The 144,179-nt window shown below is 40.4% G+C and overlaps 2 protein-coding genes and 2 long non-coding RNA genes across 18 annotated transcripts; 3 read left to right on the forward strand and 1 right to left on the reverse strand.

Annotated features, from left to right (window-relative positions):
- Positions 1 to 21,078: 21,078 nt before the first annotated feature.
- CREB1 (cAMP responsive element binding protein 1) lies at positions 21,079 to 82,198 on the forward strand. 8 transcript variants are annotated; one of them, XM_042949915.1, is made up of 10 exons: positions 21,079 to 21,317; positions 36,742 to 36,961; positions 38,655 to 38,776; positions 44,729 to 44,875; positions 45,660 to 45,701; positions 51,706 to 51,806; positions 55,674 to 55,816; positions 60,232 to 60,414; positions 62,408 to 62,558; positions 75,921 to 82,198. In XM_042949915.1, exons 3-10 carry the CDS (start codon positions 38,663 to 38,665, stop codon positions 76,063 to 76,065), a joined length of 1,026 nt encoding a protein of 341 aa, XP_042805849.1. In that variant the 5' UTR covers positions 21,079 to 21,317; positions 36,742 to 36,961; positions 38,655 to 38,662; the 3' UTR covers positions 76,066 to 82,198. The 8 variants fall into 8 exon arrangements, 7 of the variants coding, with proteins under 7 accessions (XP_042805849.1, XP_042805852.1, XP_042805848.1 ...); XM_042949914.1 differs by having other exon boundaries at positions 21,080 to 21,317; positions 36,742 to 36,966; XR_006205664.1 differs by lacking the exon at positions 36,742 to 36,961 and having other exon boundaries at positions 21,082 to 21,317; positions 75,921 to 76,488; positions 77,796 to 82,198.
- METTL21A (methyltransferase 21A, HSPA lysine) lies at positions 41,615 to 101,801 on the reverse strand. Of its 8 annotated transcripts, none has more exons than XM_042949928.1 (4): positions 100,441 to 100,588; positions 99,527 to 99,706; positions 97,746 to 97,857; positions 41,615 to 41,814 (listed from the first exon to the last, which is right to left on the reverse strand). In XM_042949928.1, exons 2-4 carry the CDS (start codon positions 99,671 to 99,673, stop codon positions 41,804 to 41,806), a joined length of 270 nt encoding a protein of 89 aa, XP_042805862.1. In that variant the 5' UTR covers positions 99,674 to 99,706; positions 100,441 to 100,588; the 3' UTR covers positions 41,615 to 41,803. The 8 variants fall into 8 exon arrangements, with proteins under 8 accessions (XP_042805862.1, XP_042805859.1, XP_042805857.1 ...); XM_042949925.1 differs by lacking the exon at positions 41,615 to 41,814 and adding an exon at positions 87,222 to 87,812; XM_042949923.1 differs by lacking the exons at positions 41,615 to 41,814; positions 100,441 to 100,588 and adding exons at positions 87,720 to 88,926; positions 101,023 to 101,801.
- On the forward strand, positions 100,790 to 112,448 carry LOC122226555. The gene is made up of 2 exons (XR_006205668.1): positions 100,790 to 100,963; positions 112,317 to 112,448. It is a non-coding gene; the product is annotated as an uncharacterized LOC122226555 (long non-coding RNA).
- A 12,535-nt stretch (positions 112,449 to 124,983) lies between these two features.
- LOC122226554 lies at positions 124,984 to 129,121 on the forward strand. Its single transcript, XR_006205667.1, has 2 exons — positions 124,984 to 128,268; positions 128,789 to 129,121. It is a non-coding gene; the product is annotated as an uncharacterized LOC122226554 (long non-coding RNA).
- The last annotated feature ends 15,058 nt before the right edge of the window (positions 129,122 to 144,179 follow it).

Consider the following 144,179-nt stretch of genomic DNA (forward strand, 5'->3'; position numbering starts at 1 on the left):
GGAGCTGCCACATTGGCTCTGGACCACCTCCCTGACCTCCTGAACAGGACCAAGAAATTCCCATTTTGCTTAAGCCTCCGTTTTTTGTTTTCTGTTCCTCCTAGTCAGCTCTGACTCTAACTAATACACCATCCTAATAAAGTAGCCTAATAAAGTCGTCCTCCTTCCTCTCCCCTACTGAGCTATTCTTTAATATACAAATGTCTTATTCTCCTTGCTTGTCACAGGCTATCTTTCAGATTATTCCTTTAGTTGCTTATTAACTATCTCCCTATTTAACCAGAAACTCCAGGAGGAGAGTTTTGTTTTCCTTGTCATCCAGTCCTCAACATCTAACACACGTCTACCCTTACAATAGACTTGGTGAATATTTACTGAATCGAATGGACAGATGGAAGGGTGGATGTAGGCAAACCAGATCTGTCCAGTTTAATAGCACTGATAAAATGACCAAGCCTCAAAATAAATCTTTCTTTTAAACACTGACCTTCCACCAAAACTACCTCCCCCTCAACATCCCACCTCTGCTCCACATTTTAATCTGAATATGAAGTAATAATACTAATAACCAACACTTTTTTAAGCCTTCAAAGGTGCCAAAGACAAATTTCACGAGAGGGGCGTTTTACAGTATACCTGACCGGTATCCCTCAAAACTGCCAAGGTCATCAAAAACATGAAAGTCAGAGAAATTGTCACAGCTAAAGGAACCTAAGGAGACACAACTACTGGGTGCAATAGAGTTTCCTGGCTGGGTCCTAACACCGAAAATGATATTACCTAAAAACTAAGGAAATCCAAATAAACTACAGACTTTGGTTAATAATAACGTATCAATATGGGTTCATTGATTGTTAACAAATATACCTACTACTGCAGAATGTTAATAAGGAGAAACTGAGCTTGAGGCAGGGTGAGGGGAGGATATATAGGTATATATATTCCATACTGTTTCCTTTTTTTGTGGATCTAAAACTGTTCTAAAAAATTAAATCTACTAATAAAAACAAAGACTTCCATATATTAACTCCTGTTAGGCATACTGATTCTCATAAAGGCTTAAATAGGTACTATGATGAGTCCTATCTTATAGACACAAGAGTGCACTAAGTTTAGGGGCACCTCGGTGGCTCAGTTGGTTGAGTGTCCAACTTCGGTTCAGGTCATGATCTCGCAGTTCATGAGTTCGAGCCCTGCAATGGGCTCGCTGCTGTTAGCGCAGAGCCCGCTTCTGATTCTCCGTTCCCTCCCTCTCTCTCTGCCCCCCCCCCAATAAAACTTAAAAAAAAAAAAAGTACACTAAGTTCGGTTTCCCGGGCACCTTGAGGCTTAAGCCATATGTTTCTTCTGGATCAAAATTTATTTGATGTAGTCATTTAAATAATGCACATTGATTAATGTATGTCATCCAGGGACCGAGCTTAGGTAATTCTATGAAAAGAGTCAAAACTGGGAAGGCAGAAAGGGCTTTGGATCTGCCTACTGAAATTCCAAGGGCACAGCTAAGCATTGTAAAGAATGTACAGGGGCACCTGGGTGGCTCAGTCGGTTAAGCGTCTGACTTTGGCTCAGGTCATGATCTCACGGTCCATGAGTTCAAGCCCCGCGTAGGGCTCTGTGCTGACAGCTCAGAGCCTGGAGCCTGCTTCCGATTCTGTGTCTCCATCTCTCTCTGACCCTCCCCCATTCATGCTCTGTCTCTCTCTGTCTCAAAAGTAAATAAACGTTAAAAAAAAAATTAAAAAAAAAAAAAAAAAGAATGTACAATTCTAAAATGTGTTATATTTACATGCTGACAGCACATACACTCCTCCAACAGCTAGAAACAACTGAGCTTGATGTCTAATTATCAAGAATATTATTTAATATGAAGCCACCAGATGGCACAGATTGTCAAGAACACATAAATCATACACTGTAAGTTACAAAGCTGATTTGAGAGTGGATTTGTGTCCCAAGTACTGAATAGCTAGGACTCTATCTCTGAGGCAACCCTGGTGTGCACAGAAAGAACACCTCAAATGAGAAAAAGCTCTGTGCCATTGCATTTCTTTCTAAAGATATTCATTATAAACTTCCTTAACTGCTACTTTGGCTAGCAGAACCTTATCATTTCATTACCGGCCACTCTACTGACCAAAACGAAGATTGGGGCTAGTCAGATTGAAATTCCTGGCCAATGCAGTTTGACCATGAAATGTTACCAGTGCTGACTGTGATAATGAGGTACAGCCAGACAGACCTAAGCTTTATTGACACATTTGTTTACAAAGGGTTTTCCCAATGGAGCTTGACTTCCTTACTCAGAACGGTAATATAAGTTGAGTCCGATCTAAATTTCCACCTGAAACAACACCCAAGGGACTACTTTGCATCTGTGATCTCATTGCTTCCCATGGTTCCTTGGGTCTCCTCACTCTGTTTATCCAGAAACAAGTCCAGCTGAGACATTAGCTCCTTCACAAAGTCTTTCTTAACCTGCTCAGTGCAGGCCATTTTCCATATATTTCCACTGCACCTTGTGGTGGTCTCAGTCAGCAGATTTATCAGAGTTCAGTACAATTCAACAAGTATTCAATGGATGCCTCTGAGGCGCCGTTCTGGGCACTTGGGAACCATAGTGAACAAATCAAAGATGCCTGCCCTTGTGAGAAATCTAGCAAGCAACCAACCATAATCAATGAGTCCATTTTATAGCATGTTACACTGCCAAGTGCTGTGGAAAAAGAAAATGTGGAGTGTGTTAAAGAGGGTGGGGTGGCCCGGACTGCAGTATTAATTCACGTGGTCAAGGGAGGCTTGCTTCAGTGAGCACACGAGCAAAGACCCTAAGGAGGTGAGGGAGTTAAGTCTGCAGATCCTGGAGGCGGTTTTCTGGAAGAGGGAAGAGATAGGGCAAAGACGCTTAGGCAGGAGCATGTCTGGTGAGATTAAGAAACAGCCAGGAGGCTAGTGAGTCTGGAGGAAGTGCCCAGAAGGGAGTAGGAGGGGAAGAGAAGGGTGAAGTGGTGAGCATCCATTGTGCAGGGCCAGGGGAGGAGGGGAACACTGCAAAGACTTCGGCTTTCACTCTGAGTGAGAGCCGCAGCTACTGCTGGGTTTCAGGTAGAGGAGGGACGGAGAGCTGCCTTAGCCTTGCAAGATTTGTTCAGGCCACTGCGCGCTGAGCTGACGACAGAGCTGTAGTAGGGCCAAGACAAAAGCAGAAAAACCTGTTGGGGGTGATTATAGGTGAAAGACGATGATGCCTTAGGCTAGAGAAGCAGCAGTGGAGGAAGACAGATGGGAGCCAGGTTCTGGATTTAGAGTCTTGGTGGGGCTGGAGGGGTGTAACAAACAGAGGAGAGCCAAAAGTGACTCCAGGGATTGTGTTCTGAGCGACTCTTACAATGGGGAAGACCATGGAAGCAGCAGGTTAGGATGTGACATGCAGCAATTCAGGAAAGAATGTGAATTTGGTTGTCGCCTGAGAATGCCCTCTGGACTTTCTGGGAAGACAAAACAAGTGCAAGGAGGGTCCGTGCCAGTGGTTGGTGAGAAAATCTGGGATTCGGCAGATGAGACGTTTTAGGAATGCTGCATTTCTCATTTCCAACACTTGCTATCACAGAAAACATTGCAAGAAAAAAAACACGGAAATCAACGTCTCTGAGTCAAAAAGTGATTTCAACGAACTAGACTCTGAACATGCGAGAGAGTTCCTCTTTATATGTGGCCTGAGAATGGAACATGGTTTTTAAAATCTGTCTATATAAGTCTAAAATCTTTCGACATGTAGAAAATAATTTTGACGGTAAGAAATTATCATGTAACAGTTTAATTGGCAGTTTTTTAATTCGAGACACAAAACTACCCTTTAACTGCATGCAATGAATATGGTGGTAAGAATATCTAACACTAATCACTCCCAATGGGTCAGGGACCCAGCGCTAAGGGAGATCCATGGATCTTCTCGTTCTTCCTCATAACAACCCAGGGATGTAGTTACCATCCTCAACCCCGCCCTTTGTAGAGAAAGCTCGAAATCGTGAAGAAACTACCATGTTTCCTGTATGCCCCAAACAGTCTTTGTACTTTGCCATTTTTTTCTTGGAAAAAATCCTCAGCCTCTTATTTAATAAATCCTCACCTTTAAGAATTTTAAGAACACAATCTTTAGCACAAATCTTCCATGCCTCCCTCTCTATTCCACTCAGCTCTCTGATTCTAGTCTCTTGTGTTCTGTGTTTCGGGTGTTGAGTTTGGTTCACTCTGCTCAGGTCAATAACCAGGCACAGAAGGAGGTGCTGGACGAGAGCAATGAGTAAGACTCTGTCCCCAGCCTGGAGGCACTTAGAGTCTATCTGGTTGGGCAGATTACTGCCTGAATGGGTGATACACTTCCTACCACAAGAGAGGAGCTCTGCCTGTATGTGTGCAGCAAGCTCTGACAGTGAAGCCACAACTTAGGACAAGCCCTCATGGAAAGAAAGGGAGGGTGTTTTTTAAGCTCCTTTGGCTTCATGCTGCGCTATGGGTAATTCCAGTAAACATTCCTGGGCTGCAGCAAGCCGCTTAAGGAGTGTTTTGATCATAAGTCTTTTCACACTTTGCATCACGAAGGCCACAAGAGCAAACACTATCTGTCTAATCTTGGACTGACAATGACAGAGTAGGTCATATAAAAGTGAAACTAATAGTATGTCAACTATAGCTCAATTAAAAACAAAACAAAAAAAAGTCCTGAAAATGATTCAGTTCTGCCTTCCTGGAAGAAGTATGAGAAACTCTGACACACAAATAGAAAAGCATTCTACTGGTTCATCTCAAAACCACAGTTACAAAAACGATTTAGCAACTGTGCCATAGAATAGAAATGAGTAACATTTACAGGGTGTTAGAGAGTAACATATTAGATGATAACACCTGCAGATTCATTAGATGAAGCTACACAAGGTAATTGTACTGGGAGGCAGGGGGGTGTTGTCCATCCTGGAAGAAAATCAGTCTAGATAGGAAAACTCCATGAACCTAGAATGAGAAGCCATCCTGTCAAGAGCCAGGGCTGTGAGCATGCCAAATTCTAGCAAGTTCAATTCCATTTCACTTCTGTTTATAACCCTCATTTGTAGTTTGAGAATAGATTACTAAGGGACTTCTCATTTTATTATTATTTTTAAATTTATTTTTGAGAGAGAGAGCACGCGCAGGGGAGGAGCAGGGGGGGACGGAGGCTCCAAAGTAGGCTCACGTTGTCAGCACAGAGCCCGACTTGGGGCTCGAACCCATAAACTGTGAGATCATGGCCTGAGCAGAAATCAAATGCTTAACCAACTGAGTCACTCAGGCGCCCCTAAGGGACCTCCTAGTTTAAGAGGATCTCAGAACTGTGAAGATATTCATTCCAACCGACGGATTAGGATGAAACAAAGTTGTTTTTCTGATCTGCAAATGCACAACCCTAATGATATAAAATCCGCTTGTGCACGTGTGTCCTCCTCAAAGTTCTGTTGGCAAGAAGATATTTCCTGAAAGAAGCAACACTGTGGTTGATGCAGCGTGCAGAAACATACACTAAATCATCATTGACAAGTCCCTAAAAAAAAAAAAAAAAAAAAAAAAAAAGTATGTCAAATACTGAAATATAAGAATTTAGCTGACAAGACCAGATTCCTTGCTAAGTCTACACAGAGCAGGGACACTAGCAATCATGACACTGAAATTTTTAAGGGTTCTTATTCTCATTTGCTGCCTGGAGATGTGTATGGGTTAAAAGATTTATTCCCTCCTTCTCTAACATCCTTACACACTCAAATAAAAATACTCTTTAAATTCCTTGTAAAAGGGGGGAGGGTGGGGAGGGATTTCAAACGTGGGTGGGAGGAGCTTTTGAAAATGGACAGCACCCCTTCCCCCCGGTATCATCTTTGGATGTTATTGTTAGAAATGTGTTGTGTGAGACAAAGAAACTTGAGAGCCCCTCACTAAGTACCAGACCACAAAGGTCAAATACCTCGATATGGTTAGTTTTAGGAGACCCACTGACTCCTCTCTCAGAAGCTAACCAGGTTTTGACAGCCTTTCACTGTGCAGAGATGCGATGCCCCTCGGGGCATGGTTTAAACCTCTATATCCTCTACCTGAGTATAGGTAGTAACAATTCCTGTTTGGACATGAGTCGGCTGTGTTGTTTTCCAGTGTCACCAAGACAACATTCATGACTAACCCACAACTGACAGAGCCCAGAAGTGTTTTATCAAGACACATGTGAACTTCAGCGTTAAAATCGACAGAATTACTGACCACTTCATCATTTTCGCTCATATATTGAAGAGAAATGTCACTATTCTGGAGAAGAAATGTGCTCTGGTATTTCTGAGGTGCATCCTATGATAAATTGTAATTTTACTTAAGGGAAGCATCAAGTTTTTGAAGCCCCCAAAGACAGTTAGTATGGACGTCTTCTTTGTTTCCTGTGAATAGGCACCTGCAGCGTGAGCATAAAGCCCGAAGGAAAGAAGCAAGAACCTAACGAACTAGTTAAAAAGGCAAGAGAATCCCCATCTTTTTATATTATTATTGCTAATACCTAAGGTATTTGACTGTTAACATGAGAGCAGCGCAGACAAAAATGCAGAATTTGGATAGGACTGCATAAAGTAAGCTTGTTATCCTTAGAAAGTCAAATGTCTTCACCTCGGGCCTGCTAATGCTGTTTTCCCACGGTTTCTTGGAAAACACAACTGTTTTCTTTGGGTTCTTTCCAGGTGCTTTACTGAGGGGCCAAGATGGATGAGGAGGAGGTTGTCGCAAATAAGTTGTCACAGAAGAACAGGGAGAGCTGACCTCAATATGCTTCTGTTCTTTCTACATAAAGTTCTCTGAGTATAATGCGGAGGGGGCAGGACAGTCAGAAGTATAGCATGGTCATTTGCTGATTGTCCTAGGGCAGCATTTCTAAATATTTTCATCCTAGAGCTTTACTTTTATCCCCTCAATCAGTGTTTCTAACACTGTGGTGAAGGACCAAATTTTCTGATCCAGTCCAATGCAGGTGTTTGTAAAAGAGGGTAGAAATGATTTACTAGAAGAAATTTAAAAACTAAGAATATAAGACATAACCTCCACATTTTGCATTATTGATTTCAATAGACATACACTACTCTGTTGAGTTGCTGTTAAAGTATTTTTTTAAGTTTATTTATGTATTTGAGAGAGAGAAAGAGACGGAAAGTGGGAGGGGCAGGGAGAGAGGGAGGGAGAGAGAGAATCCCAACCAGGCTCCACACTGTCGGCACAGAGCCTGTCACAGGGCTCGATCCCACAAACCGTGAGATCACGACCTCAGCTGAAATCAAGAGTCAGTCACCCAAACTGACTGAGCCACCCAGGTGCCCTGCTATTAACGTTTATAATAGCTTACTCTTAATTTCTTTCCTGACCTTGTGGCAGACAGGTTAACAAAAATTCCCAACTACAGTTTGAGAGGAACCGCCCAATCCCACACAACACAAACACAGGATGCGTGCACATCAGAGGCACAAACACACAAGACACGGTTGAGGTAAACTATCCACTTAACAAGTAATTTAAATTTGTATTCGAAAAATTTCACACGAGAAACAGTTTTCGAAACATTACAATTTTTCGAAGAGACTGCTTACCTCGCCACTCTGTCTTCTCGTGCCCACCCAGAGAGGCCGGCATCTAGCTGTCAAACCTGTCACAAAGCTACCAGTGCCAGTTTCCAACCCCCCCTCCCCCAACCTGACCTTCTGCCTGAAGCTCTCTTCCTCCTTCTCACAGATGCTGTCCTGGTATTCCCTTTGCCTCTCTCCAATGCAGGGGTTTCCTTTCGGATATATTTTATTACCATTCAAAATATCTGCTAATCCTGCCCTGGGGTGAATTATACTTCCTTACCCCCTTGATGGCCTAGGCCATGACTTGTGACGTTCCTCTCTATGGAAGGACTGTACATCTCCGCCATGTTAAACTCAGAAGTGACCATGTGACTTACTTTGGCCAATGGCATGTGTCACTCCAAGGTGGAAGTGTAAGATCTACTACCTCTTTCTCTCTTTTCCGTCTGCCGCAAGACTAGCCATAATGTCCCAGATAGAGGACTCCATCAGCCTCCGCCCCACTAAGGTGACAACAGAACTACCTGATGAACACATTGGGTGAGTACAAGTTCAACTTTGTTGGAGACTTTTCCTGTTGGTTGTGACTGTCTCATAACCTAAGCTGACAGATACTCACTTGTTTCCCGGATCTTCTTTATTGGTTTACATTTGGATGATGCATATTTTCTAATAGTTTCCTAAGAAAGTGTGGAAACCTGACAAGTCTAAAAACAGAATACTGTATTTGAAATACTTTTCCCTCAAGATAAGGAAAGCATTGATACATTGTCTTCGAGCTTCCGATGATGCTGTTGAGAAGGCCGGTGCCATTCTCATTTCTAGTCCTCTGTAGGAATCTTCAGTCCCTCCCCGAGGCTTTTACTATCTCTTTTGTTTTTATAAACCGGCATTTTAAAATTGTATGGTTGCAGCGCCTGGGTGGCTCAGTCGGTTAAGCGTCCGACTTTGGCTCAGGTCATCATCTCACAGTTCGTGGGTTCATGCCCCACATCGGGCTCTGTGCTGACTGCTCGGAGCCTGGAGCCTGCTTCGGATTGTGTGTCTCCCTCTCTCTCTGCCCCTCCCCCACTCACACTCTGTCTCACTCTCTCAGAAATAAATAAAAAATGTTAAAACTTTTAAAAACTGTATGGTCATGTGCTCAGACATGACCTTTTTGCATCTCTTTCAATCTTCATGCTCATGTTTTTCAAATTCAGGAAAGCATCTTTGATAATTTTTCCCCTTAAGATCATCTTTTATTTCTCCCCACCCCCCCCCTTTTTTTTTTTTGAATCTAGTTTTATTGGGCGCCTGGATGGCTTAGTTGGTTAAGCATCCGACTCTTGATTTCGGCTCAGGTCATGATCTCACGGTTTGTGAGATTGAGCCCCACATCAGCTTGGGCTCGCACTGACACGCGGAGCCTACTTGGGATTTTCTTTCTCTCTGCCCCTCCCCTGCTAGCACTCTCTCTCTCTCTCAAAATAAATATACTTAAAAAAGAAAAAAAGAATCTAGCCTTATCAAAACTATACAGGTTCATAGTTTGAATAGTCCACAGCCTTTTCACTGAATATTTACCCTTCCCTAGAGATAGTCACTGTGAATTTTTTTAGCTAATTCTTTGAAATTGACCTCCATATCTCTACACACACACACACACACACACACACACACACACACACACACACACATTTAATTTTAGAGAGAGAGAGACAGAGTGCAAGCAGGGGAAAGGGGCAAAGGGAGAGAGAGAATCTTAAGCAGGTTCCACACTCAGCCTGGAGCCCAATGCAGGGCTCAAACACACAACCCTGGGATCATGACCTGAGTTGAAATCAGGAGTCAAGACACTCAACCAACTGACCCACCCCGGCGCCCCCTACACATATTTCAATTGTGGTAACTTGGTATTTCTGCTTTAGGCATTATTCACTTTGCATTATGGAAATGAGGGTTTATTTTTCTCCCTCTCTGCATGCCCACTACATACATGCTCTTTCATTATATATCATAACTTTAATTAGATTAATAATTAGTGGTTATATTTTTAGAGCCTTGTATTCCAGTTCTTTTTGAGCTGTATAATAGGCTATAATTAATTTTCCTCCTCTTCCCAACTTTTTGTCTTTCCTGGAGTTAATAATTGCATTGTTCTTGTCACTTAGTGGTTGTCTTAAGCACATATCACTCATTCAAAACTCTCCATCACTTTAACTCTCAGCTCAATATATCAGACGTAGCAGGTTTTCTGTTTGGTTGGTTAGTTGGTTGAGTAGTTTGTTGGTTCCTCTGTTTCATGCTGAACAATTTCTTTAAATTCACTGGTGTGCCCCCAAATGGAGGTCCCTTCTCTGCATTTCTCAAGATAGGACAGAATATACTTTAGATAGTGGTTTATTAGCTGGATTTATAACTTAAAATATTTAGCCAAATGTTCTGTAGGCCTTCCTTTGTACTCTTTTACTGGGCTCTGTAAATGGGATGTATTAGGTATGACCTCTAATCCCTGAGACCTTCTGGATTTCTATAGGACAAATTACTTCCTTCTTATTGATATCCCCCCTCCCCCCCACCCCCGCCACCGTGGACACTCAGATGTCAGCTTCATCCATCTTCCATCTGTTACTTTTCTTCCATCTATCCCATCTTCTAAACATGTGTGGATTCTCTCAACTCCTATGGTTTCCTTTCTTGTTCTTTTCTGTCCTTAGGGAGCGGAATTAATTTAGTATTGCCAATATAACAAATCACCGCAAACTTAAGGCTCAAAACACAACTGTATTATCTTACAGTTCTGAAGGTCTGAAGTCTAAAAGCAGTCTTAGTGGGCTAAAATCAAGGTGGTGGCAGGGCTCCGTTCCTTCTGAACACTATAGGGAAGGATCTGTTTCTTTGCCTTTTCTGTCTCCTAGAGGTTTCCGTATTCCTTGGCTTGTGACCTCACCATCTATCTTCAAAACAGAACCTCTTTAAATTTTTTTCTCTCTCTCTGACTCAAACTCTCCCGCCTTCCTTTTGCCCTTATAAGGATCTTTGTGATTACACCCATATAATCCAAACTAATCTTCCCCTTCTCAAAATCTTTTAACTTTATTACATCTGCAAAGTCTCTCTTGCCATGTAAGCTACTATATTCACAGGTTTCAGAAAGAAAGACATGAGTGTCTAGGGGTGGGGTGGCATTATTCTGTTTATACCACAAGGGTTCATACTTTTCTTATTCTGGTCCTGTGGAGTGTCAGGGAAGAACAGAGCACAAAGCGTGTGTTTAATCATCTTGTTTGATCAGGAGCCCAGATAGTATGTGTCCTGGTTCAAATCTCTCAAACTTCTCTCATATCTCTGAAATAGATATAAGTAATGAGAACATACAATAGAAATAACCAAATGTCACTAAAGCCGTCAACGCGTATGTAAGATTAGGATAGGCTTGACAATGTTTTCATAAACCCCGAGTGCTACTGTCTGGGAGAGAAGCTAGCAGAGTGGAAATGGAAAGGAAATGAATAAAATGTAAAAAACAGAACCAAGGGGAGGGGAGAAAAGGTTTGTGGAGGAGGTACGTATGATAAGATTATGGAATATGGCTGTCACTCAATAATGTGGGTGCTACCTAGGGCCTAGTAGACACAGACCAGAGATGGGACTAGGAAGACAACATTATATATGAAAAAAAGAAAGCAACAGTTATAATTGGAAGCCCTAGGGGCACCTGGGTGGCTCAGTGGTTGAGCATCCAACTTGGGCTCAGGCCCTGATCTCAGGGTTGGTGAGTTCAAGCCCTGCATCAGGTGCTGTGCTGACAGCTCAGAGCCTGGAGCCTGCTTTGGATTCTGTGTCTCCCTCTCTCTCTGCCCCTACCCTGCTAGCTCTCTCTCTTTCTCTCTCTCTCAAAAATAAACATTAAAAAAAATTAGAATTGGAAGCTCTAAATCTAAACTCCATCTTCAAATTTACAGTTTTATCTTGTTCAAGTAAACCAGGTATCTTGGATATATAGGTGAGGAAACTGAAACTCAGGGAAGTTATCTCAGCTTGAATTAGTACACCTATGTGAAAGACCCTAGTGAGACATCACATAGCAGTCGAATGATAGTTGAATCTGAGTCAGAAAGAAACACCAACTGGAAACTAGCATTATGGCATAGTCAAAGATAGCATGAAAACCCAAAAGCTAAAAGGCAGATGAAAAGAAAATTATCTTTGCCATCTCAGGCTAGATGAACTTGCTTCGCCATAAGAAAACTCACCTTGATGCATGGATATAGTATTCTATAGAAAAACCACTTTTATTCATTCAACACAATTTTACTGAACCCCTCCAATGTGAAAAACATCATGCCAGGCATATTGCAATGAATAAGGCAGATGTAATCTCTACCCTCATAGAGATTATAGTGCAGCAAGGAACTAGACAATTAAAATCATGACAAGTAAGTGTGATAGGCACTTTGATGGAAACAAAACCAGAGGCGCCTAAACCAGACCGGGGTGTTGGTATGGTGGGGAGAACGGTTAGGACGAACTCGGAGCTAATGATATACCCTTCCCAGCTCAGCTAAAGAGTAGGAGCCAGTGAAGCAAAGAGAGAAGGGAGTGGTTTGGCAGAGTGTTTCAGGGAGCTTACTCTTTGCCTAGGAAGCATGATATCTTAGAAGCTAGTTGGCCTGATTCTTGTGGCATGGATGAAAGTGGCAATAGGCTGATGTCGGCAGCGAGGGGGGGGCGGGGTGCGGGAAGTGTTTGGGTTACGATGGTACTTTCAGAATGGTAAAATTACAATGAAGAAACCATAATTACTTTGCATTCCTTCCAATGCAGAGTCTCTCCCCACTGTTCCCTCTACAACCAGGCAGTGGAGCACAGTGGTTAAGAGCAAAGCTCTAAAGCCAGACTGTCTGGGTTCACGTTCTGACCTTTCCACTGACTAGCTCTAAGACCTCAGAGACATTTCTTCACCCCTCTGTGCTTCAGCTCGCTCATCTATAAAATGTTCGTAATGCTAATATTCTCCTCATTGGGTTGTTGTGAGGATTAAATTAATTCATACAGCCAAAGTGTATAGAACAGCCCTTGGCACAAAGTAAGCACTCAATAAATCTTCACTTGTTACCACTACTGACCTCAAATGCCAACCACCGGCCCTCTGGCAATTTCTAGGAGGAGAAGAGGCCATTGACTTTGTTTACATGGTATTGCGTTCAGTCACAGGAAGCTGAGAATGCAGCAGTACTGGAAGCTTACCATTCAGTCCTCAAAATAGAAATTAAAAGTAACCAGAATCTTGCTGGCCAGATCCCCCGTTCTGACTCTGGGACATGAAAAATCAGAAAGCTTCAAAGAGGTCCTCATCTCTTTCAGGTTATATAGAACCAAGACAGAGATGGCAGAGAGGGTGGCCGTGCTGAAATCAAGCCCCACAAGAAGGCAGTACCTTGGGGGAACCATCATGATTCAGGCTGCAATACGGAAACTCATTTATCTTTAGACGCACCCAGAGGTGATCAGGCTGAAGGGGATCTGTTTTGCCAACCAACGCCAGGAGATTAATATTAGATCCTGAATTTCAACAGCACTCAAATATTTGAACACCAGCTGTATATAAGACACTGTTCTAGATGTTAAGGACACAGCAGTGAAAAAAGAGACAAAAGCCCCTGCCGCAGAGGGGTTAGATGGACAATAAACACAGTGAATTAAGTAGATAGCACACCAGAAAGTGGTAGGTGCCATGGAGAAAAATTAAGTGGCAAAGGGAGATAAGGACGGCAAAAGAAGAGAGGTGGGGTGTAGGGTAAACAATTTTTATCAGGGTTGTAAGGGAAGGTCTCACAGAAATGGGGACATGTGAGCAAAGATCTGAGGAGATAAGAAAGATGTGGAAATGTCTGGAAGGAGCATTCCAAGCAATTGCACAGTCCCTGAGGAGAGAGTGTATCCGAGATATTTGAGGAACGGCAAGGTGGCCAACATGACCAAACAGAAAAGTAAGGGGAAGAATATCAGAGAGCGAGGGCAGGGAGGTAATGGGGCTTGTAGGCTAATTGTAAGAATCATGGCTTCCACTCTGAGTGAGATACGGACCTGTGGGAGAATTTTGGACAGTGATGGCATGGTCTGCTTTACGTTTTAAAAGGATGGCTCTGGCTGCTATGTTGAGAATCGAATGAAATTAAGGGTGACTGATACAAAATCATAGTCAAAGCTGACAGTGGTGTCATCAAAGAAGATGGGAAGAGGGCCCATATATGTTGAAGAAAGGGTAACAGGATTTAATGACAGGATTTGGACACGGGGTGTAAAAGATGCTGAGTCAGCCTCTGCGATAGGAATGATGGTGTTGCCGTTAACTGAGATGGAGAAGGTTGTAGGGAGAGGTTTTTGAGGGGAGAGGAGATCTGGAGTTCAGTTTTGACATAACAGAATGGAGAGGTCCATAGAACATCCAAGTAGAGATGCTGAGGTACTTGGTTATACAAGTCTGGGTCTGAAACTAGGGAGTTGTGAACTTACTTGTATCTAATGCAGGAAGATTGAAGGAGGTCACCAAGGGAGAGAGTACAAGAACAAAAGAAGTTCAAGGACAGAGTCCTGAGGCATTCCAACACTAAGAGGTCAGTGAGCAAAGGAAACTGAGAACAGTGGCCAGTAGTGTAGGACAAAAACCAGAAGAACATAGTGTCCTGGAAGCCAAGTGAAGAAAGTGTTACAGGGAGTGGGGAGAGGGATCACCTGTGTTGAAGGCTGCTGACAGGTCAAGCGAGACCAAGACTTAAAAACAGGTCACTGGATTAAGTAACATGGAGAGCAGTCGGGTGGAATGCTGGGGGGGCAAGAGCTAGTTGGAGTGGATTTAACAGAAAATAAGAGAAAGGAAACTGGGACAGTGAACATAGAACCCTTTCAAGGGTATTTACGGTAGAGAGAGAGGAAAAAAAGAGAAAAGGAAAGAAAAAAGTGCAACAGTAGCTGGAGGAGGAAGTGAAGTTACGAGTTGTTTTGTTGTTGTTGTTGTTGTTGTTGTTCTTTAAGATTAATTATAGGGGCACCTCAGTCAGTTACATGTCCAACTTTGGCTCAGGTCATGATCTCACCACTCATGAGTGTGAACCCCGCGTCGGGCTTTGTGCTGACAGCTCAGAGCCTGGAGCCTGCTTCGGATTCTCTCTCTGCCCCTCCCCGCCCTCAAAAATATATAAACATTCAATTTTTTTTTTTTTAAAGATTAATTTTAAGAAGCAATGTATTAATTTACATGGAGAACTATAACTGGTAAACAGACCAGGAATAGTTGTAACAGTTCAGTACTTCCTCTTTTTTGTTGGAAAACTATCTGGAAAGTATGATGAAAATCACAAGATGACTTCGTGAGCATTAATAACTTGCACTGACTCTCCAACTATGAAGAGCCTCAAGCATCCCTCTACACTGCAGGGGAAGAACTCAGTAGATCATAAGCCTGCATTGACTGGGCAAGGAACCTCTCCCACTTCAAGTCCCACTTCAGGTGAACATGAACCCTGCTTTGTGTAAAACATGAGCCCACTTCGGGTGAGCCCCGCTTCTCTCTCTCTCTCTCTCTCTCCCTCCCTCCCTCCCCCTCCCTGTGCCTCTCCTCAGATGTCTCTCTCTCTCTCTCTCTCTTTCTGCCCCTTGCTCAGTTGCGCCCTCTCTCTCTCTAAAAAAAAAAAAAAAAGAAAGAAAGAAAGAAAGAAAGAAAAAAAAGAGGTACATATACATTTAAGGGACAAAAAAATGAATTAAATCATTAACTATTTGGTATTGGAGATATTTGGGCCATTCAATTTTTTTCTTTTTGCTGTTATAAAGAGGGATATTAATGATTCCAATTGCTTCTTGAACTAGAAATATTTGTTGATATCTATTACATTGAGATCATGAGAAAATTACCAAATAAGAAAACCTTTTATATACCTCCTCATTTAAGTGCAAAAGCAACCAAGAAAATAAATCTGAAGAGTATGAGCCATCTAATACCAACAACAGGCAAGTCGGAAATTCATTCAACAAATACATATTGAGCACCTAATTATATGTCAGGGCAGGGTTCCAGTATCTGAGATACATCAGCGAACAAAACAAAGATGCTGCTTCTGAAAACTTGTATTTTAGCAGGGGAGTCAGTCAACAATAAACATGAAAAGTAGTAAAATAGTGTACTTGAAGGCAATAAGTGCCACAGAAAAAAAGTATTAACAGGGCATGGGGATTCCAGAAAAGTGGGGTGGGAAAGGGAGTGGTTGGGGTGGGTGTCAATTTGCAATTTTAAACAGTATGGTCAAAAAAAAAAAACACCCCAAAATGAGGTACCCTCTTTCGCCCATAAATAAACAATTGGAGTAAAGGTGGACTGAGGTGGGACATACAAAGGAGTGTAAATTGCTTTCGCCCTTCTAAATAGCAACTTGACAGCCAAGGACTTGGGAATGCTTCATTATCTTTGCTCCAGTAATTTTCCATCCAGCATGAGGAAGTAACTCTATGTAAAACCTCATGAATAAAGGCAAAAAATAGATGATCGATCGATCGATCATGGCTTTAGTGAGAAAGTGACATGTCAGCAGACTTGAAGGAAGTGAGGGAGTGAGCTCTCTCCATATTTGGAAAAAGAACATTTTACGCACTGGAACAGCCCCAAGGCGCTAAGGCAGCAGTGTGGCTGGTGTATGGCAAGGTAAGAAGGGAACTTCTCTAGAAGCGATTGCAGTCATCCAGACAAGAGATGAGGCTCTTGTAGACTAGGCTCACTTGCAGAGGAGGTAATAAGCAGGCAGGTTTGGGATGCATTTTGAAGGGACAGACAATAAATTTTCCTGAAGGAATAGATGTGGGGTATGAGAGAAAGGAAAGCACTAAGAATCTTGCCAAGATTTTTAATCTTGGCTACAAGGATAGGAAAGGCTGTCAGATATAGATGTGAGGGGGAAAATCAGTTCAGATTTGGATACATTGAGTTTGAGGTGTCTGTTAGATGTCTATAGCATCTCAGATCCCTTTGGTCTCCTTGCCTGTGGAGCCTTTGGCCTTTTTCTGTCCCCATTGCCATGGCCAACACACTTCAGGCCGTAACCGCCTGACAGTGCTTTGTTTCACGTTCGGGCCCATACAAAATGGAAGTATCTGTGTTTTGGGGAGGACGGTAGCATTATCATTGCGTTGACAGAATCTTGACCAATTCCCCTGACACACTTTTTTTCCCTACTCTTTTCCCAGGAATTATATTCCCAAATAAAATAATAGCACAGAGCTTATGCCTCAGGTCTGCTTTCTGGGGGTACCCAGGCTAAGTCAACAACCAAGTGGAGGTGTGAGTAAGTACTTGTTTAGATGAGCCTGGAGTTTGGGGGAGTGATTTGGAGGGAAGGTATAATTTTGAAAGTTGTAACATAGACCTAGTATTTGCAACCATGAGACCGGCTGGGAGCACAAAGGAGTGGACAAAAAGAAATGTCCGAAAGACGAGAGGATGAAAATTTTAGTACCTTTGAGACAGAAGCAATGTTTTGTTCAGTACTATAGCCCCAGTTTCTAAACATGGCACAAAGCAGGTATTTAACAGATACTTTTAGAATAAATGCAATGGATCACCATGGCCTTGGAGTTATGTAGGAAAGCAAATTAAGTCATGAGAGGTGTTGAATTAGAATAGGCAGGGTTTGTTGAACTTGAGTTTGTAGTGAAAGTGAAAATTAGGTTCAACAGTATAAATAATAGAGAAAAATAACAGGAAAAGGAAGCCGTGGTTAGAGAAAAGCTCTCAGATATAACTTTCTCCTTGAAGACTTTTATAATCATCTCATGAGACCTTCCCCTTTTCTGGATCTCTATGAGGGCACTTCTATGTCTTATCTATATTACATTAAGTCAAGTTATATCTATGTGCTCTTCTCTACTTTCCCCAATATAGATACTTTCCAGGGGTACAACTGAGTCGAAAATAAGGGTAGCTTCTAAGTCCCAGAGACAGAAAATGGATGCTGAAAGTTTGACATTCCTAGTTCATTTTTTATGGTTCATGGAGATGGTAGGGAAGAACAGATTAAATTGCGAGACTCGATTTCAAATCTGGAGTGGATCCAGATTTAGTTTAGTAAATATAACTTGCACTTGGATGAATGGAGGACTGAATGTACAAAGTTAGGTGAGTACAGAGGCCAAGAGAGCAGAACTCAAGAATACACGGTTTGAGGCCTGTGGGTCTGAAGGCAGGGCACAGGCGAGGAAGGGAAGTGGGCCTTCAGTCAGAAGGCACCTACGAAGTTAGCAAAGTACGATATGAAGAGAGAGAGCCTACATGAAGGTCAGTGTGACCAGACAGGAAGAATATGCGGAAATTTCTACAAATTATAAAAAATGACCATTTTGCTGGGTGATAAAAATAGGCCATGAGGCAATAATTCCAAGAATTTGGCATTACGTACGGGGTAAGAAGAGCAAGAAGAGCTCAATTTTGAAAATGTATTTGACACAAGGCTGAGATCTGCAAGGAAAAGCTACTAATAGGCAACATTTTAATCAATGCTTGCTACCTGCCAAACATTGGTCCAAGCGCACATTCCCGGCAATGGTCTCATTTAATTACCATAACACTAGGATGTAGGTGTTATGATCGTCTTTATTTTACAGATGGGAAAACTGAGGCACAAGAATGAACAATTAATTGCCCAATGTCACATAGCTAGTAAGTGGCTGAGCAAGGATCTGAACACCAAAATATTAAAAAAAAAAACAACTTTGCCCAGGACCACCTATATTCACTATTTATTCAATAAGTATTTAACAAGCACCGCTACATTCTAGAAATGGCGCTGGTGCTAGGAGTGGGAAGGGAGGGAAAAAGCCGGTGGTAAACAAGACAGACATAATGCCTACCTTACAGGGACATTAAACAAATAAGTATGTATGGTGAGTCAGAAAAGAAAGTGAGAAGTTACCGTTTGGTAGGGGGAGTGGGTAGTAAAAAGAATTCCAGAGGGTAGGGAAAAACAACCGTATACCTTGAAATGAGAGCCTACAGTAGGGAAAAAAAAGAGAGAGAGAGAGAGAGAGAGAGAGGGAACAGCCTAGAAAAAAATGAAAAGAATAATATGGCTGGAGTGCTGAGAGCTAGGGAGACAGCTGGGGGAGCTGGGGAGAATGAGAAGCCCAGATGGTGGAGGGTCTGGTGTTCATGATAAGGAGCTTAGACTGTGTTCAGTAAGCAAAGGGAAACTATTAAAGGAATTCAAGCAGAGTAGTGACTAGATCAGATTTATATTTTTAAAAATATTACTATGGCTACGGTATGGCAAATGGATTGGAATACCCCAGAAACAGTTCTGTAGGACCTAGATGGTAGTTATTGCAGGAACTTCAAAGAATGAAGATTGTTTATACTAGAGAATGAAAAGTGGCTACAGGAAAGGAGAGAGGCCACAAATCCAATTTTCTAAGGCAGACAAGTTTAGGGGGTTCTGATGTGTGTCAGAAGTATCTTAAGTTTCTGTCTTGAACTGAGTAGATCCCTTTACTAATCCAAGGGCTTTGGGAAGAGGATTTTGGAGGGAATATGATATACAGGTTGAGTTTGACATGGCGCAGTCATCCAAACGGAAGTGTAGCAAGGTCAGTTAGGAATATGAATCCAGAGTCCAAGAGCAAGATCTAGGCTTGAGTTATGGGCTGGACAGTCTTTGGCAGAGGGTACCTGAAGCTACTGGATGCGGATGAGACCACCGACAAAGTACACATTAGGGCTCAGCTCAGCAGGATTCCAGTATCTGGATAACGGAGAAGCTGGTTGTCAAAGAACAATCAGAAAAATAAGAAGAAAACTTTGCTATAAGAGCAGAAGGAAGAGCATATTTAAATGAGGGGTGTGGTCAATAGTGTCAAAAACTAGAATGAGGTCTTGTAAGATGAGGGGACGGAAGCTTGCGTGTGACAATTCAGAGCTGCTTCAGGTGAGTGGTAGGAACAGAACCTAGACTGGAAAGGGCTGAGGAATGGAACACGTGAGAATGTCCCCTGGGGAAGAGACAGCTGCAGTCATGGCTGGAGAAAGATTGAAGGAGAGAAACATTTTAAATAAATGAGAGAGTTAAGCATGTTCAAGTGATAGACAGAAAAGCCAGCAGTGAAAGAAGGGTTGAAAATAACAGAAGGAAAGGGGACCCCTCTTCAGCCCAAAGTCCCCGAGAAAGCAGAAGGGGATCTAGAGTACTGGGAAGAGCAACTCTTTTTTGTAACAGGAAGCCAGTAAGGGGTGGGGCTCAGATTTGAACCCTCTCGTTCATTTTCCGAAAGATAGAGGACAGAAGGAGAATTATAATAGACATGAGCCCTAGGAGAGGACCGCAGAGTTCAGTAAAAAGAATAAAGAGTCAGAAGCGTGGCCTTGAGCGACCTCTGAGATAGCAGTTTCGGTAGTCGAGGGAACGTTAGTCACACTGTCGGGTTTAGAGTGGGAGTGGGGTGGTGAAGAAAAGGGCACAATGGGTGTAAACCACCGAGGTGGAAAACGGCTATGAAAAGACAGCGGCCAGGAAGGTGCCAAAAAAAAAAAAAAAAAAGCGGGCAGGTGGGGGGAGGGAGGTCATATTTCGGAGTGTCCAAGAGCAACCTCGGTCTGGACAGGTGATTGCTCGGAGGCCCCCGAGGACCGAACAGATCATTCCCGGGCCTGGCTGCCCGGTTGCACCCTGCGAGGTGCCACAAGTCCCTGGAGCTCCAGCTACAACCCCCTACCACCCCCCCACCCCCCGCCCCCGCTACCCCCCGGAGACCGAAGAGCAGGGCGGGCGGCCTCCAGGTTTCTCCGCTCACTCACGCAGAGGAGAGGCCGCCGGCCGGGCAAACCCCTCCCACCGGGCTACCACAACGCCGGGGCAGCGCAGCGACCCCGGGTCCCAGCACCCGGCCCCGCCGCCGGGCACCAGGCTTGGCGGCGTTTGCAGCGCCTCCCGGCTCGCCCTACTTCCTCCCGGCTCGCCCTACTCCGGCACCGAGCCGCGTTCCAGACCCCGCGGCGCGTCGGCCACGTCCCCGCAGCGTTCGGAAGTTCCCGGGGTCGACGGCGTTTAGGGACTAGGGGCTAGGGTCCAGGGCCCAGGGCCCAGGCCGGCCCGCCGCAGCCGCCTTAGAGCCCGCCGCTTACCGCCGCAGGGGCTGGCCCGCGCGGGGGTTTCCACCCAGCCGTCGACACCCCTAGGGAATTCCCCGCGGGGCCACATTCACACACACCTTCCTCCGGCAAATTTCCGCCGCCGGGTTTTTATCCGCCAAAACGGCGCGGCGGTACTCAGACCACTCCTCCCTCCGCCCGTCCCTTCCCACCTTCGCCGCCTCCTCCCCACTCCCCGCGGAACGCCTTCGCCTTGGCCGAAGGAGCCCGAAGGCCTTCGGCGAGTTCCGCCTCCAGCGCGGGGGGCGGGGCCGCTCGAGCTCCTCCGGGCCGAGCTCGGCTGTTTCCGTGCGCGGCCGCTGCGCACTCGGCACTGGGCGGCGCTGGCTGGCTCCCTGGCTGCGGCTCCTCAGTCGGCGGCGGCTGCTGCTGCCTGTGGCCCGGGCGGCTGGGAGAAGCGGAGTGTTGGTGAGTGACGCGGCGGAGGTGTAGTTTGACGCGGTGTGTTACGTGGGGGAGAGAATAAAACTCCAGCGAGATCCGGGCCGCGAACGAAAGCAGTGACGGAGGAGCTTGTACCACCGGTAAGAGGAGCAGGAGGAGGAGGCAGGAGCCGGAGAGAGCCGGGGGGACGGAGGGGGGACGGGGAGGCGCCGGACACCCGCGCTCGGGGCCTTCCCCTCGCAGGAGGGGCCGCGGTAAAGATGGAGCCTCCGCCCGAGCCCCACAACATCGCCGCCGCTCGCAGCGAACAAAGAATAATGGCGGCGGACTGGAGCCAGCGGCGGCCGGGGCGGCAGCGACTCTGCCTGCAGCCAGCGGCGGCGCTCATGGCGGGGGGCGGCGGGCGGCGGGCGGGGTGGGAGCCGGCGGCCGGGGGTGTGTGCGGGCGGCCGGCCGCGGCGAGCTGGCGCCCGCGTTCCCGCCGCCGCCGCCGGGCCGGGCCGGGCGCGGAGCCGGGAGCCGGGAGCCCGGAGCCGCCCCGGGGGAGGCCGCCCGCCGCCCGCCCGGCCCGGCCCGCCGCTGCCCCCCGCGCCGCCCGGCCGCTCGCCCGGCCCCCGCCGCCCGCCTCGCCCCCGGCCCGGCCCGATCTGGCCCGGCCGTCCGCCGGGGCAGCGCCGCCGGGGTGCCCGCGGGGGGTGGAGGAGGAAGAAGGCGACAGTTGAGGGCAGAGGAGGTGAAGGTGCCTGCCTTCCCGGTAGCCTCGGTGTCTGCCATGCCCGCTTCGCGAGGGGAAGCGCTGCAACGTCTGACCTACTCTTCTCTCCACTCTCTTTGTGCAATAAAGTTCGAAACCAAAGGTTTCCTCTCGTTCTGTATTTTATTCATGCCCTTTTCCCCCGCTCCCACCCCATTGGGGACATACTGTTTTCTGTTCTTTTCTGCTTAGTTGAGATGGTGAGAGCCGTGCTTTTTAATATAATTTTTGACTCTTTTCCCTCGCTCTTTTTTTTTTTTTTTTTTTTAAGGCAGTAGTCATGGAAATGCATTCTTTCGGGGAGGAAGGGGGGGGCTAAGAAAAACATATTTGTAAAACTTTTTAAAAAACTGTTGGGATCCTGTAAAAGGGAAGCTGCTGTTTGAAAACAGTTTCGGTTTTAACCCTTTTCAAAAAGGTAATAATCACTTGAGATCTATCATTCTGAAGCACTTCGTTGAAACGAATATTAGGCGATTCACTTTTGTTTTACATCAATTTTTTATATTTTGGGGGCCAACAATGCCAACCGAGTTTTGGTCCTCCGGATCTCCCACCCCCAACCAAGCTTCCCACATGTCTCTGTCTAAACTTAAGTAAGAGATTAATACTAAATCTAAAAATAAGCATTTAGAAGTGTCCAGTGTTTGCTTCCCATGCAGTAAGTAACCCTTGCAGGAGACGGACAATAGTTGAAGCCACAAGGCTTGTTTTTTCTTTGCCTGTTGGTAAAAAGAACCGCAGAAAAGTCGTTGACACGTTAAAGATTAAAAGACAGTTTTTAAGGGACCTGGAATATGACCTGTTTAAGTTTGTCATACCTTCCTAAGAAGTTGGAATTTCATCCTAGACTTCGTTTGCATCAGTTCTGCCTTTAAAGGTTTGGTTTAAAAGATAACTTCGGTTGCCAGCTCTTGAAATCTTTTTGCACTCACGGCTCATTTCCTGATTTAAAAGTAAAGCCAAAACGGTTATTTTAGGTGATACAAAAAATGAACACGTTATTTGTTTTGAAAATACTTACTGTCATAGTGTGATAGCATTGTGATGGATACTACAAGGTTTCTTGTTCAGAATAAATACTGATTGGTAATAGAAGCACTGTCTTTTGATTTTTTTCTGTATCCAAGTCACTTTTCCAAAACCTACTTTATCCTAGTGCAAGTCTTAAAAAAAAAAAAAAAAAAAACCTTAGAAATTTATCATTGCTGGGAAACTTCATTAAGATGCAGTAAAGAGTTTACATAAGGATTGGGAAGATGATCTTACTTCCAAACACTGAAGAAATTATAGTATTGATGATGCGATAGTTTGCTGTGTGTCCTGAAGATTTTCTGCAAGCCAGCATCAGTTGAGTAGACTATTTGTCCCTTACAGAGAATGTGTGACAATGACTCTTTGTGAATTAAAAAAAAAAAAAAAAAAAAGTGTCCTGATGGATTTTTTTTCCTCTCGTATCCAGAAGATCTTTTACGTTTTGTTTTATTTACAGATTGATAGTCTGCAATTCTTAGCAATTCCAAGTGGAACTTTTCAAACTTTTATATTCATTAATATTTGAATGTTCACTTGGAGCATGGCCATAAGTTATACTTATGTCACTTCCCAGGTCAGTAGAAATTACAGTTAAATATGCTTGCGCCTTTTTTTTTTATTGGACACATGTATTCAGAAAGCAAATGAATCTTTGACTGAGACAGACTGAAAAATGTTAAAAGGACACTTAAAACCGGTGTTACCCCTTTTTGAATGACTTTTTTTTTCTCACCTGAGAGCCTAAGGAAACTTAGAAACCCAATCCATAAAATGGTACCTTCCTTTTCCTGCTTTTTGACATTCATTTTCTTGATTGTATCTAATTAACAGCATTTTTCATTTTTGTAGAGAAGTAGCTTTACGTTAGCTCTCATCCTAAGACATTGGGTTTTGTTTTTTGGATATCATATGGTCATAGTAAAGCCAAGTATGTATTCCCTACTTCACCTCATTTAAAAAATCTTTTCCTGTTTTTCCACAGTACAGAAAATTGTATCTTAATGCTTACAATGTATCACTAAAATTTATAATTTCACTTACTCCATAAAGTAACTTGTAGAGACGGTTATAAAGACTTGTTTACAGCAGCCTGTGGCAGAGTCTTACGAACGTGTATTCCTGGATGTACAGTGTCACTTTCCTGATGGCTGCAGAGCTCAAATCTGAATTTAAGAACAGCAAATGGAAAAAAATGCAAGGATTTCTTTTTTCTTAGTCCTGTGTGAACTCATCTCTGCTACAGAATCACTTGAGGCAATAGTTCATGGTAATTCAAATATTTGGTTAGCATTTACTGTGACAATGTAGTTAGTGGAAAGAGCACGGGGTTTGGACTCACAGGCCTGGGTTTCATTCCTGCTGTTGCCACCGCTGTCATGTGCCCACCCTCAGGAAATTTTGTGACCTACGGAAGTGCCTTAATCTTTCTCAACCTTAGTTTCCTTACCTGTTAAATTAGAATACCGCCCAATTTATAGGGCTGTGAGATAATTATAAAGTACCTCCTTAGGGACTCAATTAATGATAGCTATTCATTTTTAAGCTTTATTTTAACTTCCTAGCTATGGGACCTTCAGATTTCTTCATTCCTCAGTTTCCTTCGTCATAAATCTACTCTATCTACCTCATAGAAATGGAGATATTATATAAGTTAATACATATTAAATATCAGGCACTTCACAAGTGCTCATCAAATATTGCCTAAAATATTAAAAATTATTCAGTAGTAGTAGTAGTAGTATGTTTAGTCCACTGGGCCGAAAGCTACAGAGACTCCAGAGATGGATTACACTGTTTTATCTCGATCCTCAGGAAACTTTGGGGGACATGACGACTAATAAGGCAGAATGTATGTATTTATATTTTCAATTTAATTTTTTTAGTAATTCATTCAGGTAGTCCATGATTCACCATAAAATGTAATACAGCAGGTGGTCATGTGATACACCCTCACTCTCATCCCCATTGCTCAAGTGTTACCAATTTGTCCTTGTAGCTAATTCTATCCATGTAAAGGCAAATATTGTATGTACTCCCCGCCCTGTGTTGCACATTGTTTTTCTTTTTACAAATGGTATTATATACTAAATACACTATCCTGTATCTTGCTGTCTTTCACCTAATACAGCTGAGTAATTGTTTTATTTCAGTATATTAAGGGCTTCATTTTTTTTTTTTTTTTTAATGAGACAGTTCATCGTATGGATGTGCCTGTGTTTATTAACTGGTTAGTGAGCTGGTTTTATTTTTGGGTCTTGTATGACCTTTTAAACTAAGGGAATCTGTCATTATGCCTTTATTTTTTTAAATGAAAGACATTTCTTTTGAATAAGAAATACCAGTTTCTGACAGGAAGTGGCTATTTGAACTGTCTTACTACCTTTTTAGCTCCAGTTTTTAAAAGTTTTAGTGAAGTGATCCAGATGTGCATGAAAAGGCAAGTAAGGTGGGTAAGAGTTAACTCACAAAATGAGTTTAGTCTGAATGTAACTCTTTTGTTGAGATTCTTACACCCTGAACAGACTACTACTATTATTGCACCAAAAAAGTGTCTATAGTTTTTTCTCTAAATGAGAGAGAACACCTCAAGTACTTTTTTTTTTCCCACTTAAGCAGACTGTTCTCATGCGATATTACTACCTCCTAATGCTGATTGGAGTACTAGCTTTGTCCCTGTGGCATTTTGTTTTCACATTAATTTTTTCTTTGATGATTTTCTAGTATTTCTTAGTGTAATTATCAGTGAGTTTTATATTTTATACCTAATTAAGTAGCAATAAATATAGCTAATATATAAATAGAAAGAATGCTTGTCTATATGCTTGTCTACTTAGACTTTACTGCTTACATGGTGTGTGTGTGTGTGTGTGTGTGTGTAAGTAAGTCCTTGGTCATCCAGTTGGACCAAGTAATACTCATTTCAGCTAGAACACAAAACAGGTTTCAGTACCTCTCTTTTTCTTTTTTTTGGCTCTTCTAGGTAGCATTTAACTATTTGGTACGTTTTACATGCTGTTAGTGTATTTATCTTTAAAATACACATGCTGTAAGTATTTTAAGTTGATTAAACTTAGAAAGAAAATGATAACTAATAATCCTGCAGCAGGGACACACTTAAGGCCCTTATCTTTCAAAAAACAAGTCATTAAATGAAGCTGTTGTGGTGTATCTCATTTTTTGTTTGCTCACATTGCCAGTTACTTGAGCTGAAGTTCTTAGTGTAAGAATATTGCCTTACTATTATTTTGAGGATTTACTAGTATTTCATGTTAAGTACTAATATTTTCTGTTTTTACCTGCTCAGTTAGTAAAAACACTAATCTTTACAGGTTTGGGGAGTTGGAGGTAGATTAGTGAAATCTGCAAAGGCAGAAAATTTTCCTTCTGGAACACATCTGTGGGCGACAGGGAATTAAATGATTTCTCACAGTATGCTGAAATCAGTAAATTGCCTTTTGTGGTAGAAGTAAAGATCATGAACTAAATGGACAAACTGATAATGTGAAATTGACTGTTTTCTGCTGCCAGTTTTACGTGTCATGGTTTAAGAGGTGAACCCTGGTCAACTTTCTGAATCCGTAAGAAGAAAAGATGGTTTCAGTCTTATTCTGTACCATAATATCTGTAAATGTAGGTTTTGAGACATGTTTGTAACTTGGATAAAGAGTAGCCATTGGATTTTCTTCACATTCAGAATGCTTCTCCCCCCTAACGTATACATACTCCTCTTTGTTTTGTTTTGCATTCTTAGCTCTGCCAGATGTGGCCTCATAAAGATAAGTTATGTTATATTTTACCTAGAGTTTTACTCACCTGTTTTCTAGTTTATCAGAAAGAAGAGGGGGAAAAAGGTTAGTCATTCATATTCTGGTATGTATTCCTATAGATAAGTAGAAGACAGTATTTTACATCTCCAGTGATGAAAAATTACCTTCAATATATATTTAATCAGTTCTTGGGGCTAGCTCATGAATTTCAATTTAAAAAAAGTAGTACTTCTTGATAAACTTTTAAATGTCTGAGTTGCTTTTTCTTATGCTGGGGTAAAAGTAAAAAAGGAGTTTACCACGAATGTGATGGGCTGTCTGAACAAAGATGAAAAGCATTTATCAGTTTTCTTTCTGTTGTTGGATTAATCTAGGATCTCTGAATAATCTAACAAAGAGCAAGATTGGGAGAGTAAAAGGTCTGAGGGATCATTGGTGAGTTTCTTGCCTCAAGGGGAGAAGTAAAGACTGACCTTTTGTTGTAGAAGAGAGAATCCAGTAGGAAGTTAAAATTGATAATGATGTTGGTGTAGGAGTAGAGGGTAGGTCTGAAAGTTGACTTACACCAATGGTAATAGGAAATTTCTTTCCGAAAGGTTAGTGAATCTTCTCTGAAACTGAGATTGCTTTCTTCAACTTTAAGAGTATATCTAATGAGCTGGTTATCTGTGTGAGTTTCTGGTTATGATTTTATGACCATATAAATGTAACTAAAAATGTTTGTAATTCAGCCAAAGCTGAGTAACCATTATTTCTGAGGGTCATTATCCCTATTTGTGTAGATGATTGGCAATAGGAGACTGAGAAATATCACTGAAGTGAAAATTATTGCTTGTTCCGAACTATTTGTATTCTTAAAGGGGTATCATTTCTTTAAAAGTTATCAGTAGCAGCTTTGTTTGCTGTGACGAATAATAATGATGCTTTGGTTTTACTTACTGTCGTTTATCAGCCTAGTCATTTATTCAGTGAACATTTATTGACCATTGACTTTAAAGTGAGTGAAATAATCATAGGAAGATTTATTCAGTTAAGTATTTTTGTAGATGTTAAATGAAGCGTCATGCTAGTTGCTGTAAACAGTAAAGCTGGAGAACCTTCAGGAACCTACAGTATAGTAGAAATGACAAAAATCATGTAAGAAAGAAGGATTTATACATGACAGAATATCAATTTTTCACTACTGTCTTGAAGGGCTATACAGTTTAGAAGAGAAAGAGTTTGGTGAGGAAAAGTTTTATGAGAAAGACAGAATTTAAACTGAATACTGAAGAACTTGGATAGGTAGCATTGAAAGGCAATGTGTTCTAGGCAGTGGTAAGGACAACCAAAATGAAGACATGGAAGTAGAATGAGGTATAAATCAAGAAATAACAACTTTGAATGAAACATTTTAATTTGAAGCACTATATTTGAGAATTATTTCTAATGAAGAATTTATTATGATGCTTGTATGAGTATAGTGTATTACTCATAATACTCTACCATATTGGGGGAATTCACGCTTAACAAACTTTTACCATTAAGGGAGGGAGTAACTCCTTCATTTTTTGCAGATGACTAAACTGAGCTCTGGAGAACTTAAATGATTTATTTGCTGGAAGAGCCTTTTCTCTGAGCAAGAAATAACAGTAAAGCATAGGCTTCATCACTTTTTTGTAGCATTGTCTTTTTGTGATGAAAGTTTTCACGTTTCTAGCTTTATTAATGATCTAGAATTTTTGTTTTTAAATGATAGTACTATATAGTAGTTGTATAAATAGGTATATAAAAGTTCACTTGGAGGAAATATTCTAGCCAAGGTATTAAAAAAATATACTGGTTTCATTATCTTACTAATTAGATCTACATCAGTAGAAAGACATGATTTGTTTTTTTCCATAATTTGTTGTATTTCTGTCATTTCAAACTGGAAGTTTATGGTTTTAAATCATTGTTATTAAATATTTTTTGGAGGGAATTTATAGGCAAACTGGTCATAACGATTAGTTTATAATTGCCAAGCCCTTTTGTATATAACACATATTTTATCTGTTATTAGCTTGTAAGCGCTTTGAGAGAAAGTTTCTTGTCTGTTTTAAACTGTAGTCCCCATAGTTTTTGGTGGAACACTTCTTATGTAATAGGCACAGAAAACGTATTTGTTTAATGAATGATTCCCTCTTGGGATGGTCACAGCTTTGAAAGGCAGGATTAAAAACAGTTCCTGTAGAGTTGCACAGATTAAAGGAAGCAGACATACATGCTTTAGATAATTAAAACTTACTGAAGTTAAAGATTTATTTTTTTAAAGCCAAGGAAATTATGCTCATTTTCCCATAGCTTAAAAAGTTTTTCCACTTTGAGTTTTCATTAACCTCTGATGCCTTACTAATACTTTTTGCCTCTGAGACTTGAGAAATGGCATAAGATTGTATAAATCAAAACGACCTTACCAGAAATCACTACCAGGTCAGTAAAAAATAAATAAGTAAAATAAAATAAGTAAGCTTTATAAAAAGGGGCTCCTGGGTGGCTCAGTCGGTTGAGCGTCTGACTCTTGGTTTTGGCTTAGGTCATGATCTTGCGGTTCATGAGTTCAAGCCCCTTGAGCCCTGCTTGGGATTCTCTCTCTCTCTCTCTCTCTCTCTCTCTCTCTCTCTCTCTCTCCTCCCTCCCTCCCTCCCTCCCTCCCTCCCTCCCTCTCCCTCTTTCTCCCTCTCTCCTGTTCCCTCACTCATGCTGTGTCTCTCTAAATAAATAAACTTAAAATAATACATCTACCTGAAAGATTGGACTTCATGTTGATTCTTTTAGGAGTAAAAATAAAGATACATAAAATTGAAGTGAATCTTTAAGTAAAACTTTGCTGTTGTCTGTTTGTAATTTATCAGCTTTGTAGCTTAACCATGGCTAATGTTTATTATTATTTTTTTAAGTTTTTGAGAGAGAGAGCATGAGCACGTGAGCCGGCAGGGGTGGACAGAGGATCCGAAGCAGGCTCTGTGCTGACAGCAGAGAGCCCAGTGTGGGGCTCGAAATCACAAAGCTGCAGTCGGCCACCCAAATGACTGAGCCACCCAGGCGCCCCAACCATGGCTAATTTTTCAGTGTAGTCCAGTATGTCCTTGGTCCCTTAGGTGCCAGGCTTTTTCTAGTGAGCAAAACATAATAAAAATGCTTAGCACGTGGCTTAATTGTTCATGCAGTTCCATTGCCAAATATACAAAGAATTCTTCACATTTTCTAATATTGGAGGCTGTGTGGTACAGCCCTGCACAGTCTTGCAGATTCCTTGCAAATCTCTCAACATGTCTAGTTCTCCATCTGTGAAGTCAGAACTAAAAGCAGGATTCCTGTCTTATGACTTCTCCTGTAACATGTGCCGTCTCACTTCAGGAAAAGTGAATTTTCACTCTTCCGTGTCTAATTTGTAAATAATTCACCAAGAATAGCATTTCAAAATTTAGTTCAAAACAGAGCTGTCAAAATAATAAATGTTTAACTTTATAAACACACTTGGATATTCATTTTCCATTTGAATGTAGTGATTTTCACATAGTCTCTCAGGTTTTATTGAGTAAATGAAGTAGTAGGCTTTAAATATTTAACTTCAGAGCATAACTTTTGTGGGTCCTTACAGTTTTAGCATTGAGCTAGTTTATGAATCAACTTAAAATTTTAAGAGTTTCACTCTTTAGTCAACACAGAAATTGCTTTTCTAAAAGTAACTGCATGTAGGTGGTGTGTAATCCTTTTATCCTTAAGTCCTTTAAAAAAAATTCAGCTCCAAAACATCCATTTAGTGGAACTTCATATGTAGAAGTTTATATAGGCTCACTTCTTTGAAATGCTTAGGTGTAAAAAGCTGTAAACAGTATTGCATGGGAAAGAAAGGAGAATGGGAAGTAATGGGATAAAATGTTATCTAAAATAATGCACAGTCATGGTTGCTTCCTTGCTAAGCAACACTGTTTGTCTCTTGGTGACCAGATACATGAAGGCTTGTTTGAGAGCCATAAGTAGTCTTACGTGAAGGCAAGCGAGGCAAATACATTTTGCCAATACTTAAAAAATAATGACTTTGGTTTGAGAAAACACTAAAGCTTTTCTGTTGAAAGGTACTATAGAATTAGTCCTAGGAAGGCTGTCATCGTGCAGTGCATTTCTATAAATCATGTAACATTTTTCTAATTCACCGTGGTAAGTACTTTGAGAACAGTGTCTTTCTTGTAGCACATGCTACACATTTAAAAATGACTTTAAAAATAGCATCCAAATACTGTGGTAATTATGAAACTGCAATAAATAATAAAATATAAATATTTAACTTTTTAAAGCAGTTTCTCTGAGTTGAGTCCAATAAATAAGTTAATTTTATTAAATAAAATTGAAAAGATTTCCCTTTCCTGTATGCTGCCTTCGTTTTTCGGTAGTGGTGGTTGGGTTATACTGATATTTACTACTGATAAAAAGAAATTATAAAAATATATAAGCAATCTTTAGGCTTTTATTTTTGTATTAAAAATGTTTAAAATTCATTGAGTTCAAATCACACAGAATTAACTTCATGTACAACTTCTTGCCTTCCTCTAATATCTGGACTAGAGGCAGATTTATTCTCCCAATTAAGGAAGAAAGACCTTGGTAGGAGCACAGAGTAAACTGTTTCTGAAAACTGTGTTAGAATTTACTTAACTTGATAAAGACACCAATTTATTTTAGTTTGTCACATTTCCCATTCATACTCTTTTTCAAAAAATGTATAATTTCATTTTGTTAGGGTGTGATTATTCTAATAAAATTTTACAGTTGAAGTTGGTACCTGTTGAGGGGGGGGTATGTGTGTAGGTACGTATATACCTATATAATACCTATAATGTGTATATATACGTATATACGCATTATGTATACACATACAGCATTTGAATATGCTGTTTTCCTCTCTGGTTTTAGTGAAGATATGCTATTTTTAATACCAAACGACCATTTACTACTAGCATCAGAAACCTGAAGCATTGCTAAATTTCCAGTATTGATTGCATACATCTCCATTCCACTAGATTGAGCATATTAAAGAGTGACATGACAAGTACTTCAAAGTTAACAATCCCCAAAAAATGTACGGGGAAAAAAAATAGAAAAAACGGCAGTACAGCATAGTTATTGACTGTTGGAAAGCCGAAGTCTTGTGTAGCACCTGAACATTTCATTACTTTCTTTAGTAAATTAATCATAACACTTTAGAGAATTAATCAAGACATGCTGGAGTTGTTAAGAATGTGTTAGAATGCTTTTTAAATAGTCATAATATCCTAAAAACGAAATAAGAGGTACAAAACATGTAGAGAGTATTCAGTATCGCCATAGATGTTTCTACTTACACTTCTGCAAAATATTTCTAGTAATATATTTGACTATGACAACAAAATAATCATATAGTTTTTTGGTTTTTTTTTTTTTTAACGTTCATTTATTATTGAGAGAGAGACAGAGAATGAGCTTGGGAGGGGCAGAGAGAGAAGGAGACACAGAATCTGAAGCGGGCTCCAGGCTCCAAGCTGTTAGCACAGAGCCCAAAGCGGGGCTGGAACTCACAAACCACAAGATCATGACCTGAGCTGAAGTGGGACGCTCAACCTACTGAACCACCCAGGCGCCCCAAAATAATCATATAGTTTTAAAATCATGTGCCCAAATGTACCTTTTACACATCAAGGAGGTTACCCTGGAGACTTTAGAGTTGTGCTTTCCTTAAATCCCTGGGCTTTGAGGTTAGGAGGCATCAGCCACTTGTTAGGGTAAGGGTGAGGTTTTTTTCTCATTTATAATTAAGGTCATTTGCATTTAAAAAAATCACAGCATGTAATCTTATGTTCCATTAGTTATGGCCGCGTTATTCATAAATCAAAATCCTGGATTAAATTGGTCATAGACTTAAGGAATTAAAAAGTAAACTAGATTGTGGAGGAGATGGGTTTATTTTTTATAAAGTTGAACCTGAATAGAATGTTTAGGATTGTAAGGACTGGGGCACTTCTTGAAGGTCAAAATATTTTGGGAAGCAGAACAAGCTAAAATCTGCAGCATTCATTCCTTTTGTAATGACTTTTCAGCAAAAGTGACAGTATGAACTTGCTTTCTTGTTTGCTGAGCTTTGCTTAAGTTGGCAGAGGCACATAGATATGAACATAGTGCTGCCAGAAATCTGTCCCTGATTCAGTATAGTTCTGTAGAGGTGCTAAGTACGTGAATTAATTAATTAATTTTCATTAAAACTCATTTATTACCAAATTTCAGTTTCAGGTAATTCCCATAATATTGATTCCTATGACAGTTATTTAGAAGGTAATTCCTGACAAGTTCAGACAATTTGATTTAAAAAATTACCACTAATGTATACATGATATACTGGGTCTAGCTAATCTGAGTGAATTAAATGCTGCTTTATTAATGACGTTTTCACTGGTCAGCTTTTAGAATCTTGGAAATCCCTGCAACTTCCTTCTCAGCTTTATTTTTTTTTTTTTAAATTTTTTTTTCAACGTTTTTTATTTATTTTTGGGACAGAGAGAGACAGAGCATGAACGGGGGAGGGTCAGAGAGAGAGGGAGACACAGAATCGGAAACAGGCTCCAGGCTCCGAGCCATCAGCCCAGAGCCTGACGCGGGGCTCGAACTCAAGGACCGCGAGATCATCGCGGGGCTCGAACTCACGGACCACGAGATCGTGACCTGGCTGAAGTCGGACGCTTAACCGACTGCGCCACCCAGGCGCCCCTCAGCTTTATTTTTTATACACTACCTCTCACCATCTGATTTATTATACATTTTACTTACCTTCTCTCCCTGCTCCCACACACTAGAATGTAAGTTCCACAAAAGGAAAGTGTTTTTAAAAATTTGTGTATTTCTTTTTCCCGAGTGATTTGACCGTGCCTGGCATGTAAGTGTTCAGGTCTGATACCCTAATAAAAGTATAACGTATATAATGTAAGTTGTGAAAATTGGAGATGTTGTTGGTTTTATTTAGTTACTTGTGGTGAATTCTCTCAGGATATATTGCTATATAGAGTAGAAGTGAAATTCATTGCAATATAGAAATTCTAAACCCAGTAACTTTAAAGAGACATCATTCTCAATTCTCATTTTGTCCTAGTAGGAGATTGCTGATAGCTTTAGAGTGACTATTCTGTTATCATTTGCCTTCTCTCCTTGCTTCTGTACAGAATCTGACCCCAGCCACTGATTCACTCATTTCTCTAAAAGCATACTATAATGTCAGCCTTGGCTCATACCATTTTTCTTACCAGAAAAGTTACCCTCCTTCCTCACATTTTTGAATTCTGTGTCCATCCTCAGTGCTGCTTTGGAGTTCCCCCACTCTCTTGACTATTGCAGAACATTTTCCTTTCCTTTAAATGTCATGGAAGCACTCATTTGACGCTTTACTGGGATGTTTTTCTAAACTACATTGTGAAGTTTTCAGTATCTACTGTCTTTACCATGTAAAGGGTACAAAGTGATACCATCTTAGATAAATTTCTTGAAGCTTTCTAAGATGGAAAGGAAAAACTTCTTTATCCTCTTTGAGAATTAAGAAAGGGGACTATAAAACTATTTAATAACTATTTAGTTGATAGCTAACAATAAATGTGACCAGAGCAATGTAATGATAAAAGAAACGCTGTCCAACATTGAAAGAGAATCTTTGTTGACTAGTAGTCTGGTCTCGTAGCATTTTTTTTTTTTTTTTTTTTTTTAAGTACTGCTAATTATCTCAAGTTGTATTGCATTCTCATGATTTTATAAATCAGTAAGTGGTAATAGCCCTGTACTAATCCAAGATCAAGAGGCAGGCTAGGTGACCTATTCCTAGTGAGCTGTCTTCTTTTACTGTGTAAATATTATTATATAGTAAAAGGAAATACTTCATTTATATTAAGTGGCCTGCATAATTACGTGTGTGTACATGTATCTTGTGTCATTTCTCAGGGTCAGAGCATTTAAAATTGAAAGAATTCTTTTTAATTCATCTTCCTTGTTTTCATAGATGAGGAAACTGAAAATCAAAAAGTTTAATTTTTCCAGTGACTGCTTGGTGACAGATCCAGCTTCCCACCAAGTGTTAGGTTCCCTCTCCCCACTACTCACAGCCGCATTGTTTATTTCTCTGAACATTGGGTGAATAATGCAAAGAATCACTTCACTTTATTTTTCATAATGAGAGGCAGAACTCTAGAAGACATTATAGCAAAATGGTATGTATCCTTGTGAATTGGCTTAAATATTTTTGATTCTTTTAGGCATGATACTGTTTTGAAATTTGTTATAAACTTAGGGTTTCCAAAGGATTATATTAATTTTTAGGGAAAAATCAGGAAAATCTCCAAATTTTAAATATCAGTAACCCAGAGTTTTATAATTGTGAGAGTATTGGAAGAAGAACCCCCAGACTGTCAAGCTGATACTACATTTTCAGTGATATCTGAGATCCATTCTGTTACTGATGTTCCAGGCCCAGTATTTATACAACATTCTCTCTGAGCTTATATGTACCTAATATTTTACTTATTTCATAGCAGTATTCAGTCGTTCTTAATTTTTGTATTCCTGAAAAGCATTCATTTGTGTAATGAATTAAGAATCTCCTTTCTTCAAACGACTTTGGACACCCACATATTGGCTGTAGTCATTGATCCTGTGTCTGCATACTGCACTTCTGGCTAGACTGCTCCTGGGATGTTAGCAAAATTGAAGATTGTACATATGATACTCTAACATCTCTTCTCTCTCCACCTGAAGATACAAACAAAAAAGAGCAAAAGTTTTCAGAGTCCAGAAAGAATGCACCAACTTTAAGTGTCAGTTTAGTCTAGTTGAGAGACTGCTATTTCAGTACCTTGATGGTAAAATAGTGTCTGATTCAGTTCAGTCAGTGAGTTTCTAATCCGAAACAAATTGTTATTACTTAAACAATTCTCACTTACACTTTGAGAAAAGCACATTGAGAATTTTCTGATGAAAGACAGTATTTGTGCTGTTGCTTGAGATGTTGATACCTCCTTAAGCTAAGAGTTATAAACATTAAGAAGGCTGTCCCCATATCTGAAAAAGATTGGTAGTCTTCCTGGATGAAAGAAATGAAAATAAAACAGTGGCAGTTTAGATGAGAGAATCCTACCTGTTGAAAATATTACACTTTTTGTTTTTGTTTTTTAAGAATATTACCTAGTTGGGAAGGGAAGAAGGATGAAAGTCCCATTCTTATTTTGAATGTGTCCTTGTAGCTATAATCATTGATGTTAACTAGTGGTTTTGTTTATTATAATATATTTTCTTTTCTGCAACAAAAAGTTATAAAGATGTTCTATACCTCAAATGTCAGAAAAAAATTAAGTAGTCCTGATGTTGTATAGTGGGGGGAAAAAAAAGATACATGATCCGTACCTTAGATTGCTTTTAATCAAATGGGGGATTGAAACTATATAGATGACAGCACAGGTTTAAAAAAAAAAATGTGGCCTGGAATAAAGTTTTTTAAAAATGGTTGGTGTATACTCTGTCTACAAAGGAGGTATGATGATAAAGTTATATTTATCTTTATTCGCATTAAAATGATGACATGGGGGAGAAGACGGAGAAAAATTTATGGATTTCTGCCCATACTTAGCTTGACTGAGTTCAATCTTGTCCTCAAATGGATTCACTTGCATGCTATTGCGATTAGGTGGTTTTCACATGCTATTTTCTTGCTGACCAAAAGTATGGACAACATTTAGGGTACAGAAACCATTTTGTTGTTGATGTTGCCTTGTTGTTAATGTCTTTCTTAATTTTTTTAGTTTAAAAGAGCACAGACTGTAAGTATATAACTCAGTTATCACAAGTGATCATAAAGTTACTTGATAATTTTTAAGAATAGTATTTCTGCTGTTTAGAAATATGGGGTAAGCAATTGAGGCAGGATTTAATAAAAATGGTAATTTCATATAAAAATATCTGAGATTAAAAATTTTTTTTCAACAGGTATCTCAAAATCATGATTGAAATACGGTTTTTTGGTTCATAGTTTTCAAAATGTTGTTCATGACTTCTGGAATTAAAATCTTTTAAATTGTACAAGTAATTCTGAAGTGATGCTGATGGGAAGAAAACAAAATGCTAAACTATGTAAAAAGTACAAGGTGAAAGTCGTCATCCTATCCAGTTCCACCACATCTTCCTCTGTCCAGAGCCACCGCTTACAGTTTAGTATGTAACTTCCCATACTTGTTTGATGCCTACATACAGCGTGTTTTACACAGTGTGACTTGTTTTTTTACATAAGTGGAATTCTCCTTTACGGTGTGTTCTGTGACTTGCGCTTCCACTCAGCCTTGGAAAGCTTTATCTGTCGTTATAGTACAGACTCCTTTTTCATTGTTGTAATTTCTTTAATGGTCCTTCTGATAATGGATACTTGTTTCCAGTTTTTCACTGTTACAAAAAATACTACAGTGAATATTCTCGAGCATGTATTTTTGTGAACTAGTCAATAAGGAAGGAGTTTCTTGTTGACTAGTAGTTTCTCTGTATTCTAGATGTTACTGTGTCAATTATATATGCAGATGTTTTCTCCCTACGCACTTGTCTTAGTGTCTTTTGTCATATGAATGTTGTAAATAACTATGCAGTTAAGTCTGTTGATCTTTTCATTTGTAATCTCCTTTGTGGATTCTATATTTCTATATTATTTATACTCATTTCCACAGAGATATTTTTACTTCCTTTTTTTTAACTGTCACTTGTAAAACTTTTTCTAGAACTCTGAATGATGGCAAAATGTATTCGTTTATTATACATTACGATGGCATGTAATAATCACATAAGAATCAGTCACAATTTTGATGATCTATCAATTTCAGAGTTATAAAATAAATATAATAAATTCTGGAAAAGCATTGGGGCTTTTGTGTTATTTATGGAATCATAGTAGGTAGTCATTATTTTTAGTAAATTCATTTTTGACAGGTAATATGCCAGGCACTAAATGATAACAGTGGTACACAAGTAAGAAGTAATCTCTTTGATTGTGAATCCTTTAGACACAATTATTACCAGAAATTTATTTCTGTTGTCAGAAATCTTTCCTCAGCATGTAGCTGCTGCTAGGGATTGTTCTCTGCTTACCTATGCTCCCAGTCAGTGCCAGATTACCCAGCAAATATACCAGCAAAGTAGGGTCCCAAAGTAAAAAAGAGCAGCCTTCATTAACTTACTCAGTTTTGTTTCCTGTATGTGTGCATGTGTAGTGTGGCACACTATACATAGGGTGAGGAGTCAGAACACTAATATTTGCAGTGTCTGCGGCCTCTAATTTGGCTCTGTGGATGTTTATCCCACCTTTCTATCTCGATACCCCACAACTTGGGCTGATTTTGTCCCAACATTTCCTGTGGAAGTAGCATATAATTTTCTGCTTCTTCCCTATAATAGGAGGGAATACCCTCATAGGAGGTACCGTGAAGCCGATACATCTCATAGACCCTGTCATCAGCTCACTTCTACTCTCTACCTTCTTTCCATACCTAATTAGTACAGTTTGAAAAAATTACAGTTTTACTGGTACACTCCTCCCCTTGTTCATAGAGGAGATTCATGGAAGGGAGGAATCCCTTCTTCTTTCTAGATGGAATACTGTCCCGTTAGGAAGAAGTGACAAGTGAAAAGACAGGTGGTTGTTTTTTTTCCTTTTTGAAGGAACTAGAACTTATACAGCTCAGCAGATTTGGATGAGTTTGACAGTATTTCAGCTAGGTTACTATTTTTTTTGAACTAGATTTGAGTGCATTTGCTAATGTAACCAGTACATATACCTATTCATAACCTGAAATTTGCCTTTAAAGTCACAAAAGCACAAAGCACTGTAGTGCTTGTAACACTCTTCCATGTTATTGTAGGTAACTAAATGACCATGGAATCTGGAGCAGAGAACCAGCAGAGTGGAGATGCGGCTGTAACAGAAGCTGAAAACCAACAAATGACAGTTCAAGCCCAGCCACAGATTGCCACATTAGCCCAGGTATATAAAATACATGGAGAAGATTCCAAGTTATGTCTCTTCTAAGAGGAGTATGTTTCAGACAGGAAGATTTAGTTCTTATTATAGAGATAAGCATAGAACGAGCGGAGACATTCTTAGGGTATCAAAATTCCTGTTTACTTAGTATTATTAGCCTAATTTTAGAAATGATACAATTAATTTAGTAACATAACAGAAAACCGTATTTTTAAACACTAGTTATCTATTTGTAGTGACCTGATTCAGAATAATGACATTTTAATAATGGGTAGATTGTCTCTCTTAAACCAAGGAAGAAAACCTGGTAATGTTAACTATTTGGGTTTTTTTTGTTTTTTTTTTTTTCATATCACACAGATTTATTCTGAGGCATGGGAATTTAGATAATCTGACAGGCTAAGTTTTCCATGTGCTTAAACTAAAAAATAGGATAAACAAACTGACACACAAGTAAATTTCAAGGATGATAATGGTGTTTGTTTCCTGTGTCCTTTAAATATAATTCACGATTCTTTAACTTTGTCTTTGTCTTAAACATTCTATCTCTAAAGTCATATTCTCTCATCCTTATTTTTTGTTCTGGTGTATTTTTCCTCAAATATTTTAAATAATACTAACCATTATTTGCATATAAGTGAGAAAGGTAGTTGATATAAGACATAAACCTGCTAGATAAAAGAGTGTGATACTGTCTCTTTCTGATAAAGGCTCCCAGAAGAATATAATCCTAGCAGAGGCTCTGGGATGTTGAACTTCAGCGTCCTGAAGAACTGAAAAGCCCTCCTAGGGGAGTCCCTGAGTTTGAATGGGTCTTGGAGAATAGGGGGCTAACCACAGACTAAGGGGGGGCTACTACACTAAGCCAAAGTGGGGGCCAAATACTGGAGCTCCAGCAGGAGAGAGTCACAAGGAGTGGGCTGCTGTCTGTTTTCTCCTGATTACTAGGGCCCACCTCCACCCCTCAGGAGTTAAGGCAAAGCAGAATATATCTGGGGGTGAAGTAAATACTTGGATGAGGCAGGTGCAGAAACATAGGGGGAAAATGCAGGGCTTCATCAAAACGTGGTCAAGGCAAACATGCAGAGGTGAGAGTCTGGGTTTATCCACTGGGTTCATCCAACCATTTGGCCTGGTAAAAAGAAGGTACAGTGCCAGCAGGGATCTTGGTGATGAAAACCTTCCACTTATCTGTCTCTTGGATGGCACTATTGTGTCTGATCTGGTTGTCCTCTGAGTCTGCTATATGATGCATTCCTGGAAATTCCTTTCCCCTTACTGTCTTTCTCTTAATCGAGTTTGTGTTCTTGACATAGTAAAGCACGTTTTCCAGTGGTTTCTTAAGCAAGTTTGGGTAAAGAAGTCTTGGTAAAGAAATCCTTTTTCTTTCAAAGTTTGAAGGCATTGATCCACAATCACCAAGCAGTGTTGCTGTTTGAAAGGACTAAACCACTTTTTTTCTCTCTCTGGTATCTCTTCACAGTGCTTCACCATTTCATTATTAGGACCTTGGCTTAAATAGTTTTCATCCATTGTGCCATATATATATATATATATATATATATATATATATATATATATATATATATTCATTCAATGGCCCCTTTTATAGTGGAAACTCATGTCTTCGATTCTGAGCAATGTAAATTATTTGGTTGAAGATTTTTTTCTCTAGGATCCTTGTGATCTAGATGCTACACTATAGGATTGTTTCTCTAACTCTCTTTTCCTTCCTCTTTCTCTTTGTCTTTTTGCTTTGTTTTCTGGGAGATTTCTTCAGCTTCGTGTTCCAATCCATTTGTTGAATTTTTTATTTCTGCTGTCATGTTTCCAACAGTTCCTTTTGTTCTCTGAATAGTCCTTTTGTGTTTTGTTGTTGTTGTTGTCCTTTTGTGTTTTTCAACGTTTTTTTTTTTTTTTTTTTTTTTTTTTTATTTATTTTTGGGACAGAGAGAGACAGAGCATGAACGGGGGAGGGGCAGAGAGAGAGGGAGACACAGAATCGGAAACAGGCTCCAGGCTCCGAGCCATCAGCCCAGAGCCTGACGCGGGGCTCGAACTCACGGACCGTGAGATCGTGACCTGGCTGAAGTCGGACGCTTAACCGACTGCGCCACCCAGGCGCCCCTGTCCTTTTGTGTTTTAATAGCATCCTATTTATGTTTCACAAAGGCAATATTTTCGTTCATTTCTGAGAATATTAATTAGGTTTTAAGTTTTCTTCTCCCCATATAGATTTTTCTCTGTATAGATTTTTGCCCTTCAATTTGTTTTGGTCTCTCCATCTTTAATGTTAGAAGAAGCTTTCCTCAGATGTTTATAATTTGTGCTTGTCTGCTCAGGTTTCAAGTAGGGGACCGCAAAACTGTACCCAAAGCTCTGGATATGTTTGGGGCCTGATGCCTATAAGTTGTGAGCTTTCAGTGTAGGGTGATTATGGCCTTCCCAATGTCAGTATCTTTCAAGTCTTTATTCAAGCCCCTTGTGGTTGGTTAAGTTCCTCGGGGAAAGCTTTACTAATCTCTTGCTTACAGGGTAAAGGCCTGGGAGCTAAGTGAGAGAAGAAGACTGAAAGTTAGTTACCCCACCTTCAGCAGTGTCTGGTGTAATTTCCCCTATCCAGAAATTAAATCTCCATTTTTCTGTCAGCATGGAGTAGATTAATTATTCTTCCACAGGGAGTTATGGAGAGGGGATCCAATTGCTTCTCAAAGAGCCTTCAACCAGCCTTCCTTATTTTTAGCTCTCCCTTTACTCCACCTTCCAGGGTGACTTACTTAGATCCTGAACCTCTGAAGGATTTTGTGGTGCAAATCTGGCTTTCCCTGCATCTACCTCATGAGTTGGCATTTTTTAGTACCATTCATCCATCTTTCCAGCCTCCAAAACTCTTCCTGTTGCCTTTCTCATTCTTTGCTCATGTGATTATGCCTGTAAAAACAGAGTCAATTTTATGAAGTTTAATTGGAGATTAGGAAGGAGCAAAATTACATGCGTATGTTTGATTTGTCATCCTCATCAGGCAGTCCTCTAGGATTGACCTAGAACAGAATGACATGATGTTTGAGCTTTAGGAAAGCTAGTTTTCTTTCTCTTCCCGTTTTTTATAGTTTTGGTTTTTTTATTCTTAATTACAGAGTTTTTTTCATTTGCTCATCCATGTCCTTAACACATACGTTTCACATTTTTGTCATAGTTTCCTTTCATAAGTCTGATACCCAGTATTTTTTATTGTCATATTTAATATCAGAATATAATAAAAATTGTCAAATCCATGATTATAGTGGTCAAGGAACAGAAGAAATTTCAGCCCAACTAGTAAAGGAAGAAAATCAATCTAAAACAATAATGAGAGGCCTCATTTTACTTTGAGAATTTAACAGAGATTTTTTAAAGTGGAAAGGAAAATAATCTTGGTTTTGACTATGAGAATGTAAATTTTTATGGATTTAAAGAAGTAAAAGGATGATCATTGAATCTTTTTGTAATAGGCAAATTTGAAAACCTAAATATCTAATAATGAATTTATTAAACAAAGTATGTGATTTTATTGTGCAGCCATTAGAACCACTAAAGAAAATTATTACTGGTATGGAAAGATATTTATAATGGATTCAAAAAATAAAATAGATTCCATGATAGTATGTTATAAAAACAGCTATATATCTACAGCAAAAAATATTAACAGCGATTCGCTGTGGATGGTAGGAACAGAAGTGATTTTTATCTTACTTTGTCTATCTGTACTGTTTGTAAACTTATGATGAGAGGAGCCAGTATATAGAATGATCAGGGTAGAATAGGGATTATTCATTGAGTTAGCTTGCTACGTTTATTCTATAAAATAGAGAAGATGTAATAATTACTTCAAATATCAGAAGAGCTTTTGTATGGAACTAAGAGGAGATATTCTGAGTAACTTAAGCTGTGACTCTCAAACTTAAGTGCAGGGGAAAGTGTCCTTGGGTCCACTGAGATTCTGACTTTGTAAAGAGGCATCCTGTGTAATGCTAATGGAGGCAGTCCATGGACCACATTTTGAGAACCACGTAAAACTAGATAAGATTTATGGCAGTCAGAGAGAAAATGATAATAAGGAGGGACTTCCTAACTGTCCAAACATGGATGCTTATGGTTTTAATCTCTACTTTCTTGGATATCAGATCAATTCCACCATTCCCCTTTGCCCCGCCCCCAACCACCCCAAAGCTTACTTCTTGTGTTCTCTGTTTCAGTTGGTGGCATAGTTTACCAATTTTTACCCAAACATGAATTATGTGGGTCATCCTTGATTTCCTCTCTCACCTCCTTCAACCAATCATTCATAAAGCCCTTTCTAGTCTGCCTCCTGAATTTTCATTAAATCACTTCTCTCATTCCCCCTCCCTACCACTAGTGCTTTACTTCTGGCTTTATCATCTCACCTTAACTACTGTATAATCTTTCTCAATCCCCTCACCTCCACTTTTTTCTTTCTCTGAAATGAACATCTTTCATACTGCCACTGAAGTGATCTATCTAAAATGCAAACCTCACCATGATACTCCAGAGTTCAAAAGTTCTTCAGTGTCTTTCCCAGTCTCAGGAAAAAACGCACGTTCTTTAAGGTGACACATAGGTGGCTTTTCATGACTAGCTCATCTAGCCCCAGCCTTCCTTTGTTACAGTGTTCTCTCTTCCCGGTTCCTACATTCATAAAGTAACACACTTAGGTGGTCAGTCTAGTAGTGCTGACTGCTTTCCATCCCTCTCTCCCTGAAAGTCTGTGCCTGTCCCAGGGAGTCATAATATACCTAATGTATATTCTTTGTTTCAAATTCACATTCTTGCCTCCCCTCCTCTTAGGTGCCAGTGGGTAGCTCTCCTCAGTGTGTTCATTTTTCTTTTGGCAAGCCTTATTATTTCACTGGATTATACTTATTTATGTTCTTCTCCTGATGCCTTCACACATGTAGCCCCAGTTATTTTCTTCATGTTTGTAGTTTCAGTTCTGACACCACCCTTGGCACCTGGGTCCCCAATAACTGTTTACTGAATGAACAAAAAATAATGAATCCCTGAATGTATTCAAACATAGGAACAGTAAATACCATCTAATAGACACATATGACATAAGAACCCTTTGAACCTGGATATTGACTCATTAAAATTGCCTTTGTGCCTCAGGAGAAAATTAGTATCTCTTATATTCCCTCAATTCTGCTTTTATTCCTTCAAGAGGAAAATAAATCCTTAGAATACCAAGTATCATACCAGTTTGATTTGGGGGAGTGGGAACTTTGAGTTTATAATACGTATTCATACTTTCTCACTAATGAAAGGCATGCTTGTAGTTAGTTTAAGAGAGAAAACTATGCTGTATATTTTAAGATGTATATTTGTTCTAGACTTAGAGAAGTTTTGCCTAAGTTTGAGAGCAGGTATATTTTAGAATATGGCTTATTTAACACACAATATTCTGAAGACTTCTATATTTCTTCAAAGCTAGCATATCTCTTGACCTTGGGTAAGTTACTTAATCTCTTGAGCACTTGATGTTTTTGTCTCTAAAATGGAGATAATCCTTATTACCCAGTCTTGATTTCTTCGAAGAGCAAAAGGAGAAACTGGACATGAAAGCAGGTAGGAAATTGTAAAATGTAAAGCACCATACAATTAAAGTGTATTTGGTATTCAGAGGAAGTCTGTGTTACAAATTTTGATACTGCATTAAAATAGTTTTTTGGTTTTTTTGTCATTTGGAAGGATTTGAAAGGGAGGGGGCATTTATGGTCCTTTTTTTTTTTTTTTTTTAAAGAATATTAAATTTAATCATTAGTTTCTTTCACACCAGTGAAATACTTATCTAGCAAAAAGGTCATCTTTTTCCTGCTAAAAAATTGGTGCATATTGAGCATGACTACCTCGAAGGAGGTTATCTGTGATGGTAATTTTTTTCCATGTTCAACACCATAGGTATCTATGCCAGCAGCTCATGCAACATCGTCTGCTCCCACCGTAACTTTAGTACAGCTGCCCAATGGGCAGACAGTTCAAGTCCATGGCGTTATTCAGGCGGCCCAGCCATCAGTTATTCAGTCTCCACAAGTCCAGACAGTTCAGGTATGTGTATAAAAACTTCTGCATCTACTTTCGTAACTGTCATTTATAGCCATATCTCTCTCCTTTCAGTAGTTATGAAAATAGATACATATCTAGTTCAAAGTTTATTTCATTTTACAGTAAGGAATATGCTGCGTCTGTATAGTCACCTTACGTATAGGAACATATATATATATATATATATATATATATATATATATATATATACACACACAAGAACAGACCCAATTAAAAGACTTTTTCTTAAGATATGGAGGAAAAAGAATTGATTGGGGAAATCATTAACTATGTGGGATAAAGTGGAAATGTTTGGGAAAGACTAACCTGATATACCTTAGTTCAGGAAAATTAAGATACAAAAATAATAACTTAGTAATTATTTTCTAAATGTGCCATTGGAAAAAACTAAACCCTTGTCAAAATTAATAACCTTACCTAAGCTATTACCTGAATTTTGAGATCATTTAAAGCATTGTAAAACCAGCTATGTCTAGGCATGTAAGTTGGAGTATATAACTTTGAAATAATTATATATTCAGAAAGTTCACCTTAAGGGTCAGGGATTACACTATGCACGTTACCTAATTCTTTGGAGACCTTGTTCCTTTGGATTGAATCCATGGGGAATAAAGGCACCTAGAGCTCCGCAGGTGACTGCTGAACTGGAACCTAGAGCAGTATACATCTTTGCAGTGAGCTTATTGAAAGAAAAAAAAAAAGACTTGAACGTTCATTCAAGTAGGCCATAACCCCAGCCTCCCATTTCATATTTTTTGCTTCACAGTCTTCCTGTAAGGACTTAAAAAGACTTTTCTCCGGAACTCAGGTGAGTCCTAGGTCCTAGATTTGGAGAGAACTATTTTTAGAAAGGAAGGTGAGAAATTATTCTTTATGTCTTTTTCCTTCTATAAACATGCAGTTTAAGGTTTGCATAAAGATCTTAGAGATCTTCTAGGTCTAGGCCGAACTTGTTAACCTGCCCAGCCCTTAGTGTGTTGCTTAATTTCCCTGTGTATCCTTTCTTCTCTCCTCCAAATGGTAGTCCAGCATTACTTTGAGAAAGGAAGCTGTGTCTCCTGAGTTAAACAGTTTATAAATAGGGATCATTGCTAAACTGTTCTTCCTGTAGTGAACCAGAATATACCTTTCTAAAACTTCTATTTAGTGGTCCCAGTTCCATCCTCAGAAACTGGTTAAGCAAATTTAATTCCTTTTCTGTTGGACCACTCCCTCTCCCTTATCTCCCACACCCTTCTACTTTACAAAAATGCCCAGACTAAACAAATGTCTGTTTTCCTTCAGCCATTTATTATATGGTATATCTCTGATTGCTCCTGACCATCCTTGCTATCTTCCTGTGGAGGAGAGCTGTTGTGTTTTCCTTGAGTATGGTAGCCAGACTGATTGATATTTGTAGAGGGAGAAGTGCCTCCTCTGCTCTGGAAGCGTTCTGTTAATGTCCTCAAAGGACATACTAGATCCAGTCAGCCATATTATACTATTGAGTCATTTAGCCACTGTTCCCTACCTCTACTTCATTCTGTTCTGGTGCTTTTGGTTTGCTTGGACACTTATGTGGGGGGAAAAAATGTTTTCATGTGAAAACATCAAGGTAGGGGCGCCTGGGTGGCTCACTCGGTTAAGCATCTGACTCTTAATTTCGGCTCAGGTCATGATCTCACAGTTTGTAAGATTGAGTCCCACATCAGGCTCACGCTGACAGCACAGAGCCTGTTTAGGATGTTCTCACTCCCTCTCTCTGCCCCTTCCCCCACTCTCACGTGCTCTCTCACTCTCTCTCTCTCTCTCTCTCTCAAAATAAATAAATAAACTTAAAAAAAAATCAAGGTATATGAATTTCCATAATGAAAGACACTGGGGACCGAACTTGTTAACAAGATGGAGACAGTGTTGTCCCAGTGACAATCGAAGTATTTGGTATTTCTGTGGAATCGCACTACTGAACAGTAGTCTCCTATCTTTTGTCTCAGTTTTTATTTCATTGAATGCTACCTTACTATTTTCTATACTGTGCCATTACTAATTCCCCACTCATGTTTTCTTCTTGATAACAGTAGAAAGAACCTGACCTGCTAGTCAGAAGACATAGATTCATCACTTTCTCTTTTTCACTTGTAATGAGAGTTTGGTGTGTTATAAAGAATACACCAAAATTACCAAATTTGTTAAAATTATAATTTTTGGTCATAATATGTGATATTTAATTATTGATTCTATTTTTAATTTTAATCTTTGTGACAGTAATAATTTGGATCTGAGGGTTGCATGGCTGTTAACTTTATAGAAATACTTATTCATCTTTTCAAGAGCACATTTTTCCGTTGAGGTGGGCTATGCTTATCATTGAAAGCCTGAATTCTATGAATAGAGAGACACAAACTTTTTTTTTCTACTTCTTTAAATTTTTTATTTTATTTTTTTTCTTTAAAGGAAAATAACCAGGGAGAATATATTAGACTTTAATGGCCATTTCAGCTGGTTAACTGTGATTAGTATATTAGTAATTAGGAAGTAGTGTACATCAGAAGAGATGTTCAAACAAGGAGAGAAATGGTCCCTCAAACTTCTAGATGGGAAAATACGAGTAGTGTAGAACAGCCTTTTCAAAATCTACAAGACACATTTCTCTTGATGTGAGAGTTAGATATTAGCATCTCTTTATATTTTTTAGTCTACAAATATTAGAAGTTATGCTGTACTCCTGTTTCATTTATGACTTCACATTAGTGCCCTACCTTTATCCTTATATATATTAATGTCTCACAGATTATGTCAGAATCCCCTCAAAATAATGGGATTTATGCAAATGGATAGAAGTTAACAGTGGCATCTTCACTTTTCCTTTGTTAATTTTGAATGCATTTTTAATACAGTGCAGCTTAAACATGTCAGGATTTATGGATTATGTTACCTTAAATTATTAAATTCATTCCTTCAATGAATTTTTATTGATCACATGCTATGTGCCAGTCACTGTTCTAGGTGCTATGAAAGACAGCAGTGAACAAATAATACTTCTCTATTCTCATGAAGATCACATTTGAGCGAAGAGAGACAATGAGAAAATAAAATATGTCAGGTGAGGATAAGTGCTGGGAAGATGATTGAAGCAGGGGAAAGGGATAGATAATGTGGAGGGAAGGGTGTTCTCTTTTATGTAGGGTGGTCAGGGAATACAGTGAACAGAAACCAGAAGCCAGTGCAGAATGCTAAACCATGCAAATAGTAAAAGCAAGTCTGAAGGCTTAGGAGTAAGAATATGTTTTACATATCAAGGAATAGTAAAAAGATGTGCTCCAATAGAGCAAGAGGGAGAGTGGTTAGATGAAACGTGATAAAATCTTCACAATACTTTGTAATATGATGGGAACAATAATAACCTTTTGTGCAACACAGGGATTCAGTGGCTCTCCTGCAGCAAAGTACTTAAGAGTTATCTAACATAGGGATGAGTTGCTGGTTTGTTTTTTGCGAGACAAATGTTCCAGAGTTTCTGATCTTTTCAGTGATGGTAAGCAAGGATTTGCAAGGGATATATTACCTAACATATTTTTGAAAAAAAGAAATCCCTTTCAACTATCCTGGGATAAAGTGAGGTTTTTGAAAGAAAGTTGTGCCGTGGAGAGACCATTTTGAAAGAAGTTTGGAAATGTATTCATAGTTTTTTTATTTTTTTTAAACTGCAAACCATATAAATTTGTCACCTAAAAACTCACATCTATATACTTTTAGACCCTGTAAATAGAATTCTCTAAACTATTCAGGTGTCTTCTAGAGTTTCAGTAGTTGTTGCACTTATTTGTTAAAATAAATATAAAATTGCAACACCTATTATTAGCATACAATAACTGAGAGCCAGGGAGATGAAAATATACTAGGTAAATCTCATCAAAAGTTTGTATAATTGATAGATGAAAATGAAAACTGATTTAGTATTTAGTAAGCCCAGCCAAAAATGCACTTACTTTTTCATGAGTTCTCTTTTTCAACAATGGCAAATGTTAAATCATGTTTTAAAAAGCCCAAGCTTAGAACCAGATGTTTGAGTCACTGTTATGAAATATTAAATGATTTCTTAATGAAGCATATTCAATTACATTTACTAATAATTTAATTTAATAATTATTTGAAAAAGCATCTGATTTGGTTTTGGCACTGTATGTTTCATTTTAAAATTTCAAATAACTTCAAAATAGGAAGATTTTCCCCTCTTACTAATAGGAGGTGCAGGTTTTTAATAAACTAAAGAAAGTTGAGGAATATAGATCTAAAACTTTACATCTACACATGGTGGTTTGACTTTTTGAAAATGTCTCAACTTCTAAGTGGCCAAGGTTAAAGACCTATATAAGGATCTGAGGAAAGGGCTAATAAGAGAGGTGATAAGAGGTAAGGGCCAGAGGAAGGGTCTCTATCGTTGGACTGTGGTAGTGGTAGTTTGGAATATAATTTTTCATACGGTTATTTTTAATAACCTATTAAATAATAGTTATTTATAATAACCTATTTATAACCTATAATTAATAGTTATTTATAAAAAGGAGTTTTGACATGATTTTTATTAGTCTCAGAAATGTGGATCCAATGTGCATATGGGATTTTTGTGTTTGTTTTGGTAGATAGTCCGTAGGAATTGACTTCATAGCTCTTAAGTTCTCCCTGGATAGTATTCCCAAAGACGAAATGTTAACACTTGTTGTTATTATTTTTATTGAGTAATTCTGAACTCCCTTAAAATGGTTATAATCACTACATAGTGATAAGTTAATTTCCTTTTGACTCCATTGACAAAATCTTACAGATCAGAGGAAGGGAGGCTTTTTTCCTGCTAAGAGCAATAGAACCACTGAGTTTGGGGGGCGGGGGGGGTAGGATTAAAGGTCACATGTTAAAAAGCAGCATTAATTTATTTCATTTCACAACTTCCCTTATGGGTAGTTTATACAGTATGTTTTAAAACTGTTGTTTTAATGCCTTTCAACTTGGAAGAGTATGCCTAAGTCACTATCTGTCCTTACAAGAAGGTTGTAAGGATGAGGGTCATGCAAAGGAGGCAGAAAGAACAGAGGAACTGAGGTTCTGAGAAGTATTAATGAAGGTAAACACTTGTGATAGTGCTGTCCACTTGAGTTGAGTCTTGTTATTCCTGGAAATCCTGACACTCTGCTAAGGTCTTTTCATAGCTCCTCATCTGCTGTGTATCTGAGAAAGTCTGTGCAGAGACTATGCTGAGCGGGCTAGTTACAGCAGCTACAGATTAGTGGGAGTGTTCTCTGTGCTGTAACTGTAGCATTATTACTCTGCAGAGAATCACAGACTAAATTCAGCCTCTGACACAGCTTTTTATCTGTCATTTCTGGATTCGTTAAGTGTTGCCTGCTAATGTGTAGGTCTTTAAAGTTCTTACATTTGAAAGTGTTTGGATGGGGCACATTACTTTATTGTAGATAAATTTTGTGAAAAATTACTACATTTACCTGATTTCATTTGAGAGTGAGTGCCTATTACAAAGTGCCCTGTCAAGATGAGCCCCCACTCTCCAAAACCCATAGGCCCAGACCACATACAGAGTACCTGTGGGATTTGTCAGGTTCCTCTGAATATGTTTTTTCTTGTTGCAATTGCCCTAAATTTTGACATGGAGCTGAGCCACACAGACTCTTTTGCCTTCATTAAACCTAATTCTCACTCTGATAGCACCATGCACACCTAGTTCAGGAAGGAGCAGGAGGCCCCTGCTGATGAGAAGGGAAGCTGAATGAAGCAGACTAGAGAAGCTCGGCTAGATCATCTTGACAGACAGGCTTACCTACTAGGCGAGTGAACTGTAGTCTGAGAATGGTCTAAAAACACCTCTGGGTTGCTGCTTCTGACAAAACTGGTGTGAGATTGGAACCAACAGGATTTTGATGCTGGTAAGGATGTCTAAAACTGAGATGCCAACTATTGACAGTGGCTCCACTACTTCCTAGCTTTGTGACTTGGGTGAGTTACTTAACCTCTTTGTACCTTGAGTTCTTCTATCTATGAAATGGGTTTAAATACTGTACTTAGCTAGTACCTGATGTTATTGTATTAGTGAGTATTAATATAATACTTTATCATTGTGTGCTTTACCATTGTACCTGGCACATAGTAAGTTCTCAATAAATGCTAGTTGCTGTTACCATTATCATTATCCCATGTAAAATCTCTGTTCAACTTCATTACTTTTCAGTCCAGGGATACTTTCCAGAAATACACAGTTCTTTACCTTGAGTTTTTGCATAGTAAAAACTTTGAAGGTCTGTATGTAGACTAAGTTGCTAGAAACAACCATCTGGGGGATCACCAATCTTATTGGTGCAGTTATAAATATAATCACAAGTGTTTAACAGTAAAGGATAATACTTGTATGTCACTGTATAGACTTATGACCAAATATTTAGTCATTTATTCTTTTCTTCATGTCAGAAGTCTTATTTCACTTGGTAGTTTTGTTCTGACAATTGTAAGAAAACAACTGACAGTAATACTGATGCGTTCAAGATTGGTTACATGAAGTCCTGAAAGAGATGAAGCTGAATTTGTATATCACAAAAGTTTGGTTTTGACCAAAAAAATCTTAGGACTAACTGACTTCTATAGGATAAGTAAAGGGGAGAAGAATGTGATTGGTGTGGTTGTCTCCCATAAAGATTGATTTTTTTCTACTGAAGCATGTGCAAGGTTTATATACATCGTTTTATATTTGATTTTTTCTTAAAGTTCATAAAAATTTTATGGGAACTAAATTCGATTATCAAGATAAAGTTCTTCTTTGTTTTCAGATTTCAACTATTGCAGAAAGTGAAGATTCACAGGAGTCAGTGGATAGTGTAACTGATTCCCAAAAACGAAGAGAAATTCTTTCAAGGAGGCCTTCCTACAGGTATGGAATTTAATAGTTAAAAGATTCAGAATCAAAGATGTCAGGAAGCTTTAGGTAGTTGCAGATGAAAAGATGTCGGAAGACCAATTAGCTGCTCAATTCAGGACCGTCTAGGTTACTTCTCTTCATCTTGAGTTACTTCTCAAGTTGAAGTTTATCGTACAGAGTAAGAGAACTTTCTACTCTGAACAGTCCTGGATAAACAATTTTTTTTTCTTTTTTGCTTCTGTTTTTGTAAACCATGCCAGCTGCTGCTTTTATGTTAAAAAGTTTGGAATATTTGATAGGATTATAGCACTTCTAGTTTGTCAGTTCTGACACACTACACTGTTTATCTACCTAGCATCACATTTGCAGACCATTTCTCACGCCATCGTACTTAGTAAATAACTGTTTATTAACGTAATCCTTATTGCAGCGTGACACTTCGCTGATATTCCCTAATTTTAGGGACACCTTACTATAGTTTCTGTGTTCAGCTATAGAGGTTGCTTTGCCTCTATCATGGACCCAAACCATTTTTTTATATGTAGAAACTGTCTCCATGCTCAGTATCTCCAGGAAGAGCCATTCCATAAATCTTTGTAAGCTTACTTGAGAGTTTAATAAATTTCAAACTTCTAATATTCTTTCTTGTTATTAGCCTAAGGTATTTCTGTTTTTCAGTGAATGGTTAAATTTTTTTTTTCACTTGGCTCCTATGCTAGCCCTTTTCTCAATTAAATGAGGGATCCTAAATGAATACCAATAAACTGATTTTGAGATCTTAAGAAATTTTATATTACCAAGTATGTGTTGTATGCATTTATGCTCATTTCTTTTTTTCCTAAATACATCTAGTTTTAGATTTGAACTTCAAAATACATCCCGTGTTAGTATTTTAACACATTTGATCCTGAAGCAGATCCAACCAGGTGTTGACGAGCCACTTGGCTTCTCTGTCTATAAATTCCAGGCAAATAGTTGTAAATAAATTCTGTAGATTCTAGTTGTAGACCTTATAATATAAGAGCTCTGTGTGGGAAGAAAATATTTTGTTGTAGCCCGTATCCTAGCAAAGATCACTTAAATAGTAACACCTTAATTCGTAATCAAATAAACAATGCCTGAGATGCGCACATGCAGAGAAGGGGCTACATTCATGAGAAATACTGTATCTTTCCTTATAGTCATTGTGTATCTGTTATTTTGTTTTAAGCTTATAAATTCTTGAAACCTAGCTTTTATGTCTTGACTCCAATGAGATCTTTAACAGAGTCCTTATTATGTGCTTTTGTAAGATTGGAGAAATGGGGATTAGTTGATAATTCAAGATAAGTTTTTCTTAGAACAACCCAGCTTTGTAGTGATCAATTTATACTCAGAGGAAGTTCTTAAAGCACTCTTACTTGGTCTCACCTGGTTTGGTATTTTTATCAGCAGTTCACCTGAAAAACAGAAAAGCCAGCTCATCACCTTTGCAAGTGACAGAATGTTAGGGGAGAAATACCCTAATGGGTGGGAGAACAAGTACTTTGAAGGATCATAGCAGCCCGGAGAAACAGACTGTCAGCTGTTGGTGATAATTACAGAATTTCTGAACTTGAGTTTAAAATCAAACCAGTTCTTCAAGTGCAAGATTCTCGATTAAGAATTTGTTTTCAGGACATCTGGGTGGCTCAGTCAGGTCATGATCTCACGGTCATGAGGTCGAGCCCTGCCTGCTTAGGATTCTCTCTCTCCCTCTCCTTCTGCCCCTCCCTGGTACACACTTGCACTCAAGCATGTCCCCTCTCTCTCTCTCTCTCCCTTCCTCCCTGCTTCCTTTCCTCCCTCCCTCCCTCCCTCTCTGTCTCTCAAAAAAAAAAAAAAAATTGTTTTAGAAACGTAATTATGTTATTTAATTATCATTAACAGATACGTACAGTTGCCAAAAAAAGCCAATATACCATAAGGCTACATTGGTAAAAACCTAATGTCTAGATTAAGGGAAGGAATTAATCCCACTGCTCAGACCACATCTCGAATCTACTTTAAGAGAAAGTGAATTGTATCTCTGTGATACAAGAATGACCAAGACGGTCTGGAGCAACAATATTAGAAACTGGAAAGAGAAGACAAGAATGATTACTAGCTTCAGGCAAGAGAGAAGTAGATTTATATTATATGCAGGTCTAAAGTAGTAGCTTTGAAACTTTTATTTTTTTACTACAATCCACAATAAGAAATAATCTTTATAGTTTTCTCTCTGTATACATACTATTATTTCAAATTCATATTCGTATACACATAGGTGTATATATATACAGGTACACACATATATAGGCATCTGAAGCAAATAATACAGCACCATATTACGTGTGATGTTCAGTTGTTTTTTTGTTTTACGTTGGTTACAACATACATAACCATTTCCATGGTCCACATACGGGTTGTGACCTGAGTTTGAAAAATGTTGCTCTAAAGACCAGTACTTATTCAAAATGTGTGCGCAGAGTTTGGATGGAATGTAGAAATTTAAGATGTCAAAAATTGCATGAGTTGAGTTTTTTCCCCTCCTCTGTGATTATGTTACTCGTTTGAAATAACAATAAGGTTAATTTGCTTTTATTTGTATTCCTTTTTAGAATGTTTCCTCCATCCTTTGTTGATACTATTTTTTAATATGCAAAACATTAACATGGTTCCAAAAGTCACAATTGTACAAAAACATCCACACACCTATAAGTGCCCTTTCCCAGTTTTTTCTTTTTTTACTTCTTTCTTACCCATCCCCAGTAGATTAAGTAATTTCATGAAACTCTATCTGGTTTATCCTTTCTGAGTTTTTTCTAGAATAGCAGAACAAACATATGTTATTTCACTTTCTTTCGTATACAAAACGTATGTGCTTTACTCCTCACCTGGATGAGCTCTAGTTTATTCAGCCACTCCAACGTGTTGGCATATAGATACTCTTCAGTATTTTGCAGTTACAAACAGCGCTACCATGAATAACCTTACGTGTATGTATTTTTGTACTGTAGGAAGTATATCTTAAGGGTGAGTTCCTACAAGTAAGATTGCTGTGTAAACATAGTTTTGTTACATCATCACATTCATTCCATAAGGGTTGTACGCCAATTTTATACTCACACCAATGAGAGTGTCTGTTTTCTCACAGGTTTTTTACTTTTTACCAATCTGAAAGTTGAGACATTTAAAGTCAGGTTTTTAATTCTTTTTTTTTTTTTTTTTTGGCCTCAATTTTTTTAATGTTTATTTTTGAGAAGGAGAGCTTGAGCGAGTGAGGTGGAGCAGAGAGAGAGGGGAATAGAGGATCCAAAGCGGTCTCTACGCTGACAGCAGAGAGCCTGATGCAGGGCTCAAACTCATGAACCATGAGATCATGACCTGAGTCAAAGTCGGACGCTCAACCAACTGAGCCACCCAGGCACCCTGTCTAAATTTTTAAGAGTTCTTTATATATTGGGGCTATTGCTCCTTCATCTGTAATATATGTAAACATTTTTTTCTTAGTGTTGTTGATCATCTTTTGACTTTGGTTTTGGTGTTCTTTGCCCTACAAAAGGTTATTTTGTTTTGTTTTTTTGTATGTGTTTTTTTTTTCTGTAATCAAGTTTATTAGCCTCTGCTTACACCTAGATTTTGAATGATTGCTTCCCTTTACATTCAAATTAAAGAGAAATTCATCGTTTTTTCTAGTCCTCGTATGATTTCATTTTGACACATTGATTCCTCATCCGTTTATGGTTTATTCTTGTTCTTACATTTTAAACTGCTGTCCTAAGCACTAGCAGCTTTCCACTCATTTTCCTTTCCTGTTATTTGTATTTAGCCAGTAAATGTTACTTTTATTTTAGTTAATACAGTTCTCTCTTTTTCTAGGAAAATTTTGAATGACTTGTCTTCAGACGCACCAGGAGTGCCAAGGATTGAAGAAGAGAAGTCTGAAGAGGAGACCTCAGCACCTGCCATCACCACCGTAACGGTGCCAACTCCAATTTACCAAACGAGCAGCGGACAGTACAGTGAGTAGAAGATATTTCTGCTTTGGAAAGTGAGACCAAAACACTAATGGCTGCATTCTCCTTAAAGGAATCCTGCAAGTACCAACTCTTTCCTCAGTCTTGGATGCGATCAATTTCACTTCCTTTACTGTTCACTATGCAGACTTCTGGAACAGAAGTATTGTCTTTTCTTCGGGGTTTTTGTTGGGATGACCCAAGCACTTTAGCCCTTTAGGTGGTCCTTTGTTTTGTGCGGACACCAGGAGAGTCTTGAAAGTTTTTTGAATCGCTGCTTGGAGCTCTAGATTGTAGTCCTCGTGTGATATATGATGGTCATAGAGGACATACTTTTTTAGATAACATAACCATTCTCTGATTATGTTTAAGGATAAAAACGGTTTATTTTTATTCACTTTCCGTTCTAAAAGTAGCATTTTAAAATCGTATTTAATGTTTTGTGGTGGGTGTCGACAGGCTTGGTTATAGTCTACCAACACATTCAAATCATTATTCTTTTTAATGTAAAAGGTAATATAGTGAATTATGATAGCATAAACATAAGGACTGCCAAAATTAGAGCACAGTTGGCCTTTGGGCTCAGAGAAGGCAAAGATTTCTTTTGCAAAATTATCAAAGTTTCCATTTCTGTCATGTCTCTATCTGACACTTAGGTCTCTCTCCTTATCTTTCCCCCAAATCTGTTACAAAGTACTTTTGAGCTCTGCTTTTGTTTGATCAGAGGCATTTGTGTGAATGGTGTTTTGCTGTCTTTTCCCAGTATCTTTTGCCTCCTTAAGTGCCTCACACGTAGATTTCTTCATTTTGATGTGTTCATTAAATCCAGTACTTCCTAAGGGCACCTGGGTGGCTCAGTCGGTTAAGCGTCCAACTCCTGATTTCAGCTCAGGTCATGACCTCATGGTTTGTGAGTCTGAGCCCCGCATTGGGCTTCACACTCACAGTGCGGAGTCTGCTTGGGATTCTCTCTCTCTACCCCTACCACACGTGTTCTTTCTGTCTCAAAATAAAGTTGAAAAAAATCCATTGCTTGCCATTATGTAGTTTCCCCCCCTTTCTTCCTTATTGCAAATTAAATGTACTCATTGACACTCCCTTGTTGCATTAATTTTCTAATGCCCAGGGGTGGTCTGTGTCAGGAATGTGTATAAAAGTTTGAGTCCCAAATTAATAGTTTTTGCATAGTTCAGCCTTTGTTTACGTAACTAATTTGCATTCCAACTGTATTAAAAACATATTCCTAAGTAGCAGACTTTTTAGCTGTCCTGAAGCTGAAACTTTTGAAAGTGAGTAGAAGGAAAGCATTTTTTTGACTAAGCTTCTTGTCCACACTGTGCTTACTGGAGTTCAGTCACCTTTTTTCCTTCTTGAGTTCTTTGTTGGCAGAGACAAACAGGTACCATCTATATACATGTATGTGGTTTTTGTAACCCTTATATCCAAATAATTTGAAGTATTCAAGATGTGTGTTCTGAGACATTGATATAGGACATGTACTTTTCTCTGTACTTCAACAGAAACCTGAGGGATACACCACACTCCTGTTAGTAACAGTAATTCAGTTGTGCAGGGAATCTCACTTGAACTAGAAAGTATGCTCTTTAGAGAAAAGGCATATAGAATCTCAAATAGGGAAGGGAAATTCAGAAATGTAGATGTTTAATTTGGCATACCACTCTGTCCCAGCAACTGAAAATTGCTACTTTTAGAAAGTTCATACTTTGAGATTTTTAAAATTTTACTGCATTATCCATTATTCTCTTAGAGTATACACCTATTTCCTTGATGGAATTGATTTAACATTATGTTCTTGACACGTATACAACATTTATATGTTTCTTAACTTAATCCTTTTCATCTCTCCCCAGTAGTAAGAGTTTGGTATATATCTGTCCATTCTTTTTCATTTTATTTATACATAAATATGTTACAATGTACAGTATTTTTATACAAGTGAGACCTACATTACTTATGTACTATATATATAATTTCCTCAACAGCTACATTGTGTTTCACTATATAAATGTAACTTTTATTTAAACATCCCCCGCCCCCCCCCTCCCCCCACATATACATACACACACACATTGGTAAACATTTAGGACATTTCTATTGTTTTAAACAGTAAGACATGAACATTCTTATATATGTGATAAGGTCTCAGTGGGATAGCATCCAAAGAGTGGAATTGTTGGGGCACTTGGATGGCTTAGTCGGTTAAGTGTCTAACTTAGGCTCAGATCATGATCTCCCAGTTTGAGCCCCATATTATGCTATCTCTCCCTCTCAAAAATAAATAAACGTTAAAAAAATTTTTTTTTTTTAAATTGTGCAATTGTTGAATCAAAGCACATCCTGCCCAATTTCCCTTCCCGGTGGCTGCACCAGTTTGTATTCCTTCCATACATTGTTTTTTTGTTTTTTTTTTTTTAATTAATGCTGTTAGTAGTTTTATCCATTACTTTGTTCACTGTTCCTAGAAAAATAAAGTCTTTTTTGAGAAATTCTAAGTTAGAAACACAAGTGTCTATCATTTGGAACTTGAATCTTTTGTTTCACTAAATACAACTAAAACCTATGATGTTTTCCTCATGTTCACTTTAACTACTCAGAATCTCAGCTGAGTTTATGTTTAATTGTATTCTTCCTCTAGATTTTCTGGTAGAATCTCTGGGGTAGAGACACATCAGTTACTTGACTTCTATCTTTTTCTTCTTGTTTTAATGAATTTAGTTTTATTGAAAGCCATCCCAAATCCTTTGGGAATAATCAAGTATATAAATAAATAGTACAGAGAAAAACATGTCTGATAGGATCAGACTTTTGTTTTCAGAGTACTTTCATATATATGACTTCATTTGATTTTTATAGTTGTAGTTAGCATGGCTAGAACCGGATATTTTTACAGAAGAGATGACAGATTCAAATAACAGTGTACTGATGGAACCTGGACTAGAACCCAGATCTGCTGATACCTAGTTTCCTACTTCTTTTTTCCCACCTTGAGTTCATTGGTATGTAGCCAAGAAGAAATTGTGGTTTGATTGTTCCCCTTCTGATTCTTTCAAGTTACCTGCCATTTTAATCTCAATACAGTTCTTACATATTCCTTTTTTTTAATTGCCTAAGAGAAGTAAAACTTACAGACTTAGCTAAAGTAGATGGATTATAAATGCCAGTATCTTAATTTCCAATAGGTATCATTTCTCATTTGCTAAAGCAAATCATAGCTACTTACTGTTACTATTTCTTGACTGAACAGTAGTTAATCAATGTTGCTCATACAGATGACTCAGCATATTAGTTTCTTAGAGCTGGGAGATAATTGATCCCAAATAACTCCCTTCTAACAGACAAAATAAAAAAGTAAAATGCATAAGACATGTTGACTTATTCAGTTAAAATCCATTATGCAATTTTATATGTAATATTGTGATTTTAGTCCTCTTTCTGGAAAACTTTTAAGAGGGAGAGTATCTCGAGAGGATCCAACCACCAACTTAATGCTGGTAGCTAAAGGATTGCTTTGTTCAAATAAAATAATAACCTACCTCTTTCTCTTAACTTTTCCATCTACTGTAGTATAAAGGTGAATTCATTTTTTTTTTAATAAAGTGAAATATCTTTTAGTATGAGCCAAAGTTGATTACTTCATAACAGGTGAATGACAAGTGTGGTTAATTAGTGAATAATCAAAGGATCCTGTATGAGATGCTTGGATATGTAACAGAAATAGCAGTTAAATAGTTTTTCTAAATGATTGATCTTGAGCACTAATTTTTAACTTTGCGAGATACTCTGATAAATGAGTCTCACAGGATGTATCAGTTTTGCTGAGTGGACGTTTGTTACAGTTTAAGCATTGCTAGCTGAGTTAGAGAACAGAATGCGCTACTGAACTGCTTTAATTGTGTATTAAAACAGCCATTTATTGGGTGCCTATTACTGCCCATTTCTTTGCTAACTATGTGAAAATAGAGAAGAAAAATCACATTTTCTACCTTCAAGAAATTTACTTTCTAGTGGGATAGCGAATATTAAACAATTAAAATATTGCATAATTAAGACTAGAATAAAGGAAATATGGATCACAAAGTGGTACCTCCTCTGAACCAACCACTTAGAAAGGAATTTAACATTTTTTCATTCATTTTTTTTTTTAATTATTAACAGGTGTTACTATAAATTACAATATGGTTCATGGAGTGCGTTTATATTCTAGCAATAGGACATGGGTCTCCTGAGCAGAAAGTTACTTGAGTCTACCAAATCCTACCAAATCCTTCTTGGCCGTGTCATTTGCTATAATAACTTCTCCTAGATCAGGTCTTACACATTATTCTGCTGAATGTAGTGTGTTGTAGAAGTTTGATATGGTATTAATTAAACTGATAACCATAAAATCCATTGGGTTTTAGTTGCCATTACCCAGGGAGGAGCAATACAGCTGGCTAACAATGGTACCGATGGGGTACAGGGCCTGCAAACATTAACCATGACCAATGCAGCTGCCACTCAGCCGGGCACTACCATTCTACAGTACGCACAGACCACTGACGGACAGCAGATCTTAGTGCCCAGCAACCAAGTTGTTGTTCAAGGTAAGAGAATTCAGAATTCATAGGTGTGGTAAATTCTTTGAAAGGGTAAAAATTTTATAAACTCAGATAAAGTAAGTATGATACTGCAGAGCACTGTGAAAATGTAGTTAATTTTGTTTTCATTATAGATAATGTTCTCCATAAACTCTTCTATTTTTCCAGTTGGACCCAAATGTCATGGCATAAAAACAACTATTTTCAGTTTAAAAAATATAACCTCTTTAACACTTCCAGCGTTTGGGGATAGGAGAAACAAGGGTAGGTTACAAGGAAAGATAGTGAAATCAGGAGTTAGGAAAGCTAGATTCTAGATCTAACTGCATAGTTTTGCTGTGTGATCTTGAGTAGGACTCACCTCTCTGGGCCTCATTTTTATTCATGTGTCAAATAAAAGTTTTATTAAATCACTGCTAAGAATCATCAGAGGTTCCAGGCACCTTGCTGCCTCAGTTGGTAGAGCATGCAATCTTGATCTCAGGATTGTGAGTTCAAGCCCCACATCGGGTATAGAACTTACTAAATAATCTGTTTCTCTACTTCTTACTCAAGAAATTGACATCCTCATTTCTAAGATCATCATTTTTTATTTCAAATGAAAACAGTATGTTCTGAAATATCTTATACCAGTTTGTAAGTCTACTGGTCTGTAGAGAAGAAGTAGTAGTTAAATCCTTGGTGACTGTAGAAATAGCTTTTTTTGCTTTGTTTTAGTTTTTAAATTAAATAATTTATTGGTCTTAGGAATCTTTACGGATAGGAGTTGACCGTTTTTCTTTGAATCTATTTGAATATTTTAAGAGTATGATTTATGTCAGATTGAAACTTGCATACTGAGGAAATACTTTTAAAATCTGTTTCTTAAAATATTTTTATTAATAATAATATATTTTGCCTCTGTTAGGTAGTGACCATCTTACCCCTTCACCATAGATGATAATTTTTGAATAATCCTAAAACACCCAACTAGAGAGTCATCATTTATTTAAAAGGCCCTAATGTATTTACAGAATATATTCTATTACTAAACAAATAATATTTGAAGAAGATAATATTTTGTTTATTAATGGGAGTAAAACACCTTTTCACTTTACATGCAGGTACTCAAAAAATTGTAAAGCAGGATGTCAGTGAATTTGAATTCTGAACGTCAGTTTGAAGATGGTAACATGTTTAGTATATAAATCTTTTCCACTCAGACTACACATTTTAATTGAAATTAATGACTAACATGGCTAATTTTATACAGACCTTTAAATTCTCTCAGATAGTGTTAGGTTCTTTATTCTTAGGAGGGCATATTCCTAAGCTGTTTCTAGAAGCAGTTTGACAAATAATGGTTGTGTTTCTTTTCACAAGTGATAGATCATTTAGGTAGAAAAATAAACTTCGGTTTATTTAGCCATTAGCATTTACATTAAAACAAGTAATATAATTGGCATCACGTGGTACACGTTTTTGTACTTACAGTTTTGTTTCAATTAGAAATTTATAATAGTTGACCATAATGCTTTATTTTCTCTTCCATTTTGCTATTTTATGAAAAATCATGGTCGTTTTTATGTCGTGGCAAGAGTCTACTTGAAATTTTTTAATATGAATTTACCAATATCAAAGGAAGACATTGAGGAGTATACTCTATCTAGGAAGATCATCCAAGCTGTGCCCTACTTACCTTTTAGACTTAAGGTTGGTAAGCATGTTAACAGAATAGAACTGCATTCCAATGAAAGATAAATACAAGACCCAGAAGACATAGGTGAAGGCCTCTTTCACCCACGTGTCTATACTAATAAATACATTAAATTGGAAATTATTTGTCAGTAATGACCCAAAGAGGGCTGATTAGTTCAATGTTTTAGTTACAATCACATTCCTTCTTTTTTTTCCCTTGCAATCCAAAATGTATGTTTAGATTGATGATTGACACAGCGTAGTTTTACCAAGTCACGGTGCTTCAGTGTCTTTACACCACGTTCACGGTTTTTCTTCTCAGCTGCCTCTGGAGATGTACAGACATACCAGATTCGCACAGCACCCACTAGCACCATTGCCCCCGGAGTTGTTATGGCATCCTCCCCAGCACTTCCTACACAGCCTGCTGAAGAAGCAGCACGAAAGAGAGAGGTTCGCCTCATGAAGAACAGGTACATACAATGCATTTACTCAGATTGTGGGAGGTCAGGTCGTCTTCAGATTCCGCCAGACGTGTGTCTTTTAAGTCTGCTGAGAATATGATCTTGGTGTTGAGCTTTTTTTCTGGTAGAATTGATGGATGTTGCTGAAACTTCTTTATTTAATAAGCAGCACTTACGAAATGGTTAATGGGATTATGGGTCAATCTTTACTCATGGTTTTCTTTTGTGTAATTTCTCCATGAGAGATTTAATACACAACTCTGCTATATTTTCACTATGCTCTAACCAACTAGCTAGGTTATTTAAATATTGTTTTCTTTTCATGACAAGTCTTATTCGAGAAGATCAAGAAATTCAAGTATGGATATTAAAATTGTTTCATTTATATTAAGTTACTTGTAATAAAGTAAATGTATGATGGCCACTGTTTTAATGAATACCATCTTTATTGAAAATTAACAGTTTAACACCTAAAGGTTTCTTCAGAAATAGATTAATTCTAATACCTTGTTCTTAGATAAAATCTTAGAGTTAGTCTTCAACAATGAAATTGCTACGTATCAAAATCTATGAAATGTGGGTAAAGTAATTCTCATAAAGTAAATTCATAGCTGTAAGTAGTTTTGTCAATAAAAAAACAGTAAGATGTTTTTATTATATTTACTTTAGTATTTTTTATTTATTTAGCTTAGGATTTAATATGGAAATGACTTTAAGACAAAGCAAAGAGAATGAAAATAAAGGTATATATAAAGTTCTAAACATTTGATATTGGCGAAAATATTCCTCTGCTGTTCATCCCAAGATTTTTCAAACACTGTGATGAGATAAAAGAAATGTAGGGAGTGAATTTAGATTGTCTGGATGCAAGTCCTGGACTGCCCTTTTTGCTATGACTTTGGAAGAATACATTAACCCTCTCAGCTGCAGTTTTCTTCTTTGTAAAACGAGATTCCACCACCTGCCCAAAGGGCTGCTCTATGGGACAAATATCATATTCCCCTAAAGGCACTTTGTAACTGCAATGTTCAGTTGAAATTTTTTTTTAATGTTTGTTTGTTTGTTTGTTTGTTTGTTTATTTATTTATTTATTTATTTTGAGAGAGAGAGAGAGGGAGAGAATCCCAAGTAGGCTCCACACCGTCAAGCGCAGAGCCTGATGCTGGGCTCAATCTCACGAACCATAAGATCACGACCTGAGTTGTAACCAAGAGTCGACACTTAATTGACTGAGCCACTCAGGCACCCCTCGAAATATTTGTTTTTATGAAGTTTCCTGTTTCTGTTCAGTTCAGCCTCTTTTGTTCCTAAAATATTCTTAGCTGTTATAGAGTGTTAGTAAATTACATCTAAGCTATGAGAAATGGCAGGGCTTTTTCTGGGATATTAGGAAAAGAGTTCAAAATATGCCAAGTGGCTTATTTTATTTGTGCTCCATCAGTCTGTGATTTTCCTTAGGAATTACAACAGAAGCATTAAAAGCTGCATTCATTTAAATATATTTTAAAATATAAATTAAACTTTGTATTTAAATCCTTTCAGTTTTAAAATGTTTGTAAAGAAATGTTTAACCCTTTCAAAAATTTGGAAGTAAGTCTGATTAAGAAGTCTTTAGTAAAGGCCAGGTTGTAAAATTTAAAACAGTAGCGCTTAGTAAAGAAACCAGTTCTAATCAAGACACAGTAGAGCAATCAGATGGAAGATAAACCCTCTTGATGATAAAAACAACAGAAGGACTTCATGTTGTGTCTGTGTAGTTGGGCTCTGTGGGACAGAAATGTTTCCCCTTATATAGAAAAGACTAAGAGGCGGTGTAATTAGTGGGTAAGGAGGCAGCACCGTATAGCTTCTTGTCTTCTCTCTTGTATATAGCAGAGAGCTGCCTATGTATGAAAACTTGTTAATTTGGCTGGCAGACTAAATTTCCTTTTTTATCCATGTAATTTATGTCTCGCCCCTTCCTCTCCCACCCCCTCCCCTCCCCCCATATACATACACCCCAAGTTAGGGATAGGGCATACATAGCTATAGTTCCTAACAACCTTTGCTGGCCTGAGATCTTCAGGGAAGCTACCTGACTTACCACGGACTCTTTAATAAAATACTTTGTCTTGGATTTAGTTTCACTATAAGGAAACTTCCCATTGACTCTGCTATGGTTCCCTTTTCCCTTTATTCCCATGTTACTGCTGCTGCTACTTTTCCAACTTTCATTCATTAGAATGTGGCTTCTGTGACCACCACACCACTCTTATGTCTTTAAAAGATACAGATTCCTTCTCACTTGGCAATCTAGTATTCTCTTTTCATTTTACCTTTATGGAATATTTGACATTTTTGTCTACTCTTTCTCCTGAACTCTTCTTTGGTTTATTCACCTGGTTTTCTGACTACTTTTGAAGTTTTCCCTTGAGACATTCGTTCATACCCGTGTATTTATTTCAGGCATCACCTATATGTTGCTGTCTCCTGATTCTATGTTTTAGCTTTGACCTTTTTTCTGAGGGACTTTTAATACTAGGGGCCAGTTTATGCTGGACACTGTACCTAGTTTCTTTACATATTAGTTCTACCTACAATGAGTAGAAGCTTATCTCCACTTCACAGAGGAGCTATACTTCAGAGAGAAGTTAACTGTCTTGCCAAGGTCACACCTTTTAAGAAATTGGTGCAGGGGTGCCTGGCTGGCTGAGTCAGTAAAGCATGCGACTCTTTTTCATCTTGGGGGTGTGAGTTCAAGCCCCACATTGGGTGTGGAGATTGCTTAAAAATAAAATCTTTAAAAAAAAAAGAAAACTCGGTAGAGCTGAGATTTGAGCCTATTATGTCTGGCGCGAAAGCCTGTGGGCATGGTGCTTCTCGGATTCCAGCCTGCAGCTCTCTCATGCTGTGCCTCTCAAACCAGAGCACATGCCAGTGTGCTGAGATATACGTAGCCCCAAGAAGTAAACTTGGAATGCTTTCCTCCAATGTTTAGTTCACAAAAATTTGAGCAAAATAAACATTTGTAAGGTAAGAAATTTAAAAGAAATTCACACCAGCAGTGGTATTTTGGCTTATGTCCCCAGAATCCCCATTTCTAGTTTGCTCTGCCCAGTAAGGGTACTTCAGTGGAAAAGTTAGAGGAGCGCTGTCCTGAGCATACTCCCTAGGATGAATGTCCCTTATGTACCTCAAACACAGCCTGTCTTAAATGGAACTTTGATGAGAAGAGTTGTCATCCCCTAAATTCTACACCGTCCAAGTTACCATTTACTCAAAAATGAAGATAAGTGATAAGAAGTCTAAAAGAAAGGACAGATGGTTATTATTTTACTTTTTGTTGCTGCAGTAACAATAACAAAAACCCCCAAATCTCAGTGTCTGAGAACAACAAAGCCTCTTCCTCACATTACATTTGACAGCTGCTAGCCAGCTGCTTGGCCCTCTTCCACATGCTCCCAACTAAAGGAGAAGCACCTTTTCTGACAAAGCATGTCACTTGTGTAGCAAAGGGGAAAAGGCAATGCTTTTTAAATCATCTGCTTGCTGGGGTGAACATGGCATCCACTTGTGTATTCTTCGCTTGGGGAGGGAGGAGTAAAAAATTATGACAGTAATACAATTCACTATCCTTGTTGTATAATTTTAGAATGCAGGAGGATTTTAATAGATTTCCTAAAGGCAGAAGTAATAAACGTAAAGGTTACATAGGTTTGACTACATGTATGAAAATATAAAACCCCTGTTTAGCCAAGCAAAAGATACAGTAGCAAAGCAAACAAACTAGGAACATTTGACAAGTCAGAAGAGAGTTAAGGATATGAATAGGCAAATTCATAGAAAATGAATTAGAAATGAGGTAAAAAAAAAAAAAAAGTTTTGGAAAAATTCCAGATAGTTGAAGTGTATGCTATGTAAATTAAGGCATGTTCATTGTACACATTGTATACATTCAGCCACATACAGTCAACCTTTAAGAATGAATATAGATGGGGGGAGGGGAGCGCCTGGGTGGCTCAGTCACTTAAGCGTCTCTTGGTTTCATGATCATGATCTCACAGTTCATGAGATCAGCCCCCACATCCGGTTCCATGCTTCTAGCTTGGCGATTGCTTGGGATTCTCTCTCTCTGCCCCTCCCCCACTCATACTCACGCTCTCTCACACGCGCACACTCTTTCAAATAAACTTAAAAAAAATAAATTTAAGAATAGATAGATGGCATTTTTATTGAGATAGGAAGATGTTCATAGTGGAAAAAAGCAGGTTACCAGAGAGTATGTGTAATCCCACTTTGTTCGGGTGGTGGGGGGAGTTTGTTTTTTTTATTTATTTTTTAATGTTTATTTTTGAGAGAGAGAGAGAGAGAGAGAGAGAGAGCACACCAGCAGCGGAGGGGCAGAGAGAGGGAGGGAGACATAGAATCCAAAGCAGGCTCCAAGCTCCAGGCTCCAGGCTCCAAGCTGTCAGCACAGAGCCCAATGCAGGGCTTGAACTCATGAACCATGAGATCATGACCTGAGCTGAAGTCTGACGCTTAACTGACCAAGCCACCCAGGTGACCCCTACTTTTGTTTTTATGACACATGTGAAACATGCTAATTATACAAGCACATTAGAAAACATAAGCTAAAAATTTAATCATCACTAATTGTGCCACCCAAAATGTTAACATTCTGGAGTATAATTTTTTCCCTAATATATATGTGCAAAAATAAATAATATATTTTTAATGTATAGTTCTTAATTTTTTATTTTTAAATAATTTTAGGTTACAGAAGAGTTGTGAAAGTAGTACAGAATTCTAGATACTCTTTATCCAGCTTTCTCTGATTTTAGCATATGACATAACCATGCTTCAGTTACCAAAACTAAGAAGCTAACATCTGTCATATATTGTGGGTATATGACAGCATATTATATGTTATATTAACACAGTCAATATGTTATATGGTGTAGTATACAACGTAGTGTTGTATACCATAATACTATACTATTAAACAGACTGTACACTTTATTCAGATATCCTCAGTTATTCCACTTATATTCCTTTTCTCTTCCAGAATCCAGTCCAGGGTTCCTACCCACTGCATTTAGTCACCATGCCTACTCATGTCCTGCAAACTGTGACGCTTTCTCTTTTGACTTTCATGGCCTTGTCACTTTTGAAGAGTAGTGGTCAGGTTTCTTTTAGAATATCCCTCGGTTTGGGTGGGCTTATGTGACATTTTCTTACAGACTGAGGTAATGGATTTGGAGGGATAATACCACAGAGGTGTAACGTGCCTTTCTTGTCATACTGTATTGAGGTAGCGCATACCAGTATGACTTGTTAGTGGTCGTGATGTTAACTTTGATTCCTTGGTTAAAGTGGGGTCCAGGTGTCTCCTGCAGAGTTACCATTTTTCTAGTTTTACACTCTATTCCTTAGAAGCAAATCACTAAATCTAGCCCACATTCAAAGAGAGATGAAAGTCAAAAAGGAGAATATCAAAGAATTTATGGTCATAGGCAAAAAACCACCATAGTAATTGGTATATTTGAGGGGAGAGACTTGAAGGCTGTGCAGATACCTTATTTCTCTTTAAAGTTTTGCCCATTAATTTTAGTATTCACTAGTGATATTCAGATGAGGGTTTTTCTATTTCCCCTGTCCCTAATACATTTATTAACTGGAATTCTTTTATAAGGAAAATCTGTCCCTTCTTCCCTACTTACTTATATGTATAAATAAATATATTGTGGATACTTACTTTATAATTCGCACTATAACTTAATACTATTTATTTGTTATGTTCAGATTATTCCAGCTTTGACTTTTGGGAGCTCTTGCAAGTTGGTTTCCTTTTATCCTTTTGACATGTCCCCTTTTTTTTAAACATGTCCTTATTGTCTGACACTACAAGATTGTCCAGATTCAGCTTCTTATTTGTGTGTTCCCTGCCTTAGCCTTGGAACTAACCATTTCTTCCTAAGTTCCTTTTATTGGAAAATGGTACATAGAAGTCAAGAAGAGGGCATCACATATGCTCTTTGCTACCAGGTATCGCACTTCTGGGCCCTCTCAAAAGGTGGTGTCACTAAATATGTATGTGTACTAGCCGATGTATGCACACATCTAAATTTCTGTGTTTGTATATTACTAAAATAAATATGAATTCATACTAGCTTCTCTGACTCTGATCTATAGCCACAGGGTTCATTTTAGTCTTCTCCACTTTGCTTATTTATAACTTCTTTCTCTGACCAGAAACTTGGCTTCCCATTAAGTATATTTACACACTTAAGTGTAGTATACACTTAAAATAGTTACTGAATTGCTAACTTGTACATCCATGAGAAACAGATTCACCAATTACAATACAGTATGTGCAGTTCTTTTTGTTCTTAGCCTTAAAGTACCAGTGTTTTCAAAGCTATTGAGTTGGGTCTCTTCCTTTTTTCTTTACCTTCTTCAGTGAGGTTATATCACACTTGTAGTATGGTTAGATTTGTCATCATCTTCATTCATTTCTGGGATTGCATGTAGTTTACTTTTTATCTTCTGTTGGTTTTCACAGATGTATGGTACCAGGTTTCTACCCCCACAGTGCCTTACAGAACTGTTATACCATCCTAGAAAGAATCCCATGTAATACCCACATGGTAATCCTCTTCTACCCCCTTTCCCATACCCTCAAAACCACTGAACTATTTTCTATCCTTTGGATTTTGCTTTTTCCAGAATCTCATATAAATGGAATCATACAGTGTGTAGCCTTTAGGATCTGGCTTCTTTGACTTGGCAGAATGCATTCAAGATTCATTGATTATCTTGCGTGGATCAGTAGTTGGTTTTACCCCTGGTACTGCCTCGTATGATTTTACTGTGGTTTGTTTGTCCATTGACCTTGACGTTCATCATAGTTTCCAGTTTTGGAGCATTATGAATGAAGTTACTATAAATATATACAGGTGTTAATATGAACTTTCAGTTCACTTGAGTAAATATCTAGGAGTGGGCTGGCCAGCTGGAATGGTAAGTGTATATCTAACTTTACAAGAAACTGCCAGATTGTTTTCCAAAGTGGCTGTATCATTTGGCATTCCCACCAGCAGTGTTTGAGAGTTCTACTTTTGATCTCTATTCAGTGTTACAATGTATGTTTTACGTTTAGGTCTATGATCCCTATTGAGTTAACTTTTGTATAAGGTGTGAGGTGTATCAAGATTCATGTTTTGTGTGTGGACATCCATTTGTTCCAGCATCAGTTGTTAAAAAGATTATCCTTTGTTGAACTCCCGTTGTACTTTTGTCAAAAATCATGTATCTGTATTTGTGTGGGTCTGTTTCTGGCTAGCTTGTTTCATTGGTCTTTGTGTTTATGCTTTCACTGATGCCATGCTGTCTTGATTAGTGTAGTTCATAGTAAGTTTTGAATTTGATAATGTGAGTCCTCCAACTTTGCTCTTTTACAGAATTGCTTGGACTATTCTCTTTCCTTTGCATTTTCAAAGTATGTATCTTCCATTCTATGAATACAATTACATTTTTTAGCATATAGATCCTACATACATTTTGTTACATTTATAACTAAATACTTCTGGATTTTTGGTTTTGGTTTTCTTGATGGATATAGAAGACTAGTAGGGATTTGATTCCTAATATTGAAAATCTGTGGTTTTTCTCTCCCTCTCCCTCCTTCCCTCTCCCTCTGTCTCTCTCTCTTTCTCTCTCTGTCTCTCTCTCACACACACACACACACACAAACACACACACTTACTTGGTTAGTCTGGCTAGAAATTTATAAATTATTAAAAACAGACTATGAGGATTTGACCCATGGGTCACAGGTTGCTAACTATGGTCTAACCCAAGTAAAAGACAAACCAGATTAAAAAACCAAGACTTAACTATACATTATTTATAAGAATCTCCTTTCAAATATAAAGCATAGGTAGATTGGAAGGAAAGGGGTAGAATAGGGTAGGCCATGCAAATAGCAACCTAAAGGAAGTTGAACATTGTCAGGGATAAAGGACATTGTATAATGATAAAATTATTATCATTATAGGCCTCTAATAATAATATCATTATTATCATAGGCCTCTAATTCTACTAGAGTAGGTGTATGTTCCTAACAATTTTAACATATAGTAGGCCAGGGCTGATGACACTAAACAGAGAATTGAACAAATCTGTAATCATAGTTGAAAACTTCAGCATTCTTTTCTTCAATAATGATAGAAAATAAAGATACAACCTGAATGACATCAACCAGTTGTACCTATTTGGCATTTTTATGACACTTGTTAATCTGAAAGAATAGAAATAGAGGTGCCTGGGTGGCTCAGTCGAGTCAGCATCTGACTCGATCTTGGCTCGGGTCATGGTCTCATGGTTTGTAAGTTTGAGCTCTCTGTTGGGCTCTGCACTGATGGTGGAGAGCCTGCTTGGGATTCTGTCTCTGCCCCTCTCCTACTTGCTGTCTCTTTCTCTCCCTCGAAATAAATAAATACTTTTTTTTTTTTTTTTTTTAAAAAGAGTAGAAATAATATAAAGTATGTGCTTGGCCCATAAAACATCTGGGAATATCCCCAGTTGTGTGGAAATTAAGTATCAAACATTTCTAAATCTATAGGTCAAAAGGAAGTCTTAAAGGAAATATTTTGAACTAAGTGCAAATTAAAAAACAACAAAAATTTGTGGGATACAGTTCAGTCAGGGCTTAGGGGGAAATTTGTATCCTTAAACACTTAACATTAGAAAAGAATCCTCTGTGTCAGGCAGGGGTTGGCAAACTGCACCTCATTGCCTGTTTTTATAAACTTTTATTGAGGGGCATCTGGGTAGCTTAGTCGGTTAAGTGTCCAACTTTAGATCTTGGTTCAGGTCATGATCTCACAGTTTGTGAGTTTGAGCCGTGCATCAGGCTTTGTGCTGGCGGTGCGGAGCCTGGTTGGGATTGATATTCTCTCTCTCTCTCTCTCTCTCTCTCTCTCTCTCTCTCTCAAATAAATTTACAAGGAAACTTAAAAAAAAGTTTTATTTGGAACACAGCCATGTTCATTCAATTATGTGTTACCCACGGCTGCTTCCATGCTACAACAGCAGTAGTTGTGACAGAGTCCATTTGGTCCAAAAAGCCAAAAAAATGTTTGCCAACCTAACTTCTAGCTTAAGAAACTGGGGGGAAAAAGAGCAAATTAAAATCAATAAAACTGAAGAGAAAACCAATAGAGGAAAATCAGCGAAACAAAAAATTGGTTGTTAAAAAAGAAAAAGTACAATTGATAAACTTCTTTGAAGATAAAAGAAAAAAAAATCAGGTAGTTTGGAATTATTGAAGATGCTGAAAATGGAAAGAATAAGTGAGACAGAATAAGAGTATCATATGGAGGCAAAGAATTAGGTCAGTGAATGGAGGAGGATGTTGAGACACATTATGTGAAAGAACTTTTTTCTAAAAATATGCCTATCACATCAATTTCAGAATCTATAAGCCATCTGTTTGCATGAATGCTTAAACTCCTAAAATCCTGTTTCTCTACTGGAAGAAACATTCAGTGGTCAATTTAATCTTCACACTGTGTCAGACCAATCCACTGGGAGAACCCTATCACTTTCTTCTGTTTTTTAAAAAATATTTAGCTAGAAATTTTTGAGAAGCTTTAAGAAGCATTCTCCGAGCTAAGGATTTCTTTAAAATTTTTATTTAAAGCTCATTTGTATTTTGTATTCTACTCCAAAATACAGTAATGCTTATTTTAACATGAAAATGCTTGCCACCCCTCTGACCCGTTAATCAAAATTGGTGCTTTAGAATGACATGCCACGTTTATTCCCTGATTTTGCAAACTCCTTAATACGAACCTAACAGTCCTGGTTGGAGGCATCTTGATTAGTCCTGTTTTTAAAAAACAGAGGAAGAGGGGCGCCTGGGTGGCTCAGTCGGTTAAGCGGCCAACTTCAGCCCAGGTCATGATCTCGCAGTCCGTGAGTTCGAGCCCCGAATTGGGCTCTGTGCTAACAGCTCAGAGCCTGGAGCATGTTTCAGATTCTGTGTCTCCCTCTCTCTGACCCTCCCCCGTTCATGCTCTGTCTCTCTCTGTCTCAAAAATAAATAAACGTTAAAAAAAAAAAAAAGATGAAGAAACAGTTCTTGCATGGGACCTATTGGAAGCTACTCAACTAGTTAGTTTCAAAGCCAGAATCTGAACCCAATATTTCTGATTTTCAGTTTAGGATTCTTGCTAATATGTCATACTGTATCCAAATTTGTATCCAAATTTGTTTATTTTAAACCGTGCCTAACTTGAGCCTAACTTGAGCATTGTTCTGCAAGACTGTGTGTTACTTGAAATTTATTTGGTATCTTCCCGCCGCCCCCCACAAAAAAAGTATTGTATACTCACGTTCAGTTTAGGACATGCTAGTTAGAATTGCTCTTTGAAGAGTCTCAATTGACATTAGTATATGGAAAGGATCAGAAGTCTTAGATGAAAGAAAGTTAATTTTCGTAGCCCAGTGTTCTTTTTTTTTTTTAGAATCCTAGTCTAATCTTTCACAACACTGTAGTATACTGATTTTTGTACGACAAAGTTAGGAGATACTAACCTATAGGATCATGTTAGTTTAGCTTTTGGAAACTAGCATGTAGATATAGCATTCCTATGAGCATTTGTGGACTGTAAATTCTCAGATGATGGAGAAGGAGAAAGCAAGGAAAACAAGATGAGTCAGCCCTGGATAAAATGAGATTTGTAAATGTGTATATACATAATACAGGCTTTCTCTTTGTTAGAATTTACCCCATACACAGAACATCCAGCCTGACCTCTGAATCAAGCCCACTGTGACCCTTTAGATCACTCTTGGCCTCGTAGCACTTCTCGACTTGTGATCTCCATCATGCATTTGAATGTTGGGCCATTTTTCACTTCTTTCCAAAAAAATTTTCACCAGTGGTACAGTGATGCAGTGGATCATATATTGTCTGTATCTGTCATGGATAATACATCATCAGGTGCAGCTTTTTTTATTCCAAAAGTCAGCTTGCTCCTTTTTTCTGAACCAGTAGGCTATGTGGGCACGAAGACATTAGAGTTCTCTAGAAACAGTCATTGCTAACACATATGTGGTAGCATTTAGGAAATGCCAGCCACCATTTCATGCACTTTTTACAGATTAACTCCTTAATCCTCATAAAACTTTTGAAGTAGGTAATATTACCTGTTTTACAGTCTGGTAACTAAAGTTAAATAATTTGCTTGTGGCCATGTAATTGGTAAGAAGTAACCACTTAAACCTAAGAACCGGACACTGAAGATAATACTGCTCCTAAGTACTGCCACTGCTGTAAATGAGTGATTAGAAATTGCTGCTTTTTTCCATTGTTTAAAGACTTAGGACCGTTCTGCTTTCAACTCTTGGTTCACTTAGTCATAAGGACCTACCTCATGCCAGTCCTAGTGACTGAGCATATAATATATGGTCCTTACTCACATAGAGTTAAAAGAAGAGTTTGTTTACTAGTTTAGCCTTCATAGCTTGCTAAAAAATATTTTATTCTTAGTGTTAAATTTTTTTTAGTAATTTTTTAATTGTGGTAAAAAATTTAAAATTTACCATCTTAACCATTTAAAAAAAAATTTTTTTTTTTTTTAACGTTTATTTATTTTTGAGACAGAGAGAGACAGAGCATGAACAGGGGAGGATCAGAGAGAGAGGGAGACACAGAATCTGAAACAGGCTCCAGGCTCTGAGCGGTCAGCACAGAGCCCGACACGGGGCTCGAACTCACGGACCGTGAGATCATGACCTGAGCCGAAGTCGGACACTTAACCGACTGAGCCACCCAGGCGCCCCATCTTAACCATTTTTAAGTATACAGTTCAGTAGTGTTAAATATGTACACAGTGTTGTGCAACAGATCTCCAGAACTTTTTTGCCTTGCAAAACTGAACCTCTGTTAAAAGCAGCTTCCCTCCTTTTCCCCTTCTGTGAGTCTTTGGCAGTCACCACTCTACTATCTGTTTTTATGAGTTTGACTACTTTAGATACTTGAAATAAGTGGAATCCACAGTTGTCCTTTTCGTGACTGGCTTATTTTGCTGCATTATGTCCTCAAAGTTCATCCACATTGTAGTGTGGGATGGTATGTCCTTCCTTTTAAGGCAGAATAATATTCCATTGTATGTGTACCACATTTTTTCAGTGTATCCGTCTGTTGATGAGTACTTGGGTTGCCTCTGCATGTTGACTATTATGAATAATGCTGTTATGGATGGAGGCTTGCCCATATCTCTTTAATATCCTGTCCTGTGTTCTTTGGATATATATCCAAAAGTAGGATTTTTGGATCACAAGGTAATCCTATTTTTAGTTTTTTAAGGAATCACTGTAGTGTTTCCTGTAGTGGCTGGGCAATTTTACATTCCACCAGCAGTGCACAGGGTTCAAATTTCTTCTCATCCTTGTCAACCCTCGCTATTTTCTGTTTAAGTTTTTGTTTTTTAAATAGTAGCCATCCTAATGGATGTGAGGTGGTATCTCATTGTGGTTTTGATTTGTAAGTTGTAAAACTTCTTGATTATATCCTGGATATTAACTCCCTGTTAGATATATATATGATTTGCAAATATCTTCTCCCAATTCATAGGTTGCCTTTTCACTCTGTTGATTGTGCCCTTTCATGAACAGAATTTTTTAAGTTTGATGTGACCCAATTTGTTTATTTTTGCTTTTGTTGTCTATGCTTTTGGTGGCATAGCCAAGAAAGCGCTGCCAAATCCAGTGTCTTGAAGCTTTTCTTCTGTGTTTTCTTCTAGAAGTTTTATAGTTTTAGGTCTTACATTTAGATCTTCAATCCATTTTCAATTAGTTTTTGTACGTGGCATAATTAAGGGTCCAACTTCATTCTCTTGCATGTGGATATACAGTGTTCTCAACATCATTTGTGGAAGAGACTCATGTTAGATTGTTGTTGTCTTTTTTTAATGCCCTGAAATGATGAGTTTGTGAGAATTTTCTGTTCAATTTACGATGTTTTGCACACTGATGTTTAGCTTTGGTATTTTCTTAGTTATTGATATTTATAGAATTTCAAGTTTTATAGGTATGAGGCAGATCCTGTCAATAACCAGTGATATAATTTTAAGTGATCATTCAGCCCTTTGGGTGGTTTGTGGGGTTTTCACATTCGGGGTCCTTTTTTTAAATCAAACATCTATGGTATATTAAAATGTTACATGAGGCAATTTCCAAGTCCTTCTGTGTAGTTTTTTCAAATGCCTAATGTATATTAAAATATTTGTTGCTTTGAGCTAAATATCTAAAAGCATTCTAAGCCAAAATAAGTGATATAGAAATAAATGTTGCATAATTTTTCCTGTCCTCCTTTGCTCCTAGGGAAGCAGCACGAGAGTGTCGTAGAAAGAAGAAAGAATATGTGAAATGTTTAGAAAACAGAGTGGCAGTGCTTGAAAACCAAAATAAGACTCTCATTGAGGAGCTAAAAGCACTTAAGGACCTTTACTGCCACAAATCAGATTAATTTGGGATTTAAATTTCACCTGTCATGGTGGAAAAGGACTGGCTTGGCCTCAAGCAGAAAGACAAAATAAACATTTTATTTTCTAAACATTTCTTTTTTTCTATGCGCAAAACTGCCTGAAAGCAACTACAGAATTTCATTCATTTGTGCTTTTGCATTAAACTGTGAATGTTCCAACACCTGCCTCCACGTCTCCCCTCAAGAAATTTTCAGCACCAGGAATCATGAAGAGACTTCTGCTTTTCATCCCCCACCCTCTTCAAGAAGTAATAATTTGTTTACTTGTAAATTGATGGGGGAAATGAGGAAAAGAAAATCTTTTTTTAAATGATTTCAAGGTTTGTGCTGAGCTCCTTGATTGCCTTAGGGACAGAATTACCCCAGCCTCTTGAGCTGAAGTAATGTGTGGGCCGCATGCATAAAGTAAGTAAGGTGCAATGAAGAAGTGTTGATTGCCAAATTGACGTGTTTTCACATTTTCATTGTGAATTATGTAAAATTGCAAAGAGATATACCCTCTAAAAAAGAGTTTTAGTGTGGTGTTGAAGAAATTAAGAATGAATTCGAAGTGCTTTCTATGTACATTCTCTTCTTCAATACTGACAACTTGTCCTTGACCTTCTGTATTAACTGTAGCTCTTCCGTAGGGCAGTTGTTGCTTCTTATTTCAGTTCTGTATGTGTTCAACATTCTTGAATACATTAAAAGAAGTAACCAACTGAATGAAAAAGCATGGTATTTGAATTTTAAATTAAACTGAAGTAAATAAAAGTACAAAGCTTGTTTTAGTTAGTACTAAATTCTTAGTAAAAAGATGCTCATTAGTAAACCAGCCCCTTGAGTTACGTAACAAGGTTTTTAAATAAATGTTTTTGTCATCGCCTTCAAAAATACTTATGTCACTCATTTACTTAAAAAGATATTTCTAATTAAACTGTTCCCATTTGCACTTACACTATACCACCAACAGGAAAGCCTTCAAGATGTTAAATAAAACAAAGTGATATATTTGTTTATAAAATGTTGTGTTGTAGAAAAATACTGATTTTAAATCTTTTCCATATTAACATACTTTAACAGAGTATCCTTAGTGAATTTTTTAATGAAAGTGTAAGGATATAGTTATAAAAAGTACAGTATTAGATGTACACAAGGAGAGTTATTTTCTTCAGACACATTTGAATGACTGCTGTACTACAATATTTGGATTGTCATTCTTACAAAACTTTTTTTTTTTTTTTTTTTTTTTTTTTGGTTTTCTCCTAAAAAGGATAGTTGTGCTTGAGCTTTCCAATATGCTGTATAGCCTTTGTTGTTCTGCAAAGGAGCTACCTGTTTTAACCCCTGACTATACCAGTCTGTATTTATATGTATCATACATTGTTTCCAATACTACTTCTAATTATTAATTACTCATTCACTAAGCTTGATAAATCTTTACAAAAGTTACCCTTTAAAAAAATAGGACTAAGGTGGATTTTAAAAATTGGAGACTGACATAATGTTAGATATAATTTCTCATTTGAAAAGGTTATTCCTTTTAAAAGAAGAGTGTAGAAAATTAATGTTTTATATTTAGTCATGGGTTATTTTTAAAAGTTTGTTAATGTATTAACAAAATATACAGATGTGGGTGTTAATTGTTGGGTCCCGTTTGAAAAATAAGGTTTTTAATTAATATTTGTTAATGGTTTATTTTTGTTTGTAACAAACCATTGTCTCTTTTCAAGGATGAACAGAGTTTATGAAGGAGCATCATTCTAAGAATTGAGTGATGTAGTCTTATATTTGGACAATTCACCAGATTCTCAAGAAGGCTTTCAAACGACTGTAAAGTTTGATGTTTATCCTGCTGAGCTAATGGGGAAAGTTGTAGCATAAAAATTATTTGTATACCAGCATAGATGTGTCATTTTCCAAAACTTCAGCAGAAACCAAGCAAAGTGACAAATCTTTTCACAAACTAGAATTCTTTCTTAATGAGTCAAAATGTTTTGAATGTCATAAACTTTATAAATGAAAATTGCCTAGTATTTAGCAAGTTGTATTCTCCAAAGTAAAATGTTTCCAAAAGTTGAGACATTCTGTTTAGTTAGAAAAGTTGGTGGTCCTCTTAGTCCCTGATGAATCAAGGCAGTCACATCCATATTAGCTGGTTGAATTTGTAAGTTTTTACAAACACCAGGTCCTTTGTACCTTGAGGATGATTGCACTGGTTTGAAGTCAGTTACTTAATGGTGAGGTAAGAAATATATTCTGTTGCTAAATCTGTTTTAGACCCATAAAGAGACTTGAAAATTTCAGTTTATACAGATAGAAATTAAGCATCTTTTGTGCAGACTTTTTTTTTTTTTAACAAGAATTGGAAAAAAGGTGTTTGTTTTTAAGCATGCAACTTTGAGAATCTTTATTAAGGAAATGACATAATTTAAAAAAAAAGTCTTGTAGCCAAGAACATATATGGCCACATTACCAGTAATAAATGTTTTTTTCTCTTCATATTGGCCAAAAGGGAATGAAAATGTCATCATAGGAATCTGTACATATGCTACTGATTTGCCTAGAAAATAGCAAGTTTGGTATCGCTTACTTTGCAAATATAGGGCCATGTGGCACTTTTATCTATAGGACAGATTAACTCTAATAAAATGAAGTGGGAGGGGTTTATTTTTGATATATTACTCTTACGAGTTTTCAAACTTTGATAGTGTTTAGCTGAAAAGTGGTTTAGAAAGGGCTAGATCCAATGTGTCCACCTTATTAAAAAACTGATATCAGATCTAATTTTAATTTCATTCTTTTCAAACTCAAGTACCATATTGGCAACCATCATATTGTCATAGGTGCTCTGTTCGTTTAGATATTATTGGGGGGGGGGGGGAAATGGCATTTGTATAATATATGTGTACATATATATAAATACATACAGTATATAATCTGAAGCTCTGAGAGCTCCTAAGTCAGGAATGCTGAGTATTATAGTATATTGAGGTCAGATGAAATTTTACATCTTTGCGTGTTCTGTTGCATCCCGTTTGGTAGTTTCTTGGACTGCATTACTCCAGCACTCATGATTGATTTTTGTCTTCTAATTTTCTTCCAAGTATTTTATTTTTACTGTTTGTTTTCTTTGGCTTGATACTTTTATGTACGTTACTAGTCACTTGAAAACTCCCCCGCCCCCCAAAGTATTTGGTTTTTATGCTTTGTCTCTGGCAGCTATAACAGTGGTAAGAACATTTTGCAGATAGCTTCTAAAAGGTACCACTGATTTTTCAAAACTCATCCTGGGGGAGGAATTTGGGTGTTTTCATTTGAGCAGGGATTTTTTTCAGAAAAATGTGTTTTGATGGTAGGTCAGCAGCAGTGCTAGAATCTGAAAGCACAATACCAGTCAGGCAGGCTGTCCGATCAGAAGTCATCTGGCTGAAGTTTATCTCTGTCTCTCAGGCCTAATCCCTACTATCATTTTGACCACTTGGGGTGACATGTGGAATCATACAAAGGCTTAGGAAGAAACAACCAGTGTGTTTAAACCAGGATGCTTTTACTTACTTGAAGTGACTTCAATCTAGATTTCTTCTTTACATTTTAAAAATGTTTTTAATTTTGTGATCAGCAACAGTCAATTTATTAGCATAAATTGGTCTCTTTATTTCGAAGATCAAAAAGTCTGCTTCATTTTGCAGGATTAAATAAGGCGAATATAAAGTTATGATTTTTGAATTAAAGTGGGTTTTTAGAACAGTCATTACACACCTTTTCAGTTATTTGTAAGAGGCTTCATTTTGTTGCCTTTTTGGCTCTGAAAACTTTTGGTATGCTGTTTCCCGTTGACCTGATACAAAAGTTGTATATTTATTTGGATTATATTTACATTATATTCTTTGTAAATGTTTGGTGTAACTTGCACTTTTAAAAAATGACCCTGTTGGGTGTTAGCAACTTGAGAAAAGTTCCCTCATCAATTGATTGTCAACTGGCTTTTTATGTCTTTTTCCTCTCTTCAAATCATGTGACTTTTTTAAATGGAAAATTTCATTAAAATATTTTAGCACCTAAAGGCTAGCCTTATAAATAGCTGTGAAAGAAAAGTAACAGGAAATTAGATTTGACTAGCCCAGTTAATTAAAAGATGAGTTTGAACCCAATGGGATTCTTTTACATCATGGATAAAGATAGAAGGAAAAGCAACTGGAGTAAATTGATACTTATTTTCAATTTTAAATGAGACTCTGTTCCCATTCCAACATTAGTGTTGTCTATAGGGTGCCAAGATATCCATCAATTTATCTAGAACAGTAAAATAGTTTTCAAGGCAGTTAATTACCATCATCATGGAGACCACATGGAATGATTTGACTGAGGTTTTTTTCACTTTAAATTGGCTTTGTTACCATCAAACACCTAAATCGGACTGAGGTCCGGTGAGAAGGGAAAGCGCAACGCGCTTTGGTAAGCTGCCTGGAGGTGAAGAGTCGAGGGATACATTTGCTCACTCTTGTACAAAGCACAACTAGAACTTTTGTTGGATGGTTTGCCTACATCTTGAATACTTTTAATGTTGATACGTTGACTTTTTTTAAGTTGACTGCACAGTCACTGTATGTACTAGGAACTGGTTTCCTTGACTTTCTCGAATCAATGGCTAGGAGAGGCACTAATCCCTGAGGGGTTGAACATATCATGAAGCTGAGTCAGTATGGAAGAATTTCAAATAAATCAAACAGGGTGCTGAAGTTCCATCTGTCTCATATGCTTCTGATAAGTTCGTACTGATTAGTGAATGTAGCTTAAGCCTTTGTATGTGTCCTCAGGGGGGCAAACTCTAAGAGGGACCAGATAACGTTTGAGTGGAGGGATTATATTTCAGGTGTTTTAGCTTGAAATTTATTTTTTAAAAAAATAAAAATAGAAAAAAAAAAAAAATAGAACAAAGCCTGTGAAGATGATATAAACAGGCAGAGTTGTTTTAGCACAGAGAGAAAATATTGACCTGTCTGCATTCTGGTACTGTGGGTGCAGGTCCTAGCTGGGTATATAACCTGATACATTTTTAATTATTCTCACCAGCAAGTAAAAGGAAAATGAACAATCTTTGGGAAATGTCTTTGAAAAGGGGCAAATGGTAGGAAAATCAGATTTTACCTCCTTTATACAGGCATTATGTGATACTTGCCTACAGAAGTATGGGCGTTTCCAAGCTTCCGAGGAGCATCTCAGAAATGTAAGAGTCAATCTGAGATAGTTGAAAAATTGGTAGGGAAGGAAGAAAATCCCTGCAAATAGTAATCTTATGTTAGTTGGCCAAGTGAAATGATCTATCTTTGTGTTTGGGAGGTTTTATTTTCTTACGTTTTTAAAATTGAATTGGTAAATGCTTTATAGACATATTTTTATCCAGGTGCCACTCCAATTTGTGTATGTAATAAAAATTATTTATATTAAAAGTGGGAAATAATTTGTCACCATTGTTCTGTGAGTATGGATTTATGGAGGGGTGGCAAAGAGGAGTGCTAGTTAGCAGTTTTCCATGTAGAGTCGTCCCCAACTGATTTGTCCACATGTCACTTGTCCTCCCCACCCAAAAAAGGAATTATTTCTAACCTAGATGTATCACTTGAGACTTTTTAGAAACAAAATAATCAGGGAAGTTTCTAGAGAGAAAGATGGTGTTTTTGTTTTTGTTTTAATTTTTCCTTGAGGATTGGGGTAAAGAATACCTCCCCCCAAAACTATCAGCACAAAACAGGGTATCGATTTTTAACTCTGATGTTACTATTGGAGTTGAATATTAAGTAAATATAATGAGGGAAATACATTTCTAATAAAATTCCCTACATTCTAGAAACATCCCTGTTTTAATTTTTTTACCTAAATCTTTTTGTGCTCTATCTGTGTAAAGAGAGAAAATGTACTGAGTTATAATGCATTTTATTAACACTATGTACATAGTAGCTGCTTTGTGTTCAGAATGGTAGCAATTGCTTTGTATATTAAAGTGATCCTTGTGAATTTGTGAAATATTGTCAGAAAGTGCTTTTTCTTACTGTAATCTTTGTGGTATCAACTGTCCTAATGCCCTTTTTACACACATTTATGTGCAGTCACATAAACATGCTTTTAAAAACTCTGTAAGTCTCTTTTTTGGGGATGGGATCTCTCGATTTTGGTTTCTGCCAGTAGTGTTAAGCTGTATTTTCTGGGACTTCAGTTTATTACTTTTGTTAAATGAGCAAAGTTTATGTTAGAATATATCACAAGCTTGTGTTGCACGGCAACGGAAAACTAATTTGAGAAACCAGAACATATCTTCAGTTATTTAATTTTACTGTATTCCTCATTTTTAGCACAAGATTTCTTTGTTCAGAAAGATTGAACAGTGCCTATTTGAAGATGTGGAGATGTTACCGCCCTATTGAGAAAACCAATGGAGACATATGACCAGCTGTCTCCAGTGTCAGAAAATACATGTTTTAATTGGAAGAACAATGAGAATAGCTAACTTGTCAGGCCCCCTTGTAATTCTAAAGTTCTGTGATCATAGGAAATGGGAGGAGGTGTGGTTAATCTGCTCTTTGCTTAAAGCATAATAAAAGATTCTCTCCTGTTGATTTAATTTCTGAAAATAAGCAGTTGCATTTATCCTAAGGTACTTTTTTAAAAAATTGCCATGACGTATTTATTAAGCTTGTTACACCTGCTATTGTATTGAAGGAATTGCACACATTTTATTCTTTCTCTTCTACAAAGTGTGACTACTTAAGGTGATTGTACAAGCAGACATTTTTGAGAGTGAAAGGGTGACATTAATAGGGACAACAGGTGTAAACCAGGATTGTGCTGAGCAAATCGGGACCTTTAGTCACCCTCCTTGTAACCCGTGTCCAGGTGCTTGAGCCTCCAATAAAAGGATAGAGTGCCTCTCTTTATCCATACCTTTGTGGTTACTTGCTTATTTCACCAATAGTTGAGCACTAAGAAGTACCTGTCCTCAGGAAGCTCTAGGACACAGCCGAAGAAACCATTCTAAGACGTTCACACAATTTTAGCTCTGGTGCTACACTCTCCTATTTGTCATCTCCACTCAGATTGCAAAACAGAACCTCTCATTTCTCCTCTAAATCCGTTCATCTCTCAGCTGGCTTTTTCCATCTTGTAAATGATGCCACTATTCCACTACGCTGCTTAAGGCAAAATCCCAGAAAACCACTGCCTTAGTGTTACCTTCCACTGTGCATTTTTCATTTCTCCACATCTTTCTTTCGCATATTGACCAAACTGGGGCTTAGGATTCTGATGAGGTCCTAACAAGTGAAGAGGAAAGGTATTTCCAGGCACTGCAATGCTATTTTTTGCTATTTTTTTTAAAATTGAGGTACAATTCACATAACAACATTGACCATTTTTAAGTGAATAATTCGGTAGCACTTAGTGCCTTCTCAACGTTGTGCTAGCTACCACCAACTGCATATCTAGGTCCAAATCGTCACTCCAAAATCAAACCTTCCATCTATTAAAGAGTTACTATTTTCCCCTCCCTCTATCCCCAGGCAACCATGAATCTGCTTTCCATTTCTATAGTTACCTATTGTTTCTTATGTACAGGATCCTATGTGACCTTTTGTGCCTGGCTTCTTTCACTTAGCATGTTTTTGAGGTGCCTCAAAATCATTTATCAGTACTTCATTCCTTATGGCTGAATAATCCGTCATATATGCCACAGTTTATTCATTTATCCACTGATGGACATTGGGATATTTCCGCTATTTGGCTTTTGTGAATATGCCGCTATGAACATTCACGTGCAGGTATTGGAGTCCCTGCTTTCAGTTCTTCTGAATACATACCCAGGAGTGGAATTGCTAGGCCATATGGTAGTTCTATGTTTACTTTCTAAGGAACTGCCAAATTTCTCCTGAGCTGCCGCACCACTTTACATTCCTGCCAATGATGATTGATACGTGAGTGTCCCAATTTCTCCGTGCGCTGACCAACGTTGGTTTTAATTATGCCCCTCTTTACAGGTGTGAAGAGCTAGCTCGTTGTCAATCGTATTTGCAACTCTAACGCTTAACGATGTCGCGTATCATCATGTGTCTGTGGTTATTTGGAGGATAACCAGAATGCTCAGAATGTCTGTTCAAGTCCTTTGCTCATTTTTTAATGGTGTTTTTTGTTGTTGTTGAGTTTTATGAGTTTCTTACATATTCTGGATACCAGAGCCTCACCAGGTAGTACGATTTGTCATTATTTTCTCCCATTCTCTTAAGTTTTCGTTTCACTTTCTCGATAGTGTCCTCATTTTTTAACTTCGTTTCCTTAAGTAGTATGTACGTTTGGAAAATAGGACAAATGGGGAAGCAGTAAAAAGCAGTTTCTTGTGTATCCTTTTAGAGACAATCTGTGCATATACATGCAAATGTAATGTCTATTCTCTCCTCTCTCCCCTTTTTACATAAATGGTACTTTTTCACTGAATGTGTCTTGACAGTTCTATTTCAGTTTATGTACATCTGCCTCAGTCTTTCTAACGGATGTGTGGTATCCCATTGTGTAGATGTATCATAGTTTAACAAGCACCCTCTTTTGTGAACATGTAGGTTGTTACTTTTGACTCTTCCAGATACACACAAGTCAGTATAAATAGAAGCCAGTTTATCTTTACGATAGATACTGAGAAGTGGGAATGTTTATTAAGTATGGTTTTCATATTTGAAGTTTGCTTCCTAAGCATTAATAATTTGCTAACTTAATAAAAAGATCATGTTGGTATTTTTTTAATGTCAAGCTTTATAGTGTATGTAATTTTTAGGAGTTAGAAGTGGCAGAGCCAGCCTCAACACAAGGTTTTGTAGCAGATAGGCCCCCCTTTCACACCTCTGTTATAGGGATTTCCCCTCTACCACAGAAACAGTTCTCAGGTAGGAAACTTAATTTTTCAGCATACCACGTCTTCTAGTGTTAAGTTTTAACACTTCCTGGCTGTAGAAAGAAAAGCATAATATGATTGAAGATTGGAAAGAAACGTCAGAGCTAACAAATCCTCAATTTTCAAAGTCACAAAAAAAGAACGGAGTTCTGCCCTGATTTCATGCAGTTCTTGTCAGTTTCTCTTTTTCCCAGAACAAGGCTCTCCCTACTCACTGCAACATGTTGCCTCGTTCTTGTTAAAGACCTTGAAAATGTTACTTTTCGGGGCATCTGGATGACTCAGGGTTAAGCCTCTGACTCTGGCTCGGGTCATGATCCCATGGTTTGTGGGTTCAAGCCCCGCGTCGGGCCAGCTACTATCAGCGTGAGCCCAATTCAGATTCTCTGCCCCTCCCGCCCTACTCCCCCATTCGCCCTCTCAGAAATAAATATTAAAAATTTAAATTAAAAAAAAAGAATGCTGCTTATGTCTAGGTAGAGGTTCTGGGGTAGCAGTACAATTATGACCATGTCTCTGACACAAAAATAAATCACAGGACTATTTCACCAACTATGATGTCAGGCCCCATGCTGGTATATTAAAAAGTGGTTTTTAAAATTACTTTAAAATTTTTATCTTGAGAGAGAGAGAGAGGGTGGGCAAGAGGGGCAGAGAGGATCTCAAGCAGGCTCCACAGAGTGGAGCCCAACATAGGGCTCAATCCCACAACCCAAGGGTCATGACCTGAGCTGAAATCAAGAGTCAGACACTCAACCAACTGAGCCACCCAGGTGCCCCTCTTCCTGATTTAAAAACTGCTATCTTGGGGCAGCTGGGTGGCTCAATCAGTTGAGCGTCAGGGACTTCGGCTCAGGTCATGATCGTGGCTTTGAGCCCCGCATCAGGCTCTGTACTTACAGCTCTGAGCCTGGAGCCTGCTTCGGATTCTGTGTCTCCCTCTCTCTGCCCCTCCCCTGCTCACACTCGGTCTCTCTCAAAAATAAATGAACATTAAAAAAAATAAGTAATCTGCACAGGGAATGACAGCGTACTTTATAGTGGTAGTTCTAAGAACCTGACGTCCTACATATATTTTAACATAGCATCTTGGCACCAGTATTTGATCTTAATTGTGGGAAAAGTCACTGGAGAACTAAGAGTTCTAAAACTGAGCAGTGTGAAAATCAATGCTTAGCATATAGTTGGTTTAGACTAGGTTTCTATCCTTGAGGATAAGACAGGCACACTTAGAATACACGTTCCTGAGGTCAATCCTTTAACATAAGAGAAAGCCATCACAGCTTTCCTGACATTTATAGCGGACACTGTGGCATACTATCCAGATATAACGTCTACCCCCAGCCCCATCCCTCACCCCCACACACCCATTAAGCACTCACTTCCCCAGCTTCTGGCAATGTTGGAGGATGGCTCTCAGCTGAGTTCTCTCCAGGTCTTTTCTTCATCCTGAGGGTATGCCCCTTAGATCACATGACTAATCTATGCAGGGATATAAAACCCTGCCCTCTTGGCTTAGTATGGCCCAGCTACAGGGCCATCCTAGCTCTCGTTTCTGAGGACTCCTGACTGCATCCCAGCCTAATTCCCCCCTATTTCCCAATCCTACTACTTTTACTACCTCAGAGATGTCGATCTTGAAATCATTCCCATTTAAACTTTCTACACCCTAATGTCCATCTCTGAGTGTATTTCCCCAGGGAACTTGGCCTGAGACAACACTTTAAACTCAAAGCCAAAAAAAATCATTTGATTTTTCACTTAAACACCAAACTATTCCTGTTGAATTTTTCTTACCTTTTATTGACATCTATTAAGACAAGAAAAAAAATTACCTTCAACCTTTTCTGACCCTCAATGTTTTATGAACATGCAACACCACCAATTAATGCTTCGTTCACTCGGTAGAGCACCCAGACATCTTGAAGTTTTCCATCCCCACCCAAAACCACTTTAATGTCTGTTCTGCAAAGTCAGGGATATTAAAGGAGCTGAACCCCAATTAAAATACTCATTTCGAAGAACATACCTGAGTGGGGGACCGGCCTTTCATTTCATTACAGTGTTGATACTGCGGGGCTTGTGTTTTACTTGTTTTAAAAGACCTTCCATGTTCATAGCACAGTATTGGCGTTTTACGGATTTGCTGGACTATGGATATTTCTATGTCACGTGCATTTATCAAAATTGTGTTGAACCTGTACGTCACAGAATGCTCAGAACGTTTAATTCATAATTCATCTTTATTAAAAGTAAAACCTCTAAAATATATGTAGAAAATAATGTATTGGGTATTTTCACATCCAAGGTAGTCATTAAAAGGTTAAGAGGAAGGAGGTCTTGTTTCCGATGATTTACAAAGATCTATCTCCAGTACCCTCGACCATACTGAGATTTTAATTCTTGTCATCTGAATTTGTTTAAACTGTTAAGCTTTTACATTGCTTAAAAAAAAAGGGGGGGTGTGTGTGAGAGAGACAGAGAGAGAGAGACTTCATTCATAAAGTCCGTCAAAGATAATCATAAAACAATGTAGCAGTCATTTAACCCAAATACCAGTACCCTCTAAATGGAATGCAGTTTTTCATTCAGTGAATATTTGGCCCTGAGACACTGGCTGCTGGGACGCAGCCCTGGAGGAGGCACCAGTCCTGGCCCCCAGAAGCTCCCCATCTTCTGGGGAATCCAGACATGGAATAAGCAATTACAAGCACAACGTGGAAGGAGCTTCTCGGGGAGCTAACCTCCCATGAAGGGGTGAGATTTCCAACTGTTTTCAACGTCATCTTATGCATTATACGAAGGAGGGGAAAGCCTAGGAAAGAAATACAAACACAACATCTGAGAAAGGGGAGTGCCAGGGGAAAACTACAGCTATTGAAGACGACACCCCAGGCACAGCACATGGTGGTTTCAAGACGTAGCTCAACTTTTAGTTTTACTTCATTTGTTTGTGTGCCTAAATCGGAAATTAAGCCAAAAAGCATGAAACGAGACCTCAGGGAACTCATATCCTCATCTCAAGTAACCAAAAGTAATACTTAAAACCTAAATGGGGCAGACAAAAGATTTCAAGAGCATCAACAGCTCAGGGAATATACATTAAGCCTCTTGCTTTATATTCAGAAAATTAGAAAACTGGGCTCAACATGTATCTCAGAATGTATTTAATAGAACTTGCATGGGTTAGCCTCACCGAAACAAGCTCACTGCTTTGAAGGCCCTTTTATACCAGCCCTTCATTCTATCACCAGTGAAAATTTTCACCAAGAGGGGGCAGTATGGGATACAGATATCTCATACATTCCTTTAACGCTAGTTGGACTTTTCAAAGTAAAATAGGACTATGAAGTCACAGCAGTGGGACAAAGTGCCACTTTGTTTTCAAACGGCACATGTGCTTTGTCCCTTGGGAACCTTTGGTTGGTTAGACTTTTTGTTCAGGAGCCATTTCATCAAATGTGGTTCGATTCCCAGGCTAAGACCTTCACCGACACACTCAATAACAACATTCCTAAAAATTACAGCCAACTAGAAGTCCTCCCTCTGGTTTCTCTTCTGTGCTTTGTAAATATGTACGTCTTTGTCAGGATCGTAGTGAACCTTAGTCACAGTAAACTGCCTCTCCAGCATCGCCAAGAAGTCGTTATCTCGTTCATAGCGAATTCGGCAAGCTAAAAGAATCACGGAGCGGTTGCTACAGAGATGTTCCAAAGTCTGAAGAAGATCTGTGAATGTTTCTTCTAAATATATGATATCAGCTCCAAGTATCAGGTCAAATTCTCCAGGTGAATAACTCCCCAAATTTTGTCCCCAAGTCAGCTCCTTAACAACAGCTTTGGGTTGGATATGGGCAGGTAAGTTGGCTTGAACATTTGATTTAAGAAATTCTAATGCTACTTTTCGATCCGTGATAGTCACATGAGCACCTAGAATGTGGGACAGAGAGAGAGAGTCATGTGCACATCAATACAACTAACAGGTAGGGGTGTCAAGTCAAGCGGGGGGTGGGAGGGGGAGTGTCTCTAATATTCCACCTGAAATCCAGAAGCTCATGCCCTTCAGGGATGGCTGCAAACGATCAGAAAATGACCAGCAGCTCCTCTGCACCGCTTACTGGTAAAAGTGAACTTTGGATTTGCCCCTCTGACACATCTGTTTGCTAAGTTGTGCCTCTGAAGTGCAGAGCCCCCCAGTGACCCTACACTGAAGCTTCTGGATTCTGCAGGTGGAACTGGCCCACCTCCCACAGGTATCTACCACTACATTTTATTCATTAGCTCATGATCTTCGAGTCAGTAGACCTGAAGGTAAAATGGAATCCACAAAAGAAAAATCTAGGAGCAAATGATTATAAAGACAACAAGATACCAAAAACAGGGAAAGGCTACTTTCTCAGGTCTAAGCTTTAACAAGAATCAAGGAGGGATTAATTGGCTATTAAGAAATCCCAGTCCACATCTCCTTATGCTGTTAGGAAGCAGCCAACCTGTATGTATTTAAGTTATATATATATATATACATGTATGTATATACACGTAAGTTATATACATATATGTATGTATGTACACATATATATGTATATATTTTGAAAAGTGGTTAAACCTAGAAATTCCTAGATTGTACTAAATTACCGTAGGTTAAAACGTGAGATCATGTTTACTAAATGCTGAGTTCCTGCATGCATACGGCAAAGGAGGCAGTATTTCATCAACGTTTCTCACGAGTTGTTTACCATGAACTAAATGTTTGCCGGGAACCAATACGGCTGGGAGAAGACCGAACTGTAGTCACCCTGACAGCAGTGAAGCAACTAGCTAAGGCCGGCCCTGAAGTACCTCATCTGCGCTGCAGGAACCGTATGCATAATCCCGTTCAGCTCTGACTTTGTAACTTCTGAAATTTAACGTAATTTCCATTCTTTCAGAAGATTCTCGCTTCCGTGCCTTCTGTAGTTTGTGACCTTCGTGGGTCACGCCCCCACGGGGTTCCACACCGGCTACGGCAAGCACCCCCTCAGCGGCAGCTGGTGGAATTCAATCTGACGTTTACAGTGCTCCGTGTGACCCTGACAAAGGTGCTCCGGTTGTTGGACTTTACAAGCACGCACCTACCGCGTTGACCATTCTGGCCGAGCAGCGCGCTGCCTCAAGGAGAAGAACGCAGAGTCACTTCCGGTCTCCCCCCACAGTCAAGCTCACAGACAGCCTTTTCCTGGTTTGACTTAGAAATTTATGTCTGGATTTCGTAACAACGGTCTGTATTTGCTGGCAATACTGGAGTGATCTAGTCTTTTGTAGATCACCTTGGTGTTCATTTGAATACTTTTTGCACGTAGACCTTTCCGACGCCTGTCTCGGAGGGTTTCTGAGGTTCTGAGGCTACTTCTAATCTGCTAGGTGTTCCACGAGTTTCGGTAGGACCTTGATGCGACTTGGCCACTCCTCTATCAACTGCATAAATATCCAAGTGGCTGCTAGCGACCACAGGACAAAAACCCCTACCTCAGAGCTTAGATTCAAGTGAAGAGACAGGCAATAAGAGGTGTTTTTGAAGTCAGAATGACCAGTACGTTAGTTGGAGATACTCACTAGGGCAAAAATAAAGCAGGAAAGAGAGACAGATGTCCAGAGGTAAGGAAAGCGGGTGGGACATTGCAGACTGAATAAGGGAAGGCCTCACCCAGACAGTGACTTAGGCGAAGTGCATCACAGGAGGGGCAGTATCCCCAGCAGGCAGAAGAGCAGGTACACAGGCCCGCGGTGGGCAGGCCAGGGCAGCCAGAATGGTAGGAACGAGTGCAGGAGGGACAAAGCAGAAGATGAGGCCAAAGGAGTAACAGGCAGGAGGCAGACCACCGAGGGCCGCACACGTCAGGTTTCAGAAAGGCTTTGGCTATTTTCTGAGAGGAGAAGCTAATGGAGAGTGCTGAGCGGAAGCGCCAATGAGGTTAGACTTTAACAGACTTTCTAGCAGTAGGGCCAGGCCGGAAGCAAGGGGCCTTGTGACGAGGCCCCCACAGTGACCCAGGTGAAGGAGGCTGGTGGTGTGCCCCTTTGCTGTAACCACGCCACGCACCCACCCCGGGGCCAGCTCCCAAATACGCCCACCCAAGAGCAGCCAACCCTGACTCTGCCGGGAAGCTCTTCCTTACCACCCACTCACGTTTCGTCACCCAGACGACCGTCCCTGAACACGGCAGCCCTGCCTGTGGTTTCCTTTTGGGTGTTTGTTTACGGAGAGGAGCACAGGGATGTCTTAAGTGTCTTTTAATCTATCAGTTTCCCTACAATCTTTTGTTTCCCCTTTCAGTTTGGGGAAGAAACAAATCATTTGTCCTGTAGTTTCCCACAATCTGGATTTCACCGACCGTGCCATTTTATATAGTTTAGTCTGTTCCTCTCTCCTCTGTATCTCCCGTAAATTTGACTTTTTTGAGCAAGGCTATTTCAGAGGTGGTGATATGTTCTTCATCAAGGGGTATGTAGTACCTGGTAAGCTGTATTTCTGTGACGTGAACAGGCATGAATACCCAATGTCCAGATCTTTAATTCACTACATTCCTTTTGCATTTGTTTGTTGAGAAATTTCTATAAAGGATAGTTTCTTTCGATTATAGTTTGTTACTCATTTTGTATAGGAACTGAATAGGAAAGGCAGGATAAATTTTGCTCCTCCCTCCCCTTTTATAAACTGGACTCCAAAGCAGCCTCCAGAGATGACTGATGAGGTTTATTCTGTTGTTGTATCATCAACTCACGGATTAAACATATTTGATATATTTGGATCCAGTGCCATTATCAATATTGACGTTCAAATACTGCCAGCAGACTTTTGACACAACCCCATGTTGTCCTTGTTAGCCTCCTTGCTATCTGGTGGGACAAGATATCCCAGGTTCATCTTACACATTTCCCGCTACAGAAAATACATTTCTGTTAGACATCGTCAAAACTTTTTGTTTTGGGTACCTGGGTGGCTCAGTCCTTAAGCATCTGACTTCAGCTCATGGTTCCTGAGTTCAAGTCCCACATTGGGTGAGCTTAAGCCCCACTTCGGGTGAACTCGAGCCCTGCTTTTCTCCCTCTCTCTCTCTGCCCCTCACTCACTTGCACCTCTCTCTCTCAAAAAAATGTTGTTGTTGTTTTCTGTTTTCAGATGGGAGCCAGCCAGTTTGCAGGCTTATGGGAAGGGTCAGGCAGAAAGAGGGAAGAAAAGTGACAGTGTGTGTGTGTGGAGGGGGCGGGGGGGGGGGGGGGGGGGGGAGGGGCTGGCTGCGAGCACATCAGGAGCAAAGGCAGAGACTGTGGGGCACAGCAGGGCTGGAGGCAGTGAGGGAGATACAGAAGTTCTCTTCTGACCGCATCAGTCTCCTCAGTGAAATGAGAAGATGCGTCTCTGGCTGGGAGCGTGGATGGAGGAAGAGGGTGGGAGGAGGCTGGCAGAGTAGGAGAGGAAGCACAGTAGCATCCACTGCCCCCCCCCCACTTCCCCTCCCCCCCCCCCAACATTCCTGGATCCTCAAGGTGAAGAGAGACCCGGCAGCAGCCACATTCGGCTGCACAGCCACAGGCCTGGAACAAGCAGAGGGCCGCCCTTCGCCTGGAGGTTAGCCTACAGGAGAAGCGGGAAGGGCAGAGCCCCCACGACTGAAGACGGGAGGAAATGCCCCCCCTGGGAGGTTCACAAGGTGTTCAGACAGGTGCCCTCCAAGGCAAGGCTGACTTCATGAGGACTAATGGGCAGGGACCCGGCACCACACACCCCGTGGCCTCTCACTTGGTAATGGACAAAGAACATGTAAACGCTTACCATCACTTCCCATTTGCACTTCTGTGAGCAACACCTTGGAACATTTGAACACGTGCTATGTACTAGAGACACAGAGACGAGCAAGAAGATGCTTGGCCTCTAGAAGCTCAGCCTCATGAGGGAGAGACCCAGAAACACAACTGTGATACACTGTGGGGAGTAAAATATGGTAACCTGGAGTGCCAGGAAAGTTTCACAAGGGAGAAATTCTCCGAGAGGGCCAGAGGTCAAAGAAAGGATTTGGAAGGAATGGAAATCTGAGCTTACACTGGAAAGACGTGGCACTAACCAGGGGAAAGGGTGAAGAAAGGGCATCCGAGGCAGAAGGGATGGACCAGAAGCAGCGTGTGCGTCCCTGGAACCGAAAACAGCGTGCGCATCTGCAAAATGAGCCTGACAGTCCGTCAGAATGAGGTGAGAGCCTCAGGGGTGTTCGGCCGTGGGGAGGCAGAGGGGTGTTTAAGTACCGGCCACCCAGCACTTCTGCATCATGGACGGGCCACTTCAGTCTACTGGGAAGTGGCTCTGAGAAGACAAAGCAGAGGCAGAGAGGTCAGGTGGTGGGGACCTGCAGAGCCTCACGGAGGAGACAGATGCTGAGAGCTCCAGCCGGGCGGGGGCAACGCAAAGGGAGAACTGGAATCAAGAAATCCTTAGAAGATGGGTCAGTGGGGCTGGCAGGGCTGGCGGGGGCGGGGGTGGTTATGGGGCGCGGGTGGGCCTGAGTGCGTACTTGGATAGCCACACTAACTCAAGAGAACAAAAGGTCGAGTTTGCAAAGGGTAGAAGAGTTCAAGTTTAAACACACATACTGTTTGAGGCGCTGAGAAACACGCAGGTAGAGATGCCCAGCCTTCAGTGAAACATACAAAGAAGTGGAAAGCTCAGTGGAGATTTACACTACAAGTATAGAAAACTAAAAGACAACTTCTTCCTGAGCATTATATTTTAAGACTCTTCCCCAGACTTGGTTGGGCATCAAATCACCTCAGAAGCCTTTAAAATCCAGATTCCCAGGGGCCTGGGTGGCTCAGTCAGTTAAGCGTTTAAGGGTCTGACTTCAGCTCAGGTCACGATCTCATGGTTTGTGGGTTCAAGCCCCACATCGAGCTCTGTGCTGACAGCTCGGAGCTTGGTGCCTGCTTCACATTCTGTCTCCCTCTCTCTGTCCCTCCCTTGCTTGTGCTCTCTCAAAAATAAACACCAAAAAGAAAAAAAAATTTTTTTAATTAAAAAAAAAAAACAAAAACCCACATTCCCTGACCCCACCCCAACTTACAGAACCCTATCTTTAAAATGGGATGATTTTTTTCTAAGAATACTTTCCACACAGTATAAAGAGATTTTCAAACTAAGGACGAGGGTGTGAGTCAGAACAGCATTCCAATTCTAACTCCACAATCCAGGAGTGTTGTGACCTTGTGCAAGTTACCTAACCTCTGTTAAGCCTTCATTTCCCGAGGGGAAGAGAGCTCCAAGTAGACCTCCCCACCAGGCAGGGGGGCGCAGTGAGAAGGACAGACTGAATAGACAGAATGTGGGAACTGCCCAGTAATTAAAAGCTGTTTTTTTCTTTTAATAGGAAAATCTCATCACCCATTATTCAAGTTCTGCATAGAACTTATCGGGTTTTTTTCCCTGGCTTTTTAATAGAATCTGTCTTTTCCTTCCTCCCCATCAGAATTAGAATGGAAGCTTCCTGAGAAGACCGGAAGCCTCAGCACCTAAACCCAAGCCTGGCATATGGTGGGTGTTCCCTGAATTTGGGAATAAATGATTCGGGTTACGAAAAATGAAAATACTTTTTTAAAAAGGAGAACAATCAACCTCTGACACGTTCAAAATCACCACCTATTCTAGTTCTCGCTGCCTCCATTCTAAAGAGAGTAACTTTTTCTTACCCTCAGGTCTCACCCTCAAAAGCAATGCCTTATACTTTGTAGTCACAACAACGGGTGTGCAAATCACACAGGAGTGCAGAGAGATGCGCACGACAGAACATGAAATGAGACACACATATGTGTACGTACATACATATGTGCATACACACACATACACACACCTCTATAACCACGATTACAACTGTGATTAAATATACAAGTGGAGGGGCGCCTGGGGGGCTCAGTGGGTGGAGCGTCCGACTTCAGCTCAGGTCAGGATCTCACAGCTCGTGAGTTCAAGCCCCGCGTTGGACTCTGTGCTGACAGCTTAGAGCCTGGATCCTGCTTCAGATCTGTGTCCCCCTCTCTCTCTGCCCCTAACCCACTCGCATTCTGTCTCTGTCTCTCTCAAAAGTAAATAAACATTAAAAAAAAAATTTTTTTTTTAAATACAAGTGGAAGCAAAAGAATGGAAGGAAATAAACCAATATGCTAACAGTATTTATGTTGCAGAGTCATGAATAACTAGAATGTTTTAGGCTTTTTCCCCCTTTATTCTGCTTCTAGGGCTATTTTTGAAAAGAGTTACATCACTTTTGAGAGAGAAACATTACTTTTCATGATTTTCTAGTTTGCCCAACTCTTATTCCAGAACTATTTGAGTATCTACCACATGGCAAGTGGGGTCTGGCTGGGGCCAAGGACACACAGGATGAGACACAGTCCCAAGCCTCAGGAGCTTCAGCCTGCCAGGAGAGACAGACACAAGAAACACGGGCTTGTAAGAAAGGCTGGAACAACGTGGCAAGTATACCAAGGGCTGTGGGGAGAAGAAATAAGGCAGCAATGAATTCTGCTCCGCGGCAGGAAAGGATTGAAGCTAGGCCAGGAAGCGCACCTCCCCCCAGTCACGAGAGAACACCGTGCTGTTCTGTCCCAGCCCACTCCCAAAGCCGATCGTCTTGTGGGGCGACAACTACCTAGTCCCCCACTCTGTGCTAGTCTTTAAAGAACCTCATCATCCTGTTTCACCCAACCTCACAGATCCGCATTTCTAGATCACAAACAGATATACTCAGAGGAGCAATTAACATTTATTGAGCATTTACTTTGCGCTAGTCAAGGAGCTGATTTCTGTGCATGATCTCATTGGATCCTCAATGTGGCAGGAACTGATTATTATCCCCATTTTATAGGGAAATCGAAGTGGAGAGATTAAGCAACTTGCCCAAGGTCACACAGCTAGTAAGAGTTAGAAAAGGTGTCAAAACCAAGTATAACTCTAAACCTATGCACTTTGCCAACTAGCAAGTCTCTGCACCAGCCGACGCAGCTCTGCATGAAGACCCGCTTGTCCAGAGGAAACAGAAGAAACCTCATTTCCCTTCCAGTTAACTCCTCCCACATCAGCAAACTTAGTGTCAAGGAAAGACAGTAAGTGTCTGATGCACCTGGTTTGAGTCCTCAGGTCTCCACTGACCAGGACTCCACAAAGTGACTTAACCTCCCAGAACCCCAGTTTCACCGGCAAAATGAAAAATTTTTAAATGTGGGGCGCCTGGGTGGATCAGTCAGTTTAAGCATCGGACTCTGGATTTCAGCTCAGGTCATGATCTCGCGGTTGTGAGATGGAACCGAGTTGGGCTCCTCGATGGGCATGGAACCTGCTTGAAATTCTCTCTCTCTCTCTCTCTCTCTCTCTCTCTCTCTCTGCCCCTCCCATGCTCATACGCACACTTGCTCTCTTTCTGTAAAAATAACATAACATAATAAAATAAATAATAAAATAAAATAAAGTAAAACAAAATAAAAAAATGAAACCTAACACCCACGGGAATGTCGTAAGGCTAACTTGAGAACAAAAGGCAGTGTACGAGCGAGGGCCTCATCAGTACCTGAAGGTGCCGTGGTGTTGGATGGAGACCTAGATCCATTTACACACCGTTAACTACCAGGCTGCCCATGTTCCCCACCACATTTTGGAAGGCTAGATCTAAACACAGAAAAGAATACTAAAAAAAGAAATAAGGTACCGGAAAGAGGACACAATAAAGGAGGGGCTTAAGTGGGTCCTCGAGCACCTGTCCACAATGGAGTGGAATTCTAGCTCCTCACCACCAAAGTGTGGTCTGAGTACCAACAGCGTCTGCATCATCATCCCCTGGGAGCTTGTTAGATATGCAGGTTCTCAGGCCTGACCCCAACCTACAGAAGCAGAAGCTGCATTTTGACAAGAGCACTGGGTGACGATATTGAAGTGATGAATGTTATATATTGTATCTTAGAGGCTGGTCTACCCACTGGGTGGCTTGAACGGCTTGAGCCAGAAGCTGAAGAAAGGAGTCAACAATAAATAACAAAATAAAAACAAAGCTTAAAAATACTGTAGGCCTAAATTAGTATCTGTGTACCAAACAAACAAAAAAAAATGACAAACCTCGATACCAATTCAGAACCGTATACCGCGAAGAGAATTTTTAAATGTAAGATGTCAGTACAAACTACAGCAGGGCCGGCCCTTCTCAGAAGAGACGAACCAGCAAAGTTTCCTCAGCAATGAATGAGACTATCTGTTCTACCTGCCTCGCAGGGTTAAATCCAACAGAGTACAAGAAGGCCCCTAAAGTGTAAAAAACTATGTACATGAACACGACAATTTTCTTTGAACTGAAAACTGCCTTCTGATCATACTGTTGGCATAAAACTGAAAGGGGCAGGGACCTAATTCAGACAACCCAACTGTCTCCTGAATTGCAATTCTAAATGCCCAAATAAACGTGTGTTTGCTTAAACAAAACAAAAACAAACAAACAAAAAACCAAAGGGGGCAAAGCAGTCTTTCATGGGAAGTATAAATAACAGGATGAGAGAAAGAGCAAGAGAGAGAGAAGAAACGAGGCTTACTGGAGTTAAAGACACCAGCAGGTGACTCCTAAGTACAGGGGACAGAACATCCAGTAAGGGAAAAACCGGTCTGGGTCTGTGTCACGGAAGCAGCAAACACACCTGTCAACGAGCTCCACTCGCAAAGGAGGGAGCCAGCATACGGCACTCACCCAGCAGGGCAGCCACTATGCCCACCAGCCCGGTGCCGGCCCCCAGCTCCACCGCGCGGCGGCCCCTCAGCTCCACAGCTCCCATCTCCAGATACGCGGAGAGAACGACGGCCTGAGTCAAAACACAGCGTTGCGTGTCAACGAGTGCCGAGGACCCCAAGGGTTTCAGGCGGGCTTTACACTGGCAGGAAGACATCACACCCTCTCTCCCACTGCAAGGTTGCAGTCCCAGTTTAACAACACACACAGAAACTCGGCTGCTGCTGGGAGATGACCCTAGAGCTAGAGCGGACGCAGCCTAGGCCCCACCGAGGTCCCTCCTGGGGACAGCAGGGGTCGATGACGCTGCCCACACAACATAGGGTGCTGCTCAATCTGGGAAGTTTCATTTCTTACTGTGTCACTTAAAGTTTACAAAACGACCCCGGTGGAGCTTACATGAACAGTCTCTGTGATTTTGCTTAAAGGAATGTCCAGTTCCTAACCCAAGTTCAAGGCAGCTAGGCCACGATGTCACCCAAAGGAAGAGGCAGAGTGGCTCCCGCCCAGGGCTCCTGGAGCTGGGTGCTCCTGCATCACTGGGGGCCCTCACCACATATTATCAGGTATGGGAAAGGAAGTTTTGGACACCTGATGCATGAGTTAGCATTTGCATACAATTCTATAAAAGCATTGTAGGAGCGCCTGGGTGGCTCAGTCGGTTAAGCACCCAACTTTGGCTCAGGTCATGATCTCATGGTTCAGTTCACGGGTTCAAGCCCCGCATTCGGCTCTGTGCTGTCAGCACAGATCCTGTCTCCCTCTCTCTCTCTCTAAAATAAACATTTTTTTTTAAAAGCATTGTATGTTGTTAACATGATTTTTAAATAGAATTTGTCTTTCACAGCCACATACTAGTAGCATAAGTAACAATTCCTCTTCTTGGTGAGCATTCAAAAGGCTCACCCATTCCTCACTATTATGTGCCCTATTAGTCGTTCTGGGAATACTTTCCATGTAATCACCTTGGACTAGATTCCTAGAAGAGGCTACAATACATTGAGATGTTTACACCTGAATGTTTCTCTAGCATCCCTGACGCAATGTTAAGACCACAAAATTACATCTATCATTTATCCGACATTAAATGAGTTCCCACTGCGAGCTGCTTGAGGGCAAGTCACTGTCACAAAAGCTGACAGAACAGTGCTGTGAGAGGAAGCAGTAAAACAAAGCAACTAATAGTATAATTTTGTGACCATTACAACTACGGAAAACTTCAGGAAAACATGTGATCTTCACTTTGGGCTCTCCCACTTTTTACAGTATTCTTTGTGCAATATTTTCAAAATGAAACTTAAGTGAAAAATTAACTTAATGAGAGTCCAAAGCAGTTAGGGGATTCCTGCCTTCCTTCCAGCTCTCCCTCCCTCTTTCCTGTTGGGTATATTACTGGCAAGTAATTTACTTTCCCTCAGCTTTCCTTTATTCACCCTCAAAATGCAATCTTTTGGGGTTGGGGGAGGGAGCAGGGAAGTAAGAGATTCCAATGGGTATAAGTATTTTTGGAGGGGCTGGGGGATGAAAATGTTTTTAAAACAGAGCATGGTGATGGTTACACCTCTCAGTGAATTTACTTTTTTAAAAAATCACAGAATTGTATAAACAGGTGAAATGTATGGTATATAAATTATATCTCAATAAATCTGTTATTTAAAAAAAAAAAAAAAAGAAAAAAAAGGAAGAAGAAGAAAGCCAGTCTTAAAATCAATTGTGGTCAGAGGCCCCAGGGTCTTACTTACCGCGTCCCAAACCACCGCGGCGACTCCCAGCTGTCTCCAGTCCTGCCGGATCCGGATCGTGTGGTTCGCAAAGGAGAAGGTGGCAAGAGGTTTGTGGAATTTCTGCAAGCCCATTACCGCTGTCTCCTCGTAGGGCACCAGGGCCATGTCACCTGCATCCAGCTCTCTGCTCCCTCAAAGCTGTTGGGCAAAAGAATCTCGCGTGACGCTAGGGCCAGAAATACTCATTCTCTTTTAAATCGCTCCAAATGTTTTTTTAAAGGTCGTTTTACATGTTCAAAAGAAGAAACACAGGTGGGGGGAACCTTTGTCTAATTCCTTTTGCATGGCTCTTCCCCTTCTGGGGAGAGAAATTTAGTCCTGAATCCATGCTAAAAGGTGTCTTTGGGCACAAGAACCCAAGACCGTGCAACTCCTGCAGGATGCCCTACGCACTCTGCTGTCACCACTGGCTGAATTCCGAACCCAGCCGCGTTAGAAGCGGAGCGGAGCGGCGCTGACCGCCCAGGGCCGCGGAGAACGCGGCTCTTTCTAAACTGGCCAGGCCCACGCAGACTGCAGCTACCGCCCGCTGCGGCCGGCAGGGTAGTTCCTGCTGTTTTGCTTAGGTGTTCCCTCCACCCCCTCTAAATTCAGTGCGTTCACTAGTCACCGCCGAGGACCCGAACCAGCACTTGGACTGGGTGTTAACGGTTTGATTATCCGGCTTTTTGACACCAGCTGGATATACACGGTCGACGCAGCTCCAGCTCGCCGAGACTGGAAGTGAAACACACTGGCGGATTCCGAGTCGCCGGCGGGGAGAGCGAGAGCCCGGGTCCGGGGTGGACTCGGGCGTCCGCGGCTCGGAGGCCTGCCCCGAGTCCCCCGAACCCGCCCCCCCGGCCCCCTCCTAAGGGCCGACAGGTACGCACTCGCTTCCGGCGGGCCCCAGGGCTCCGGGAACCGGTGGAAGTGGGGGTCGGGCAGCCGGTCCACTGGGCCCTTCGGGACCCCCAGCCACGTGGGACGGGCTCTACACCGGGAGTGCAACGACACAGCCCAGCCCGAGGCGGGCCTCGCCCCTACTTACCGCTGCGGATCCGGCCCCGCGTGGCGCGCATTGTTTGCCCCGCCCCGAGCGCGGCTGCCGCAACCACCCGCCTTAAAGGGCCCGGACCCGAGAGACCGCCGGGCGCCTGCAGCGCGGCAGGCGGCGGGGGTGGGCGGCGCGCGCCGGAAGACACGCGTTTCCGGTCCCACCTCCCCCAGACAGGTGTTTCCCGAGCGCTGGGGTGTGCGGCGTTGCAGGTGTGCTGGCCGCGCCGTGGAGGAGGACGCTGGGGGAGAGGGCATCAGGCCTCCCTCCGGTGGGTCCCCAAAGTATTCAGACCACCAAATCGGTTTCCCGGCCGCCGAGGGCAGCGTGGGCGAAGGCAGCAAGGTGTGGAGCCGCGGGTAGGTGCGCGGAGAAGGCGTGGGGTGCTCTGGCGGCCGGTGACAGGGAGACCACCAACCTGGCGCTAAGGTCTTGCGCTGGTTCCACCTTCCTGTGAGCTCGTTCTCACCCCTGCGCAGGCGCGCGCGCACTGTGTGTGTATATGTGCGTGTGTGTATTTGCGTGGTTTGGTTTTGGTTTTTTTCTAGTTTGTGTGCTCTCCTGTTTTTCCTGTTAAAGGTGGCCAGTTAGCAGGTGTAGGAGAAAGTTTGCTCCGAAGCATACGTGGTCACCCATTTGTCCTCGCGTCACCAAAGTGAGGACCGAATTGGCGTCATCACCGCTTGGTGGCAACAGAGTAGGAAAAGTGACAAAGCCCTTGTCAACTAGAGCGCGAACTCAGAGTCCGCACGCGGCGCCTGGGCCTCCATAGTAAAACGGGCTCCGGGGACGCAGGGAAGCCGGGGGGCGCGCGATTGGCCCCACACCCGGTCCCGGGCGTTGCTGCAGTCCCAAGGCTCTAGTCTCCCTCCTTCCAGTGCCCACGTTGGTGCACCTGCCGATACGACACCTGTGTTTGACGTGAAAGCCACTGACCTAGGCTGCTGGCCCTTGGAAAGCGCGGCTGGAGTGAGCACCCAAGCGTGCGACCGCGCGGGGTGTCCTCTTCTCGGGAAAGGTTTCCTTTCCTTCCAGTACTCTGACCTCCAGCCCCGTCCCCCACCCACCGCCGCTCGGTCACGGCGATTCTCAGCCCCGGCTGCACGTTAGAATGTAGGAGAGCGCTTTTCACTTCCCCCCGCCTGGACTCTGCCAAGGGAAAGTCTCAGTGTGAGGAGACCCGAGCACTGGTACTTTTAAGAGCTTCCTGGTAATTCCGCTTGAGACCTGCTCTAAGAGCCTCAGGCCAACCCTAAACCATCCCCTCGCCTCACCTCGCCCCTCCCCTCCTGCAGGGGGCGTGCCGGCCTCTGTAGGCATTTCTTTAACCTTCCAGCAGAAGGCTGGGGCTGCAAAGCGGACTTCAGTGAACTTCCAAGATCAGCAGTGAAGGTCTTTTACCAACTTTTTTTTTTCTTTGCTCAGTTTATTTTTATTTAAAAATTTTTTCTGTAAGAGAATTTATTTTTGAAGCAGTCTTAAGTTCACAACAAAATTGGAAAGAAGGTGCAGATTTCCCATTCACTCCCAGCCCCAGCACATGCAGAGCCTCCCCCCATTATCAATATCCCCTAGCAAAGTGGGACATTTTTACAATTCATTAACCTCCATTGACACATCACTATCACCCAAAGTCCATAGTTTATCTTAGGGTTCGTTCTTGGTATTGAGCATTTTATGAGTTTGGACAAATCTATGATGGCATATATCCACCATTATAGCATCATGTAGAGAAGTGTCACTTCCCTAAAAAAACCCGTGCTCCATCCATTTATCTCCCTCCCTCCTCCATAACCCCTGATCTTTTTACTCAACTCCCATGGGTCCATACAAAAGAGTGCAATTACTGGATCTTATGGTAAAGGAATGTTGAGTTTTATAAGAAGCCACCAGACTTCCCAACTGGTCGTACCATTTTGCATTCCCACTGGCAACGAATGACGACAGTTCCTGGAGTTCCTGTTGCCCCACATCCTTGTCAGCATTCAGGCGTTGTCAGTGTTGTGAATTTTAGCCATTCTGGTGGGTGTGTTGTAGTTGTCGTAATTTGCAATCCCCTAATGACCTACGGTTGTGGAGCATCTTTTCATATGCTTATTTGCCACTGTGTATCTTCTTTAATGAAGTGTCTGCTAAGTCTTTGACCCACTTTTTTCTTTATCCTATCTTATTTATTTTCCAGCTTTTTTGAGATATCATTGACATATTTAAGTTGAAGGTACACAGGGTGATGATTTGATACATGTATATACTGCAAAATGATGACTACAGTAAGGTTAGTTAACACATCCACCATCTCACATAGTTATAATTTTGTGCACGTGTGTGGTGAGAGCATTTAAGATTTATGGTCTTAGCAACTATCCAGTACATGTTAACTGTAATCACCATGCTGAATATTAGATGCCTAGAATTTATTCATCCTATAACTTTGTACCCTCTGAACAGCATCTCCTCGTTTCCCCCACCCCCAGCTCCTGGCAACCATCATTCCACTCTGTTTCTATGAGTTTGGCTTTTTTAAAAATAGATACCACATATAAGTCATATTATAGAGTGTTAGTCTAGCTTCCATCACTTAGCATAGGGCCCTCAAGACCCAACCGTGTTGTTGCCAATAGCAGGATTTCCTTCTTTTTTATGGATGAATAATATTCTAATACATATGATATATATTATATGATATATATGTCACACCATACACCACATTTTCTTTATTCATTCGTCTGTCAACAGAACTAGGTTTCCATGTCTCTGACATTGTAAATGATGCTGCAATAAGTAATATTTGCAATGCTGTAAATAATGAGGGTGCAGGTATCTTTTCAAGATAGCGATTTTGTTTCCTTCAGATATAAACCCAGAAGCGGGATTACCGGATCACAGGTAGCTCTGTGTTTAACTTTTTGAGGAGCTTTCCACACTGTTCATATTGTTTTCCGTAGTGGTTGTACCAAATTATATTCCCACCAACAGTGCACTAAGGTTCCCTTTTCTCCACATCCTCTCCAACACTTGTTATCACTTGCCTTTTTGGTAGTTGCCACTCTAACAGATGTGTGGTGATATCTCAGAATGCTTTTGATTTGCATTTCCCTGATGAGTAGTGATGCCGAGCATCTTTTCATGTACCTGTTGTTTGGCCCTTTTTTTTTTTAATTTTTTAATGTTTATTCATCTTTTTGAGGGGGGGAGGGGCAGAGAGAGAGAGGGAGAAACAGAATCTGAAGCAGGCTCCAGGCTCTGAGCTGTTAGCACAGAGCCCAATGTGGGGCTGAACCCATGAACCGTGAGATCGTGACCAGAGCTGAAGTCAGATGCTTAACTGCCTGAGCCACCCAGGCGCCCTCCATTTTTAATCTGATTATTTGCTTATTGTTGAGTTTTAAGAGTTCTTTGTATATTTTGGATAACAATCTTCTATCAGATATGTCTTTTGCAAATATTTTCTCCAAGTCTGTGGCTGGTCTTTTAATTCTCTTGACAGTGTCTTTTGCAGAGCAGAAATTTTTGTTATAATAAAGTCCACCTTACCAATTCTTACTTTCATGGATATTGCCTTTGGCATTGCATCTAAAAAGGCATCACCAAACCCAAGGTTATCTGCATTTTCTGCTGTGTTATCTTGTAGTTTTATTGCTTTGCATTTTAATTTAGGTTTGTGGTCCATTTTCAGTTAATTTTTATGCAGGGTGCAAGGTCTGTGTCTAGACTCATGTTTTTGCATGTGGATGTCCAGTTGTTCCAGCACCATCTGTTGAAAAGACTGTCTTTTCTTCATTGTATTGTCTTTTCCAAGATCTTTGTCCAAGATCAGTTGATTATATTTATGTAGGTCTGTTTGTGGGCTCTCTATTCCACTAATCTGTTGGTCTGTTCTTTCACCAGTTGTCTTGATTATTGCAGCTTATAGTAAGTCTGAAGTCAGGGAGGCAGTCCTCCAACTGCCTTCTCCTTCAATATTATTTTTTCTTGTCTGGGCTTCTCTCCCTCTCCTTTTCCCTCTCCTGGGGTCTCCTTTCTCTCTTACCTCCTCTACGTCTCTATGCTGCTACTGCCTCTCAGCTTTCCTCTCTTCTCATTTTCTTCTTCTCTCTCTTTGTCCCTTTCCTGTGGGGAACCAGGATGGGGCACAAGAAAGATGGTGAAAATGTAAATTCTGCCTCTAGTACTTTAATTGGGGTGACAAGTAACTCCTAAAGCTCCCTAGACCCCAGGCTCCTCGTGCATAAAGCCTGGCCCCTCCTTCCTTCCTTCTCCCTCCTCTCTGCTGTTGATTCTCAAATCACACCAAAGGCTTTACAAAACAAAACCTTCACAACCTCTCCAGCACTCCACTCACATAGGATGTTTCTCTGATTGTATTTACTTACAGTTTATCTAGAAGCTGTCCTTCACTCTTTCTCAGTACAGCGAATAGCAGAAGCTGACAGAACACAGGTGTGAAAGAGATGGAAATTTCAAGCATTAGGTAGAAGTTTTGAGTGGGTGGCGTAGTTTAGCTTTCCAGTAAAGTAGATCTTGTTTTGGAGCTCTGCCTAGCTCATAATGACTCCTGGGCCCCCAGTGGCAGCATCAACTAAGACTACAGACCACCTTTATCCATCCGGGATTCTAAGACCTGAAGACAGTTCTCCTGACAGTCTTGCTGGGGATATGCAAAAAATAGATTCACTTTCTCCATGATCCAAATTTCAAAGTGCAGTTCAACCATAAGGTAACAATCTGTAAATGATTGTGCTTTTTCCTAACAGCAAGGGGAACTGGGCTTCTTTTCTGGGTCCCCTCCTGGACCCAGACAACTGAAAAGGGAACGTGTTTGGGCGTCTCCTCCAGCCCAGTGGGTTCCCTATGCACCTTTAGACTGTTGGCCTCTTCATGCCCACGCACCCCCTTGTAGGAGACAAAACTTTGGATGGGATAAAATGTAAGCAACTACACCCAGAGGCCTAGGGTTGATAGCTTTTTATTTTTATCCCCATGATCAAATTGCCTTTTCTCGACCACCTCCCCAGAGAATAATGATGGAAGGGTGCTTATTGTATTGTCCCTTCTGTTTTTTGGAACTAGTCCATGTACTAGGTCATAGCAGAAGCAGCCACCTTGGTACAACATGATATCACCCTGGGCCAGCAGGCTGGGGACGTAGTTCTCTCCACAGAGCGAGAAATCAGAATGGCTATTGGACATCTGTTATTGTGATCAGCCCAGCATCCATGTCCCATTTGGCTGGTAGCAGATCCCTTCTGCTAGTGGTCAAGAGCCCGGCCTTTGTGGCCTGGGAGTCTAGGTCAAACCCCAGCTCTTGCAGCTTACAACTCTGAGGCCTTGACTAAGACGCATTCATAAGTGCCTCAATTTCCCCACCTATAAAAGGGGATAAAGTGCCGATTCAATTAGTAAACAGACATGATGCTGAGTTTAAAACAATTTAACTTATCTAAAGTACCATACCCAACAGTCAACTTCATGTAGCATTTGCTCTTAATATGTTTGGGGTAGGGCTGACCTTGGCCCTGGCTCCAGGCCTAGGCAATGAGCATTTCCTTCCACCTGCCTGTGGGTGGTCCAAAGGCAGGCATGTGACCAAAGCTGGGCTTACCTACAGCGGTTCCTGAGACCTGCTGGGACTCTCCAAAAAGTAGAGTGTTGGCAAAGGATATAAAGTCTGGAGGTCCTGTTGGTCACCTGGTCCCAAGAGGGCTGAGCCAGCAGAGGAGGGGGGGACTGCCTCTTACAGTGCCCTGTGACCACCAGGATCCAGCTGGCTGGGAATTTTCAGTTATTTGAGCTGTTCAATTCCCTAATTAGCTTAAGCCAGGTTGAACTGCTTTCTTTTGTCCCCTGCAGAAGCAAAACAATCCTGATGCATTCAGTCTGGGCTGGACCCTTGAACAAAGGAGATGTAAAGTCCATCAGCATGGTGTGCGTGGAGTGTGTATGGGGTTGTAGAGAACAGCTGGGGGCTCTCCTGTCCACAGCCTTTCCTGGCTGCACCTGGGTTCCCAGGGCCCATGGGCCACAAGTGTAACCTGAAGATACATTCCCTTCTCTTGCTTAAGCTGGCTTGAGTGCCTGATGCACACAAGAGTCATGATGAGTAGTATGTTTTCTGTTGTTTGTTTTTAGAAAGTGCAAAGTAGACCGAATGTAAACATTCTATAAGATCCCGGTGTATAATTTAGCCATATCTAGCTTACTGTCGTACTTGCCAAACAACAGACAACGATCCTAGCAGATGAACATGTGTTTGAAAGACAAAAGTCTCCTCTCCACACTCACTGTCAACAGATGACCAGAGTTAGCACAGACTTTGATAAATGTTGGTGGAATGGAAGCATGATCTCCGGAGACATCTTTCTGTCCATTCTAGGAGGAAGAGGTGGCCCCTCCCTATACCAAAAGTGCCACCTCCACCGCAGTGCAGTGCAAGAGTTGGGAGGTTGGGAGGCACCTGGGTGGCTCCAACTTCGGCTTAGGTCATGATCTCACTATTGGTGAGTTCGAGCCCCTGTCCGGTTCTGTGTTGACAGCTCAGAGCCTGGAGCCTGCTTTGGATTCTGTGTCTCCCTCTCTCTCTGCCCTCCCCTGCTTGCATGCACACTCTCTCTCCTCTCTCTCTCAAAAATTAATTAAAAACAAACAAAACACACACACACACACACACACACACACACACACACACACACACACACACTGGAGTACTGTGGCGGACTCCCCAGCCAGCACCCCGCCACCCCATGGGTCAGTGCCCTGTCTTGCTGGATGACCCTGCCACCTCTCCTTCTAGAAGCCCACTGCCATCACTCGGCCCGCACATGATCTTTATAGCTATGCATTTTAGCGGCTCTCCATTACCTACAAGTTCACTGCATCAAAATTCAAAGACCTCATTTGTTTTCCTTTATACTCTGCCTTGTTCCAGAAAATATTTAAGGCAGTATCTCTCTCTCTCTCTCTCTTTTTTTTAATATTCTCCATGATCTCACTATAAAACTAGACCTTCAAAATAGTTTTAGAACTCAAACCAAATTATTAGCTCAGTTTGGTCCTGTCATCTGTTGGTTTGAAGGGGATCTCTCCAGGGGGCATCTACTCTGTGCTGGGCACAGGACTGCAGTTGAGACCTCAGTCTTAGGGTCTTAGGTTCAGCTGGGCCTCCAGCCCATGAAGTCAGTGTATTAGTTGCCGAGAGCTGCCATAATAAGGGACCACTAACTGGGTAACTTACAAAACACAGCCTCCCAGTTCTGGAGGCTGAGTCTGAAATCAAGGTGTAGGCCACCCATAGCCCCTCCAAAGGCTCTCTGGGAAGAATCATCCTTGCCTCTTCCAGCTTCTTGTGGCCCGTGGCCTTCCTTGCCTCGTGGCAGCGTACCCCAGGCCTCTGCCTCCATCTTCGTGTGGCCGTCTTCGCCCTGGGGCTCTGTCTCCAACTCTCCCAGTCTTTATAAGGACACCAGTCATTGGATTTAGGGCTCACCCTAAAGACCTCATCTTTAAGTAAATCTGCAAAGACCCCATTTCCAAATAAGGTCACATTCACAGGTCCTGGGTGTTAAGGCTTCAGCATATCTTTTGAGAGGACACTATTCAACCCATAACAGCCAAAGCAGCAAGAACAAATGAGGACAAAAATTCAACGAAAAATGTTTTTTTAACTCTGGATTTGACTAAAACTCACCATTTTGTAGTGGAAACTGGAATAGGATAGTGGTTAAGAATGTGGGTTATTGGATCATAGTGTCTGAGTTGAAATCCTGCAAAGATCTGTTTCCTTCCTTTTGTGAAAGTAGAATAATAGTAATGCCCACATCATTGGACTGTTTGGAGGAGGGGTGGTCAGTGAGCTAAAACATCAATCACCACATACAATACCTGCATGTAATCTTTTTAAAAAAGTTTTTTTAATGTTTATTCATTTTTGAGAGAGAGTGTGAGTGGGGGAGGGGCAGAGAGAGAGGGAGACACAGAATCTGAAGCAGGCTCCAGGCTCCGAGCTGTCAGCACAGAGCCCAACACAGGGCTCAAACCCACAAACTGTGAGATCATGACCTGAGCCAAAGTCAGATGCTTAGCCGACTGAGCCACGCAGGCACCCCTGCATATAGTAATCTCTTAATAAGACCATCTATTATTAACTCAGCAGTATTTGACTATTCTGGTTTACTCTTTTCCGTTTCTCATTTAGAATCTTAAAATTTCCAAAAACAAGAACACTTTAAATAAATCCACTCTGTTAACAGCCTTAAATCAAAACATTATTGTGCGCTTAGGCAGGTCTTATCTGTCATTTTGTAAATGGGCTACTCTGTGTTCCCCTTCTGTTAAAGCAACAGGGATTATAAATATCAAGTTCTTTTGACATTGGATTCTATTACAGTGAATGATCTGCTCACATGGGTAACCCTCTATGTGAAGGTAAAATGGACTATAAATATCAAGCCATTGTGGCATTGTATAGCCACTGCAGTGAACAGGAAGAGAGTGGCCACTTGATTTATTTAAACTGAAATTTGCCATAATGATAGCAGCATGAGACAACACCAAGCCATCACCCAAGTTCAAGAGCTGTCTACACAGTATGCAGTTAAAATGAATTTTGTTACCGTGAAATTTCACCTGTGATGATTTTTTTCACTAATGTGGGCCAAGACAAATTGGTTAGACTACTAATCTCCTAAAAGTATAAGCCTTCAGGGACTGAATGTTGTGAAAGCAAATTGGACACATTTTTCTACTATTCTTGAGAAAGCATGGAGTTGAGAAAAGGAACAGAAAGTTGAAGAAATTTCTTTAAATTTATTGTTAATGTTCCTGTCCGTATTTTTTAGAATGCTTGATTCTAATCCAAGCTACTATGATGAAGGTTTTGGGTTAATCTGTTATTTAACGTAATATAGATTAGTATTATAGTTGTACTATAACCTCATTTTAAAGATAAAGAAATTGAGGGGCGCCTGGGTAATACAGTCAGTTGAGTGTCCAACTCTTGATTTTGGCTCAGGTCATGATCCCAGGGTCGTGGGATGGAGTCCGCATTGGGCTCCTCACTGAGCAGGAAGCCTGTTTGAGATTCTCTCCCTGTCTCCCTATGCCCTTCCCTGATGTGTGCACACTCTGTCTCTAAAATAAAAAAGTAAAAAATTTTTTAAAAGAGTAGAAAGATAAATTGAGACATAGACATTTTCAAAAGATTTTTTTTTTAACATTTATTTATTTTTGAGAGACAGAGAAAGAGCGTGAGCCAGGGAGAGGCAGAGAGAGAAGGAGACACAGATCTGAAGCAGGCTTCAGGCTCCCAGCTGTCAGCACAGAGCCTGATGCGGGCTTCGAACCCACAAACTGCGAGATTATGACCTCAGCCAAAGTCAGATGCTTAACTGACTGAGCCACCCAGGTGCCCCTCAAAAGATATTTTTTAATCTGAGACTCTTAATTGCTATACACTAGAGTTTAAAGTGTTATCAGAAAACACATTGCCTTTAACTTCTAACCCAGTAGCACTTCTCAAACATTTTGGTCTCGAGATCCTTTATGCTCTTTAAAATTATTAAGGACCCCAAAGAACTTTTCTTTGTATGGGTTCTATCTACTAATATTTATCATATTAGAAATTTTAAGTTTTAAGAAATTAAAACTTAACGCAGTGGGGCTCCTGGGTGGCTCAGTCAGTTAGGCGTCCAACTTCAGTTCGGGTCATGATCTCACGGTTCGTGGGTTTGAGCCCCGTGTCGGGTTCTGTGCTGACAGCTCAGAGCCTGGAACCTGCTTCAGCTTCTGTGTCTCCCTCGCTCTCTGCCTCTCTCTCTCTCTCTCTCTCTCAAAAATAAGTAACCATTACAAAAAATTAAAAAAAAAACCCAACACAGTAAATTATATTGTTAATTCATTTTAAGGTAACAATTTGACTTCTGTTACACATTAGCATCACAGCAATGACATCATCGTGTGTAGAGCACTTCTGGAAGACTCCATAGTATACTCTTGAGAGAATGAGCAAAATACCAAACATCTTAGCATTATTATGAAAATAGTCTTGATCTTGTGGATTCTCTAGAAAGGTCTCAGGATTCCCCAGGAGCTGAAGGCCAGACTTTGAGAACCATTCATCTAAACCATTCCTACATCTGCATAGCAAAACTGTGTTTTTTGTCCAAACTACTGCTTTTAAGGAATAAATAACAAGAATACTTGTAAAACTCTGAGCTTCTAACACTGAATATATATATATATATATTAGATATGTTATCAATTTTCCTGTTCTCTTTAACATGGAAGCAACATAGGCAACACAAGAGTTTGTGTCTGAGGGGACTCTGGAAGCTGGTGTCCTGGGTTCTAACCCCAGGTCTGCCACTTAGCTGCATGGCCTTGAGGGGTCATGTAGCATCTCAACCTCAGTATCCTGTCTATAAAATGAACAGGCTATTCCCATTGACCTCAGAGGCTTGCTGTGAGGATTAATTGAAGTAATCTCTGTAAGGGAAGGGCTTTCCCAGCCCCCTCCCAGGTAACTTGGGGCTGTGTAGCTGGGCTGTGGCCACTAGGATGAGGGCCATGTCACGTCCCTCACCCCAGAGCCCTCTCTTGCCCATTTCACACCCTCAAAGGCGAACAAACTGGAGGAGCTGGATTTCTGAGTCCCTGGATTGTGACGTGAGCAAGAAATAAACCTTTGTTGTGGTAAACCACTGAAATTTTGGAGTTTACTCACCATTGCAATGTTTGTTGCCTGGCCTCTCTTCACTAATACACAAGGACCGGCCATGTGAGTGGAAGGAGAGGACTCTAAGGGGGTGACATTTCAATGGAAGTTTAAAAGATTAGTTGGGGTGCCTGGGTGGCTCAGTCAGTTAAGTGTCCGACTTCAGCTCAGGTCATGATCTTGTGGTCCGTGAGTTTGAGCCCCACGTCGGGCTCTGTGCTGACAGCTCAGAGCCTGGAGCCTGTTTCAGATTCTGTGTCTCCCTCTCTCTCTCCTCCTCCTCCACTCATGCTCTGTCTCTCTCTTCCCAAAAATAAATAAATGTTAAAATAAATAAATAAATAAATAAATAAATAAATAAATAAAATAAAATAAAATAAAATAAAATAAAAGATTAGAAGCTTCAGAGAGTAGATTTGAAGGAAAAGGCTCCCTAAAGGTGGGGGCAGGGAGGCATTCCCAGCCACAGAATAGAAAATGCAAAAGCCTCCCTCACCCCCGCACCCTGACCCCCATCCCCGGCCAAGGGGAGAAACTTTCCAGAGACCAGCCTCAATCAAGGGGGACATGGCATGAGACCACTGTAAACACTAAGTCCCACTGAAACCTTTGTGGTCCCCAAACCCCACTAACGGCTCGCAGCAGGTGGGAGAAACGTCTCTGCATCATCTACCCAGCCCCTCTGTGGGAGCCACAGAGCCCTGCGTGACACCGCGGGGTGAGACTGGCTGCCCTGGATGACACTCATCTACACTCAAACAGTGACAGTCTCAAGCACATGCACGAAGCCTAAGGAATAAAGATCGGGTTGGTGTCAGTAAAAGATAAGCGTATATAGTCCTGGCATTACCACATTCACCACCGTCCTTCTCAAGTTCTGTAGCTTCTCAGTGTCCAAGTTTTCATAGGGCCTCACTGCCGCAGAGCAGAGGGGAGCCACCCAGCATTGTGCTCTGAGGGAATGTGCAACATAATAGCAACGTGTGGGTTTTTCATTCTTCCAGGGAAGGAACACCTGTTCACAGCCTTTTGGCCCGTGAGCCCCATGTTCTCCTTCTTCAGCACAATGGAGGCAGCAACTTGGGGAGAGGTTTTCAGTGTTGCCTCCCGGTGGGTTTCGAAAACACAGCTATGGTATTGAAAGAACTGCTGAGTAAATATCTGTTGAATGAATGAGCGAACGAATGAATGTTACGATTCAGAACCAGAACCATCATACCACATTACTGCCTACCTTACTTCAAAGGTGTTTAGTTCAGATTCCACTTATTAGACACTTCTGAGTCAACGGTGCCTAAGAGTTCGTAACAGCTTTCATCTTTTACACGTGTTTTAACAGCCTGGGGTTCAGCAATACCCATGGGGTGGTGCCGTTTGGGTAAGGAACTGTTAACTTTATCTTTTGATGATTCTGGGGAAAGAGATGGAACCATTGGCCTTTCATTTGCCTGTGCTTGTTAATTTATGTGTAACCATCAAAGTGGATACATTTTACATGCGATCAAAAGAGGTCATCGGGGCACCTGGGTGGTTCAATCCGTTAAGCAGATGACTTTTGGCTTCCGCTCAGGTCATGATCTCACAGTTTCATGAGTTTGAGCCCCGAGTTGGGCTCTGTGCCCGCAGCTCAGAACCTACTTGGGATTCTCTCCCTCTCTCTCTCTCTCTCTCTCTCTCTCTCTCTGCCCTCCCTCTCTCATGTAAATAACTCACAGCAGCGCCCCTCCTCAGAAGACGCAGGGCATTTGGAGTTTCCTGATAGGTGTAAGGATGTTTTCCAGGTGGGATGATGGAGGTAGAGTCACGTGCACACGTGACCAGGGAGGATGGGGCCCTGAGGGTCCAGGGCAGGATGCAGGAAGCTGTCCACAACCTTTAGACAGCTTTGGCCTACAGAGGCCTTTTGTATCTCCGACACCATGGTGTTTTGTTTTTTTAGTTTTATTGTCAACATTTAAGAGTAGGGAGGTATCAGGTAAAAATCAGGGTCTCGGGCTTTCTTTAAAAATTTTGAAATATCTGGCCAAAGTGGGTCCAAATGCCCAAGATAGCGACGAGCTAGAGCTGAGCTGGCCCTGCCCTCACTGGACGGTATGCTGTCTCTTCAGTTTGCCGCAATACCCACCCCCCATCCCCATTCCTTATTGCTTTGCCCTTAGCTGCCTTCATTCACTGACAATACTGTTGGGGTTTGTGAAGGGACCCCAATAAATAGCATCTCTGCTGTTCCTTGGGTCCTAAACAAGCTGAGAAATAAGACAGTATATAAAACTGGAGGCAAAAAACGTCTCCTTTATTTACTGAGAACGAAGCAGTTGGAAGGCATGGCTTATGTCAGGCAAAACCAAGCTGACTCAGCTGGCTGCGTTCAGGGGTCGCTGGATCAGGACAGGCCTCCCACGTCATTCTTACAGCACGGAGCAGCCGCAGAGAGCTGAGGTTCTGCGTGCGTGCCCGCCCCCCAGGAGAAAAGGGACAGAACCGATCCACATGTCAGGAGTTTTGTCTTCGCAGAACGTGTCTGAGGGCAGAGAGCATGGCAGTCAGGGAACTGCCAGAGGAGGGAGGGAGCACTCCTCACTGACCTGGCCCTCAAAGGCACTGGGGCTGATGAAGGCTGGAGGAAGATTCCTTGTCTTGACAAGCTAAGCATAGAACTCGGGATGTGCTCCCATGCTTGTGGTGATTTTCTTCAGGGGGCCCTTAGATCAAGGTAAGTAAATGTGGCAACCTTCAGCAACCATGGAAACAAAGTTTCTGGAAAGAAAGAAGCAGCACTCACCATCCATCTACTGGGGTAAATCAACTGGAATGAAGGGCATTGAAAACAAGAACAATAGAATAAAAAGACAAAGAACTGAAAGGGAATCCAAGATGTACTTTATGATATAGGCACTAAACTTGCAGGAAAACAAGAGACAGCCCCAACATAGACTGGCCACCAGTAGAGTCTGGGGGCCAGTCACGGAGGCATAAGCTTGTTCATTGAGTGCCGGTAAAAGCCACACACATTCCCAACCGTGCCAAGTACGTAACGTTAACCCCTTGAGAGATGAAGAAACCGAGGCCCCGAGTGATTGATTCGATGGGGCCAGTGGAGGGATTGCAGGGCCAGTGTCAACGGCTCCAAAGCCCTTTCCCTCTCCCTGCCTGTCCTTTTGGCCAAGAGTAAGCTGCTTCCCCGAGTGCAGGGGCAGGCTGAGGCCAGCGAGGTGGCCAAGGCAGGGCCTTCAGAGAGCTGCAGGGCTGGAGTCAGAGCCCTGACAGGGCTGGGAACTGCAGCCTGCCCTGCTGCTGGCCGTGGCCTCTCCCTGCTGATACGCTGGCTACCTGGGGTCTGTGATGCTGTGACCTGACCTTTCCCACCCTCTGGCTGCCCACTCCCCACAGAACAGACATGGGGAAAAGGGCATGAAATCGGCCTCCACACACACGGTGTTTGACCCTCTGCTCCATCAGCAGCAAGTTTTCCACAAAAGAGGGAGAGCTATGGGGCACGATTTTGTTGTCGGGGCTTCCTTGACTCTTGGTTTATTTGTGAGGCCGCCAGCATGCAAACCTCAGTCATACCTACACAGGGTCGTGTTCACTCAGTGGTTCTCCAAGAGATCAACTAGGGAAAATCCCTTAACAGGGAATGTTTTTAGAAGGAACATATGGGGAATCAAAAAAAGGGCTAAATATAAACCTGTATTTACAGAACGGAATAAGGAGCAATGGAAAGCCGAACAGAAAGCTGGATGGAGAAGTTTTCTCCTAAAACAGGTTTTTTCAGTGGGTGTGAGTGTGCATTTTGCAGTATATGTGAATTTGTAGAACACTAGAGTTGCCTGTAATTGAACAAACAAACAAAGAACAGCTTCTGATGCCAAAAATAGTTCTGATGCCAGTCATATTATGGACGTGCCTGAGGCCACTAACTTCATCAGAGATAAACCCCTGTGGGGGGCGCCTCAGTGGCTCAGTCAGTTGAGCATCTGACTCTTGCTTTCGGCTCAGGTCACGATCTCATGGTTCCTGGGATCAAGCCCCCAGGTCAGGCTCTGCACTGACCGAGAGGAGCCTGCCTGGTATTCTGTCTCCCTCTCTCTCTTTGGCCCTCCCCTGCTTGTGCTCTTTCTCTCAAGATAAATAAACATTAAAAAAAGAAAGAAACCCACTTGATTGTATTACAGACATAGACATGATCAAATGGAGCACAGACTTTTAAAATAGAAGTTCCAGGGGTGCCTGGGTGGCTCAATTGGTTAAGCATCCGACTTCAGCTCAGGTCATGATCTCATGGTTGTGGGTTCGAGCCCCACGTTGGGCTCTGTGCCGACAGCTCAGAGCCTGGAGCCTGCTTCGCATTCTGTGTCTCCCTTTCTCTCTGCCCCTCCCCTGCTTGTGCTCTGTCTCTTTCTCTCTCTCAAAAATAAGTGAACATTAAAAAAAAAAAAATAGGAGTTTCATATTAAGGGCATTTTTTAGGTAGCTAAAGCAACTCTGAGAAATGAGTTACATCATTAATGCTGAAAGAAAAACGAAGCAAACCCTGAAGTTAGGGCACGTTGCAGGCATGAAATTTCCATGGCCCAATGAGGGTGAGGAGGGAATGAACAACTATGTATTGAGCAGCTACCACATGCTGAATGGGTGACAGGCATCCTCTTGTTTGACCTTCATGATGTTGCTAAGATGAGATGATTTCTCCCCTCCCTGGAGACTGAAAAACCTCAATATCAAAAGTTATATTGCCAGCATACGGCAGGCTTGCGATCCAAAGCTAGTTCCAATCCAGTTGTCTGGCTCCAAAGACCCTTGCCCTTTCAGATACCACATGGCCCTTCAGGGTGGCATCAGCAGGCCCTGGGCCTGACTTTCTCATTCCTTCTCTGTACAGAGACTTCACATGTTTGCACAATAAATACTTCGCTCACTTGGATCATTCTGATGCAAAATCTAACCTCAAAGGGTGGGTCCTCATGGTGCTTCTACTTCACTTTCCTTTACTCAAATGTCAAGGCAGTCTTTGAACAAGCAGATTAGCCACTGATTGCTAGATAGCAGAGAATAAGTAGAGCGAGAAAGGCTTCTGGTAGTCCGGCTTCTCTGGACTTGGCCCTCATAGAAAGTTTGCATCAGAGGGCACAGCATTCATTTTACTGAACAGTAGTTTAAAGTGCCCGTCTAGGGGTGCCTGGGTGGCTCAGTTGGTCAAGTGTCCAACGTTGGCTCAGGTCATGATCTCACAGTTCATGAGTTCAAGTCCCACATTGGGTCCTGTGCTGACAGCTCAGAGCCTGGAGCCTGCTTCGGATTCTGTGTCTCCCTCTCTCTCTGCCCCTCCCCCGCTCACACCCTGTCTCTCTCTGTCACTCAAAAATTAATAAACGTGAAAAAAAAAAGTGCCCATCTACAGCACCCCATAGAAAGTGCCTACTTATACAGTCAGCTGCTCGGCAGTAGAGGAGGTCTAGCTGCCTAAGAAATGTATAAATAGTCCACCTGCTCAGACAGGAGACAACCCACTTTCCTGCAAGTACCCTAGAGGGCTACATTCTAACGTGCAGAGCCCAAAAGACAGTATCACTGAGCAGCAAGAAGGAACATTGGAACTGCCAGTTCTCTATGTCTTTTTAATCTCACCCTTTAAAATTTCGAGTTTCATGTAATAGGTTTATATGTACTTAATACATGGGTATTATAATACATGCATAGATTTTGTTAGTAGATGTAAGCTGGAAAAACATGCTTGAAAATTGCCAACATAGGTGCAAAACCAAAAAATCTTGGGGCCTCTCTGCCTAGAGGAAGGTGAGTATCAGAGGAGGTGGTGACAAAAGCTTGCCCCTGGATTCCTAAGATCCAAAAAATAAACTCAAATTGCCTGGGTCACGGTGCACAGAGAGGTGAACCTGCCAGAAGCAAGGTACAATTGGACGTCTCCCTGCTTTTCTTTTTCCCACTGAGGATGATACCCTGTGCAACTGCCTGAGAAGCAGGTGGATTGTGAGTCACAGAACTGCCCTTTTGTTACCTGAGTAGCCCTGGGCTGTGGCCCCCAGGACACTGAGAGAGACCAGCCCTCCTTCCCAAGCAATAAATCTTGCTGGTCAAAGGAGCAAATAATGAAAGACATTTAAAAAGTTCAACATCACTTGTCCTACAAGAAATGTGCATTAAAACTAGTAAGAATACCCTGTTCTTCAACCATCAACTACATAGATTTCAACAAATCAGTAGTCAGCCAGGGTGCATAAACAGGCAATCCCATGCACGCCCAGTGGGTACGTAAGTGGGCGAAAACTTTCTGTTGGCAATTTGAAAATACTGACCAAGAGTTTGAAAAATACACAGATCTCCCTAACCATCAATTTCTCCTCTAGGCACTTTTTGAAGAAAATAATCAACTTTGTATAAATAAAGGTTTAAATACATAAAAGCTTATTTTTTTTCTCCACTTTTTAATTCTACACACACTGGTATCTTTTTTGAGGCAGACTCTGTGCTAGATGCTGTCACACAACAAAAAAATAAAATAGGGCTCTGCTCTCCTAAAGATCATTAATGATCATTATTATAGTGTTATTTATAATAGACAAAAATCAGAAACTGACAAAATGACCAAAATCAGTGTTGTTTGTTGTTTTGCAGTTATGAATTCCTGCGCAACCATTAGAAACTATATCGTAGAAGACACTGTAAAGTGTTCACATCAGGTGGTTTGGGGAAAAAAACAGTTATCAAAACTGTGTGTACATTGAATGTCTCATCACGGCCTTGAGTGCCCAGAGAAGGGTCACAGTTTAGCCTAGCATTTGAGACAGAGGTAATTTAGAATGAACAGACTTCTTTTTAGTGAGAAACAAAATAGAACAACAAAGCATTGGGAAATATGCCCATCATTTTTCCTATTTCATGAATGTTTTCTGAGGATGATTCAAGGAGAAACTAGCCAAGCAGGTAACAATGGCATTGATGGAAGATTCTCAGAGGCAGTAAGACTATGTAAGGAACTACTGCCCAACTAAAAATAAGTATCTCATCCAATATTAAAAAGAATCTCCAGCAAAATCAATAAAAAGTCCCTAAGAGAAATGGGCTTGCTCAGACATTGTTGGTACAAGGGCACCTTTATTACAAGCTTTCGAGAAGACACTTAGCAGTATCTATCAAAACTCTTAATGTCACTGCCATAACCTAGCAATTTTATCTATAGGGATATACCTATAGGAGTATTTATACCTGCATGAAAAAAATTTAACATGGAAATGGAAATTAAGCAGCACATGTATAATGGGAGTCCACAAGGAGACAGAGAAAAAAGAAGCAGCAAGAATACTTGAAATAATGGCTCACATTTCCTAAATTTGATGGAAAAGATTAATCTGCACATCCTAGAAACTCAACAGACTCTAAATGGGATCAACCCAAAGAGATCCACACAGAAATACATCATAGACAAACTCTCTAAAGCCAAAGATGAGAGAATCTTGAAAACAGCAAGAGAGAAATGACACATTATGTACAAGTGACCCTTCGTGAATTAACAACAGATTTGCTCGCCCGAAACTGGAGGCCGGTAGTCCATGGGATGACCTGTTCAAAGTGCCGAAACAAAAACAACAGAGTTGTACATCCAGCAAACTACCCTTCAAAAATGTACTACTGAAAGACATTCAAATACACAAATATAAACAGAATCCTAAGATAATTTGTCACTAGTAGACCTGCCCTGCAAGAAAAGGTCCAGAGAGTCCTGAGGGCTACATGCAATGACCCTGGACAGTAACTGAATCCACGTGATGAGATAAAGATCTCACCCTTGACCATACTGAGTACTAGAAATATGGAGAAAAAGGCCAGACATAACAAATTTCTGGTTACCTTATCACCTTCTTACTCGTCAAGCTTTACACGCTGATTTTTAAATGCGATATCCAATAAATACCCAGTTGTATTGAATCAGCCTGAAGTTCCATTTGGAGAGGTGATGACCCATACTTGTTTTGACTTGGTGGCAATTGGAGCTTGGAGCTAACCGCTCCCTTTTGTATGACTTAGCCCAACCCAAGAAGTAACACCAGCAATAATAACATCATCATGTTACAATGAAAGTCTAATTGGGAGTATGAACAGAAGTGCTAGTGGCCAAGGGCTCCTATCTACTAGTTATGTCTTATTGGAAAACCTGACCCAAGAATCTGACAATCAAAGAGGATTATCTTTCATTTTACCATTATTTGTTCACAGTTATTCCATCTGGCTCATATAACCGGAAGAAACTTGGCATCCACATCCAACTAGAATGACCGTCAGTTTTCAAAACATCCTATTTTCTCTTTGCCAAGAACAAAGTGACAACTGATCTCAATGTGGAAGTACTCATCATGTAAAACAAATGACTTGAGCGGGGAGTATTTTTTAAGAAGATAGGGTTGGAAGAGCATTTTGATGTCAACAGATATCTCAAACTGTGTTCTAACAATATAATTCATAATTTTTGTGTTTGTCCCTGAATTTTCCCTTCAATTTAAACAAATACTTTTTGAGCACCTGCTGTATAAAATAGAATGAGCCAAACACTAAAAGGCTACCAAGCTATATTGGTCAGGAAATGGCTCTAGCTCTATAAGAAAGAAAACATCAGATTTCAGTGGCTTAACCTAATGGAAGTTAATTTCACGCTCACTTAAGAGCTCAATGATGCTGTCCTAGGTCAGCAGGCAACTTTCTTCCACCTGGTGATTCAGGGATTTGGGCTCCTTCTGTCTTGAGCTCCTGCCATCCCCTAGCACATCAGAATCTTTGCTTCAAATTGCCTAAGAGGTAGGAGAGTAAAGAAAGAATGTACACTTCTTAAAACACCCAGCCCACAAGCGACACCTGTCATTTCCACTGGCATTCAACTGGTAAGAACAAGTCACTTGGGCAGACCTGTATGTAGGATATTGACCAATATGGTCCCTGGCTGGATAGCCACTTCCTTGCAACAACTTTATACTCCGGAAGGAGGGGAGAGTTCTGTTATTCCTATTGTGTAAGATGTAGTTTCTATCTTCAAAGAACCTTTGTCAGAGTAGAGAAAAAAGTCCACTGGAGAGAAATGTCATGCAGGAGGTGGCATTTGGGATGATCTTCGATTGACAGACCTGCCAGACTGTGTTGGTAAGAGGGGCATTCTGGATGGTGTGATTGTCACTAACAAAGCATGGAGGTGAGGAGGGAATGTTGGGTAACTACTTTTCCTGGAACATAGATTTGCATAGGGGAGAGATCAAGCTTAAAAGTTTTGTTAGGTCACGGTTATGTAAGGTCCTGAATGTCGGGATAAAGAGTTGGAAATCTATGCTTCCTTTATCATGATTATCATGCATTTTTAACACAAAGTTTCCAAAACAATGATAGCATTAATCACCAACAAGTAACAGTCACAGACCAGACAATACATTCACTGTGAAAGAATTTCATTTTTCAAATGGTAACACTAATGACAGCATCATATTACATTCACAGGCTATAAAAGATTTCAAAAGTTTGCATCTGTTCCCATGTGTCTTGCTATTTGCAAAATACAATCCAAACATTTCCATTTCACCCTTGCTCCTTCACCCAGGATTATCTCACATAGTTATCTAGAGACGCTGAGGGTAGCTTTACAGGCTGGCATCACAAACCAGCAGGCACCTCCCCTCGGGTGGGGCAGAAGACCTTTCCCAGGGCTGTGAGGTCTGAATACTGTTGACACAAAACAAACAAACATTTTTAGAATCTCTAAAAAGTAAGAAAGTCTTATTTGAGCCCAAGTTAGGACAGCTGCCCAGGAAGCACCCTCTTTACAGGGAAGCAAGTGCTCCGGAGAATGAACAGTATTAACAGAATTCTATGCTTTTTACATCTTATGAAAACTCAAAAGATTATAGATGAACATATAAGCAGGAATCACAAGTTCTAACATCAAGGAATGCGGGGAGTGGGAGAGCATTGGTCGATATTGTAAGGACAGGATGGTTTTCCTCTAGGGCACTCGCTGACAAAGCAAATGTGCAATATGTGCTTGGTGGGCCATAAATCAGTCTTTTGGTATAAAGTTTATGTACATTCATGCTGACTTAGAAACCTAAAGTGGCTTTCCTTATATGTCAGGTCTGTAGAGAGTTTTTCTCTCGTCAATACCAACCCCAGTCACTACATGCTCCATAAATGGGATTTCCCTTCATCTTCATCAGGCATTGTAGTTACAATATCAGGATCAACGCTGACACATAAATCATACTGGAAATTTAACCGGCAGAAATATTTTGTCTAAAAACATTCAGATGCAAAGGGACAGGAGGGGCACATCCAACGACGTTGGGGAGCTTTAGGAAAGCAGTAACTGGACCAGAAGCTGAAGTTTTTCTATAGGCTTAAATTTAGGTTTCTAACTGTAGTGTCGTGTGAGTCGTGACTTTGCTGTATATCCCTGTGGCTTTAAAGTTGGCAGTGGCTTTAAAATATACACAAATGGGCCGTTTAAGAAATTCTGATTGCAGGTGGGCTCTGTCTTCATTGTGCTCACGTATCTTCCCTTTTTGGAACGAGGTAGAGAAAAAGAGGCAGACAGACAGACTACAGAGACGTGCAGCCTTCATCTTCTATAGCATTTGTTCTTGAAGCTCTTTGACCTATGTTGTTACCTGGTACTTATTTTGTTGACTTTCATTTAATGTAATGTGATTATTGCAAAACTTTTTTTTTTTTAATGTTTTATTTATTTTTGAGAGAGAGGGAGACAGAGCATGAGCACGGGAGGGGCAGAGAGAGAGGGAGACAGAATCCACGAAGCAGGTTCCAGGCTCTGAGCTGTCAGCACAGAGCCCGACGGGGGGCTTGAGCCCGTGAACCACGAGATCGTGATCTGAGCCGAGGTCGGACACCCAACCGACTGAGCCACCCAGGTGCCCCTGCAAAACTGTTTTTAAGCCATTGTTACTTTGGTTGAAAATAGTCTAAATAGGGGCACCTGGGTGGCTCAGTCAGTTGAGCCTCCGACTCCAGCTGAGATCCTGATCTCAGATTTGTGAGTTTGAGCCCCACATCGGGCTCCTTGCTGTCAGCACAGAGCCTGCTTCAGATCCTCTGTCCTTGCCCCCTCTGCCCTTCCCCTGCTTGTACTCTCTCTCAAAAATAAATAAACATTAAAAACATAGTCTCAATAGGCATGATAGAAGCTACAGTTTAGTTATACAGAGCTCTTAATATTATATGCTCAACCTTATTTGCCTCATAAAATGAGACAATTAAAAGCAATAACTTTCACAACAATCAATATGTTAATGAGTTCACATTCATAACCATTTCTCCCATCATAAAATAAGCAAAAGATTTTTTAAAATATCTAAAGTTGGTGAGGACATTGTGAGATGAACACATTCATTCACTGATGCTATTGATTTAAATAAGCACAAACTTTCTGGAAAGCAATTTGGCAAAATGTATCAAGGGTTTAAAATGTCTATTCGGGGGTGCCTGAGTGGCTTAGCTGGTTGAGCATCCAACTTGATTTCGGCTCAGGTCATGATTCCAGGGTCATGGAATCTCTCTCTCTCTCTCCCTCTGCCCCTCTTCCCCACTCATGCACACTCTCTCTCTAAAATAAATAAATAAATAAATAAATACATCTATTCCATTTGTCTCAATTATACACACACACAGAGCAGAAAACATTCTCCATGGTGTGTGTGGGGGGGGGGGTTGGGGGGGGGACATTAATGATGGTTATCCCTTGATGATGGGATAATAGTTTTTACTTTGGAATTATATTTAAAAATTTTATCCCCACTGAGAAAGTATTATTTTTATGATTATGGTAAAAATTATTTCCATCATTTAAGAATATTTATAAAGAATTTTAATAAAATAAGTATAATATTCAGAACAATACCATATTTTATAAAGAATATATCAACTTACTATATTTGTACATGTGTATACATACAAATATATAGTTATTTGTCTAATAGATACATCTATTTTCTAAGGCCGAAAATGAGGTACCAATGAGCTAAGTCTAAAATCATGTTTATCAATAAGTGTTAGGGTTGTTGGAATATGAATTATGGATTTAAAATCTTTCTCATTTAAATTTTGGTTTCTCAGCACTGAGCTTGTACTGCTTTTAAATTCAGAAAAGAATGCTTAAAAATCAAATAGAAAAATCTCTGAAGAGCATGATTATATCATTTTATTCACTGTAGTCAGGTCAGCTTCCTCATTTGTAAATTGAGGGGATTAGACTTGATGTTCTCTAAGGTATCTCTCAGGCTTAAAAGATTCTAAGGCTGTGAACCGTATAGCACATACCTAATAAATAATTATCAAAACAACAACCATGTCTATTGTAAATCTAAAACAACTCTGGCCTTGAGGTTCATGATATAACAAAGAGAGCATGGCCTTAGCATTAAAAGTAACTTGGCTAGCATCCTGGCCGGGTGTCACTTCCCTCATTAGAAAAATGAGGGTAATAACTCTTCTGTCAAAGGATTGGAAAAGGGTTGAAAAGTGGCAACAAATCTGAAGGCCTTTGCATGCTGGCTGCCTTGGAGTAGATGCTTCCTAAATGATACTTTACACAGTAATCCAAGACCTGGTCGTCTATCTGCCAGACCGCACTGGACCATCATCAGTTTGTAGTCCCTGGATCTAAACTCCCATTTTGGACCCTGCATCAGAAGCAGAGGGTAAGCTTTGTGAGGGCTGAGCCATTTCAGCTTTGGGAAGTTGAGACAGCAGTTCAGGTGGGACCCGAATATGGCAGGCCATGTCACTGGGTCTCTGGAATTCTCTTGTCCTGTGGGAAGAGAAGTGGGCAGCACAGGGAGTCAAAGCACAGAGGAGAAGCCTGGTTATGTGTTTGCCTCCGTGCTGGCTTGCTCACCTGCCTGCCAGACCTTCTTCCTTCTTCCCTCCCTTCCTTCAGAAAATATTGCCACTACGTGGCAGTCTCCATGGTTGGCATCAGAGTTTGAATATTAAATAAGATACTGACTCTGACCTTAAGTAGCTTATTGTCTGGTAGGAGAGACAGATAATAAAAATCGCAGACCCACCTCATCAGCCCTGCACACAGGGTAAATTGATGGTCCAGAAGTGAGAGAACACAGTGGTTGGAGGGAAGAGTGCGCTTCAGGACGTGGTGAGAGAAGTCTTACCCAGGACAATTCCCTCAAGGTAATTTTTCTTTCTGGCAGGGATAGATTTTGCTCCAGTAGTCAAGATGCGTTTGAGGTAGGGAGGGGAGCACCCTGTCAGGAACAACATGTGAAAAGATCAAAACACAGCTCCTCCATTAGAGGACCTCATGAAAATGAGTTCCCCACAGAGAAGCATATGAGGTACAGAGAGAAGGGAAATGAGGCTTGCAACCAGATCATGGGGGATGCAGACCAGGCTTAAGAATTAGGAATGACAACTCAACAACAAGAAAACAAAAAACCCGATTAAAGAATGGACAAGGGACTTGAATAGACATTTCTCCAAAGAAAACATACGAATGGGCAACAAACATGAAAAGATGCTCCGTTTCAAAAGTCACCAGGGGGTGACAATTAGTGAGGATAATAGAAGTGTTGGTGAGGATGTGGAAAACTTAAAACCTTTGTGCACTGTTGGCAGGAATGTAAAATAGAATAGCCACCATGGAAAACAGTATGGCAGTTCCTCAAAAAATTAAAAATGGAATTACCATATGATCCAGCAATCCCACTTCTTGGTATTTATCCACAAGAATTGAGAGCAGAATCTTGGAGAAGTATTGATACCCCTACACTCACAGCAGCATTGGTCACCATAGCCAAGAGGTAGGAACAACCCAAATGTCCGTCCATGGGTGAATGGCTAAGCAACATATGGTAAACATATACAATGGAATATTATTCAGCCTTAAAGAGGAAGGAAATTCTGACACAGGCTACCACATGGATGAATGTTGAGGACACTGTGCTAAGTAGAATATACCAGTAACGAGAGCACAGATACCGAATGACCCCATTTATGTGAGGTATCTAAAGTTGTCAGGCTCATAGAAATAGAATGGTGGTTGCCAGGGACTATGGGGAGACAGAAGGAGGGAGTTATTGTTTCATGGGTACAGTTTCGATTTTGCAAGGTGAAAAAGTTCTAGAGATTTATCATCACACAACAATGTGAATATAGTTAACACTTAAGTATTGTACACCGAAAAATGACTAAGATGGCAAATTTCGTGTTATGTGTTTTTGACCACAATAAAAAAGAGAGAATTGGAAACAGTCTCTTGCAGGCAGTGGACCATTCCCTGAAGCATTTTAAAGCTGGGAGACACATGGCCACACTTGCATTTTCCGTAGTAGCCTCTGGGGAAAGCGTTTTCCAGATTAGTGATAGAACAGACTGGAGCCTGGGGAGACCAGCTGGAGGGACTTTGAGGGTCCAGACATGGGCTGATGAGAGTGTGACAAGCTCAGAAAGAAACAGGAAGGAGATGTGGCAGGACGAAGGAATGGAGGTATGGCTGGGAACACTATCATTATTCCGCCTGCGCAATTCTGGGCATTGTCCAACTTGGTGTGTTAGTATATTGCCCAAAGAGATCGTGAGGACTTCCTGTCAGGAATCACATTAACTGCTTGTGGTTGTTCTCTATGATTCTGAGACAGGGTCCTCTCCCCACTATAATTCCCTCTCTTCCTTTTTTCTCTTTTTTCTGTTGTTTTTTTTAACAGTAGCTCCGATTCCCTAGTACATCATCTTTCATATTCAAAGTTGCAACTCTCCTAAAGCCAGCTTAAGAGAGTCTTAATTCAGGAAATATCTCTGGAAATTCGGTAACTTTCCATTTATTTCTCTTCTATCTGATTCTAGGGAATTTTCCAGTGATTATATCATCCTCCAGAAATGCATCCTGGGTGAAAGCTTTTTGAATCTCCACATTTGAGAAAAACCATTGTAGTGAATGTTTCCCTTCATACCAATGCATTAACATGTGATTTCTGGAGACTGGGTGTGTCCCAGTCAGTGGGCGTCTTGAAGGATGAGGCCACCCTCAAAGTCAGGTGCTGGAGGTCAGGATACTTTCCAGTGAGGGACTCTGTCAGGCATACCATGTTCTCAGCACAATTCATATTTTGCCTCAACAAAATAGCATAGTTCTTTATGTTGTTGGCTTTTGGAATTACTTAAGAAATGTGGACATCACTGAATACCAAAGGCCAAGAATAATTTCTTCTAAATTAATCATGAGTGACCTTGGTAAAATAACATTGCTCATTAAAATCATATTTAATATTGCAATTTACAAATTATCAAATTTCTTGTTTTTGTCCTTTGATATTTCATTTATTGCTTCCAAGCTTAGGTAAATTACAGTTCCTCTAAAGATATCATAACTACTAGTTTCTGTTTTCTGCTACTTTGCTATGACTTGATTTATATGTTTAACTGTCAAATCTATCTAAAGTGGGTTTTTTGGTGTAATGTAAATTAAATCATTTTTCAATATCGCTAGCACCAAGAAGTAAATCCAAAGGGAGTTTTCCTTCTCTAGAAAGCAGATCATTTGCATGTTTTGTAAAATGCTTAGCACAGTATAAATTTAACCCATGGGGAAAAAATGTTTTCACTCCACATCTCCCTTGGAAAATATTTGAAGTACAGCAGTCATATACCTAATTTTCTTTGAAGGAAATTTTGGATAGAATCCAGGAAAACTACCCTTTGTAAAACAGATGAATGTTTCATCTGAAAACTTGGTCCACTTACAAAAATTAACTGCCAAACATGTTTAAGTGACTGTGTTAGTTACTGTGGTACAAATTATATTCAATAGAAGTTTCATGTTGAGAAAAACCATGAAATACAGAAGATGAATGCCTTCACTGTGATTATTCTCTTCAGGAGCTAGAAAATAACTACTTAGAAAGATTATGCATGAGGGTAATTGCCGTTTAATGGAGAAAAACTGAGGAAAATAATTATAAGAGTGCAGAAGATATTTCTTAACCATCTGTCACTTAAAAATAAGAAGAAGAAGAAAAAAAGAAAACAGTACACTTTCCAGAAAGACTTGGATGTGATGCCAAAAGGCAATACTCTGATGCTACACGCACAAAAGGACTTCCTGCGAAGAATTCTGGGATTAACTACATGTAGATGACTTCTAGAGCCATCGCCAATATGTGTTTTACTATTGCAGTCAGTCACCTTTATTTGGCATTTCTACGTAGCCAAGGTGGGAGAACACACGCAACTGAGATGTCAGTAATTGGAAGGAGATGCCAATAGAAAGACATTTCCTCCTACCGGGAAAATAAAAGTAGGGCCAATGGAGAAAGGCAACCTTTGAATTTCTTATTTTGTTTAATGCATTGGAGAAATTTTCGTAACCTAATAAAGGTCTATATTTATGGGGCTAGAAAGGCTTTATTCAGATGATATTTTATTGATGTTCTCTTCTGTTGAAGCTGGGATTCTTAAGTATATTCTTAAGATATTAGCCCCTGCCACATGCCTGTCAGTTCTTCTCCCCTGCCTCAGAGGAGCTGACGCTCTGGAGGCAGAGGAAGGAGCAATTCCGTGAATTATTCAGCATGACTGGTTTGCTGTTGTTCAATAATATAGGATTTAATAACCAGACAAGACAACAATACAAGAGATGTTGTGAGGCAGTATGTGATTAAGGGTGCAGCTGGAAGTAATCTCTCTCTCTCCTCTGAATTTCCAGAGCACTTTATCTATGCCTCTTATGGCACTTGCCCTTTTCTCACTGATATCACTGTTACTTTCTTTTCCCCATACTAGAGAGTGAACAACTGGAGGACAAACTCCAGGTCTGACTCGTCTCTGATCCCCCTGACAGAGCCTACACCTGCCTAGTGTTGCTGCAAGTAGACATTTGTTATTTGAATCAAACAAGGAACACAGAGAATAAGTTATGAGCGTGAAGGGGATGAGGTGAGATGCGTGGGTTTGTGTGAAGATTCTCATGTCGGACAAAAATAGATTTAAAACAATAAATGCTGGAAGCAAACATTGTTTTTAACCTCTGTAGCATCCATTCATCCTTTTCGTGTGGAGAACACATTGATTTTCTTCTGAGGAACCACAGCTCTGCTATTGTATGTCCTTGGTTGGACTGTGATCAAGGGGGCCTACCCTTCCTTGGCCTGGATAATCACACTCTCATGGAGATAGAACTCGGACAGAACAAGGACAAAAATTGCCAGTGACTCATCCCAGTGGTAACCTATCCACTAGGATAATGGAGATTGGCCATTCGGCTGCTGTTTCTTGGCAGATTAAAGATGGCCACTCATTCTATATCAGCCTTCTCATCAGGAGGCAGAGTCTATGTTCCTTTCCTTCAATCTGGGCAATATGTCCCTTCCCTGATAGAATAAATGGAAGTGACCATGTCAGTTTCAGTGCCTAGGTCTTCACAGATTGGCAGCTTCTGCTTCTTGTCTCTTGGAAGGTGCACTCTTGGAGCTCTGAACCACCATTTAAGTCCAGCTACCTGGAGGCCGCCATGCTGTGAGGAAGCTGAAGCTAACCACCTGGAGAGATCCTGTGGAGAAACATGCCCAAACAGCACCCAGCTCTCCTAGCCATCCTGGCCCAAGTGACTAACCTGTGAGTGAAGAATCCTTCCCATGACTCTACTCTCAGAAGCCATCTGACTATAACTACATGAGTGACCCCAAGAAGAGCTTCCCAGATGAGTCCATCAAACCCCAAACGATGAGAGATAACAATAAGTTGTTGTTTTAATCCACTAAGTTTTGAGGTGATTTGTTACACAGCAAGATAACTAGAACACATCTAGACCCTGCTTTTCAGAATACTGTTGTTCAGCTTTCCCTCAAATGCTTCAAAAGAGTCGTCTTCTCCTCCGTTAGAATTATAGTACTGCCTTGTGTTCCTGTAACACGGTCTGATGTTCATAAGCATGCTGATGTGCATCATCTCATCTGTTCTGTACCTCAATTTCTTACCAAATGAGGCTACAAGGTACTTTCATCATAGGGTAGATATGAGGACAAAATGAATACCTGTAAAGCACTTCAAACATTGTCTAGGACATGGAGCACCTGGGGGGCTCAGTCAGCTGGGCATCCGACTCTTGATTTCAGCTCAGGTCATGATCCCAGGGTCTTGGGATTGAGCCCTGGATCGGGCTCCATGCTAAGCGTGGAGCCCGCTTAAGATTCTCTCTCACCAGGGGCACCTGGGTGGCTCAGTCAGTTAAGCATTTGACTTTGGTTAAGCGTTCTGACAGTTCGTGAGTTTGAGCCCTGCATTGGGCTCTGTGCTGACAGCTCAGAGCCGGGAGCCTACTTCGGATTCTGTGTCTCCCTCCCTCTCTGCCCCTCCCCCGCTCACTCCCTGTCTCTCTCTCTCTCAAAAATAAATTAACATAAAACAATTTTTTTTAAGTCTCTCTCTCTCTCCCCACACACACCCCTCTGCCCCTCTCCTCTGCTCGTGCGCTCTGTCTCTAAAATTAAAAAAAAAAAAAGGGGGGGGAGGGGGCGCCTGGGTGGCTCAGTCGGTAAGAGTCCTACTCTTGATTTCGGCTCAGGTCATGATCTCATGGTTTCATGCATTCGAGCCTTGCGTAGGGCTCTCTGCAGCGTGCAGTCAGTGCGCAGAGCCGACTTGGGATTCTCCCCCCCACCCCTCCCCTCTCGCACTCTCTCTGTCTCTCTCAAAGTAAATAAACTTAAAAAAAATGGCCTAGCACAAAGTAAATACTTAATGAATATAGCTTTTGTTATTTTTAAAAAGTATTAATCCATATAATAACCCCATGATTTGCAAGAGACTGTTCAGCTTAAACAGGTCAAGTGCAAAACTGCCAACTGGCCATTCACTATTGGCCTGCTCAGTTGAAACAAATATTTGAATTAGTTTCAGCCATTTACAAACCTGATAGACTATCTAGAATCCTGTTCTTTTGTAAAAAAAAAAAAAAAAAAAAAAAAAAATGGGACAGTCTCTTAGCCTGGGCTAAAGAGCTGGGCCTGCGTTCCTGCAAGGCACCTAGTGGCTCTTGCTGCCCAGTGAGTTCCCACTTTCTGTGGGGCCCGTGCTGTCTGCCTCACCATTGCCCCCACACTCCCTACACTGGTTTGAGTTTATAACTCAAGGAAGACAGCAAAGACAGGAAAGAAGAAAGGAAGGAAGAGAGGGAGAGAGGAAGGCTGATTTCAGCCCCTGGACGTGTTCTTTCGGACTATAGCTACATTGGCAAACATTGTAATAATCAAAACATGCTTTATTTGGTAGGAGGATCAAATACACCTTTATGAAACGAGAACCTATTTCAATCATTAAGACAAAACAAATGTTTGATTCGGAAAGTGTTTTCATTCAAATGCTTGCAAAATATAATTTCTTGCCTGGGAGATGCCGTCTCTCTTTAGAGAAAACCATGGGGAAAATGTCCAAGAATGTCGCGAAGACAGGCCAAAATATTTTGACTTGAAAAGAAAAGATGCTTTTTGTGGAAAATTTTTGTTTAAATTACTTAGTTCTCTTTTGTAATCTCACTTTTCTGTGTGGTCTCAGTATTACATTTACACCCCCAGAGTTTTTGGAAAAGGAATCTATGTGGAGGGACTCTGTACTCTTGCAGTAATTAAAATCCTTTTAGGATCCTTTGACTTGCTGCTTTGTTCTAAATTACAGGAACGATTTAACTTTCACATTTCATCACGTGGGAGCCCGTATAGCCTGAGTTTCAAGATTCCCTGTCTTCCACCTGAACACATGTGCAAATCCGTCTCCCCTCTCCCATCCCAGTTCAGAAGCAGGGCGATTACGTCCATTGCAAATGGAGGGTTGAGGCATGGCTGTCACCTGCAGCCAGCTGAGGACCTGAGTCCAAGCCAGGGCCTCAATGTGTTCTACTAACAGGAGAAAACCGTGATCCGGAAGAAGGAGCCTTTGTTTTGCTAAGGTCCTGGTAGGCGCCTCACAAGGGGAGAAAGTCCACAGTTTATATTTAACAATCTGCCAATCAGTCACGACCTGGGAAAAATGCAGGAACATTAAAGCAGCCCGTGTAAAGTTTATTATTAAAGTAATATCAACACAAAGAACAATAGGAAAATAAGAATAATAGAAAAAAGATGGCCCATCATCCAAAAAAATAACCAGGTCTAACATTTTGATGTCGTCTCTCTTGCAAATGTTAATAATCATAACGAATGGTTTTGAATTCTGTCTTTTCACTTGACGTGCTGTTGTGAGCATGTTCTCTGTTATTACCTAACCTTAGTAGGCAAGATTATAATGGCTACAAGATATTTCTAGAGGATATGTCATAATTGATGGGATTGTTTTCCTGATATTTGTGTATTTAATTTGTTACTAATTCTTATAAATAACATGGCTCTGAGCATCATTGTACATAAAGATTTTAATATATTTCGGACCATCTCCATATGCCAGATTTTCAGAAATGGAATTACAGAGTCAAAACACATGGGAAATTTTGTAGCTCTTGTTGCGTATTATTAAATTGTTTTCCAAAATGTTTTAACCAAATTAGATTCCCACCTCAAGCGAATGACAGGGAATGTACTATCACCTCCTTACCAACAGTAGGCATCATCCGTTTTTTAAATCGTAAATTGGTTAGCACAGCACTTCACAATTTTAATTTTTATTTCTTTGACTCTACTCAGAAAGAATGTCTTTCCATTTAAGTACTTGTTTTTCTTCACGTTCAATATTAGCCCATGTCTTTTGTGCACTTGAATACAAACCCTTTAGAGTTTTTTCTTATCTTTTTGTGGGCTCTTTATATAAAGTGGTATTAACTTGCTGTTGTATTTGTTGGAAACATACCTTTCTAGTGGTTTGAATTTTTAAAAATATTTTATTCATATGTTGCAAACATAAAGAAGCCTCTAGAGAATAATAGAGCAAGCACTCATGAACCTACACCCAACTTAATCAAATAATATTTTGCTGTAACTTCAGAAACGTCTCAAGAATGAAAAATTACTTGGGGCGCCTGGGTGGCTCAGTCGGTTGAGCGTCCAACTTCAGCTCAGGTCATGATCTCGCAGTCCGCGAGTTCGAGCCCCGCGTCAGGCTCTGGGCTGATGGCTCTGGGCTGATGGCTCGGAGCCTGGAGCTTGCTTCCGATTCTGTGTCTGACACTCCCCCGTTCATGCTATGTCTCTCTCTGTCTCAAAAATAAATAAACGTAAAAAAAAAAAAAAGAATGAAAAATTACAAATTACAGATTTTTGTAATCTATATGATATTTTTTTGAAATTTGTTGGAGCCTTCCTCTGTGTATGTTGCCAGTTTTTATAATCACTTCATGTGCTTGCAAAAAGAAGAAACCGTCTCTGTTTTTACCCTTCCAGGTTCTCCCTATCCCTACTAGATCAAGATTGCTAGCTTTACTTTCTAAATATTCTTTATCCTTGCCCAAATTTTTGTCTTCTTGATCTAGTAGTTTCTGAACAAGGCGTTGAACATTTCCCACCATGATTTTAGATTTGTAACTGTCTCCTACCATTCTGTCAGTTCCTGCTTCCCATATGTAGTAACTATGCTGTTGAGCCCATACCATTCATGATGACACATGGCTTTCCTCCTTGATCCTGGTGTGGCATCCCAGCTTACCTAAGGGTTTGCTTCATATGCTATTTTGTCTAAGACTGTAACTGCTGCACGGGCTTTGAAAAACAGTATTTCCCCTTTTTCTCTCTTTGTCTTTAATCTCTCCGCTCTCTTTCCCATTCTCGCTTTTTTCTTTCAAATTCCATATGGTTTCATTTTAGGCATAATTCAGTGGCTTTCACCTTAGCAGCACATTAAAAATCACCCGAGAGGTTTTTAAAAATATCCACCGCCTACCCTCCCTGCACTCCACCTGCCCCCAAAGATACTAAGTTAGAATTGCTTAGGTTTGTTTTGTTTTTTACTGTGGTAAAAAAAAAACAAATAACATAAAATTTACCATCTGAACCCATTTTTAAGTACACAGTTCAGTAGTGTTAAGTATATTCACCTTGTTATGTGATGGATCTCCAGAACTTTTTCATCTGACAAAACTGAAATTCTATTAAACAACATCTCCCCATTTCCCCCTACCCACCCAGCCCCTGGCAACTACCAGTCCGCTTTCTGTTTTTATGAGTTTAACTACGTTAGTGGAATCATACAATATTTGTCTTTTGCAACTGGCTTCTTTTACCTAGCATAACGGCCTCAAGGTTGATCCATGTTGTAGCATGTGACTAGATTTTCTTCTTTTTTTTAAGTTTATTTATTTATTTTGAGACAGAGAGGTGGGGGGGAGGACAGAGAGAACTAGTGGGGGAGGGTCAGAGAGAAAGGGAGACAGAGGATCCGAAGCAGGCTCTGTGCTGACAGCAGAGGGCCCAACATGGGGCTTGAACTCACAAACCGTGAGATCATGACCTGAGCCAAAGTCGGATCTTCTGTCTGGGTTACTGGCCATTAAGGCTTTAGTTGTAAAATCATGGATAGGTCTGAGCAGGATTGAGATGGCCGGAGTGCACCTGAGTGTTTGGGGCAACAGTATTTACTAACCAGTAAGGAAGTGTTCAGAGGTGACATTAAAGATATCACATCCTAAAATAGCATGGGTACTAATCAACAGTAACAGACACTAACCATAAGCAGCCTCTTTGCTCACGCCAGTGCCATACTGGATAAATATCAGCCCCGGTCTGCAGGTGGCTAATCTCTTGGTCTTACACTTGGTTATTTGAAATGGTTTCATTTTTGCATACACACAGCAAGAGTTTAGCAGTGTAGACATCTATATTTCTCAGTTCCTTGAAGCTATTACTTCACTGGCTTTTTTGTGTCATCTGATGGGAAGACTGTTGCCTAATTGCACACCCTGTCTTTTACTTATGATAGCCCTTAAGATTTTCTTGTTGTCCTTGCTGTTTTGAACTCACCCTGCAATTTAACTTTTTTATCTTTTTGGGACGTACAATACACTTTCAGTCTGAGGATTTTGGCTCTTTCCCTTCATTTTCTTCTTCTGGAATCTTTGCAATAGATCCTCAGTACTGCTTCATCATTCTTTCCTATTTTTCTTTTCTTTGGCCAGGAACTGGGTGAATTTTTCTCTTCCAATTCTCTCTCTAAATATTTCCAGCCTAAAATTCATCCTTTCAATTGATCTTTTAATTTTAATGTCTATATTTTCTATTTCTATTTTTTTCTCTTTCAGATCCACCTGTTTCTTGTTTCATTATTGATTTTTTTGTTTCAAATTTTTGTGCTTTTTATTGTTTATTTTTGAGAGAGAGAGAGAGAAAGAGAGGGAGAGAATGAGTAGGGGAGGGACAGAGAGAGGGGGACAGAGAGTCTGAAGCAGGCTCTGCGCTCTAAGCACAGAGCTTGGACGCAGGGCTCTGACTCACAAACCATGAGATCATGACCTGAGCCAAAGTCAGATGCTTAACCAGCTGAGCCACCCAGGCACCCCTGTTCTTTTTGAATACAAAGGTTACTTTCACTTATCTCTTTGTGCATCATCAGCATTCTTCATTTTGAATTCCTTGTTGAATAATTTCATAAAATCAATTTTATCTAGAGGGGGAAAGTAGGACTCACACTCTTTCTTATGTTAGATATTTTAATATGGTTTTGGAATTTTATTTTTCAGGAGGTTCATTTTTAATAGAAAAGTGCTTAATCTTTTATTTTATTTCCTTCTCTTTCCCTCCATGATCACGCCTTCCTGTATGACTATATTGCTTTTGTGCCTCACAGCACCCCGGCACCCCCAATTCAGAACTGAGTACACAGTAGTATTTTGGTATTCCTGGATAACTTTGTTATTGTAGATGTCACAGATTCCCTCTCAACACCAAGCTTGTCTGAATTCCTACTTCCCAACATTTGCAGCTTTTTAATGAATCCATACCTCTAAGCAATGTGTGAGCAACCTTCCTTCAGTCTCCTATGACAAGGGGGGGCTCCAGCTTGGTCTGTGTCCTCAAAGATCTGCTAGAGGTGGTTAGTCTTCATGAACCTGCGGGAGCTGAAGCCTTGGGTATGGGGATGGAAGGCCAGCAGGTATCCAGCTGCAGTTCTGCTCTCTTCACGGCGGTAGTTTTCCTTTGTTTCTATTCCATGCATATATTTATTTTTATGCTTTTTGAACCCAACTGTATCGTTTTTATTTTCCCTTTCTAAAAAATGTTTATTCTGAGAGAGAGAGAGAGCACGCTAGCACAATAGTGAGGAAGGGGAAGAGAGGGAGGAGAGAGAGAGAGAATCCCAGGCAGGCTCCTCACCGTGAGCACAGACAGCACAGACGGGACTCGATCTCACAGACTGTGAGATCATGACCTGAGCCAACGTCAAGAGTCCGACATTTAACCGACTGAGCCACGCAGGCACCCATTTTCCCTTTTAATGTCCTATTTACTATTGCTGTGGGTTGTAACGGGTGTGGGGACAGAGGTGGGAGGGGACATTTTGTCAAGCATGAGGTTGCTGCACCACTTGACTGGACATTGGTTGTTTACTTCTGCTTGAATTTAATATGCGAAGTTTGGGAGTTCTGTGATCAAATATTACGCTGCTCTTCTTTTGATTCCTCTTCATACTTCTGAACTCAAAGAACCCTCTCCTCCTGATGTTGGATAAATGTTCACTTTGTCTACTTTGTCTGCAGGCTTTACTATTTTATTTGAACCTTTCGTTTTTAAATACCACTTGGAACACATTTGATTATAGAGTATGAGATGAGGAATTTCTTCTTAAAGAGCTAAGATCTTCTCAACCCCCTTTATTGAAAAATCCTCTCTTTTTTCATAAATTTCTAAAGTATTCTATATACTAGGATTTATTTCTGAGCTATCTGTTCCGTTCTATTAACTTACTTCTCCAGTCATTTTCCAATAGCATCTGCTTGAATTATTGCAGCTTTTATTTATTTTAATATCAGGTAGAACTAGTCAAATACAAAATAAATATTTGTACTAAATTTGAGGAAAATTTATAGGAGCATGACATACATTAATATGTTATTTTTTAAAATTTTTCTTTAACATTTATTCATTTTTGAGAGTGAGAGAGACAGAGCATGAGCGGGGAAGAGGCAGAGAGAGAGGGAGACACAGAATCTGAAGCAGGCTCCAGGCTCTGAGCTGTCAGCACAGGGACCGACATGGGGCTCGAACTCACGGACTATGAAATCATGACCTGAGCTGAAGTTGGATGCTTAACCGACTGAGCCACCCAGGTGCCCCCAATATGTCATTTTTAAAATCTCCCTTTAAAATGGTTTTGATTTTTTTCTTCTGGGCTGCATTCATTTTTAAAGGTCATTCTAGCTTTTTAATTCTTTCTTTTTCTTTCTTCCATTATTTCTTAGAAATAATTATTGGTGGTCCATGGGACAACTCTATCTTGTTACTGTTTCCTATGTTGGCTAGAATTTCCATCTCTCTTTTTCTTATTAGTGAAAGTATTTAAAGGCACAAATGTACATCTTTGTTTCTGAAAGAACCTCTTGCCCTTTTCAAAAAGCTATGTTCAAGTTTTATTTGAAAGCTATTAAGTAGTGTTTAGTTTTTAGTTTTTAATGAAAACATGGCAGGGTTCGTGGAGTGAGGAGGACACACACAGGAGGCTGGCAACGAGTCGGGATGAGATTTTGGAGATCTTACGTGTTGGGCTCAAGAATTTGGCATTTCAACACTACAGGAAGTGACAGTCCAAGTTCCACGTCTGTCCTTAAAAACTCAACTTCCGGAACACACGAAATTCCTGTAAAGCTCTTTCTGTGCTACAGTGCAAGGAGCACAATGTTACATTTGAGAATGACTATTTGTTCATTTCCTGCAAGGCATGTTTGAATGTAAAATGGGAGGAAAAGCCTTGTATTTAAGTTCCTTCCTGATTTTTTTTTCCTTAAAGGGAAGGGGGAACATTACATATTCGTCTTCCATGGTTGAACACCAGCAAAACCCCACACCTGTGCTCCACTGTAAAACACAGTCACAGAAGCAGTGCTGTTTTCTATTGCTTGGTTTTGTATTGCTTAGAAAAGCCAAGTTCCAAGCAGTCAAGAGTCTTTGTGATGTTATTTAAAACCTGAGAAATCTGTAGTTAAGTTGAAAGGGCTTTTTTTTTTTTTCTTAAATCTTGGGTTCAATTTTTCTTGGTCTCAGGCCCAGTGTATCAACAGTGGTGAGTCAGAAGGGATGCCTGAAATAGTTCATGTGCAGTTATCTGTGTTTGTGTCTTATCTCCCTAGGATGGCCAGGACTGGCTCTTATTCATCTATTTATTCCACAAAATCCCAGCAAAGTGTTCCTGGAGTAAATGTTTGCCGAATTATATTAAAAAGGTTTCAACTCATCTCTCAAAATTGGGAGACAACAAGTAGTGTTTTATGATGTGTACATTGATGTGAATTTATGGCTTATAGTTAGAATCCTAAGGCCACCAGCAACCCAGAAATGCCCTGTCCCTTTCCTTGACTGGGAGAAAGCATTGCCCAATAAATGGAATTAGCTGATGATGAAAAAGTTCTAGTAAAGATATTTTTCAAAATATGAATAGCAAAGGAAAAACATGTAGAATACATACACACAGAAAGTGATTTTCCTGGTCTAGAAAAACCAAATGACGCATGAAACAGTGATATCCCTCTTTTGGGGGTAAGATAGAATAATAGATGCACAGTCACTGAGCCCCTTTTCCAAAACCCTTAAAAAATGAAAAATAAGTTAGCCTAAGTAATATACTAGCAACGTGTAAACTAAGGAAGGCCACACATTTTGAAGAAGGTCATCCTGCAGTAGAATGAGAAGGTTTAAGGAGGCTTCTCACTTCTGACTTCTCCCCCACCCTCCACAGGCCATAGTGGCCTCCAGAGCACTTCTCAGAGGTGCCACAAGTATTCCTATAAGAGCTTCTATTGACCATACACATGGGTATCAAATCCAGACAGCATAAGAAGTTGGATAGGAAAGGTTGAGGCAGAATTGTTACTGAAGGTTGTCATTAACGCCAACTGAAAAAGAAAGTATGCCCTAGGTATGTTTTTGCAAGAGGTAAGTTGGGGTTGCTCTAAACTAAAGAAACAGGCACACCTGGGTGGCTCGGTCGGTTGCATGTCTGACTTCGGCTCGGGTCATATCTCACAGTTTGTGAGTTCGAGCCCCACATTGTGTATTTGAAAATTGCTAATAGAGCAGATTTTAAATATTGTCACACATGCACACACACAAATGGTAATTATGTGAGGTGATGGATGCATTAATTAACCTAATTATGTTGATCATTTTGCAATATATACCTGTATCATATCATACCACTGTTCACCTTAAACTAACACAATGTTATATGTCAATTACATCTCAATAAAGCTGGGGCGAAAAGGCATGGCTCTCAATTTGCTAATGAGTCTGGTGGTGGAGCTTCTTCCAATCATTCAACATTTTTGCAGCACTTGTGTGGCATGAATACATGACAGGAAGGCAGAGGGTTTACCAAATGAATGGTGCTGCTAACTCCATGTGGTGGGGTTTAGGAAGCCATGTTTGTGGGTTGGATGGCCTGGGAAGGCATCGCCAGAGTACTCATGATTTGGTGGGACTCATGGAATGTGTTGGATTTGGACTGGAAGAGAAAGAGAAGGTGATGGCTGGAAGTGCAAAGGCATGAATAGGAGACCTAAGAGGAGTCAAGCAGTCAAGGGAGGTTTGGGCCAGGTTGGGGACACCCATGGGGTTAGGAAATGTGGGAGGGAAGAAAAAGTATGGTAGGCAGAATAATGCCCCCCCGCAAGATGTCCATGTTCTAATCCCCAGATTCTGTGAATATGTCACCTTCCATGGCAAATGGAGCTTGATATGTGTGAGTTAGTTGAGGCTCTTGAGAGGGAGAGATCGTCCTGGATTATCAGGCTGGGCCCGGTGCAGTCACAAGGGTCCTTGTATACAAGAGGGAGTCAAGAGGGTCAAAGAAGGAGATGTGACCACAGAAGCAGAGGCTGGAGGGATGGGGGGAAGAGGCAATGAGCCACAGAATGCAAGCAGCCTCTAGAAGCTGGAAGAGGCAAGGAAATGGATTCTTTTCTAGAGCCTCCAGAAGGAATGTGGCCCTGCCAACACTTTGGTCTTAGCCCAGTGAGACCCATGTTAAACTAACTTGCAGAACTATAAGACAACAAAGTTGTGTTGTTTTGGTAATTTGTTTCAGCAGCAACAGGAAACTAATACAAAACAGAAGTAACATTGAAGGATCCTTTAAAAAATCTTTACATCTTTTAGAAGCTGGGACTACCCTTACTACCATTTTACCGGGAAGAAAGTGAGGCTTGGAGAGAGAGTGCAATCGGCCAGGATCTTATACACAGCAAACCACGAAGCAGAGTTCCAGCCAGTCCTACCTGACCCCCAGACTGCTGCCCTCTCTGGGTGCCAGGCTGCCTCCATGAAGTGGCCTGGGCAGGACAGGTAGGGACTTGATTCCGAGGTGTGTAGCCCCATGGAGTGTGAATCCCCACAGCTCCAGGACAGAATGCCTCAGACACAGTGGCTGCCCAGTCAGCACTGATTGTCAGAAAATAACACCAATGACAAAATGTCGCTCCAGCCTTACCTGTGATTCCACACATTCTTCCTCACCCCAAGGTGGATTCTGGTCAGGGAAAGAGTGTTTGTCCAGAGGCCAGGCAAAATGGAAGAAAGTGAGGGAAGAGAAAGGGAAGGAGAAAAAGAGAGTGGAGGGGTGAGGGGTGGGGGGCACTAAAAATAAATTTTGTGTACGTCTACTTTGGCTCAGGGTCGCCAGGCTCAGAGGAGCCCCTGCCATGTCAGTGAAGGGGCCAGTCAGATCTTTCCCCATCGGCTTGGTCTTTCCTTTCCAAATGTTAGAATCTGAATGTCCTTTTCTTTAAGAAAATCTGTAGAATTACTTAAAATGAAATTTCTCTTTGCTCTGTAGTTCTCTTGTGCCATGTTAAACTGATCATTAAAACCAAATATATACCTTAAAAGAATATATTTTATGCTATGTGAATTATATCTCAACTTAAAAACAAGTCCAGGCTATTTAGTTAAGAACCCCAGAAGGAATTAAAGTCAATGTTGAAATGTGCTCTAAAATCAAGACAAGAGTCACTGTTTCAACAAAGATTACATTTTACACAGCATGTCAAACGAAAATTGTATCTGCTGTATGACAATCACTCTGGAAAATCCCTTGAATTGCCCAAAGTATAGTAATAGTCAGGATTAGGATATTCTTTACCATTTCTTTTTTTTTTTATTTTTTTTTATTTTTTGAGAGAGAGAGAATGAGTGGGAGAGGGGCAGAGAGAGAGGGAGACAGAGAATCTGAAGCAGACTCCAGGCTCTGAGCTGTCAGCACAGACCTGACAAGGGGCTCAAACTCATGAATTGCAAGATCATGACCTTAGTCGAAGTCGGACGCTTAACCAACTGAACCACCCAGGTGCCCCCTTTACCATTTCTTAATAAATGTAGCACAGCCAGCTTTTCTTCCAGGAGTCCATCCCTGTTTCTATTGCTAGGGTAACAGATGAAGTTGTTGGCTTGCACTTCAGCCCTAGATTGTGTGAAAAATACAATTTGAGTGTGCAGAGTTGATTTGTCAGAAATTAAAGACATACATGATGCGATTTCATTGTCTTGTTAAATTCTACTATTTACCTCAGATTATTTCACTTCATCACTTTCCTCACTTCTGTTCAGCTTGTGATTAATTTCAACTATCTAGTCCTAGTGAACCTTTCTGTATATTATACATGCCCCTGCAAAAAAAGGAAACCTTTCCGTATAGATAACATAATCTTGACATTTTCATATATTTCCTTCTAATCTTTTTTTCCATCTTTTTAAATACAGTTGAAATCATTCTGTACAAATTGTTGCACATTTTCATTGTTTTCAGTTTTCTAATATTATAAGTAACGCTGCAGTGAACATATATGAACAGAATTCTTGGCCTTTCCAGCTGTATGTTTTTCAGTTGTGAAATTTTGAAATAACAATAGATTTAAATTTTTGAAACAATTACAGGAAAATTGCAAGTACTGTTCAAAAAAATTTATTTTCCCTAATCATGAGAGTAAGTTGATATCAACCTGCTAGCACATCACCCCTAAATATTTCTCTGTGTGTTTTCCTAAGAACACTCTCCTACATAACCATAAAATAACAACCAAAATCCAGAAATTAACACTGATACTCCACTACCACTTAATAATACTTAGAGCTCAGGGTGCCTGGGTGGCTCAGTCGGTTGAGTGTCCGACTTCGGCTCAGGTCATGATCTTGCGGACTGTGAGTTCGAACCCCACGTCTGGCTCTGTGCTGACAGCTCGGAGCCTGGAGCCTGCTTTGGATTCTGTGTCTCCCTCTCTCTCTGCCCCTCTCCCACTCATGCTCTGTCTCTCTCTGTCAAAAATAAACATTAAAAAAAATAATACTTAGAGCTCATTCAAGTTTGACCAACATTACATTCCAACCATTCCATTACAGCAGAAGCATCCAATTCCAAATCAGGTATTACATGTGGTTGCCGTATCTCTTTAGTGGCCTACATCCTGGAACATTGGTTCGGCCTTTTTTTTTTTTTTTTTAAACATTTATTTATTTTTGAGAGACAGAGACAGAGCATGAGCTGGGAGGAACAGTGAGAGAGGGAGACACAGAATCTGAAGCAGGCTCCAGGCTCTGACCTGTCAACAGAGAGCTTGATGCACGGCTTGAACCCACGAACCTTGAGATCATGACCTGAGCTGAAGTCAGATGCTTAACTGACTGAGCCACCCAGGAGCCCCTGGTGCAGCCTTTTTTTGTTCTCATTGGTTTCACACTGTGGAAGAGTCTAAGACTGTTATGTTGTAGAATGATCCTCATTTTGGGTTTAATTGCTGTTTCCTCATGATTAAACTTAAGATTAGCATGGATTTTTAGCAAGAAGAACACAGAACTGATGCTGAGTTCTCTCTGCATCCTACCAGGTGGTGCATGATTTAACTCTGTCCCGTTACTGATGATGGCCACTTCGATCATTTGATTAAGATAGTGTCTGCCAGACCTCTTCATTGTAAAATTACTCTTTTCCCCTTTGTAGCTGATAAATATCTTGTGGGATGGTCCTTTAAAAGTATGAAAAAAATCCCATTTCTTATTAAACTTGCAATTGATTTATTCATCCATGTATACCAGTGTGGACTTGTGGATTCTTGTTTTAGATGTTGCATTGTAATTCACTTTTTTCAGCATTTATGTTGATGCTCAAATTGTCCCTGATTTGGTAGTTGGAAGCTGTCCAGCTGACTTTTGTGTCTTTTACATGACCACTGTATTCTTTAAGTACCTTTTTGTTTTCTGGTATAGCAAAATATTCTAGGCTTGCTTTGTACTTTCCTTGTACCAGTCCTGGAATCAACTATTTCTCCAAGGAAACCTGATTTCCTTTACTGGGAAATGGTATTTGGAAGGCAAGATCTGGTCACTAGATGTACTTCTTGCTACTGGGGTGTCACTGGCCAGTAGACAGCACAAACACGCCCACAGGCAGACATTTACATCTAGAATTATTTCTGACCTTACCTATATATATTGAAAACCATCAGTTAGCAGTGATACACCCAATTCCAATTCAATGTCTTTTCAAACTATTCTGTAGGAAAAACCAGGCTTGCATTATCTTTTTTTGTTAAGGGTGCATATTTATTTTTTATTTTTTTTAATATAATTGTCAAATCGGCTTACATACAACACCCAGTGCTCATCTCAACAAGTGCCCGCCTCAATGCCCATCACCCATTTTCTCCTCTCCCCCACTCCCCATCCACCCTCAGTTTGTTCTCGGTATTTAAGAGTCTCTTGTGGTTTGCCTCCCTCCCTCTCTGTTTGTAACTATTTTTCCCCTTCCCCTCCCCCATGGACTTCTGTTAAGTTTCTCAAGATCCACATATGAGTGAAAATGTATGATATTTGTCCTTCTCTGACTGACTTATTTCACTCAGCATAATACCCTTCAGTTCCATCCATGTTGCTGCAAATGGCATGATTTCATTCTTTCTCATTGCCAAGTAGTATTCCATTGTATATATAAACCACAACTTCTTTATCCATTCATCAGTTGATGGACACTTAGACTCTTTTCATAATTTGGCTATTGTTGAAAGCGCTGCTATAAACATTGGGGCATATGTGTCCCTATGAATCAGCACTCCTGTATCCTTTGGATAAATTCCTAGTAGTGCTATCACTCGGTTGAAGTGTAGTTCTATTTTTAATTTTTTGAGGAACCTCCACACTGTTTTCCAGAATGGCTGCACCAGCTTACTTTCCCACCAGCAGTGCAAGAGGGTTCCCATTTCTCCACATCCTCGCCAGCATCTATAGTTTCCTGATTTGTTCATTTTAGTCACTCTGACGTGTGTGAGGTGGTATCTCAGTGTGGCTTTGATTTGTATTTCCCTGATGATGAGTGATGATGAGCATCTTTTCATGTGTCTGTTGGCCATCTGAATGTCTTCTTTGGGAAAGTGTCTATTCATGTCTTCTGCCCATTTCTTCACTGGCTTATTTGTTTTTCAGGTGTGGAGTTTGGTAAGTTCTTTACAGATTTTCGATACTAGTCCTTTATCCGATCATTTGCAAATATCTTTTCCCATTCTGTCGGTTGCCTTTTAGTTTTGTTGATTGTTTCCTTTGCAGTGAAGAAGCTTTTATCTTGATGAGGTCCCAATAGTTCATTTTTGCTTTTAATTCCCTTGCCTTTGGAGATGTGTCGAACAAGAAATTGCTGCAGTAAGGTCAGAGAGGTCATTGCCTGCTTTCTCCTCTAGGGTT

The sequence above is a fragment of the Panthera leo genome, chromosome C1 (genome assembly GCF_018350215.1).
Source record: "Panthera leo isolate Ple1 chromosome C1, P.leo_Ple1_pat1.1, whole genome shotgun sequence".
NCBI lineage: Eukaryota > Metazoa > Chordata > Mammalia > Carnivora > Felidae > Panthera > Panthera leo.

Bases quoted from the DNA above. Each gene is read 5' to 3' on its own strand.
- METTL21A (XM_042949923.1), bottom strand. From the start codon at position 99,673: ATGGCCCTGGTGCCCTACGAGGAGACAGCGGTAATGGGCTTGCAGAAA. The intron at 97,858-99,526 runs GTAAGTAAGACC...GTTTTGACTCAG, and splicing joins CCGCGGTGGTTTGGGACGCG to GCCGTCGTTCTCTCCGCGTA. The intron at 88,927-97,745 runs GTGAGTGCCGTA...CCCACATTCTAG, and splicing joins CATAGTGGCTGCCCTGCTGG to GTGCTCATGTGACTATCACG.
- CREB1 (XM_042949915.1), top strand. From the start codon at position 38,663: ATGACCATGGAATCTGGAGCAGAGAACCAGCAGAGTGGAGATGCGGCT. The intron at 38,777-44,728 runs GTATATAAAATA...TCAACACCATAG, and splicing joins AGATTGCCACATTAGCCCAG to GTATCTATGCCAGCAGCTCA. The intron at 62,559-75,920 runs GTACATACAATG...CTTTGCTCCTAG, and splicing joins GTTCGCCTCATGAAGAACAG to GGAAGCAGCACGAGAGTGTC.